Source organism: Magnolia sinica, chromosome 3 (genome assembly GCF_029962835.1).
Source record: "Magnolia sinica isolate HGM2019 chromosome 3, MsV1, whole genome shotgun sequence".
Classification (NCBI taxonomy): domain Eukaryota; kingdom Viridiplantae; phylum Streptophyta; class Magnoliopsida; order Magnoliales; family Magnoliaceae; genus Magnolia; species Magnolia sinica.
In genome coordinates, this window is record NC_080575.1 from 61,639,853 (window position 1) to 61,761,748 (window position 121,896).

General features: G+C 39.8%; 1 protein-coding gene and 1 long non-coding RNA gene across 4 annotated transcripts; one reads left to right on the plus strand and one right to left on the minus strand.

Moving 5' to 3' along the window:
• The first annotated feature begins 66,119 nt into the window (after positions 1 to 66,119).
• Positions 66,120 to 121,603, plus strand: LOC131239959 (uncharacterized). Of its 3 annotated transcripts, XM_058237925.1 has the most exons (12): positions 66,120 to 66,568; positions 75,367 to 75,449; positions 75,995 to 76,130; positions 76,542 to 77,035; positions 77,944 to 77,991; positions 88,586 to 88,603; positions 103,520 to 103,694; positions 106,841 to 106,953; positions 107,064 to 107,160; positions 107,690 to 107,909; positions 108,010 to 108,166; positions 120,474 to 121,603. In XM_058237925.1, the coding sequence occupies exons 1-12, from the start codon at positions 66,373 to 66,375 to the stop codon at positions 120,891 to 120,893; spliced, it is 2,157 nt and encodes a 718-aa protein (XP_058093908.1). In that variant the 5' UTR covers positions 66,120 to 66,372; the 3' UTR covers positions 120,894 to 121,603. The 3 variants fall into 3 exon arrangements, with proteins under 3 accessions (XP_058093908.1, XP_058093909.1, XP_058093910.1); XM_058237926.1 differs by lacking the exon at positions 88,586 to 88,603 and having other exon boundaries at positions 66,122 to 66,568; XM_058237927.1 differs by lacking the exon at positions 75,367 to 75,449 and having other exon boundaries at positions 66,430 to 66,568.
• Positions 70,634 to 71,643, minus strand: LOC131239962 (uncharacterized). Its single transcript, XR_009168532.1, has 2 exons — positions 71,509 to 71,643; positions 70,634 to 70,731 (listed from the first exon to the last, which is right to left on the minus strand). It is a non-coding gene; the product is annotated as an uncharacterized LOC131239962 (long non-coding RNA).
• Positions 121,604 to 121,896: the final 293 nt, after the last annotated feature.

Genomic DNA, 121,896 nt, shown 5'->3' on the forward strand with positions numbered 1-121,896 from the left:
GACTGGTCGTGGGTCTCCTTCGACTAATCGTAGGTGGCCAAATTTCAACGTTGTTCTTTGAGTCCTAGGTCTACGACTGGTCGAAGATGCAGTCGACACTGTTCCTACGACTGGTCGAACAGTCCCCAGGACTAGTCAAAGCCTAACAGAAATTTTTCAATTTTTGTAACAAACCTATGACTGATCCAGGAAATGTTTAGACAGGTCGAAGCAATGCTAAGAACAGTCGAACAAAGTCCAGGACTAGTCTTAGAACAGACCAAACTCACTTATATAAAACATATGAATTATGTATCCAAAATGGCCTACTCTAAAGGTAAACCTAAGGTCAGTCATACCTCAATAGTGAAGTAAGGACATTGAAACTTTAGAGACGAGTGACCTTTGAAAGTAATGGAGCTTGAAGTCTTGATGGAACTCAAACTTGAAAGCTTCTGGAGATTCTTGAGGTTGAACTTGAAAGCTTCTTGAGATTCTTGACTTATGAACAGTGCTTGTTAAACTAAGTTGATCTTGAGTAGAGCATTGTTCTTCACAGATGCAAGCTTCATAACAGTGTCTTTGGCACCACAAATTTGATAATACAAGGGGCTATAAACTATGGCACTTACACTTTATACTCTAGAGAAGGCACAAGTTCATGTTCTTCATTAAACAGGAACTTTGAATGCTCATAAGAGTGAAGGATCACAATGAAGAGAACATGAACTCATATAGATAGAGTCTAAATGGGCTAGGATAAGCTTGGGATACACTAGAGACTCTATGGTGCCTATTTCCACTTATTTTGTAAGTTTTTACAAGCTACTTTTATAAACAAAAGCTTCTAATGGATATAAAACAGCTAGTTTACGATGCTACCGAAGTGAAGTTCGGTATCACCGAACTTACTTCGGTGGTACCAAAATATCATTTGGTAATCCCAAATTAATTCCTCAAGTTGCTGTTCAAAATATGTCAATTTCGGTGGCACCGAACATTGTTCGTCGGTGGCAGTCGATGTCACCGAATTATCTAGTCGGTAATACTGAATTAACGTTGCAAACTTGCTAGACTGTTTTGAGCAACTTCGGTAAAACCAAAGGTATCTTCGGTGATACCGAAGGTGACAATCGGTGACACCTTCTTCTTACCAAAGGTGGACAGATTTTCCTATTTTTGACCTTTTAATCATTCAACAACTTGGGATATGTAAAAGTCAATACTATAGGATAAAATATGAACTTAGGATTGGCTTAGAATAGATGACCTGGGTGGGTTCCTATTTTGGTATCATCTATTTGCAAGGTCACGATCGTAGAAGCATTTCTTCATCTTCAATGGCTTTGATGCTTCTGATCCAGTTGCGTCGCTGGTCTGCACTTGCCAAGAACTCATCCAATTACAAGACACAACTAGTCACGTAATTGACAAATATGAGTGCAAATAAGTGCACTAACACCAAATATTGAGAAATTCTCCATGAAAACTTTTAGAAAATGTACAACCATATTTGGGAAAATACTGAGCATGCATCTTTGGAATGTTGCATGATCGTTACGTAGCCTAAATTACATCGTTCAGTAAGCAAAGGTGCCAAAGGAGCATGTAAAGGTGGTCTTCTCTTGATCTTCTAGGGCTATCTCAATCTAATTGTAGCCCGAGTAGACATCAAGGAAGCAATAATAGGAATGACAAGCCAATCTTTCCAAAATCTTGTCAACAAAGGGCAATGGAAAGTGGTCTTTTCTCGTGGCGGTATTTAACTTCCTATAGTTAATGCACATTCTTTACTCAGTGGTAACTCTAGTTGGCATGTGTTCATTATTAGCATTGGCTATGATGGTTATTCCGGACTTTTTAGGCATCACCTGCGTTAGACTCACCTATTGACTATCAGATATTGGGTAGATGATACTCACATCCAATAGTTTTAACACCTCAACCTTTATCATATCCTTCGTGTTTGGATTTAGTATGCATGGTGGTTGTCATGATGTTTTAGCATTTTCTTCTAGCTGTATACGGTGAGTGCAAATCAAGGGATTGATTCCCTTGAGGTCTGCAGTGGTCCATCCAAGGGCACTCTTATCTTCTTAAGAGTAGCAATCAACTTTCTCTCTTACTCCGCATCTAGGTGGGAAGAAATCACAACTAGATATGTATCTCCTTAACCCAAATATGAATATTTAAGTTCAACAGTTAATGGTTTCAGGTCAAGCTTTTGTGCTTCGATACTTGACGATAGAGGCCTGGAATCGGTAAGGGGTAATTTTTTAAAAAATGGACTCCATCGGTTAGTATCAAACACTAGCACATAATCTAACAAAGTGCTCATTACATCTAGAATCATGTGATCATCAAAAGTCCATGAAGTGAGCTAAACATACTTCTAAGGGATCAGAGATGCTAATCAACAAAAGCTCGTCTTCCACGAGTGTATCTATCATGTTTACTTCATGGATCTCATCCCCATCTCCTAGTTGCTTACACAAATTAAACACATTCAGTTTCAACATCATGTTTCCAAAGGAAAGCTTCATGACTCCATTTCAGCAATTTATTATTATGTTTGAAGTGGATAGGAACAGATGTCCCAAGATGACTAGAATTTGAATGTTAGCATTTATGACTGGTTGTGGATCCAAAATGAAGAATTCTATTGAAAAGTAGAACTTGTTGACTTGGACTAACATGTCCTCGACCACCCCTCTTATTATGCGCACAGATCACTCAACTAGTTCTAGGTTTGTCTTGGTGGGTTTTATTTCACCAAGCCATAATTTGTCATATACCAAATACGAGATGAGATTAACACTCGCCCTCCAAATCTAGCAATGCTTGTTCCATCTGAAAATTCCCTATGATGCATTAGATTGTAAGGCTGCCTAGATCTTTGTATTTTGGGGAAGCATCTTGCTTTATGATGTCATTGACTTGTTTTATCAGGAAAGCTTTCTTTTGCACCTTCAGCTTACCCTTTACCATGCATAAGTCCTTCAGAAATTTCGCATAAGATGGAATTTGTTTAATAGCATCCAACAAGTGAATATTGATCTTAACTTGTTGAAATATTTTCAAAATATCCTAATTTTTAGTTGGGCGCTTTGATGAGAGAAGGCTTTGGGGAAACGGAGCCACCATTTTATGACTCGGCTCAACCTCTTTCGCTTGTGAAGCGTTGCTAGGTTCACCATCCACTTTAGCTTTCTTAGATTCCTTAGATTTTTTAACCTTCTTAGGAATCTCTTTGTCAATTACTTTTCCACTTCTAAGAGTGGTGATGGACTTAGCTTACTCCACGTGGGAAGTGGAGGGATTTGAATTAGCCACCTCATATTGGCTTTTGGGGTTCGATTAAGGTTGGGCAGGAAACGTGCCATTTCCCTTACATTGAGACAAGATTCAATTATTTCTACTGAGGTTTTAATTTCTTGCAAGGTTTACATAGTAGTTTGATTAATATGAGTTTGTCCTTGCATAAAAGTATGTAAAGTTTCCTCAAGGGTCTTCTTTAGTGGAGGCACATAAGATACACTTTGAGGTGCAGGAGGCCCTTGAGGAGTTGTGGGTGGATTGGCTGTCATGCCCCAGACTCGGTGATCGGATTCACAAGGAACCCGATAGTCGGTTCTGGCCGCAATAGCCTTCGTAGTACCCCATTCTCGGCTCCTGAGGTAGGATTCCGATCCTGGGGTCCTATAAGGAGGATTTTCATATCACAATTCCAAACTAAATCGAGCATACCCAAGATCATAGCAAGTAAATCTCAGAAATAAACTAAGGAACACACTGCAAAATCCACTATGAATTTAAACTTTACAGGTACGTGGCTCTAAAGGAAATACATAATGTAGAAAGAGGGAAGGAAAGATCTGTAACAGGTCCTCAGCTCACGCCAACCAAATCCACGGCTCCTCCGCTACTGCACTGACTTAGGATCTCCTACACGTATCAATCGTGCATAAGCTTATAGAAAGCTTAGAAGAAGATGTAAGGTGTGTGACAATGGCGCTCAGAAGAAGATAGGGGAGGATGCAGAAGGAAACATGAATGATACCAATACCACTAGCCATACCGAGGCCAAGCTATGAATGCAGTAAGCCATACCAAGGCTATGTAATGCAATACATGAGTACTGGGCGCCATACCAAGGCGATACAATATAAGGCTTATACAGCCGATGCAAATGTAATGCGAAGTAATGCCAGTCCTCATATCCAATCCACATATCAAGAATAGTTCCATCATAAGGAATCTACCGGGGTCAAATACACTACAAGACGACTGCCACTCTACAGACCCGCACAGTCAAAAGAGCATAGGAGACCTCACTATCCACCTATGGACAGCCAATCACTAGCTAGGCTTGATGGTAGCGGACCCACTCACAAGCTAGTCAGACTCAACATAGTAATGCCCACTCACTCAGGTGGATAAGGCCACATCCCATCTCAACCAACTACACGACAGTGGGAGATGCGACCTAATGGTGTAAGGCACTTGGGCGCTCATAATTTCCACTCAATCATGGCGTTGTGGCATCTTCTAGGTACCATGAAGCTTTAAGGGCTTTCACCCAAGGATATCCTATGCACTCCAAATGCTTAAATAATATATTTCCGGTGACCACATCCAACCATCCATGAATATACCTATGGAGGTAAGGCCCTGGTGAAGCAAGGGTGATAATATCCATGAGATGTGATGCCAGATGCATGAATCACGCATACCAATCATGCACCAGTTCCAAGCACTCAATGTACACAAGAGGGAAAAACCCCATCCCTCTATCATACCAACCTAATGACCCCACACTAATGCAATCCACCCACGCAATGATGCACATGGATCATGAGGGTGAAATAGGTGCGCCATACAGCCATAATGACGTGGAATACACTCCTCCTTCGCAAGGAGGGATCAAGTCTAGCCACTTAGATAGATCCTCTAAGGAGACATCCTCTGGTGGGGACCCAATAGTTTGGGTTAGCCCACAAAGCTAAGGAGAATAAGACATAAGCCTAAAAGGATTAACGGTCCTAGTAAGGGTCTATGGTGGACCTTTAACCACCTATAGAGAACCTATGGGCTTACCTTAGGATTACCAAGGAGGACATCCAACCTCAACTGGTTCCAAGAGGTAGGCCGCCTAAAATCAAATGTGAATCAAGGCCCAAGGCCTATACCAATACATGGGCCTAGTGGCCAATCATACAAAGCCTAACTCATAAGCAATATTGTGGGCCCATAAACAAGGTTTGGGCCCAAACATAAGGGTCATAAACCCACATATTGTGGTGGGCTTAATGGGCAGCCCATTATTCAACTTATATGGGCAATCTTTAAGCTTAAATAAAATGAATTGGGCCTTACAACTTGGCCCATGTATATGGTTAATTTGGTGGGAATCCAAAGGCCCAACTACTTGTGTAATCAGACCCATAAACCCATCATAATGATATAGTAAATATAGGCCCAAAGGTCCAATGGGCCGATCAAGAAAGTTCCAGCCCAACAAGGCCTAAAGAGTCCAACAACAAGCTACATACATGGACCCAATTAAATCTAACTGGGGTGGGCGTCAAGAGTGCACTAATTAAGCCCAAAAATACTGTAGGAAGATGGCAAGATATATGTATAAAAAATCCTTAAATTTGGTGGGCCATACTACCCCAAAACAAAAATTATGGGTAGCTACTTTAGGCCTATTGCTGAAATTCCAGCCCACCCACTTACTAGGCCTGCTGGAGTCCAGCAATAATTAATTTATATTAATATTTTGTTCTCTGGTGACCCACACATCACAGTGGGTCCGACCAGATAGAAGGAGTGGATACAACACATATATCAAGTGGGCCAGCTGCTGGACTGGAGGTCCAGCAGCAGCCCAATATGGCTGGTGTCCTAGGGTGGATGGTCTTGGGACCATGGTCGGCTGCCCCTAAAAGGCATCAAAGTGGGCCCCACATGTGGACGTCCCACTGGGAGGTGGGCCAGGTCCATGTGGGCCACAATATGGAGGGACGACATGGATAAAACCATACATCAAGGTGGGCCAAAATGTGGTGGACGGCCAGTCCATGGTTGGATGACAGCCCATCTGGGATGTCCAGTTATGGTTGCCAGTCCAGTAGCAATACTTTTTATTTGAGTGGAAAAATGGTGGCCCACACCCCCAAGATGAGTCCCAACATGATGGGCTATAAGACAGGCTAATTAAGGAATCATAAACCCAAGCAAAACATGAAGAAAACACATGGACAACAAGGTAGGAATTGCTGCACAAAATATGATGTTGACCATACAATGTTCACCCATAAAAGTGGGCCCAGACTTGCCTAAGAGGGAATAGATGAGTGGTTAATAATTTTTATGTAAAATACAGTAAGGTGGGGTCCACAAAAGTAGCCCACCGCTCAAAGAATCAAGCTGATATTAGTGTTTCCCCTTCATTCATTAAGGCTGGATGGTCCAGCAAGGTGGACCGTCCACCCCTATGGGCCTCCCCTTTTGGGTGCCATTGCATGGACAATCTGAGGTGTGGTCCATCACACTTCAAGGTGGGGTCCACTCCTCTAAAGGACACCCCACATCAGGAAGAAATGGGATCAAATACATGGGCAAATCCCAAGCCAAAAAAAAATTCGATTACAACAGTCCAAGAAAAACAGTCCAGAATTTCTGGACAGCCATATATGGCTAGAAACACCGCCCATATCTGGAAATACACCAAATAAAGGGAGTCGTGGCCTTCCTTAGTGGGCCCCACTAGTGTCCATATTATAAACTCAAGTTAAAACACTTTGCATGCATCATATAGGCAGCAAGTAGGACACCCAAAATCTTGGTGTAGGTGGTACGGGCGTCCCACCATAGCTAGATTTTCTGGACATCCCAGGCCCACCAAATGGGCCACACACACTCATCAGGTAAAAATAATTGAAAAAAAGAAGAGAGAAGAACAATCCGGCCATAGGAAAAGGGCTCCGCCACTATTGAGCCCTCTCAAGAACAATCACACCACACATCAACATTGATGTACAATTTACATCATGGACCTAACACATGTATGATCTAAAATCAAGATGAATGGTTGGAATGCCATCCCCACCATGATTCTAAGGTCTAGATGACCCATCATGCTATGAAATCAAAGGATACCACCATGATGGGGTTCATAGAAGAGAAACCCCATGCATGGAACATGCATGCATAAGATAGGCCATTTAGCCACATCCAAGGGATTGTGTAGGATCTTAACCATTAATTGGTGGGCCCTACACCTCCCTCATGAAGAAATGAGAAGATCTAGACTATTAAAATCATGTTTGTGCATCTAGAGGAACACCCACCTTGGATCTCCACCAAACTCAAGCTCCAAGCTGCTAATACACCATGGAAGCAAGATCAATGGGTAGGATGGGTTTGGGATGGATGGATGAAGAGAAAATGGAGGAGAGGAGGGCTGAAATGGGAATGGATGGTGGGGACGTCCAAGGTGTCTCTTGCTAGGGGGAGAATGAAATGAGAAAAGAGAATGAGAGGGAGGGAAGAGAGAGGGGAGTTGTAGAAAGTCCATCATTATAAGAGGCTTGAAAAGAGCAACCATCATGCTCTCTCTCTAGGGAAGGGAGGCTTGGGTTAGAGAGCTCATCATAGGCTACCAAAAGAAGGGCTATATGGGGGCTATAGGGTAGGGATGGGTGGTGTGGGTGGTGTGGGTAGTGTAGAAGATGGAAGTTTGGGTGGTGTGTGTTGGAAACTACACAAAGGGAGTGTGCCACATTGGAAAATGTGCTCTCCACACTAGGTGGGCCACATGATCATGATCAAAGGACTAGAAATGAAATGCCTACAACTTATGATTTATACATCGGATGGGTGCACAGGACACGGCATGGGAACCGCAGCGACGATGCAAACATGATGGCATAGGTTCCGGGTCAATCCGGGTTGGGTCAACATGACCAGACTTAAAGATGACCGCAAACACTATCCGAGGGTCGCGGGTCACTGGGATTTGATCAATAGGACCGCAGGACCAAGAAAAATGAAATACACACACACACACACACACCCACTTAGGTCTGGTCTTACAACCCTCCCTACCAATAAAGAAATTTCATCCTCAAAATTTACCAGATCCAGGACAGAATGAAATGCAAAACACCACCATACAACAATCATAAAAAGGGAAGGCAATGCATATAATCATATATCAATCAATCATCTAACAAATGGGGATAACACTCTCTAATCTCGGTCTCGCATTCCCAAGATGCCTTGACTTCCGAATGATGACCCCACTGCACCTTCACCAAGGGAATGACCTTGGTCCTGAGAATCTGCTCTTTCCGATCAAGAATACAGATCAGTTGCTTAATATAAAAAGCATCCTCACGGACCTCGAAGGGCTGCCAATTAATCATAGGTATGATGTCCGACCCACACTTCTGCAATATAGAAACATAGAACACATTATGGATCGTGGACAACTCAGAAGGTAAGGCAAGCCTGTAGGCCACAGCGCCCACGCGCTCAGTAATCATGAAAGGTCCAATAAATCTCAGGGCAAGCTTGCCCTTCACATCAAATCGAACCATGCCTTTCATAGGCGAGGCCTTGAGATATATCATGTCCCCAACTACAAACTCAAGGGGTCGACGCCGACGATCAGCAAAACTCTTCTGCCGGCTCTGAGCTATGTGCATCTTCTGCCTGATAACATCAATAATCTCTGACGTCTACTGCATAAGCTCTGGACCTAAGAGAGGATGCTCTCCAACCTCGGTCTAATAGCTAGGAGATCTGCACAATCTACTATAGAGTGCCTCAAAAGGAGCCATGCCGATAGTCGCCTGATAGTTATTGTTGTACGCGAACTCAGCGAGGCGCAAATGCTTGTCCTAACTGCCCATAAAGTTGATCACACAAGCTCTGAGCACATCCTCAAGGATCTGGTTGACCCTTTCATCTACCCATCTGTCTGCGGATGATAAGCGGTGCTGAGATGCAAAGTAGACCCCATAACCTGCTGGAAACTCCTCCAAAATGGAGACGTAAATCTGGGGTCTCAGTCAGATATGATCAAAACTAGAATTTTGTGCAGTCTCACTATCTCCTCAATGAATACCTTTGCAAGTTGGTCCATAGTCTAGGAAGCACACATTAGAATGAAATAAGCTAACTTCGTCAGACGATCGACAACAACCCAGATAGTATCATGACCGCAGTGAGTCCTCGGTAAACTCATGATGAAATTCGTTGACACATGCTCCCACTTCCACACTGGAATGCCCAATGGCTACAAGGGACCAGGGGGTCTCTGGTGATCAGCCTTGACATGCTGGCATGTGTCACACTTGGCCATGAAGCTAGTAATCTGGTGTTTCATCCCCAACTAAAAGTACTGCCTCCTCATATCTCTGTACATTTTCGTAGAGCCCGGGTGAATAGTAAGTCTCGATTGGTATGCCTCGGTCATCAGATCACGACACAACTCTAGCACGTCCGGGACACACAATCGGCCTCTGAAGCGTAATCTACCATCGGAACTAATCTGCCAGTCTGACTGCTCCATGGATGTTGCCTCTACTCGGTACTCCTGAAGTGACTCATCCATCTGCTGAGCCTCGATCACCCTAGCAATCAAAGAGTCGACAAGCTCGAAAGCTGAACAATGGAAGAATACAGACTAAACTCAAAGTCAAACTCCAAAACATCCTCGAGCATCTGCCACTATCGAACCATCATCTGTGCCACCAGGCCTCGTGGTTAACGGCTGACCGCGTCCGCCACCACATTCGCCTTACCTGAGTGGTATTGAAGGTCGAAGTCATACTCTTTTAACAGCTCCATCCATTGCTTCTGTCACATTTTCAACTCAGACTGCGAAAATAGATACTTCAACTCTAATGATCCGAGAAGAGCTCGAACCTAACCCCACAAAGATAATGCCTCCACACCTTTAGTACGAAGACAATTACTGCTAACTTCAAATCATGGGTGGGGTAGTTCAGCTCATGGACCATGAGCTGGCGTGAGGCATAAGCCACTGGCTTTCCGTGCTGCATCAGGACAGCACCCAAGCCAACTATGGATGCATCTTTAAATACAACAAAACCCTCACTCCCATCAGGAAGAGTGAGAACAGGAGCGGACGTGAGGCAGTCCTTCAACTCTATAAATGCCTCCTCACAGTCATCACTCCAGACAAACTTAGCACCCTTCCATGTCAACCGGGTCAGTGGTACTGCAATACGGGAGAAACCCTTGATAAATCGTCAATAATATCCTGCCAAACCAAGGAAGCTACGGATCTCGGACACATTCGTGGGCTAGCCCCATTGATGCACTGCATCAACCTTCGAGGGGTCCACCACGACACCCTCTCTCATCACCACGTGACCGAGGAACTTCACCTCCTCCTACCAGAACTCGCACTTCTCCAGCTTCGCATATAGTTGGTGGGCACGGAGGGTATTTAGCACAATCTGCAAGTGCTCTATATGGTCCTCCTGAGTCCTTGAATACACAAGAATATCATCAATAAACACCACCATGAACTGATCGAGGAAGGGCCGAAAGACCTCGCTCATTAGCTACATAAATACGGCGGGCGCATTGGTCAGTCTGAATGACATGACTAAGAACTCAAAGTGACTGTAGTGCGTCCGGAATGCTATCTTCAAAATGTCCTCCTCTCGGACTTGAATCTGATGGTAACTGGACCACAAGTCTATCTTAGAAAAGAACTATTTACCCTGCAACTGGTCGAACAAATCATCTATACGGGGAAGCGGGTATCAGTTCTTGATAGTGACTCTGTTGAACTCGCGGTAATCCACACAGAGCCTCAACGAGCCATCCTTCTTCTTCATGAATAATACCGGGGCTCCCCAAGATGAACTGCTGGGATGAATAAAACCCAACTCCCAAAGCTCATCCAAATGTGCCTGTAGTTCCCTTAACTCCATCGGTGCCATCTGGTAGGGGGCCTTCGACATAGGTGCGGTATCGAGCACCAAATCAATCTAGAACTCAATTTGCTGATGCAGCGGCAAACCCGGGATCTCCTAAAATAGATTCGGGTACTTGCAAACTACTGGTAGCTGCTCAATACACCCTGCCATGGACTCCTCGACAATACAAGCGAATAAACTAGACAACGACTCTCCTCTAGGCTTGGCAACGAACTGGAACATTGGCAAGCCGGGAATATGAAACGTGACTGTCCACGCAGCACAGTCCAAGATGGCATAATACTCTATAAGTCAGTCCATACCCAGGATAACATTGAACTCCGCCATCAGCAACACTAATAAATCGGCGGGCAAGAACATATCGCCATTCAAAACCGGGCAAGAAGGGCAATGATGACTCAAAACAACGGACTTCCCCAAGGGAGTCGAAACGGCCCAAGCCTCAGATGCGAACTCCGACGAAATACCAGTCGATCGGCAAAACTCCTCGGCCACGAAGGAATGAGAAGTGCCATAATCAAATAAAATATGAGCCACACAAGCAGAAATAAGGAGAATACCCTCGAAAACTCCACCAGTAGATGACTGCTAGTCCTGGCCCTGCATCTGCTGCGTGCAATAGAATCTGCCCTGAGTTGGCAAAGGTAATAAGCCTGAAGTCTGGGGATCCTGACTTTGTGACTAGTGTGCAACAATATACACTCGACCTAAGGACTGTGGGGGAGGTACCGATACCCTTTACTACTGCTGTGGCTGGTGTGGAGGCCTGACTGGCTATCTCTGTTACTAAGGAGGAGCCCTAGGAGCGGGAGCCTAATGTTGCGCTCGCTGCTGAGGAGGATGGGGAGGAGGCAACTGCGGTGGCCTCTGCTACTGTAAAGGAAGAGGGCAATCACGCCTTCGATGCCCTATTTACCCACATCATAACATACACCGGTAAATGAACTGGAGGGAGTGGCTGGTTGCGCCGATATGATGCTTCTAACTGCACTGAGGGTTGCCTGAACTCAGATCTGTCTCTCCGCCTTTGCTGACGGTGCTGTCAGGAACTGTCGGCTGGTGCCCTCCTCTTCCGGTCTTTGCCAGATCTCTGATCATGGATCCTCTGGGTCATAGCCTAATCCTCCTCATAAACTAACGCTCAATGGATGACTTGATCGAACGCCTCTAAGAAATGTCCCACTACACGGCTACGAAGAGCAGGACGCAAGTCGCTCACAAAATGGTTGTGTTAATCGAGTAGTGTTAATACTCAAATATTGCATATTTATCCTATCATATGCATTAGTTTCTCATCTGTTTAAATATTTAATCGATCTAATTAAAGATGTTTTTTTACATGCGAGGTGATTTTGGAACTGAAGTTGAATGTATGCACAAAGTGGTGATTTAAAGCCCAAATGAAGTATGAAGCATGAAAAGGAAGGTTCGAAGGGCTAAAGATCCAAGGAAACAATGTATCTGAGTGAGGAAGTGAATGTTGAAAGCATCGAAGGAGAAGTAAAGAAAATCAACACTTATCGATCCCAACGATAGGAGTGTTGATCCCATTGACAGGCCATCTATAGGACACGATGAAATCGATCCACAAATTGAGAAATTCTGAATTTTTCAGAAAGGTTGTTGGACAGTTCCTTCGATTCCATCGAACACCCTTCAATCCCATTGAGAAACTCATGAATTTTGAAAGTTCATTGCTGGACAAAATTCTATTTGTTATTTGATTAAGTGATCATTTGATCTCATCGATAGGTCCTCGATAAGTCTTAATCCTGTCAAAGCTCCTATAAACTGAGGCGGTGATTGTGTAAATTCATGAAATTTTTAAAGCGGTGCGAAAGTTGGATTGTTAATCTTATAAATAGGGGTCTCTAATATGTCCTTAAGCATCATCCTATGATTTTTAATGGAGCGATTATGGGGACTAAGCTTTTTTGATCTTTTGTCCAATCTTCGATTATAGTTTGATTTTCTGCTTTATTCTTTTGTTTTATGTTTAAGATGTTAGCCATGCTAGGATAATCTCTTAGCTAAGGCTAAGGGATGAACCTCTTAATGGATTTTGATATTTAATTTGTTTTTAATTCAAGTTATTGATTTTTGACGTTAAATTGTGATTATGTGTGATTAAATTCCTGGATTGGAGAAGGAATCGGTTTATAAAATTGATTGATTTATTGTGAACTTTAGGTACAATAGATGTTTTTTATTCCCTGTGATTGATTACCTAGATCTTCATGAGAGATCAGCTTATCTAAATTCTCATATAGGGGATGATTGTTAATTGATTTTACTGAGTTATCTTCTAATTAGAACGGATTGGAATATGATTCTAGTTGAGTTATCAACTTGAGAAGACAAATTAATTTCAAATTCTATTAATTGGGAATTCCTGGATCCATACCTGTCTATAATTAATTGTTTAAAACCCTCTTTTTACTCTGTTGGATTAAAACTTGGAAATCTTGTTTTGTTCTAATTGTGCTCTCAACCCAATTCCTTGTTGAATAATCTCGATCTCATCAAATTAAGATTACATCACAGTCCTGTACTTGGGGTTGTCAACCCTTGGTTTCGATCAAGTTTTTAACACCACTATTGGGGATTGTTACACTGAGAATACATTAGGTTTATATTTGGGTTTAAATTTCTAAATTTTAGTTCTAACCTAGGGTTTGTTTTAGTTTTAAGGTTTTTAATTCTAGAATTTCTAGTTCTAGGGTTTCTAGATTTTTTCTAGAATAGTAATGTTTTTTTTTTTTTTGCAAGATATTCTAACCCTAGATCTTATAATTTGGTAACATCATTCCCCTCTTCTTCTAATTGTTTTAGTTAATTAAATTGCATAGGATTTTTCTATAACATTTGAAATTCTAGGTTTAGGCCTAGAATTAGTTTATGTGTGTGGTTTTTACCCAAGTGGGTAAAGAATCATACACAAAGGCTTTTAAGCGAGGTTTAGTCAATGGGCTCACAATCCATCGACATGTTAAAAAATATCTGTGTACCCCTGAACAGTTTGAAACCATGGTACGAATGCGCCAAACATGCTGAAACAAAGTCCCACTTTGATGAGAATGTTAAACATGATATATTGTCGGCTAGGATGGTGCATGATGAGAACGAGACACATTATATTTCCCCAATCAAAACTTTATGTGATTACCTACAATTAGTAAAAACATCCACATTGTCTTGCATGGTTTTTTCGATTAATATAGGTAACATTGACTTTAAATTGGAGGTGAGCCAACTTCTTCCTAAGTTTTATGGACTTGATTCTGAAAGTCCATATACACACCTTAAAGAGATCAACAAAATTGTCGCAACTTTGCATTATAACAATGTCTCCCATGATATTAATATATTGTAATTATTTCCCTACTCTCTAAATGAGAGGGACAAGTTATGGCTCCACTCCTTGAGGCCAATATCAAAAGACACGTGGGATGAGATGATCCGAGAGTTCCTTAAAAAGTTCTTCCCAATGCATAAGACCAATTCATTGAGGCGTGCCATCATGAATATCTCCCAGAAAGAAGATGAAACATTTTTCCAAAGTTAGAAGAGGTTCAAGGAACTTTTACTCGCTTACCCACACCATAGCTACGAGATTTGGCATATGATTAGCTTTTTCTATGACGGATTAAGCTCAAACATGCGTCAATTCGTAGAGATAATATGTAACAGAGAATTTATGAATAAAGATCTCGATGAGGCATGGGATTGCTTTGAGATGTTGGCTAAAAATGCACAATCATGGGACACCACCAATAAATTAAGTAGTGACAAGCCTACATCTAAAGAGAAAGGGGGAATATATGTTCACAACCCCAAGTGTAGGGTCACGATGTAGTAATAACTCAGTAAGATTAAGGTTGAATCCACAGGGACTAAACTTATACGTATTCTAAAAATAACTAGAACTAGAACTAAAAAAAAATCTAAATTGAAATTTGAATAATTGAGAGTAATGGTGAATAATGTTGATTAAAACTTATGAATTTAAAGGTGGGAACTAGGGTGTCAAGGATCCACTTGTAGCTATCAAGATGCTACCTTACTTGATTCAAGGAACACAATTGGAATTGGAGTCCTATCCTATCCAATTGGAAGATAAAACAATTTAAATCAAATCTAAACTTTTCATTGACCTAATTCTCAATGGAAGAGAATTGTGATGATTAGAAGGGATTCCATCACCTTACCATGCCTAAGAGACAAGGGTGAACAATAGGATTAACCAATCTCACAATCTCAAAACAGGAAAAGAATATATCCAAAGCTATCACAACATTTATTGTAATTTGAGTCATAATAAATCATAGAAAACTGAAAATATTCCTTTAATGTCAAACTATAAATCAATGAGGTTTAATAAAAATAAGAATCAAAGCAAGATAATCATCCAAACACACTACAAGCTTCACCTCTTAGCCCTAGCTAAGAGGTTTAGCCAACCATAGACATGATTGAAACCAAATCTCTTAAACAAAGCATGAAAGATAAACTAGGGAAGAAGAAAAACTCTTTGGCGGCTGCTCCACCTTTGTGCTATGATCCTTCAGACCTTTTTAAACCCTAAAAGATGTTTTGGAGCATCATAAGGATTCTTATTTATAGTTGTGGAACTCCAACTTTCACATCGAGTTGAAAAAATCTAGAAACTGCCTCAAAGTTACGCACTCTGCACAGTTTTCCAAAATAGACTTCCAGAACTTTTATTTTTTAAACTCAGAGTTTTAAAATATGTTTTTTAGGATAATTTTCACGAATATATTTTTTTATGACAATTTTCAGGATTCCTTTTGTCTTTCTTCACTTGGTTTCCTTAAATCTTTGGCATGTGAATTCTTCATTAAAGACTTCCAAATCTCTAAATTTTAAAATATTCATTTAGTAATCTTTTGAGCATAAGTCTTCCTTTTGGCATCAATTTCACCTTAAGCTCTCGAAATCACCTCACACATGAAAACATGCATAATTAGATCATTTAAGCACTATAATGTTTATAAAACCAAGGTATAATTAGGAGAAAATATGCAATATTTCACACTCAACAATATACATCCTTAAAGAGGAGGACGATGTTAATATAAAGATCACATGTCTCACTTGAAAGGTTGAGGCCATGGAATTGAAGAAGGTAACAGCGGTCCAATAAACCAATTTGGCTATTGAAAATGCTTGTGGCATATGCAAAGGTAGTACACACCTAACAAAGGATTGTCCCACAATCTCGACTTAATGCCATGAATGCCTATCAGCGCGCATTCAGTGCACCAAATTCTAACACGTACAATCCAAGTTGGTGGAACCATCCCAACTTTAGTTGGAAAAATGAACCAATCGCGAATGCTAACACTCCTCCCCAAGGGCCTCCTCCCACACTGTAAAGTACAGCACAAGTAACCCTACCAAGGAGGAACCTTGAGGACACGTTGCAAGCATTTATGCAAGGGAAAATGCAATTTAACAAACCACCATGCAGGCCATAAGTGATTTAAAAACATCAGTTTCTAAGATTGAATCATACTTGAGTGTTAGGGAGAAAGGGATATTTTTGGCCCAACCTCAACCTAACCCAAAAGGGCAATTTAAAGTTGGTGATTCAAATCCTTCTAACTCACATGTTGAACAAGCTAAGTCCATCACCACTCTTAGAAATGAGAAAGAGATAGACAAGACTATTCCAATGAAGGCTGTAACACCTAAGAAATCAGAAAAACATAAGAATGATGATGGACCTCGTGTTGTTGTACATGATAAAGGGTCGAATCATGAGTACAACCCTTTGGCCCCATTTCCCCAATGACTTCTTTCATTAAAGCAGTCAATCGATAACTAGGACATCTTGGAGGTTTTCAAACAAGTGAAAGTTAACATACCCCTGTTAGATGCAATTAAGCAAATTCCCTCCTACGCCAAATTCCTAAAAGATTTATGTAAGCTCAAGCGCAAATAGAAAATACATAAGAAAATCTTTTTAAATGAACAGGTGAGTACCATCCTAAGTAAAAAAAAAAAAAACACTCCCCCTAAACATTAGAATCTGGGTAGCCCTGCCATCTCAAGCATTATTGGGAATTTTCAGATTGAACAAGCATTACTAGATTTAGGGGTGAGTGTGAACCTCATACCTCACTTGGTATATGAACAACTAGGCCTTGGTGAATTGAAACCCACTAAGATGACATTACATTTGGCTAATTGCTTTGTTCGAATACCTAGAGGGGTAGTAGAGGACGTGTTAGTCCAAGTTGATAAATTTTATTATCCGATAGATTTCATCGTCTTGGACACATAACCGGGCATGAACTCTATCACTTAAATTCTTCTTATTTTGGTATGTCCATTCCTATCCACCTCAAAGACATTAGTTAATTGTCGAAATGGAGTCATGAAGTTATCCTTTAGGAATATGTCATTGAAGATGGATGTGTTTAATTTGCGCAAACAACCGGGGGACGATGATGAGATCCATGAGATAAACATGATTGATACACTCGTGGAGGATGAGCTCATCTTGACTACAATCTCCAATCCCTTAGAGGCATTCTTGGCTCACTTCATGGATTCTAACGATCAAATGATTTTAAATGTAGTGCATGCCTTATTAGATTCTATGTTGGTGCTTGAAACTAATCGGTGGAGGCCATGTTAAAAAAAGTTGCTCATCACCAATTATAAGCCTCTGTCATCTAACATTAAGGCGCCGAAGCTTAACCTGAAACCATTGCTATCTGAGTTGAAGTATGTCTACTAGGTCAAGATGATGCATTTCCTGTGGTCATTTCTTCATGTCTGGAAAAGGACCAAGAGTTTGAATTGGTTGAAGTACTAAAAAACACAGGACCAATTGGATGGATGATTACGTATCTTAAGGGAATTGATCCCTTGATTTATACTCACCGCGTACACCATGAGGAGATTGCCAAATCTACTCGACAACCACAACATTGTTTAAATCCAAATATGAAGGAAATGGTTAGAGCTGAGGTGTTGAAACTATTGGAAGTGGGTATCATCTAACCTATATCCAATAGTCAATGGGTGAGTTTGACTCAAGTGGTTCCTAAGAAATCTAGTATCACCATTGTCCATAATGAAAACAATGAACTTAACTCAACTAGAGTTACAACTGATTGGAGGATGTACATTGATTATATGTCGCTAAACACTACGACAAGGAAAGACCACTTCCCTATACCATTAGTTGATCAAATATTAGAGACGTTGGCAGATCATTCCTACTATTGCTTCCTTAACGGCTATTCTGAATACAACCAAGTAGAGATAGCCCTTGAGGATTAAGAGAAGATAACTTTTACATGCCCTTTTGGCACCTTTGCTTACAAAAGGATGACATCCGCTCTATATAATGACCCTGTCACATTCCAAAGATGCATGCTCAATATATTTTCTGACATAGTGGGACATTTTTAAAAAAGTTTTTATGCACAATTTTTCTATTTTTGGTTATACATTTAATGGGTGCTTAAATCACTTAAAGTTAGTTTTGACTCGATATGAAGAAAGGAACATTGTACTCAACTAAGAGAAGTGTCATTTCATGGTTTAAAAGGGAATTATCCTTGGACATATCATCTCATCCAATGGAATTGAAGTATACAAGGCCAAAATTGATCTAGTTGCCAACCTACCACCACCCAAAAGTATACGTGATGTGCAATCCTTTTTAGGACGCGCAGGATTTTACATGAAGTTTATAAAGGATTTTAGTCATATCTATTGTCCTCTATGTAGTCTCCTTCAAAAGGAAACAAAATTCAAGAGGGGCAAGGAGTGCCAAGAAGCTTTTACAAAGCTTAAAGGCACATTGACTAGTGTACCTATCATGTAGCCCCTTTATTGGTCTATTCCTTTTGAAATCATGTGTAATAAGAGTGATTATCCTATTGGGGTGATGTTTGGCCAAAGAAAAGAGAAGAATCCTATGTGATCTACTATGTAAGTAAAATGTTAAACACTTCCCAAGTAAACTACTTTACTATGGAAAAAGAACTCTTAGTCGTAATGTTTACCTTGGATAAGTTTAAGTTCTATTTAATTGTATCTATGATCGAACCCAAGGGTTGACCACCCCAAGTGTAGGGTTGCGATGCAATAATAATTTGGTGAGACCAAGGTCGAATCCTCAAGGAATGGGGAACATGGCTTAGAACTAATATAAAGCTAATGGTTGGTCTGGGTTTTTAATCTAGCGAATAAGGAAAAAGTTTTAAAATAAATAAATAAAAGACTAAGGATCAAGAAATTCACTCATAGCAATCACAATATCCAATTTACTAATTCAATTCTTATAACTCAATTGGAATTGAAGTCCTATCCTATCCAGTCGGAAGATAATTCTATTAAATTAATCATCAATACCAATAATAATATGAATTCAATTGAACGATTCTCTCCTGAAACATTTGAATCTCAGTCATAGGGAATCAAAAGCGTCTAAAGCACCCTTAAGCGACAATATATTAATCAATTATACAATTGAATCCTTCTCTAATTCAGGCTAAACAATTATTAAGTCAAAACATTCAGTGTACCTGTAGTGCACAACAAATCCAGAAATAAACAACTCAAATACTTTAAAGTAAATCAAAATCTATTTTAATCTACTATCATCATTCAAACCACAAACGAAGATTTTGATGGTATAGTCGGTCATTTCCTTATGTTCACCACAAAAACCATCTATGAGTTTCTGTCATTGCAAAGTTTGCTTCTTTTCGATCGAGACACCGAAGTAGAATGACATCAAAGGAATGCTTATAGAATGTCATCATCTATTGTTGGGCCCATTTCTCAAACTTTAATGGGTGACATTTTGATAGGAATGTTTGAGGTTGATAAGGAGCAGGGATAAATGGCGTCAAAGGATATGATTATTATTAAATCAAATCAACTAATTATTATAATTAAACTATAAGGTTCATCCCTCAACCTTAGCTAAGAGATTAGCCTTGCATGGCTAACATCTTATAAGAAAAACTAAAATGAAAAACTAGAACCAAAGGATAGAAGAAGAAGGACGGCTCCGTGGAAGCTCCGCCACCCTATGTCTCTCTCTCAAGCCTTAATTCATACTTTAGAAATCCTAAAATACCCCTTTAGATAGGAAAATTTCACACTAACTTGGATGAAGTTGCGGTTTGCACCACACTAGTAGAAGTATGGAACTATTCTATTAGTCCTGGGGGGGAGGGTGTGAATAGGACTTTTCAAATATTTTCTCTTATTTAAAAACTTAATTGCCTAACTTAAATGATTATTTAATTTAAAGTAAGGCAATATAACTATAATAGCTTCTAAGTCAGTTAGAGGATCCAATCACAAAGGCTATTAGGGATATGCAGATATAATAACTAGCCTAGTGTTGTGTGGAATGGTACTTCCTATTAATGAATCGCATTCATTCAATCATGTATACTAAATTAAACATTCAAGCATATATAAGTATGATTAAACAGATACACAAATGACAATTCTAAACACAAGCATTTATAGTGGTTCGACTACATGCCAACTCCACTCCTGGCATCCACACTCAATCCCAGAGTGCACCGGATTTCACTATTGATGGTTTTAAATCAGGTTCATCAACAACCTTTACAGTCCTACACTAAGGACACTAATTTATGCTCTCCACAAGAGCAAAGGTCCTACACTTAGAACCCACATTTAGGCCCACCAGCCAAGGTCCCACATAAGGCACCTGAGTTTAGGCCCACTAGCCAAAGTCCCACATAAGGCACTTACTTTTAGGCCCACCAGCCAAGGTCCCACACTAGGAACCTAATTTTAGGCCCACTAGCCAAGGTCCCACACTAAGAACCTAATCAAGTTTGTGGATAGAAAACTCTTAGCCTCAATCCTACACGAGGAAGGAGACTAAAATTTTGAACTCTTAAAATGACACTTATTTGTCAGATTGAGTTCTCTCTTGTAGCTTATCTCAGGTTGCTAGATCTTCACACTCTCGTGCTTGAATCAGCTTCCCAGTTCTCCCTCAATCACGTCCCTTAGATTTACTTATTGGGTCAACTTCACGATCTAAAAAAACCTTGCATATGATATACCTATAAAGGTGACCAAGGTTATGGGAGTTGGTTAGATCTCTAACGAAGGATATGAGTGGGTTTCCTAAGAGATTCAACTGATGGATACGCTAGAGTATGATTGAGATCAAGGAAATACCTATAGGTTTGGTCTCAATACTCTAGTGAAGGCTTGAGATCATGTTCTTCATAAGTTCGAGTTTTAAATGCTCTTAAGATGATGAATCACAATGAAGAGAACATGAATCTCATATGGATAGAGTCTAAGTAGGCAAGGATAAGCTTGGGTTGCATTAGGGACTCTTAATAGCCTTAATCCATACTTTTTGCAAGTTCGTACATGCCTTTTTATAGATAAAAGCTTCCAACGGATAGAAAATGACTAGTTTACAGTGCTACTGAAGTGACCTTCGATACCACTGAACTTGCTTCGATAGTACCAAATTATCATCAGTAGTACCGAATTAAATTATTAAGTTACTGATTGAAAACAGTCTCTTTCGGTGGCACCGAACTTTATTCGTCAGTGGCAATCGGTGTCACTGAAATATCTAGTTGGTGACACTAAATTATCATTATAAGCTAGCTGAACTGTTTTGATACCCTTCGGTAACACCGAAGGTATCTTCGGTAGTACCGAAGGTGCTTTTCGATGGCACCTTCATCCTATCAACAGTGGACAGATTTACTTATTTTCCTATTTTGTCCAATAAATCTTTCACCAACTTGGGACTTGTTTAAGCCAAGACTATAGGATATAAATTATGGTCTTGGGATTGGCTTAGCATAGATGACCTAGGTGAGTTTTCCTATTTTAGTTGGGATCATCTATGTGCAAGGTTTAAGATCGTAGAAGCAATCCTTTGTCTTCAATGTGGCTTTAATGCTTCTGATCTAGTTGCGTCGCCAGTCTTCATTTATTTAGAACTCATCTAACTTCAAGACATAACTAGTCATGAAATTGACAAACATAAGTACAAATAAGTGCACTAACAATCTCCCCCTTTGTCAATTACATGACAAAAATAACCTAACCTAAAACCATGTCATGGTCCATACTAATGACATACCAAAACAATAAAGATTACATATCAAAAATAAAATTTACAACTCCAGACTTGACATGTAATACAAAATCATGTTACTCCCCCTTAGTGTTTACCAAGACTAACCTGTAATAAGGGAAACAAATAATTTCTGCAAGTGACAAATATTATTTTGGTGGGTAGGTTTCTTCTCCCACTTTTTGCCAGTTATTGAAAAAGAGTTAATCAAGAAATATTCCAATAACATTTAAGAATGGTTAAAACAGAGGGTAAGAGAACATATAATAATATAAATGTAAAGATTAGCATCCAGGCAAGGAATATATCTTCATAAGTAGGCAACTCATATGTTAGATAGAAAAGATAGCAATATAGAGAGTATCTAACACGAGCAAAAAAAGATAATACAAAAATTCATCAAAATTATTACCCCAAGATTGGGTAGATTAACCCATTATCCAAAAACCAAAAAGGATCCCTTAAGGGCATAAATATCCAAAAAAAAATGTACTATGATTCAGTAATAACACTGTACAGATCATTGGGACGATCCTCCCTCATACGGAGGGATATAAGAACGGCAAATCAGAAGCAATTCAGTGATGTGCTCCCCAGTATGTTGAAGAGCGTCAAGACACAATTCAATCCTGGAGAGTCAATTTTCACATTGTCGGAAGCGAGCTTCTATATTTGACTGCCCTTCAAGGAGTAGACTAACTAGATCGTTCTGACGAAGGAGGTGCCAAGTGCTAACAAATAATGGACTTAGTCCAGGTATTGGGGTGCGACAAGAATCCTGGCTAGCGGCCATGGGAGTGTCTTGAGCTTCTTCGTCGTTACTCCATTCTTGCTGAGTTTTGACGATTTTGAGTAAAATTTTCTCGGTAAGATATACTGTTGGATATATTGTATTATGAGTAGGGGGCAGTGCAAGAAACTTGGAGAGTTTGTAGATGATACTGGGAAAGGGAAGACTTGTGTGGTGAATACCTTTGACAACTCGAATTAACTGTCTTATAGTTAGAGTGGGTAAACACATTTTGGTTTCAGATAGATATCACATAGGGTATTCAAAACAACTGGTGAGAGTATATCTCCAAAAACTTCACAAGGATATCCATTGGTACTCAATATTTCATGAAGCACTTTTGTGGTAGAGTCCAGATGCAATGAATATAAGTAGTTATTTATGTTTCTGGATATCATTGACTCATCACACAGTATTCTTATCACTTCTTTCCAGACACTTTGATCATTTAAGCAACGATTAGTTGGTGAGATATGTGTGACTGGAAGATCCAGGAGTTCTCCCAGCATCAAAGGATTGATCTCCTTGATTTAGTTCATGTAATTGATGTTGATTGACCGAGGATCATCTCCAGTATTATGACAAAAATTCAGAAATTGATAAACAAGGTTATATTGTATTTCTCCTCCTAAATAAAGGACGTTATCCTACCCCATTGATTTTAGATAGATATTTATCCCATATGACTCTATGAGACTAGGTCTGATAATTTGATCAAAGAAAAATTCTTTTGCCTTGTCATTAGAGTGCGGATAAGGAGTATAGGGTCTGATTTTTTTATATGAGGTTTCTCCTTTTACATCTTCCTTTCCTTTGTTCTTGACCATATTATGCTGAAATCTTAGGATAAAACAACAAATACAAGTAAAATAATAGTTATTCTAAAAATGATGTTTTTATCTTACAAGTAAATACGCACATATAGATCATATAGGGAGTTCTTTTCAAAGCACCCTCTTTTGATTTTGTGTATTTGTAGTTCAGTGGGTTGTTTTGGAAGACAATGGTATCCTTCTATGAGTTGATATGCAGTATGGAGTTATTTGACTATTTTACCTTTGCAATCAACATCACAACCCCCAGATGGTGTGTAATGAGACAAGGTTAATCGGGCCAAATTTTCATTAACATTTTTGCACACAAACAATCTTTTTATAAGAATTTTATTTTATTTTTGCAATAATGGGCCTGAAAGGATTAGGATTTATGCCTAGTTCCATTTGATCATTCAATGACATGTTTCTTCTTGGATTGGCTTTTCTTTAGACGAGGATAACTCCATTATGCAAAGTGAAGTAAAATGGCAAATGACCCGGCAAATGATACTAGTTTAGAGATGCGTAGAGAAAGCAATAGGATTTACTTTGGTTTTTGCTGATTTTGATTGTATAGCCCTTCACACGAACTTTGGAGAAAATAAGAAATGGTCTAGTAGAACTGGGCACTGAAGGATATAAATGACTTGACACGACTCGATTTTGGTAGCACCAAAGGTAATTTCAGTGTTACCAAAGTCTTCTTGGAACTTAAAAGATCTATAGGACTGAAATTCCTACATGTACAATTCTAAAATTGGATTCCATGATATGATTGAGAGTGAAAATTCAACATGAAATTATCTAAATATTTAAAGGCTAAGAATCCTCATATTTAACAATTACACCAAGCATCAGGCTTAATCCTTTGGTTTGTCTCTTATGCATATATAGGGGACATGATCCTCAGATATATTAATATAGTCCAAATGAACCAATAATCATTTGTTAGAAATGGTTTATCAATAGGTTATGAGTATTATAATGTGTGTATCAACCTTTTCTAGTTCAAGGCAAGTATCATATTATACATGACATTTCAAAAGATATGCATGATACTTGTTATATATGGATTTGTTTATCATGAAGGTACTTTCTCTCTCTCTCTCTCTCTCTCTCTCTCTCTCTCTCTCTCTCTCTCTCTCTATATATATATATATATATATATATATATATATATTAACATCTCCCCTTTTTAAAGAACTGACCCATTAACAAATATATCAAGAGATGGGTCAAGGAAACTTGTTGATTTACATGGACAAGATGTTACAAGGGCCTGAGTCATTTCCAGGGCACTTATGTTTGTTTTGTGTTACCCATTTGGTAACCATTTTCTTTTAGCTAGAGGAGTATTTTGCTAAGTGGCTTCCAAATGATTTAGATGTGACTTTGTGATTTGTCTCGGAAGTAGCATCAGATTTCTTGACCATAGGACATTCCCGTTTGTAGTGTCCTATCTTTCCACAGTGATGGCAATCAACCGGATCCTTTTGAATAGTTGAATTTGTCATCAGTGATGAGGTGGAGGGGTATTCCAATTCACATCCTAGGCCTGTCACATTTTTGGATTTTCTTTCCATACCTAGAAGTTTCTCAAACTTTTCATTGCTTTGTGTAAACTTTCGGGTTAGTTTAATTGTCTGATCAGAATATTTTACTTCCATTTTTAGTTTCTTGTTTTTTCTTTTCACTTTTTCAACTTTTAATTCTAGAAGTTCAATTTTCTTGATCAGATTGTTAAAAGTTATGCTTCTAACTCTAATTCCTCTCCCCTTTTTAATTTCCTCAAGATCAAGTTCATCTTCCTCATCCAAATTTTTGAGAACAGCTGTAGTGGTGGAGGCCATGAGAATCTTCAGTGACTTTATGTCTCCATCACTACCTTACTCATCTGAATTTGAATTTGAGTTGTCAGTGTCATCCCAAGTAGTTGCCATAACTTTTCCTTTGGACTTCTTTGTAGGACATTCAGTGGATATGTGTCCAAAATTTTAACAGTTATAACATTAGGGATCTTTGGACTTTCTAAAAGATTTGTCTATCTAGCGTTTGTTGTCCAATTGTTTCCCATTAAAGGTCTTATCGTGCTTCTTGTTAAAGAATCTTTTGAACCTTTTAGCCAGGAGAGCCACTTCCTCATCATCTTCTTCATTTTCGGATTCTTCATCCTCCACTATGGTTTTGGAGGTTTTGAGGACATTGTGTTTTGATTTTGTGGGAGGTTTGAAATGTAGCTCAAAGGTTTGTAATGATCCCACAAGTTCTTCAACCTTTATTTCACCAATGTTCCTACATTCCTCTATCATAGTGACTTTAGAGTTGAACCTTTCTGGTAGGGATCTTAAGATTTTCCTACATATTTTGGGTACCAGAACTTTCTCACCTAGTCCTCTCATAAAATTGCATATTCAATTTTATAAAAAATTCCATAAAGGTTTCATGGTCTTCCATTCTTAAGCTTTCGAATTCGGAGGTTAGAAGTTGCAGCCTTGATCTTTTTACTATGTTGGTTCCTTCATGGGTGATTTCTAATAAATCTCATGCTTAAGTTCCACACATAATGATTTGATTGATCACTTCTTATGAAACTCCACAGTAAATAGCGTTCATGGCTTTAGCTTCATGTAATTTCATTTCTTTATCATATGTAGTCCATTTCTTTTTTGGTTTTGGTTTGGACATAGTTGTATTGTTGTCTAGTACCACTTATTCAGTTGGAGGTACATATCCATTCTTAAAAACTTCCCGAACTTCAGTATCCAAAGCTTGTAGAAAATATGTCATCCTGGACTTCCAATAAGTGTAATCTGAGCCATCAAAGAGAGGAGCTCGAGAGACAGTTGGTCCTTCTTTACTCTTTTTTCTAACTTCTTGTTTGGATCTTCCTCTAGGTTGTTAAGCCTTTCAAGAGGAACCCGCTTTGATACCAATTGAAATTGTGGTTCGCACCACACTAGTCAAAGTATCGAACTGTTCTATTAGTCCTAGAGGGGGGGTGAATAAGACTTTTCAAATATTTCCTCTTATTTAAAAACTTGATTGCCTAACTCAAACGATTATTCAATTTAAAGCAAGTAAGACAATATAACTCTAATGGCTTCCAAGTCAGTTAGAGGATCCAATCACAAATGCTATTAGAGATATGTAGATATAATAACTAGCCTAGTGTTGTGTGCTTGTATGTGGAATGTGCTTCTTATTGATGAATTGCATTCATTCAATCATGTACACTAAATTAAACATTCAAGCATATATAAGTATGATTAAACAGATGCACAAATGACAATTCCAAATACAAGCATTTATAGTGGTTTGGCTACATCCCTACTCCAGTCCCGGTATCCACACTCAATCCCAAAGTGTACCAAATTTTACTATTGATGGTTTTAAATTAGGTTCACTAACAACCTTTACAGTCCTACACCATAGACACCAATTTATACACTCCACAAGAGCAAAGGTCCTAAACTTAGAACCCATGTTTAGGCCCACCAGCCAAGGTCCCACACAAGGCACCCACTGTTTAAGCCCACCGACCAAGGTCCCACACAAGGCACCTAAGTTTAGGCCCATCGACCAAGGTCCCACACAAGGCACTTACTTTTAGGCCCCCGACCAAGGTCCCACACTAGGAACCTAATCGAGTTTGTGGATACCAAACTGTTAGCTTCAATCCTATACGAGGAAGGAGACTAAACTTTTGAACTTTAAAATGACACTTACTCATCGAATTGAGTTTTCTCTTGTAACTTGTCTCAGGTTGCTAGATCTTCACGCTCTCGTGCTTGAATCAACTTCCTGGTGCTCCCTCGATCACGTCGCTTAGATTTACTTGTTGAGTCAACTTCATGATCTAGAAAAATCTTGCATATGATATACCTATAAAGGTGACTAAGGTTATGGGAGTTGGTTGAATCTCTAACGAAGGTTATGAGTGGGTTTCCTAAGAGATTCAATTGATGGATACGCTAGAGTATCATTTAGATTAGGGATATACCTATAGGTTTGGTCTCAATACTCTAGTGAAGGCTTTAGATCATGTTCTTCATAAGTTCGAGCTTTGAATGCTCTTAAGATGATGAATCACAATGAAGAGAACATGAATCTCATATGGATAGAGTTTAGGTAAGGTAGGATAAGCTTGGGTTGCACTAGGGACTCTTAACAGCCTTAATCTATACTTTTTTGCAAGTTCCTACAAGCAATTTTTATAGATAAAAGCTTCCAACAGATAAAAAACGACCATAAAACGGCTAGTTTATGGTACTACCGAAGTGACTTTCAGTAGCCTAAACTTGCTTCGGTAGTACCGAATTATCTATCAGTAGTACTGAATTAAATTCCCAAGTTGCTGATTGAAAACAGTCTCTTTCGATAGCACCGAACTTTGTTCATCAGTGGCAGTCGGTGTCACCGAAATATCCAGTTGGTGACACCGAATTATCGTTGTAAGCTTGCTAGACTATTTTGAGCCCCTTCAGTAACACCAAAGGTATTTTTGGTGGTACTAAAGGTGCTTTTTGGTGGCACCTTTGTCCTACTGACAGTGGACAGATTTTCTTATTTTTCCTATTTTATCCAATAAATCTTTCACCAACTTGGGACTTCCTTAAGCCAAGACTATAGGATATAAGTTATGGACTTGGGATTGGCTTAGCATAGATGACCTAGGTGGGTTTTCCTATTTTGGTTGAGATCATCTATTTGCAAGGTTTAAGATTGTAAAAGCAATCCTTTGTCTTGAATGTGGCTTTGATGCTTTTGATCCAGTTGCATCACCGGTCTTCATTTGTTTAGAACTCATCCAACTTCAACTTAAAATTTACATAGTTTTGTTATACTTCGGTCGTATCGAACATCACTTCTATTGCAACAAACTTGTCTCTTGGTTGTAGGCGAATTTCTTTAATATTCTTCTGAAGTCTCTGTTTACCTTAAGTCGCACACCTTCCTTCGGTGGCACCAAACATGGCTTTAGTCACACCTAATGTCAAGTCGAATTAACTTTGAAAATCATAATTTCTTGATGGACTATTATGGGCACTTTCGGTCAGACTGAACCAATCTGAGGCGGGACCAAACATTATGTTATTTCTATTAATGAACTGTGTGATTTTTTAATCTTTTTTTCTATCATTTGTGCTTGATTTTCCAATCTTTAGCATTTGAAGTCTTCAATAATGTCCTCCAAATATCTAATTCTTCATCATCTTCAACTTTATCTCTTTTCAAGCTCTAAATCCATTCTTTAAGCATGTATTCTTCTTTAGGTCCAAAATCTCATCGCATGTAAAAAACATTTGTTAATTAATCAATTTAGCACTTAAATGCATCTAAAACTAGTGCAATAGAGGGAATAAATATACAATATTTAGACGTTATCACACACCCCAAGCAACATTTTGTTATTCTCAAGCAAAACGTGTGAAAGATATTTTAAAACCAAATGAATAATTTCTTACAAACTTAAACAATTATAAAAGCAATTCAAATTATGGAAATTCAAAATATATTAATTTAGAGCATGCTTCCACCTAAACTCTAGCACTTGGTAAATATCCTAATCAAGTTCAAAGCATTAATCATATAATTCAAAAAATTCTAAACATTGAGTTCAATGGGTGCATAGTGAAATTTAGACTTAACACAACTAAAGGTTCAGTTATCTACATTTATGATAACCTTGATAATCATACGAGTACTGAGGATGACTAAAACTTCCCTTACAGTTCAACACTCTACTCTTCTAGCTTTTGATTTTTCTATTGACGGCTTTCAAACTATTTTCAACATTTTCTTTCCACTCAAATATTCTTCTCTTCTTTTTCTCTTTTCGTGGAATTTCAATAGGCAGCTATTTTCGACGACAACCATTTTTTAGCTAGGTATTACTTTTTTTTTCTCTTTTTTTTTTCAAATTATTTTCATTGAACATGATGGACAAATTTCTGAAGCTTGGTTGCTCTCAGTCTTTATAATTATCAAGTCAATGATTCAATATCAAACCTAAATTTTAATGTGTAAGCTAGATGTAACATGTGAATTACATGGCTCAATCATTGTTTAAAACTTCCATTTAAGAATTAATCACTTTAAAATCAATTTTTAAATCTATCAAATAACTAAATTTTAGGCTTTAAAAGTCCTCAATATTAAGTATCTTATCATTCTAATATTTGAATTATCTTTAAAATCACTTAAATTCACAAAAAAAAAAAAAAAACCTCAAAAATTCAAAGCTAAAAAATTCAGAATAAATGAAGTTCTAAAGGAAACCCTACCCCCAACCTATTTTCTACATTATCTTCAATGTATAAACATATGCAATATGAGAAACATGAAAGTAATGAAAATAAAGTGGAGTAGATGAAAAGTACCTAAAAGGCAATAGATAGATAAGTGCTAGTGTGAACTTCCTGTCAGTTGGTGTTTCAACACATAAACTAAACTAAACTAATAAAGTAAAATAATCATAAGAAAGCAATAAAACTCCTAATTCTAGGAAAGCAAAGGGAAAAACTACACATTTTGGATAGATAGGTTCCTCCTCTGGCCAATATCTCAATAAATTTCTCAACAAGTTTCTCAAGAAGATCATCAAAAAGCCTATTTTATAGTAGGCTTGGATGTCCTAAAGCATATACGTCCAGAGAAATCTGTGCATCTCATTAAAATTTTCCTGTTTATGATCGTGAGGTGTCCAAAGAATACACGATTCACCTATGACAGAAAATTCTTCAATAGTAGAGGACCATGGTGAATAAGAGACTATAAACAGTTGAATTTCAATAAACTTCTTAGTTAGCGTAATCTCTATAAAATTCAAAATTTTATACTTCAGTTTGAATTCCAGCTCCTCCACCCTTAACGGTAAACATTCAGAATTGGTGAAAGAGGGCTTTTCAAAATACTTTTCTTCTTTGTCAGTGTCATGCACCAGGGTACAGTCCCGCAAAGCATTCGCTATGTCTCTAATCATATGATTATCTGAATATGTAAAGTGTGTCAAGCATACTTCTAGAGAGTTAGAAATTTCGATCGGGAGAGGTTCATCATCTTCAAATATATCAATTAAACTCACCTCATGGATCACATCCTCATCATCTTATGGCTTGTACAAATTGAACACATTCAGCTTTAGGGTCATATTCCCAAAGAATATTTTCATGATCCTATTCTAGCAATTAATTATAACTGTAGCCAGGAATGGTCGGCCTAAAATAACAAGGATTTGAGTACTCACATTTATAATCGGGTGTGTATCCAAGACAATAAAGTCTACCGAGTAGTAAAACCTATCAACTTGGACCAACAAATCTTCAACCACTCCTCTTGGTATTCTAGTTGAGTGATCAACCAATTGTAACATTGACTTGGTGCATTTCAACTCACTAAGGACTAATTGCTTGTATACTGAGTATAGTATCAGATTAACAATGCCCCAAGATGTAAAAGCACTTTATCAACTTGGAAGTTTCTTATTATACGTGAGATCATAGGACTTTCAGGATCCTTGTATTTTGGGGGAGTGTTTTAATTAATGATTGCACTCACCTATTCTGTCAAGAAGGCTTTCTTATGTATGTTCAACTTACACTTTACCATACATATATCCTTTAGAAATTTGGCATAAGATGGGAATCATCTAATTACATCCGACAAGGGAATGTTGACCTTAACTTGATAGGAAAACTCTAAAATGTCCCGATTTTCACTTAGCTGTTTCAATGAGGTAAGATGTTGGGGGAACGGGGCCACAAACTTAGGCTTATGCTCTAGCTCTTAATCATGTTGAGCATAACTAGATTCACCATCATCCTTTGAAACTCTAGGTTTATCAGGTTTCTCAACTTTCTTACGAATCTCCTTGTCAATCTCTTTACCACTTCTCAGGGTAGTAATGAATTTAACATATTTCACATGTTAGGTTAAAGGATTATGAGCATTTATCTCAAATTGTCCCTTGGGTTAGGCTTGAAATTGCGATGTAACCGCTATTGTAGAAGTAAAGAATTTGTCCAAGTGTCATAGAGGGGGGTGAATAGGACTTTTCAAAAATTATTTTCTTATAACAACAAACAATGCCTAACTTCAAGCAAGATAAGTTAGCCAAAGTAATTTTATGGCTTCCAAGCCAATAAAGGGTCCAAATACATAGGCTATACAAGATTTATATGTAAAGCAACTAGCCTATGAAGATAGTGTATGTGAGAGTGTGTGGGATGTGATTCCTATCAATGCTTAGACATTTACTTAATCATGCATCATAATAATCATTTGATGGACATAGGCATAATTAGATCAATGCACAGAGAAATTCCAAACACAATCATATATAGTAGTTCGGCTACTTGCCTACTCCACTCCCTGCTGATGCACTCTCTACTAGAGTGTACTGGATTTCACTATTCAATGGTTTTAAATCAGGTTAACCATGAACCTTCACAACCTACACAAGGTTAACTAAGGAGCCTACACAAGGCAACCTTAAATGCCTACACAAGCCGACAAGTCCTACACAAGGACACAACTAGGATCCTACACAAGGCAACACGTCCTACACAAGGACAATATGTCCTACACAAAGATAATATGCCCTACACAAGTACAACATATTCTCCCATCGGAGGCCTACAAAAAGGTCTTAGCGAGTTTGGCACTCAAACTCTGAATCTCAATCCTACACAAGGAAAGAACTTTAGACTTGATGGACTCTGTATACTATCAAATAAGTGAGTGAGCCCCTTTCTCGCATAATCTAAAGATGATCTTCTTTGTTGATGAAGAGTCTTCAACTCCCTTAAACTGCAACCACTTATGATGCCCCAAGCAATGCTCTAGGGTTGTGAGGTTTAGGATTTGGACTTATTGTCTTTATTAAATATTGTGAGTTAAATACACAGAGAAGATTCCCATGAGCAAGCATTCAAGCGTTCCAGTATAATGATTTACTTTTAAAAAGTGCTACTGGAAACTTAATGAATGCCAGAGTTCATAATTCAATCAAAGTAAAGAAGATGACAATGAATGCTTATAGATTGAATGATGAACTCTTATGGGAAGGAAGGCTTGAGGATGAGGGTATGATCTATTAAAATAGCTCTCTCAAGGTTTCTTCAACTCTTGCTCATTTTACTAAGAAGCAACCCATGGGTATATATAAAGAAGAATCCCAATGGTAAAAAAATAGGCAGAAATCTGACATTGTCGATGCTATCGAATGGTCTTCGATTCCATCAAAATTTGAACTTCGATGTTATCGAGCCTTCTTCAGTTGTATCGACTACCTACACTCATATATTCATTTGTGTGTAGAACAGATTCTGCAAAATCTTATCGAGTACCCTTCGATTCCATTAATGTGCACTTCGATGTTATCAAGAGGAGGTTCGATCCCATTGAATTTTCTTTAGAAAAATTACCTTTGGTTGTTGGAAAATTTTGTCCTAATTTTCGATACAATCGATCATCCTTCGATGCTATCGAAATTTGAAGTTCAATGACATTGAAGGGTCTTCGCTGTAATCGAAAAAGATGGATATTCCTTGATAACTTGTTGGACAAAATGTTCTTGAATTTCGATGTAATCGAATAGTCTTCGATGTCATAGATAACTTACTCTCGATGTGATCAAAGGTGACTTGATTACATCAAGAAACACTCAGAGAGTATTTTTTATGTAGAGGGAGTGCCCTTAGTTGATTAAATTGAAGTGGGTTCGATGCTATTGAAATTCAAATTTCGATGTCATCGAACTCTATTCGATATAATCGAAAATTCTCAGTAGATGATCATTTTGTTGCTGGACAGAATGAGCCTATTTATTAATGCAATCAAACCATGTCGAATTGAATCGAAAATGTCTTCGATTACAAATCGATGCAATCGATTTTTCCTATATAGTTCATGTTTTACTCCTCTAATACTCTAAGTGATCAAAACTTAAGCTTACTAAGGATGATTTAAGAATTGTTATGGATAAGACTAAATTAAATGGGGTCATATACCTCAAGGGTTTGGTTTAGGGAAGTGAGGTTGTTTACCTGTGTAGAGCACTTGAACTTCCTCTTGCTTAAGTTCTTGATCTTGGAATCTTCAGCTCGGGACTCACTTGTAAAATTGACTCAACACTCACGTAATTTGACAAACCAGGGCACTTTCAAGGCTGAGGTTGGGTCGGGAGGTCCCTTTCTCCCTAACACTTAAATGTGTCTCAATTCTTGCAATGGAAGTTTTAAGTTCATTGATGGCTTGCATTTACCCTTGCATAAATGCATTCAACGTATCGTTAAGGGTTCTCCTCGGTGGGGTCTAGTAGAGGGGCCTCGGGGATTATTGGGTGCATTTGCAGTTGGTCCATTCCTCCAGCCAAAATTTGGATGATTCCGTCAATCAGGAGTGTACGTGTCAAAATTTGGTGCACTGAAGGGGCGTTGCAACGCGTTCATAACATTCACTTTAGTGTGCAACACCTCTTGAAAAGCGAGGATTGTAGGACAATCCTTAGTTAGGTGAACATCACTCTCGCAAATATCACATACGATTTCAATGGCCTCAATGGGTTGGATTATTTCCTTCTTAAGTTCTAAGGCCTTAATCTTCCCTGTGAGATCTACCAACCTTGTATTAACCCCGTCCTCCTCTTTAAGCACATGTACTCCTCTCTCTTTTGGCATTACCTTAGGATTACTAGCTTAGTTTGATGTTTTCCATAATTGGGCATTTCAGCTAGCATGTCAAGGTAATCTCAGGCATCTTCTGGATTATTACTCATAAATTCACCGTTACACATCATCTATACGAATTGGTGCATGTTTGAGCTTAAGCCCTCATAGAAAAAGCTATCACCTACTAAATTATGTAGTCATGGTGTAGGAAATTAAGAAGTAAGTCCTTAAACCATTCCCAACACTAGAAAAAAGTTTCATCTCCTTTTTGGGAGAAGTTCATAATGTCACACCTGAGAGTGTTGGTTTTATGAGTCAGGAAGAACATTTTAAAGAACTCCCGAGTCATCTATTTTATGTGCAAGTATGGACTCTCTGAATCAAGTTCACGAAATTTATGGAGTAATTGGATAATCCTTGGTTTAAAGTCTTGTTTCCTACATTGGTTGGAAAAATCATGCAGGAAGGTCTATTATTTTCACCGATTGTAAATAATCATGTAAGATCCAAACCGGTGGAATTTGATATACCTCATTCTCACCACAAATCATCCTAATCGATAGTGTGTTGCCCACAGGATTCTCATCAAAGTATTGTTCAGTTTCGGCCATATTTTCAAAAGATGTTTCTGGAGTATTTAAGTGTCTTCCAACTCGTCAGTGGATTGCAAGTCCATCGACCAAACCTCCTTCACTCAAAAGTCTTAATGTATGGTACCTTGCCCACTTAGGCATGAATAACACAAAACCTAATTCTAATCCTTATCCTAAGTCTTGCAGCAATTAAGAAAGCAAGCAGAGGGAGTGAGGAAGGATGTTACCGATAAGGAAGAACTAAATTTAAAGATCTTACAAACAAAGACAAGCAACCGTTGTTAATGATGTTAGAAAATCTGAAATAGCACAAACTCTAAACAAAATTTGAAAATGGAAAACTTAAAAACCCTATGTTAGAGAAATTTTAAAAATTAGGAAAACCTAACCTAAACCAAACTCAAATAAGAAAATCTAAAATTAAATATGTTTGCGCCACTCCTCGGCAACAGCGCCAAAAACTTGATTGAACCCAAGGGTTAAAAACCCCAAGTGTAGGGCTGCGATGCAGTAATAACTTGGTAAGACCGAGGTTGAATCCTCACGGAATGGGGAACAAGGCTTAGAACTAATATAAAGTTAATAGTTGGTCTGGATTTTTAATCCAGTGATTAAGGAAAGAGTTTTAAAATAAATAAATAAAAGACTAAGGATATAGAAATCCACTCATAGCAATCACAATATCTAATTTATTGATTCAATACTTATAACTCAATTGGAATCGAAGTCTTATCCTATCCAATCGGAAGATAAATTAAACAGGATTGAGAGAAATTTCTTCCCTGATGATATGGGTGCCTAATGTGTTGGGACTCACTTGATGTTGTAGCAGGGGATTATAGAGTGTGTTGTTCACTGCCGCGTCAGAGGTCATGATCGAAATCGATTGCAACTGATGTTGTTGTTTTTGTCCCTGTTAAGGGGCAATGACATGCCTTGGGTAGAGACAATAAGATTATCTTCTTCCATTGGATGGGGGGTAGGAACACTTTCATCATCATTCTCATATCCATTAGGCCTTCCACTATAAGTTATACCGAGGAGCCTGATGAGGCCACTAAGGGGAGATCGTCACAGCTCATATTCCAGCTTCGAATTGTTCACCGACACGTATGAGTTGGGTAAAGTTGGTGTACTGATACGAGACAATGTATCCAAAGATACTCGGATTTGCTGAGTGGACGATCATGGAGATTTATTCCTCGTCGTCGATGGGTGTCTTCATTTTGGTGGTCATGGTCCGCCATCGTCCAATGCAAGTTGATAATGATCCATCAGCCCCTTGCTTTAAGGCAACAAGATTCTCCATTATGGGTGTTGAGTTGAGATTGTATGTGAAATGATCGACAAATGCTTGAGAAAGTTGCTCTCAAGTCTTGATTCGATGGTAGTCCAGTAATGTATACCAATCTAACACGTCACCTTTCAAGGACTTCTAAAACAAATGAATCAATGCTTCGTTATTGCCTACCATGACATTAAGCTCTCCACAGAATGCTCTCAAGTAGTTTATAGGATAACGCATACCGTCATATCTTTTAAATTTTGGCGCCTCAAAGCCTGAAGGTACCTTTGTGTTAGGAAAGGGACAGAGGTCCCTGAACTTGGTGGATGGATGATCCACCCCTTGTTACTTAAACAGTTTCTTGTTCATCTCTTAGATTTTCTCTCAAATTTGTTCAATTTCGGATGAACTAGATGAGAGAAATTTATCCCCTGGCTCAGTCTAAACTGCTCCCCTCTCATAGTAATTAGCATTATGGATGCTCCAACGACTCTTGCTTGGAGGAGGTTGGACCTAGCAATTGCTCTCATTATAGAAAGGTTGTTGAATTGGGACTAGAAAAGGAGCCTGCAGAGACACCCAAGTCACAGAAGGATGCTGGAATTGATTGGAATTCCTGATAGGAGAAAGATGTTGGAATTGATTAGGAATCAGGATTACGTAATGTGATCAAAAATGGCTTCTGCTTATGGGAAGATACTAGAAGAAATGCCTCAAGGTGGATACTAGAAGGTCTTCATTGAGAGGATATTGGAAGTCCTATGTGAATTCTAACGGCTGTGGTTAGACATAACTAGAGGCTAGAAGAAGCGCAAAAGCTTATCGTTGTTGCTGTCATGATGGGCCATCGTGGAGGTTTCATGCACTTCTATTTTACACAAATTAGAGAAGCATTTCTTGCATGATCTTTTTATTTTGAGCTAGCTCCTGAATGCAAGAAATTTGCACTAGTTCCACTAAATGTGTCTATGGGAAAAGCCTTCTTCGTGGTTGGATATGGTCATTTAGGATTTGGTATTGATTGGGCTACGGTAAAAGGCTATTTGGGACAGTTTAGTATGGGTAGGCACAATGGTTTTGTTTTTTTTTTTCTTTGTTTTTTTTTTTTTGGAATTGAAATGGATGCAGATATAGATGTAAGTGTGCGGGAATTCTTAATCCTTAGAAATTAGTGATATCATGTTTTTCAAGTCGGATCACGACTAGTGTGGCTAATACATCCTTAGCAGAGTCACCATTCTGTGGACGTTGAGATCCCGAGTTAAAATCGACTCGAGGCCGCTTTCTCATGGGTTGCCTCTTTTGAGGGCTTTGCGCTGTGATTGATTGATTATGTTTGACCAGAGTCACTACTAGCCAATTTCTTCATCTCTATAGTCAACTAGACCCTATAGAAACGTTAGGATAGGGATCTGAAGATTTCATGCCCAAAGATGACTATTTGGTTTTGTAATCAGAGATTCTAAGGGACCGCAGTTACAAAGAGGGAAGGTATTAGGCACCCACTCTGCCCGTACAAATGTACAATCTCTACTTCACAGGATTTAGTTGTTCTTGAGGGTTAGGACTCATTTCTCATATATGAATGTGTGCAATGCTCATGGAAAAATGTGAGATAATTGACAGGTTTTCTATTGGGCAAGATTCGATTAAATCGGCAAGCCTCAAAACATACCTCAAAGCCAATTTAGTGTAAAGTATGTTAAGTGATGAGATGAATGTTACGTTATGCAAATACTATGGTTAGATGAAGCTTGATTGAAAATAGTTGGGTGGACGTTAGTATCGCAAGGATCCCATCGGGTGGCTTGGAATGAACTTGGGTTGGGCTCAAAAGGTTAGTGTTAGGGCTGACCTAGGCTAGGCTCTCTTCCTCACCCTCACTCTCCTTGGTAGGGTGGATGGCTAAGGGGGTTTAGGATGCTTCTGGATTGGTAAGGGATGATTCGAAAATGGTACGTATTGGAGTTTGGCTTAAGGTTAGGGGAATGGATTGAGGTTTGGCTTAGAGTTAAGGGTATGGATTAAGGTTTGACTTAGGGTTAAGGGTATGGATTGGGGTTTCTATTCAATCTTCATCAAGCTTATCGACCTGAGATGAAGTATCTACAGGCCCTATGCCAAAATATGATCTAGCAAAAAGGATGGACAAGGTCGATTTCTCACAAAAATCACTATAAGCTCCACCTAGCTTACGATCACAAGAAGCTTCCATGTGTACGTGAAAAATAAGGGGCGTGACTTCGGTGGATCCCCAGATCCATCAAGGTGGGTGGATCCCTGTGGGGCGTACATTGATTATTTGACTTACATCCACACCGCCCATCCATTTTGAAAGATCATTTGATAACATCATCCAAAAAATGAAGCAGATCCACATCTCATGTGGTCCACATCATAAGAAACAATGTTTATTGACCATTAAAAACTTCTTGTGGGCCTGTAGGCACCCCACCCTAGATGATAAACTAATTGAGTTTGAACCAATGAATGGTCAACCAAGCCCCAATCCTAAACCCCAACCCTAGAGGCCTAAGCCCTAGGAACCCCAATCCTAAACCCTAAATTCAACCCAATCATCCCATTCAAACTAGTCAACCCAATCCTAAACCCCAATAACAAAGAATCATAGAGCATTGAGTTAACTCGATGAGTCAACTCACCCATTCAACTCATCTGTTCAACCTACCCATTCCAACAACCTAGTTAACTCACCTAACTAAGCCCAAAACCAAGCCCAAACTAAAGGCCAAAATCAAGCCTAACAGGAGTGCCATGCAAAACCTTAGCGCAACATCCTTCATGGCAGAGCCTTTACACGAGTGAGGGAGGCTACTTACCAAAGCAAGGAGTCTAAGTGGTGACTGACAAAAATCCAGATATTAGAATGATAAGATATTTAATGTTGAGGATTTGTAAAGCCTAAATTCTAATTATTTGATAGATTTCAAAGTTAAGTTCAAAGTTTTTAATTTTTAATTGAAAGTTTAAACATTGATTGAATCATGTAATTCACATGTCACATCTAGCTTTCATATTATAATTTTAATTTGATACTGAATTGTTAGCCTGATGATTATTGAGAATGATAGGAACCAAACATGGGGAATTTGTCCATCATGTTCAATGGAAAAAAAAAGTAATACTCAGATTTAAAAAAAGTAGTTATCAATTATCGTTAAAAAGGGCCCCTATTTAAGTTTCATAAAAAGAAAAAATAAATAAATCTTTAAATGGACAAGAAAAAAGAAAAGAAAAAATTGAAAAAAGTGCGAAAGCTGTCGATGAAAAAATCAAAATCTGGAAGAGTGGAGTGTTGAACTGTAAGGAAAGTTTTGATTTAGGCTTTGGTTATCCTAAATACTCTTTTGATTATCAATGTTATCATGAAAGTAAATAACTAAACCTTTGGTTGTGTTAAGTCTCGATTTTACTATGTACTCATGGAACTCAATGTTTAGAATTTTTCTAATTATTTGATTAATACTTTGAACTTAATTAGGATATTTACCAAGTGCTAGAGTTTAGGTGGAGGTTGTGCTCTTCATTAATGTTCTTTAGATTTCTATAATCTGGATTATTTTTAGAATTGTTTGAGTTTATAGGAAATTTATTCATTTGGTTTCGAAATATCTATCACATGTTTTTCTTGGGACTAGCAAAATGTTGTTTGGAGGTGTAATAACCCCTAAATATTATATATTTATCATCTCGATTACATTAGCTTTCCTGGTATTTAGGTGTTAAATTAATTAGGACATGTTTCTTCATGTGAAGAGATTTTGGACCTAAAGAAGAATGCATACTTAAAATGATAGATTAAAACTCAAATGAATGATCATTGAAGAATTTGTGATTTTGAAGACATTATTAAAGAATTCAAGTACCAAAGATCCAAAAAAATCAAGTACAAAGGAGAGAAAATGTTGAAAAAGCACGCAGTGCATTAACAAAAATAACATACTATTCGGTCCCAGCTAAGGTTGGTTCGGTTCGACTAAATGTGCATGGAACAGTCCAGCAAGAAATTACGATTTTCAGATGTAATTCAGTTCAAGACTTAGGTCCGACCGAAGCCATGTTCGGTGCCACCAAAGGGAGGTTCAATGTGACCTAAGGGAGATAGAGTTCAAACTTATTGTTATGAGAAAAATGGACCAACCAATAAGAAAAAGTCAGGTAGGAACTTTGTGCACTACGCTAGATCGAACAATGACAGATACAACTAAAAATCCAACCATTGACCCCATACTGAGTAAGAAATGAGGTTGAGCTTGATCTCTTGTTAGCAGGTCGAAAGACCCACTGATATGCCTGATACCAAAAGAAGCTCAACTACTCACCAAAGGAGTCAGGTCGGCATAACCCCAGGTTGTCATAATCCTGAGTCGGCATAATCCCAGGTCGGCATAACCCATCTTTTGTTGGTTTTGACCTAATCTTAGTGGTATCTACCCAAGATTCAAATCGAGGATTTAGGAAAGCATGCGCAACATGAACCTGCCTGAGATTCTATCCGAGAATCTAGGAAGATCCTCGCGACATATATGGGATCCAAATCTTACCACAACACGTCTATACCAAATAAGGAGATCTCCTCTACACCACCACCTCTCCTCACCTATAAAAAGGAGGGCCTCCAATGGTGAAAGGTACACACAATCTCTAACCTAAAACCCTGTTTATGACCAGACCCAGATTCTCTATATGACTTAGGCATTGGAGGGTCCCCTATACTAGTCAGGGTCTCCTTTGTCCACTCACTGTATAGGTATTCGAAGGTCTAGGGAAGGCTAACCAGATTTCTACATCAACAGTTTGGCGCCGTCTGTGGGAACGATGTCGAAAGCCGTTCTCATAATCCACCAAAGTTCAATAATGGCGAAAGGGAAAAGGAAAGCTCAGACCTTCACCGTTACACCCAATCTCACGCCACCAGAGTAGTCTGCCAGCTACTAAGATTCCTCTTCCCAATTTCAGGTTGACTCTGTGCCTGTTAGACCAATGCAGTGATCCCAAAATCAGGGAGGATGACTTTTCTCTCTCAAACAACAAGTTGAAGAACAAACTAACAATATCAACTTGATAAAGCGACATTTAGAGGAATAAAATCCTCCCCCCACCTAGGGTCTAGAGAAGTAGTAGCTCGAGCAGTTACAGAAATCCCCGTGCCATCTGAAGCGCCTACTGGTTCCCGAATGAGCAGGTAGATCGAAGTATCTAGGCCGACGCCCTCCCACGTCTCGGGCAATGCCGCACTGGCTACCTCTGACTTATGCGATTAGAGTATCTAAGTTAGAGAAGAAGAGGGGCGATAAAGTTCTTAAAATAGCAGTCAAGGCAATGACTGAAATCGAAGATCCTTGGGAAGCCGACCTCAATGAACCGAGAGGCCATATTAATGACATACGATAGGCTTACTGCACACATGCTTCAACCTTAGTGGAGGCAATACTGGAAGAAACCGAGCCACCGTTTACCGCCGACATCATGCATGCTCAGCTTCCACCTAGGTTCCGAATGCCCCAAATCTCCCCGTACTCCGGAACCACTGACTCGGCCGAACACCTGGAATCTTTTAGTGCTTGGATGGAACTTCATGGTGTATTAATCGTTGTCATGTGCGGAGCATTTTCCCTAACCCTAACAGGAGCATCTCAGAAGTGGTTCCAGTGATTAAAGCTATAATCAATCAACTCGTTCACACAGCTCAGCAAAGCGTTCATTACCAACTTCATCAAAGGAAAGGAAAGGCTCAAGTCGACTATTCACCTCCTCACTATTATCCAGAAAGAGGTTGAGCTGCTGAAGGACTACATCAAACGCTTTAAACTAGAAGTAATGCAAGAAAAAGGACACTCGTAAGAGATCACCTGGAGATTCCTCTTCTCGCTCGGCAAGAACCCTCCAACAAAATTGGTCGATCTCCTTAACCGAGCACAGAAATATTCTAACGCTGAAGAGCTTTTTAGCTCATGGAAGGGTGCTCGGAATAAGGGGAGCTTGGCCAGGGAAAAGTGACTTAAGGAGGAACCAACCTCGACCAACAACAATAAAGAAGAAAGGATGACGAGCCGACTAGAAACCAACGCTCGAGTAGGCAGCCTGAGAGCAGGTTCAATTCATACACTCCCCTTAACGTAATGCCCGAATAAGTTCTCATGAAAGTTTAGGACAAACGAATCCTCAAATGGCCAAACAAGATGAAATCTGATGTTGACAAGCGGGACAAGCGGAAATATTGTCACTTTCGCCATGACCACGTCCATTTAACCAACGACTACTTCAAGTTAAAAGAGGAGATCGAGACCCTCATAGGCAACGAGCACTTATAAGAATATGTCAACAGGAGGGAAGAGCAAACAGATCGGAAGAACGAATAGTCCATCAATAATGAAGCCACTAGAAAAATCTGCACCATCTTTGACGGACCCACCGGAGGAGGAGACTCGAATCGGGCATGAAGAGTTAATGCCCGAAGTATCAGTCACTGTAGCTCGGAACATCAAATCCACATCACTAGTAGGCCTCCAAAGTAACAAAAAGTAACACCTGTGAGCTAACCTTCACTGAAGAGGACGCTTGAGGTGTCCACCACCCACATGATGATGCACTAGTGGTGACTATGACCATAGCCAACCATGAAGCATTTCAAATATTAGTGGACACTGACAGTTCGGCTGATATCCTCTTCGTCAAAGCCTTCGACAAAATGGGAGTCGGGAGGTCCCGACTCCGACCTGTCAAGACTCCCTTGCTCGAATTTACAGGGGATAAGGTCACATCTGAAGGATCTATTCAGTTCCCAGTCACGGCAGGAGAAGGACAAAACCAACAACGACTATAGTAGACTTCCTTATGGTCAATTGCCCCTTTGTCTACAACATCATCATCGGATGACCTTCTCTTAACATTATATGAGCAGTGGTATCAACATACAATCTCGTGATGAAATTCCCGACCAAGCACGGGGTCGGGTTGGTCAAAGGAGATTAGCAAGAAGCTCGCCTATGCTATTCCATGGCACTAAGAACATAACATCAGACGATGATAGTCACCTCACTCAATCCCCAAGAAGAATCGGTTAAAAGAGGGTCGCTGGTCGAGGATCTCATAGCCATACCTCTCGCCGATTCCAACCGACATAGATAGTTCGGGTCGGCTCGTCACTAGCTCCATATCTGTAAAGCGAGCCCATGAACCTCCTCCAATAACATGCCGGCGTGTTTTCCTGGTCCCATCAGGACATGCCCAGCGTCGACCCAAAAGTCATAGTCCACAAACTGAACGTGAATCCCGACCACCGACTAGTGAGGTAAAGGTAACAAGCCTTCAAAACAGAGCGTTACGCCGTCATCAGAGAGGAGGTCGGCAAGCTCTTCGAAGAAGGATTCATCGAAGAGATATACTACTCCCATTGGATTACTAACATTGTCTTGGTGAAAAAATTCAATGGGAAGTGGCGGGTCTATGTTGATTACACTGGCCTGAACAAAGCCTGCCCTAAGGATAGTTTCCCCCTCCTAAGGATCGACTAGTTCATTGATAGTACGGTCGGGCACAAGCTTCTTAGTTTCATGGATGTTTACTCGGGCCACAACCAAATTGTCATACACCCCTATAACAAGCAAAAGACAACCTTTGTCACCGACAAAGGGCTCTACTACTACAAGGTCATGCCCTTTGGGCTGAAAAATGCTAAGGACACATACAAGCGACTCATCAATAGGATGTTCACTCAGCAGATCGGATGCTCCATGGAAGCCTATGCTGTTAATATGCTCAACAAAAGCATCAGATCTATAAATCACATCGCCAACCTCGAGGAAATGTTTACAATTCTGTGAAAATATCGAATGAAGTTAAATTCGAGCAAATGCGCCTTTGGCATCAATTTGGAAAATTTTCTAGGATTCCTAGTCAGCCAAAGAGGGATAGTGGGGAACCCCAACAAAATCTAACTTCTGTTTAACATGAGCTCACCCACGACGATGAATGAAATTCAATGCCTCATAGGTAGAATAAATGCACTCAACCATTTCATCTCCCGAGCCACTGATAAATGTCTCCCCTTTTTTAAACAATTGAAAGGAAAACAAAGGACATAGTGGACAGAAGAATTTGAGCTTGCCTTCCAAAAGTGCAAGCAATACTTAGGATCTCCACCTCTACTTTCAAAGCCCAAATAAGGAGAGTGGCTTCTGCCATATTTAGCGGTTTCAACAACCGCAGTCAGCTCACCCTTATCCGGGAGCAAGATGGTGTACTATATTAGTAAAGCCTTGGTCCCGTCAGAGACCAGATACCTAGACATCAATAAGCTCACCCTAGCCCTGGTCGTCTTATCCCGTCGCTTGCGATCTTACTTCCAAGCCCATACCATCGTAGTCCCAACTAAACAACCTCTTCACCAAGTATTCTAAAAACCTGAGGTACCTCAAGGAGACTTATGAAATGGGCAGTCGAGCTCAATAATTTTGACATCAAATATTGGCCTCGAACCACCATCAAAGGCCAAGAAGCAGTCAACTTCATTGTCGAACTCATGTGCGAGAGTGACTTGAAGACCAGCCCTAACATCCAAACCAATCAGCCCGAAGATTGGACAGCCAAGCCAGATCCATCGACATGGACGATGCATGTCGACAGTTCATCCAATTCTAAAGGTGAAGGGGCCGGGATAATGCTTGAGGCCCCTGACCAGACCTACACCTAATATGCCTTAAGATTTGGATTCCAAGCATCGAATAACGCGGTAGAATACGAAGCGCTATTGGCCAGGCTCAGGCTAGCAGTAGCAATGGGGACCCAACACCTGGAAGTCCACAATGACTCACAACTCATCGTCAACCAAGTAGCCAGTGAGTACTGGGCCAAGGAAGAGAGAATGAAGGCCTACCTACAAAAAGCCCGAGAACTAATTGGCATATTCTCGAGGTGTAATATCAATCTGATCCCCAAGTTAGAGAACTTCAAAGAGGATATGTTGGCAAAGCTGGCCACGGTGGCCGAAGATGACATCCTTAAACCAATCCCGATTGAGTTCCTGATGGAACCGAGCATCAGTGGATCTGACCCAGGCATAGTCCTCCCGATATATTCAAAACTGACCTAGATGGACCTGATAGTTGACTACCTCTAAGAGGGTAAGCTACCCAAAGATCGACTGGATGTGCACAGACTCTGACCCAGGGCGGCTCGATACACCATGATCAGGGACACCTTGTATAAGAAGGGATTCTCTCTCCCCTACCTCAGGTGCCTCCAACCTGACAAAGCTAAGTACATCCTAAGAGAAATTCACGAAGGCATTTGCAGGAACCACTCCTGTAACACTCTGTCCATTCCATACCATTTTCTATGCCTATGTGCATGATGATCGACGCCCTTAGCCAGACCTGAATTGGCTGTACATAGTGCATATCCAACTGACCAAAACCCCAAGACTTCGAAACTTATTTCATATCGACCGCCCCATTGTCGCGATCGTAGAGGTATAACCCGTGCGTCTATACGACACTCCGTTAGTGAGATACGCCGCAAAGAATCATTAGTGTATCATGTGCACATGACGCCATGTACTCCATTCAACACATGTGCACAACACATGCCATGCCCACATGCATATGTCACACATGGGTGAGAGAATCTCTACCCATGTGTGTGATGTCACACACCCATACCTCCCCTCTCTCATGTGCATGCAAGGTCAACTCCTCTCCATACCATACCCGATGCATGACATTATCACACCATGTCATCCCATGTCCCTTTAATCCACTATTAATTCTTAATCATGCACAATTTCCCATAATCCTAGCCTAAGCTAACATTAATCACATTAGCCTAACCTAACCAAATTTTTATCCATTTCTCTACAAATACCCTTCCAGCCCTTAGAATTTTCACCATTTTCTACAACAAGAGAGAGAGAGAGAGGAGTGATCTTGGTGAGCCATCAATCCCATCCCTTCCATCCATCTCAACCATCCATCTAGTCCATTAAGGGCCTGTTTGGCCGGGCAGATTAGATGGAATTAGATGGTATTAGAGTGGATTACACGGATTTTAAAGAAATGATAGCTACATCAGTGGATTGGTGCAAGATCTATGGGATTGTTATATCCCGGGATTGCTATATCCGGTCTGTTTGGCACGCCCGGCCAATCTCGGTATTAAACCTTCCAATCCCTTTCAATCCCTTAAACCAAACACGTCCCAAGCAATTTTGAAGGGATTAGGGTGGATGGGATGGGATTTAAAGGTAATGATGGTGATGTCAGTGGATTGTCTTAAGATCCATGGGATTGCTATATCCCGGGATCAGGATCCTGTGTCTGTTTGGCACGCCTGGCCAATCCCGAGATCTATCTTCCAATCCCTTCCAGTCCCATCAAGTTGCCCTGCCAAACAGGCCCTAAGGTCACCCCCTCCACTCTTATGGTTTATTTCCTTTTTTGTTATTTAGATGATTAATAGTGGTGATGATTTGATGATAATGATGTGATCAATGGTGTGGATGCATAGGAGAATGCATATAAAGAGATGATTAATAGTGGTGATGATATGATGAGAATGATGTGATTAATGGTGTGGATGCATAAGAGGATTCATACAAAAAATAATAAAATAATAATTCATTATAGACTTTATGTGGGACCCATTGATAATGGGCCCCACCAGAACCTTTGTATGTCATCCAAACAGTTCTGTGTGGCCCATTGGGCTAGCCACACACACACACACCCATGCACACATGTGCACACCACACCATAAAAATATATATAATAAAAATAAATAAATGAGTAAAAAAATAAAATATAGGGGGAGTGGACGTTGCTGCCAGCGTCCAGAAGACATTGCAACAAGCAGCGTCCCTGCTGCTTGAGTTCAAAGGGACTGGGGTGTGGGTCCACAATGGGCCCCACCCATAATGTATATATTTAATCCACGCCGTCCATCCAATTCCCCAGCTCATTTTAGGCGTTGAGCTGAAAAACAAAGCAAATCCAAATCTCCGGTAGGATCAAAAAAGTTATTTTAATAGTGATAAACTATTAGGACCTGTTGTGATGTTTCTGTACGTCAAAAAATGCTGAATATTGAGTTTGTTAGACCCATCCCGGGCTATAAAATCCAACAGATGGAGTGGATCGCCATGATGTGGGCCCCACTTATGAAATACCATAAGAAAATAAAAAATTTTAAAAAAATAACCAAGGAGGGTGACGTTGTTGTTGCCAACGTCCAGAAGACGCTGTAGCAAGCAGCGTCCCAGCGCCCCAACAGGCAGGGACGGTGGGCCCCACCACTGGTCCCACCATGATGTATGTCGAACATCTACACTATGCATTTGAGAGGTCCCCTTTGAAAAGTGGGATACCCCAAAAATCAGTCGTACACAGAACTCAGGTGGCCCACACCATAAAAAAAATGAAGCTGAATAAATCAGCAAGATTTGTGGGTCTGATCATGAGGAATGTCTTATATCTAAACTATCCATCCATTTGGCGAGTCGTCTTAAGGCTTGAGAAGAAAAATAAGACAGATATAACTATCAAGTGGTCCACACTACAAAAGCAGTGGGGGATTGAACGTCTGCCATTGAAATCCTTTTTTAGGTCATAGAAGTTTTGAACCAATATGAAACTTGTTTTTCCTCTTAATTCAAGTATTTGTGACCTTATGAACATATTGGATGGAAAATAAACATTATGGTTGGCCCTGTGAATTGTTTAACAGTGAAATCATTATCTTCACTGCTATTTGTGGTGAGGTCCAGATAATCTTTGGATATGTTCATTTTTGGATAATTCTCTAAAATGATCTTTAAATATAGATGAACAGTGTAGATATAATAAATATATTACTTTGGGACCCATGTAACTTTGATCTCCTTGAACCGTTTGTACAACTCGGAGCTCGAGGATATAAAAGCACTTGCTGGGGTCCACCTGGAATTTGGATGTATCTGAAACTTGGTCTGACCCCTCAACCAAGTGGGACACACATAACGGAAGGGATGGATTCATGAACCACATCTCTGTGGGCCCAACAAATGATTATGAATATTTAATAGAAGGTAACCCTCTCAACTTGTGTGTGGTATGGCCCACTTTGATGTAGGTGTTATGCCACTTAATCCACCATGGCTATGACATGATGTATATTTAAGATCCTCACCGTTTATCTATTTTATCAACCCTTTTAATGGTATGTTACTAAGAATCAGGCCCATCCAATGATTAGACAGTTGTACGTTCTGAAATAATACAAATTGAACTCTCATCACTGAAAATTTGTTATGGGCCATCCTAATGATGTATTAAATATTCAACCCATCCAGCCCATCTGTTGAGTCCCCTTTAGGCCATTGTCCCAAAGATTAGTCAATTCAACCTGAAATGGACCATACAATATAAGGCTGTGAGAATCAATGCCTAACCATTGAATCCAACCTAAGACCACCATGGTATATCTATTTAATCCATGCGGACCATCCACTTCCTCATATCATTTTAGGATTTAGATTAAAATCAAAGCAAACCTAAGCCTTAAGTGGCTTACACACAACTTAACCTCATGGGAAAGCCTTATGCGCTCCATCGCATAGAACCCATTGTAAATTCCGTGGATGTGTGGGCCCAAGAATGTTAAGGCCCATTTTGAGTGAAGGCCATGTGGGCTCATCAGTGGTAGCCTTTGTTGGGCCAACCATTGGCCCTCTTCGGCAAGAGTTTGTGATATCCATGTGTTGAATGTATGCTATTTTAAATCATGTAAAATTGTGTTGTGTGTATAGCCCATTACCACTTGGCATGTGATATAGATTGTATTGTGTTGTTGCCCTAGATTACCTAATTATATAACGAGTGCACAGCCCTTCACCACTTAGCACTTTAATTAGATTGTGACCCTAAGTAGTAGGATCATATGACATGTGTTTAAACCCATAAACATATTCAATTATAACAAATATGTAGACTCTAGTGGTGTGAGGATGTGATATGCGTGTTTGGCCCCTTAATCATGTGGGCATGTGACGTATGTATGGCCACCTAATCATATGCAATTGTAGAGTATATGTAATCGTCTAACTGTATGATTGTGAAATGCATACAAGGCCAACCAACTACATGAAATCAGGTGGCATTGGTGACCACCCAATGACATGACCACGTGCTTATGGGCATAGCATAATCACCTAAACCATGAACAATCGGGTTGTACGTGCAGATTTTCTTAGTCATGAGAATTATGATATATGTTGAATTATACAACTTAATAATGGAGTGACCCTCAATTCGGTGTCATGTGACATAAATACAACTCTTACGTTATGCTCATAGGTGAGGCAGATGTGGGGACCACTAAACTATATATGATGTGATAGAAGCTAGTTCTTGGCCTCTTGATCATGTGACACCGAATCTGAGTCATTCTTTGTATGAAGTATAGGGCGATCATAGTTTAAGAGTTAGTGTAATATAGTGTAACTAGGTATGGTGGGTATGCTTGTGATTGTGCCTTAGATGCTTTAAGATACGATCACTAGACCATGATACTAATTGTATGTCCACTCAACCAAGTAAAATTATGGCATCGACAACCTAACCATGTGGGAGCTTAATAAAGTAGTTGCCCATAGATGTATGAGTTATGGTGTAGTAAAAATAAGTAACCACGTGACCTTAAATCCTTTATTATGGTAAGTAGAGTGACATTTGCGTGGCCACTCAACCATACAGACTTCTGATAATGGAGTGGCCATAAGACCATGTGGTTATATGAGAATTGTGTAATTACTCAAACTCATGGACTATGCTGATGGTGTAACCTCTTGGGTATGTGAACTTAGGACGTGTGTCAGATTGATTATGGACCCTACCTTGATATAAGTATTGCATATTTCGCTATTTAGGCCAACTAATTCTAAAACATGATTCCAAAATGACCTAGATCCAATTCCTAAATAAGTCAGATGATATGAAATAGTGTTAATTGAATGTATAACTTTTGAACGCCTATGAACCCACTCAATGTACGTATTTTATCCGTACTATTCAATTGTTTTGCCAACCAAACAGTTCGATCATGAAGCCCCACTGACGTGTGCCTTGTGCATTTGAACTATTCTTCCTTATATTACCTTAATGTATGTAAGTTACCTATATTATCTACTTGTTGGGACCCACTGTAATGTTTGTGTGTGGACCCATCTGCTTGCAGGACCACTTGGAAGTAGGACCCACTACATTGTATGAGACAAACCCACATCATCCAAGCATGACTAACTCTTATGTGTATATTATATACCCAAGTCGTTCAACTTAAGGCTCACTGTATCTTATGAGGTTTACCTATGCCTTCCAAACCATTATAGAACTACTATGATAATTATTTGTAAATCTAACCTTCTAAACAACCCACTTGAAGGTTAAGCCCTCTTCATTATATGAGTTTCACCAGCACCATCCATCCTATGGCTCATTTACTATATGTTATAATTATGCCTTTCATCTCATAACCACTTGGTGCATGTACTTTGCATCATCACCACTCATTAACCATAAGGCCCAGTTAGGGTATAACATGTGGTTCCAATAGAAGAAAATCATGTCAAGCTAAATCCGCTAATGGAATATCTATCTTGCGAAGGATATGGTGTAATTCTGAATACAATTAATACTCATGATTATGATAGCTATATATGATATTAGTGATGTTAGTGATTATGGTTAATAGAAGTATGTGATTTAATATCTTGATTAATGTTGTTTCACTTCCTAGTATACTAAATTCATCTACTTAACCATGTTGATATTAATCATGCTCATGCACCATGGAATGATGGTATGTGCAAGTGTACTTCAATACATTTGTTCATGTGTAAGATATCTCGTCTTTAGTTTAGTCATATGACCATGGATTGATATAGTTGATAGTGGCACATATTGATTATATGTCATTTTTGGCTTAAAAGTTAGGCAGACCCTAAACTCATGGCATTAAATGCATACCACATGCCCTTGAATGTATGCCTTATCATAATTGCTTGAATTCATGCACAATCATGACATTCATGATGATCAAAATACCACAATCGTGCCATATAATATGAGTTGGATCTTGATGACAAAATGTACATCTATGATAATGACTTGAGTAATCCCTGAAAGTGAACGGGATACCGGAAGTGTGGAAATAGTAGGGGATGATGTACCCTGTGGGTTGAAAGTGCCTAGACCCCAATGCTAGCTAGGGATACCTCACCATCGGGCCGAGTGAATACATGGGTCATGCATTTGACTCCCACTGAGGAGGTCGGGTTGAGAAGAGGTGGGTCCAACCTATTTAAGGGCTGAGGTGCAAACAGGGACCGATCTAACTCGCCGGTGAGGAGAAGCGCGAACGAGGTCCGCTATTGGCATGTCGGGTGGAAGCCCACCACAGGGTGGGTATGCGAGGTCGATTGTTGGTGTTTGGTGCATGGGTATTGACCACGGTGTTTTCCGAGATATACAGTTATGATATGGCATGACAATATGATGATAATGATGTGATTACAGATGCGTGTAATACAGTTATGGCTATGGTATAGGAGAAATGAAAATATGACTTGGTGATGCTGCTAGCATTGACTCGGAGTATTACTATGATGCATATGCATTGCATTGGCATTGGCATCATACCTTATGTACTACACGCCTTTCAGCATATATGATTTCTTTGTGGCATATTTATCTTACTTGCATGTAGGACACACTGTAAACACGTGTGTACTCACTAGGCTTTTTGCCTAAGCTTCCTATTTTCCATTTTTTTCAGGGCAGGAATAGCTTGAAAGACTTGGCTTTCTCGATGCATTGTATCTATTTTTCGATTTGGCAATGTTGACGTTATGTACCTTTTGGAAAACATTGTACTTGTAACCATCAGGATTTATAATGGAGAGTGTTGCTTGGTATTTTAATCATGAATCTTCATGCTCAGGTATTATTATATACATATTAAAAAAATCAATTAAAAATATTCCTTGTGGTGCGCCGAACTCGAAACTTGGTGTATGAAAGTCGAGTGCTGGATTCAGGGCATCACGGAAGCTGGCTGTCCACGGATTTGGGACGTGACAACTCTAACAGTCACACTTTCACTCACAAAGTCATCCAGAAGGGATATTTTTAGCCAACCATCCAGATAGACGCCAGGCAGTACACTCGAAAATATGATAAGTGTCAACGATTAGTGACAATACCTCATCAACCACTTGAGCAGTTGAATCCTAACTAGCTAATGGCCCTTTGCCCAATGGGGGATCGACATCATCGGTCCTCTACCAATTGGAAAGGGATAGACCAAGTTTGTGGTCGTCGTAATCAACTACTTCACCAAGTGGGCCAAGGATGAACCCCTAACTAAGATCACTGAGCAAAAAATTACTGACTTCGTCTGGAAGAACATAATATGTTGGTATGGGATTCCTCACATAATCATCTTGGACAACAGGAAGCAGTTCGACAATGACTGATTCCGAGGTATGTATAATAACCTCAGAATTCAGAACGTCTACTTGTCACCCCGGCACCCCCAGGCTAACGGATAGGTTGAAGCAGTCAACAAAATCATCAAGAACCACCTCCGAACCAAGCTCGAAAAGGCTAAAGGGGCATGGACAGAAGAGCTTCACCACATTCTATTGGCATACCAGACCACTGCCCGAATGGCCATAGGAAAAACTCCTTTCTCCTTGGCCTTCGGCGCCAAGGCTGTTGTCGATATTAGACTCCCGACTGCTCGAACTCGCTCGTACGACAAACGTCAAAAGGCTGAGCAGATGACACTGGACCTCAACCTGGTCGAAGAAAGAAGGGAGCAAGCCTAACTCAAAGTCACAGCTCGACAACAGTAGTTCGTCTAATTCTACAATTCCAGAGTGAAGACGAGGAGGTTCTGAGCCAGAGATTTGGTCTTCCGTGGAACCTTCTAGAACACCAAGGAGTGTGGCTCAGGGACCCTAGGGTCGAATTAGGAGGGGCCTTACAAAGTGATAAGCACGAGCTGACCGGGGACATATCGGCTCGAAGACATGAATGGACAACCCCTGGCACATCCATGGAACACTGAGCACCTTAAGATCTACTACACATAGAAGCTGACTAGGCTTAGGGGAAAAATCTACTTTCCTACTGTTTCGAATATACAATTGGCAATCGACCAAGTTAGAACCTACATGTTTTCTTCAAACTCTATAATAAAAATCCCGAGGTCGGGATATTTTTCTTACCATCTACAATAGCTTAATATACATGGCCCATTAAGGACTTCTCTTAATTCAAGGGAGAAATAGTCCTCACCAGTCGCCTGACCCTTAAAGAAGAGGTTGAACCACTAACTAAGAAACATCATTGACACGGTATACGAGGAGGGCTCGTACTTAAGCCCTAGCATAACCTAAGAGGTTGACTTACCAATTAACGACAAACTGAAGATTTGCACTAACATTGCGACAAAAAGCTCTTTTTCATTAATATGGTAAGAAGAGTACATAGCGAAAGCAAAAATACATGAAAGAAATGGAGTTCAGGGCTCTGCTGAGGATGGCTACTCGAAAGGCAAGTTCTCGGCTTTCGGTGATGAAGAGTCTTCAGAAGGGCCGACCTCAAAAGCAGAGAGGTCAAGTTCGGGGCGCGCCTCCTTATTATCCTCTAGGCACTTTTCATACCTAAGGCCATAAAGCGCATCTCTGTCCTCCTCGAACTCCTTGGAGGCCTTGAACTCCTCTATAATAGCTGTCTGAGCCCATGAATAACCGCCTGGGCCTCCTTCATATTGACGTCAAAGGAGTGCTTCTGCTCACCCTTGTTGGATTTTCATCGAGCACCCCTCTCCAGAGCTTCGGTAAGAAGAGACTTGGATGCCTCTAGCTCAGTCTTCGCCCCCTCCGCCTGGGCCCTCATAGCGGCGTTCTTGGAGTGAAGTTGCTCGGATTCGATGCCCTTCTACAATAGCACCACCTCTGCCTCCTTACACTCCGCCTTGCTACGCAATATCTCGCGACAGACATTAAGAAGAGAAGAGGCGAACTAAAAGCAAATCGGCATTAGAAGGCATAAAAAACCACTATGTGACAAAAGACAACCATCGTAAATAAGATGATTTACCCCTGAAGAAAAGTTTTGCCAACTGCCCCATGACACCATCTGGAGGCATGTCTATCGTCCTGGTAAAATCAGCATCTGGGACGAGTCGTTCTATCTAGGGCAGGAGGCTGTCCACCAAGGCACATGCCGATCTGAAAGACCCCTGGCCCTCATCACCTCGGCCACCAGCCGGGCCTTCCACTCAAGGTAAGAAGGATTCAACCTCAATTTTCATAGCCCCCTAAGCCTCAGAAGGTCGGGCCTCAGCAACAAGGGTCACCCCTATAATAACCCCTACCGCCTCGGAGTCAGTAGCTGTAGGAACCATGGTCGGCACGTCATCTGCGCCTCCCCAACCTGTAGAAGATGACGAACCGACCACCCCCTTCTTCTTCGAGGCTAGACTCTACTTCTTCTGGACCACCTCGGCCATATAAGGAGCCTTGTGCTTTGAGCTCCTCTGTTCGAGCATTCCTACATTAAAAAAAAAAGGTGATCAACCAACGCACAAGAACAAAATAATTCTTCGACTATTTTTTGATAAAATACCTGTTGTGGATAGAACAAGACCTGACTTGAGAAGTAGGCTAGGCGTGATCAAATGCCTCCAAGACCACGACTTGATATCTACTAACCTTGCTTCGACAATCCGAGCATGAACCTCCCCTCTCACCTCAGCAGGATACTAAGGTAGAACTGCCAAGGACAACCATAATCAGAAATGGAGAAAATAAAATAAGCCAAGGAAAAGCAGTCCAGATATACTGATATGGAAGTCCCTGTCACTCATCATCATTAATGGTGATGGTGAGTTTGACATGGGGTGAAGGACATCTGGCCCACCATCACGTTGAGGCGAATCCTCCCGCTGGGCCGATGGTCTCGACATCCCTCTTTTGCAGATAATGACTAGAGGTCAAAATTCAGAAGAAAAAGAAAATCAAAAGGGGGAAGAAGAGAAAGAGGTCTGAAATGAAGCCTCACCGGGAGGAAGGAAGAACTCGGAAGTTACAAGATCGCCAAAAATCGCACCAAGAATCGCCTAAGTACAAGTGAGCAAGAAGACGAGCAGAGCAACATTGCAAATAACCCTTACATAATTAGAGTTTTCCCCCTTTTATAGACAGTGTGACTACATGACATTTAATGCGTAGCCTAAACAACTCCTCGACACTCGTTCTCGGACAAGTGGAGCATCCCCACTCACAAACCGTCCTGTCTCTCCAGAAGACGTCATGTGTCGACTCCCTATAAGCCATAAGCCAAGCAGGCGTGCCACTAGCGCATGTGACCTCAAGCAGTGTGCAGCGCCTTGAGCGCGTTGTGCTATGATTGCAGATACGCCCCGATCCCTACGTGTGTCGCCTTATTCGGCATTAATGCTAAGCAGATCCTACACCTAAGTACAAGATAGTCCGACCTGACAAAGGTTGATCTACTTCTCGAGCCCGCTACGCAAGCTCAAAAGTAAAGGGGGCTTACTATTATCGAAAAAATGGACTGACTAATAAAAAAAAGTTATGTTGAAACTTTGTGCACTACGCTAAATTGGATAATGACAGATACAACTAAAAATTTGACCTCTGACCCCAGACCGAACAGGAAATGAGGTTGAGCTCAGTCTCTCATCAGCAAGTAAAGGTGGGAATCGAGTCTAGTCAGACAGGATTAGGTCCAACTCGACTCGATCTGGTTTTTGCAAGTACTTGATCCGAACTTGATCCGATTCGCGACCGAGTATAGCAGGGTTGACTCGATCCGAATCGATGCCTTAATGGCTTGACCCGAACCAAGTCCAACTCGTTCAAGGAAACCGAGTCGGATCGAGTTGGGTACGATTGGATCGAGTCTTTTGTTTTTTTTTTTTTGAAAAATTAAAAAAATAAAAAATATATGGAAAATTTTCAAAAAATTGTAAAAACAAAAAAAACGAAGAAGAAGAGGAAATTAAGGGTAACTTTCCTAAGTTAATAAATAACTAATTTTATATATTTAAAATATATTCGAGAGAAATAAAATCAATTAAACAATGAATTAAATAACAAGTACTCGAATCTTGATCTTTCAACTTCTAAGAGAGGGAATGTAGGGGAGAGAGAGAGAGAGAGAGAGAGAGAGAGAGAGAGAGACAGAGACCACTTGGAAATTGGAATTATCAAGTAGGAAATATAATAGAGAGAGATATTAAGACCACTTGGAGTGGAAATATAAGAGAGAGAGATTAAGAGTCCATACATCGCATGTGCGATCGCATATTTTCGCATATGCAACATATGCGATTGCATTTGTGCCAATACATTAGACCATTTAGTTAGGTCATTTAACTGTTAAAAACTGAAAATATCATAGATCCAACTTTCAAAGTAAATAAACTACATCCATAAAACGAACAAAGTAAATAAACTTTGTCCAAAATCAAAAGTAAATAAACCTAACATGCACATACAGACAAATAAAACTTTCATATATTCAATAACCTCGGTATGATGAATGCCTTTATGGTGTGTAACCAGATGAACATTGTCTATAATAGTAACACCCTCCTCCACGTCCACCTTCATCGCCAGAATCATCCTTTGGTTCTCTTTTTACGGCTTCAACTGCACTCGAACTTTGGGCCAACCCTGAGCTGGAGGTGTCCAAAAGATGGTTGTTCACCTCTGCTAAATTGGATGGTGGAGATGTCTTCCCATCGTCCTCATTTATAGATTAAACAAGTTTTTTCAGCCACTTTTTATGATTCAATTTGTACGGAATTTCCAACCACCTATAAAATGTTGGGAGAATTTTAAGAAACTTTGATGATTTACTCGTGCTCGTGTCTACTTCAGCATTATCTTGTCTTGAAAGGGGTGGATGTTATTGTCTGGTACTCCTGGATGTCATTTTCAAGCTTTCTTTTAGGGCCTCTTTATAATCGTATTCTTCTTTTTCCCTTAAAAGTCTCTCTTGTTCTTCTTCTCTATTAACTGTGGAGGGCTTGGAGGCAGTTCCTCAGCTTAACCATTCTTCATTTAATAGGCCTACTTCTATATATTATGTGACTAGTTATATTGGTTGTAATTGTAGGGGGAGGGTGTTGAGAGTCAAATATTAAATATTATCCCCCATTTATATCTTGGTTTTATGAACATGATAATGCTTAATGTTAGATTTTATACATGTTTGTGTTGCAAGATGAATCTGAGAGCTTGGATTGAAAAGAATGCTAAAAGCATGGATTTAATGCTCAAGAATCACCAAGGCAAAGGTGGGATCTTAGGAGACTAATAACGAAGAATTCTCATGCCAAAGATCCTAGGAAACCAAGTACAAAGGGTGGAGAAAAGATTGACAAAAGCACAAGTTAAACAGCAGAAAAACAGGACAGTTCGGTACTACCTAAGCTAACTTCAGTAGCTACCTAAAGTGCACAAAATAGTCCAGCAAGAAAATAGCATAATTCAGTGCTACCTAAGCTTAATTTGGTACCACCAAAGTTAGTTTCGGTGCTACCTAAGCCAATTTCGGTAGCTAGCTAAGCACTCTGCATATATAATTTCAGATGCAATAAATTTCAGATATGACTTCGGTGCTACCGAAACCAACTTCGATGTTATCGAAATCACGCAGAGTTGTAACAAATGTCGATGCGGATTATTTAATTTGAAGCAGTTTGCGGAAATTTCAAGTCAGTTCATAAGAGGGGAATGCAAAACTATAAATAGGAGTCCTTAGGACGTTCATAGGCATCTTCTAGGGTTCAAGGAGTGGAGCAAAAGGGTGGAGTCACCATTTAAGAGCTTTCTTCTTTGTTCTTCAGTTTGTCATATGCTTTGTTTAAGCGACTTTAGTTCAATCATGTCTATGGTTGGCTAAACCTTTTAGCTAGGGCTAAGAGGTGAAGCTTGTAGCGTGATTGGGATGTTTACTTTGCCTTGATTCATGTTTATGTTTGAACTTTATTGAATTCTAGTTGATTCTAAGGAATATTTTCAGTTTTTAATGGTTTGTTGTGACTCAAATTACAATAGATCTGTAATAGCTTTAAATATCCTCTTTTCTATTTGAGATTATGGATTTAGTAAATCCCGTTGTTTGTCATTGTCTCCTGGGCATGGTTAGGTGATGGAATCCCTTCCAATTCACCATAATTCTCCTCCATTGAGGCTAAATCAATGAGAAGTTCAAAGATTTGACTGTCTCTTCTTCTAACTAGATAGGATGGGACTCTGATTCTAGTTGGATCTCTTAAATTAAGCAAGGTAGCATCTCAATTGCTACAAGTGGATCCTTGGTATCTTAGTTCCCACTTTTAATTGATACTTTACTCATTACTCAAAATTACTCATTTAAATTCAGATTTCTGCTTTAATTCTTCATCTAGCTATAATTCTAGTTACTTTTAGAAACGTACGAGTTTAGTCCCTGTGGATTTGACCTCGGTCTCGCAAAGATTATTACTATATCGCGACCCTACACTTGGGGTTACGAATAAAGGGTTATAGAAAGTCTTTGTATTTGAGTCGAGAATGTCTTGAAATAAATCTCAGACTTCCTGAGGAGCTTTGCTACATGGTGTAGTGTCTCCTCCCTGACAAGCCAAATGTAATTTCAGCCAATTTATTTTGTTTACAAATTACTTTCCACACAACTTACATTGTAACTTTATCTTTCCATCTCAGGAGTAGACTTGGACTCCATAATCCCAAATATTTGCAGATGCATCATCTTCCAATGACATATCTATAGGTGTATATTTTTAAAGAAAATATCTGGTTAGGTTAAGGCAATATTAAAAAAAAGTTATATTAATGAATGAACGCAATTAGTTAACCATATAATATGAGATTTAAGCAACATTAACTAATTGAATAGTACAAATGAAAAGAGAGAAATATCCATCTACCCATAAAATATTACAATTTAAGCCATCAAAAAATAATTATAAATATCATGTTGTAACTTCTAAGCAAATGCAAGAGAAATACAAGGCAGTGTCTTATCCTGCAGGTACTGTCTCATCTTGCTTGTTACTCTCCTCTTCCTCGAACTCCTCATCAATAGAGTTCCCTTTCCCCTAGATCGGATGCAGTCAATCCTATGTACAAATGAACACTTTAACTATTTTTGGTGTAAGTGAGTTTCGATCCTTATTCACGACCCTACTCCCCATACTAAAAGCAGATTCTGAAACCATAGTTGAAATTAGAATTGATAATATGTCTCGTGGTATTAACAGGAGCAAAGGGTATTGTGAATCACAAGATTTCATCTTCCATTAGTCCAAAACATCAAATTCATCGCCTTTGTATTTTACAAGTGGCTCCTTGAGATAGTTTTTAAGTTCTGATTGGGGTGTCTGTATTTGAGTCTCATGTTGTGCCATGAAAGAAATGAAATCATCTACCGTTTCTTCTGGCAATTCATTAATAGTAAAACTAGAACCCACTTGACGAGTTTTGTTTTTTGCAGTGCACACATAGAAATTATACAAGTCATTGATCGCATCATGAACCTTATAGACGTCAGGGGCACTCATCGTACCATACAACTTATTACATATGAATACAACCATGATCATCTTGTATCGAGGATCAAGAACGACTACAATAGCCATTACCAGACTACACTCAGACTAATATTTATCAAACTTTAACTGCATACCAATGGTGATTAATTAAAAAAATTCTAGTCCACTATAGCTTCTATGCAAGACATCTTTTACCTTCCAAAGTTCTGAAAGAAATATATTTATATTGTTGGATACTTGCTCCCAAAAATTTATTCGTTGTGTTATAAAAAACTGAAAGGAACTTGCAAACTGATTCAATTCTTAACAAATCATTTTCAGAAGGTAACCAAAGATACGCACTATCATGCTCCATATAGTGAGAGAATGCATATCTGAAAGCTATCGTTGAATCTAACATTTCAAAAGTTGAATTCTAACGTGTCATGACATCCAGCTTCATCGTTCTCTGAGATGACAAATTCAACTGCTTCACGATCTTATTCCATGCATATAATCGTGAAGGTGACCCCCATATGTACTTCACACTCTCTCTTATGTTCTCGATGGCTGACTCAATTATTTTAAGGTCATCTTGTTCAATCAATTTTAGGATGGGCACAACACCTAACATGAAATATCTTTCCACTCAAATACAAGTCACCAGTGGCCCTAAACTGATTTTACAAATTCGTTATCACACTATCATTTGCAGAAGCATTGTATAAAGTTATTGAGAAGATTTTCTTCTCAATGCCCCACTTCACAAGACATTTGTACATGCAGTATGAAATCATCAATCTAGTGTGAGGAGGTGCAAGATAACGAAAGTTTATGATTCTTTTGCAGAGCCTTCATTTGGTGTCAACGTAGTTGTTAGTGACATACACCACTTTCGTTGATTGGATGTCGTTTACAAATCTGATGTCAGTTTAATTCAAGAAATCGATTCCAATTGTCCTTTCAACTTAAGCTTCTCACTTTCATACATCTTCATGCACACTCTCTTTATTATTGTATGGGAGACCTTATCGTATCTAGAGTTAAGACATCTGACTAATTCAACAAAAGCAAGACTTTCTACCATCTGAAATGATCTTTCATTAACAATAATAAATTTAGCCGTCAACTCATTCACCTAGTCTTTGTTATACTTGTAGATGGACAATGCACCTTGCGACGGACCCACTAAAGATTGGGTAAATGAAAGTGTCTGTTGCCCTGAGGTCTGAGTTCTCACTTTTTATGACGTTTTAAACTGTGTTTCTTCAGAGTCGTGGTTGAACCATTTGTTTTCTTAGCATATTGAGTTTTAAATTACTTGCATTATATCTTCATGGTGCCCTTTTTCAAGGTTACTTAATCCAAATCGCCCCACACTATCGATCTTTTTTTTTTTTTTTTGCTTTTCCCACAATATGTGACTGTGAGGTACTAGTATCAATGGCACCTCTTCATCATCTATACCTGATCTTTCATCTTCCAAGATCATCAGCGATGTAACTAACAAACCGCCTAGGGTATTAGAAAGACCCTCACTAGCCATCTAATAGTTGAAAGATACTAAATCATATTAGCATTAGCAATTTAATACTAAAAGAGTTATACTAAATACTAAATTCTAAATTAGTTACCCATCCAAGGTTAGATAGATTGTAATATTTTTATATTCCCATTTAAACGCCTACGTCGAAAATCTTCCAACATCTCCTCATGCCTCTCCAGATAAATTAATCTTCTGTTACATTTCGATGTCAAATATCTAGACAATGTGAAGATATTTGACATTAGAAATGAAAAAGAAGAAACAAATCCAGAGAGAAATGAGGAGATGAACCGCAAATCAAGTATAAACATTTTAATAGGTTATATAAAAGCATACTATCCATCTAACCTTGAACTGTCCAAAATGGGACAATTGAGCGATTTCTATATCACCAAAAACACACTATATCTATGTATGGCCACATAGAAATCCTCAAATGTGAAACTAATTATCTAACTCATAATCACAACTCACAAGTCACAATAATAAGCTAAATTGGTTACTCATCCAAGCTTGGATAGATTGTAATACTTTCATATTCCCATTTAAACGGCCACACTAAAAATCCGCCAACATCTCCCCATGTCTCTCCAGATAGGTTGATCTTTTATTACATTCCGATGTCAAATATCTAAGCAATGTGAAGATATTTGACATCAGAAATGAAAAAGAAGAAATATATCTAGAGAGAAATGGGGAGATGGACAACAGATCAGGCATAAACATTTAAATAAGTTATATGAAAGCATACTATCCATCTAACATTGAACTATCCAAAATGGGACAATTTGAGCGATTTCTATGCCACCAAAAACACACTATATCTATATATGGCCACATAGAAATCCTCAAATGACAACTAATTATCTAACTCACAACACAACTCACAGGTCACAATAATAAGCTAAGTAAAAAAATTAATGTAATACATATTAAGCTAACTATACAATGCACAAAAATAAGAAAAGTAAAAAAGCAATGTAATACAACTATATAAACATATTAAGCTAGCTAGTAAGCAATAAGCAATAAGCAATAAGCAATGTAAATGGTAATACCGAAAAACAATGTAAATGGTAATTCTAACAAATTAAATACTAATTATTTAATTCAAAATTTCAAATAAATTAAAAACTTTTGCAATTTAGGAAATAGGGTTTAGGGTTTAGGGTTAGGGTTAGGTTTAAGGTATAGGATTTAGGTTAGGGTTTGGATTAGGATTTAGGTTTAGGGTTAGGGTTAGCTCGACCGGACCACCAGCGAGCCAGGGCGGGATGTTGGTTGCATCCGAGCCAACGAGGTCCCCAGCTCGGTCGGACCACTAGCGAGCCAAGGCAGGACCGACTATAAAGTGCGGTCCACCAGCAAGCCAAGACGAGACCCACCATCGTGTTCAGTAGCTAATCAGCGTCGTCTCGATCCTGGGCGGGCCATGACCGATGTCCCAAGCCAGGGCGGGCCACCAGCGGCTTGCACGACTGCACCTGACATCTCGAGCTAGGGTGGGAGCTCGAAAATACATAGAAAAAATATAAATGGAACCTACTTGATGAATGGACGAGGATGACCGGTGAAGATAGGTTGCTGGGCTGTTGACTGGCTTGGATTTCGATCGAGTTCAGTGGGGCGCCGTCTCGGGCAAGGTTAGGGTCTGAGTAGAAGAATGGTAAAGGTTAAAAAAAGGTAAAATCTGAATTTATACTACCAAATTCTGGTTCGAATCGGATCGGATCCGACCGGATCAAATTCTGGATTGGATCGGATCGAGTTGCTACATGACCCGACCTTGACTTAGTCAGGCGTCGGATTCGAGTGGGTCTACTCGATCCGACCGGACCTTGGCTTTCGGTTCGGGTTGAGTCAGATCCAACCAGTTCGACCGAGTCGGGTCATATCTTACCCACCTCTATCAGCAGGTCGAAAGACCCACTGATCTACCCGACACCAAAAGAAGCTTAACTACTCGCCAAAGGAGTCAGGTCGTCATAATCCTAGGTCAGCATAATGCCAGGTCAACATAATCCCAAGTCAGCATAATCCCAGGTCGGCATAACCCATCTTTTGTTGGTTCCAACTTGATTCCAATGGTACCTACCCAAGATTCCAGTTGAGGATCTAGGAAAGTGGTCGTAACATGAATCTGCCTAAGATCTTAACCGAGAATCTTGGGAGATCCTCGCGACATATACGGGATCCAAATCCTACTACAACATGTCCCTATCAAATAAGGAGATCTCTTCTACGCCACTGTCTCTCCTCACCTATAAATAGGAGCACCTCTAATGGTGAAAAATATGCACAATCTCTAGCTTAAAACCCTATATGTGACCAGACCCAGATTCCCTGTCTGACTTAAGCATCGGAGGGTCCCCTGTACTAGACAAGGTCTCCTTTGTCCGCTTATTGTGCAGGTATTCGAAGGTCTAGGGAAGGCTAACCAGATTTCTACATCAATAATTATTTTGGAGAAATTCGGTTGCAACCAAAAGTGGGTTCGGTGCGCCAAAGGGTTGTTTGGCTGCAACCAAAGGTGATTGTCAGTGCGACTAAAGCGTAACAAAAGCATGAAAATTAAAATCGGTTCCAAGCCGGTGTGAGTTTTTTTTTTCTATTTAAAGGGATGTTCTAAGCTAGTCTATATACGAATTATTGTGGAGGAGAGACAGTAAGGAGTTGCAGAGCTTTTACGGAGTCATTCTTCTCTAGTCCTTTGGTTCTACTTCGGTTTTTCATGTTTTTGTTTGAGTTAATTCAATCATGTCTATGGTTGACTAAATCTCTTAGCTAAGGCTAATAGGTGAAACTTGTAGTGATTTTTAATGTCTTAGTTTACTATTAATTTATGTTATTGGTTTGGATGTTAAATAATTCATTGAGATTGGTTTGAAAGAAACCTTATTTTTAGTTTACTTAGATTTATTGTCAACTCTGGGTACATTAGATGCTCAAGAAAGCTAAGAGTGATTGCTTATCTATTTTGCAATGGACTGATATGTAAAATTCATTGATCTATTATGGACTAAGGGTACGACAGATGCTTTGAATTTTCTGCGATCAATATCTTGGTGCCTTATGTGGGAACTAAACCAATTGAAATTCGGATATGATTTTGAATTTATGCATGATGATTTAACCGGTTTATTATCCGGTTGGATAGGATAGGACTTTGATTTCAGTTGACTTATCTAATCGAATCAAGTAATTAGACATTAAGAACGGATATAAGTGGATCCTTTCGCTCTAGTGTTTTGCTCTATTAATTTTTATTTAAAATTATCTTAGTTTCAATTATATTTCTTCTTAAAATTTAATTATATAGTTAGTTTTAGTTCTAAAGTATTTCGGAGAATGCACAAATATAAGTCCATGTGGATTCAAAACTACACCGCAACCTTGCATTTGGGGTTATCATCCATTTGGATAGATCCGTGATCTAAGCTATTCATATTGCATGTCTCAGTGCTTATGGGCTATGTAACGGAGAAGCGCTCACTCCGATTGGGAGATTCAGTCCATCAATTCTCTAACTGAAGTTATGACAATCGATAGAATGTAATTGAAGAAAAGGAATCATGTACATAACCCAAATTAGTTGAGAAAAAGGCTTAGATGATGAAGATGATGAGTCAGTAGCTCCTCATCTAAAAGGGAGTTTGAATTAGTGGGCCTACTTCTGTAGTACACTAAGGGCCTGTCTGTTTTTTCAAAGCCAATGTAAATACACTGGAAATAGGTATTTATTACGGTTTACCGTGTTTGAAAATTCATATGTATTTGTGCCATTGAAACTAGTTCAAAAGAAATAATTTTAATTTTTTGAATCGTACGGTAATGTATATGGTACATCTGTTCCGCCCATCTATTTTACTACAATATTTTGAAGCATGAGACAAAAAATGAATCAGATACAACACTCAGGTGGCCTATACCAAAAGAAATAGTGGCCCCACAAAGTTTTTAACGGTAAGTATTCGATTCACTTTTTCGTATGGTGTGGTCCACTTGAGTTTTGGATATACCTCATTTTTTTGCTCACACTATAAATTCAAATGGCATAATGGATGAATGGTGTGGATAAGCGAAATGAATCATAGTGGGACCCACATATATTTTGTAATGTTTTCAGTTTCGTATAAAAATAAGTAAGTAGTCAAACCAGGTATGTTGTAAATACACCGGGAAATAATTATTACTCTTTTACCTGTATTTACCAGTTCACTGGAAAATCAAACACGCCCTAAATGATTGATTTACCCTACGGATCGACCATAGGATTTATTACCTTGGGCTTATTCCAATGATATATCTTAAATAAAGATTTTATATATTATTTGATGATTTTTAAAGGATTTATCATTCCAAAATTGTCATGTGTGAATACTTAATTATAACTGTAAATAGATTATACGAATATTTAATTATAATTGTAAGCAGATTATAAGTTATCCAAATACAAATAATTAGATTATAACTTAAAGCCGAATATGATAGTCTGTAGATAATCTGATAACCTATAATTGAATTGCAATTTAAACTCAAATATGACAGGCTGTAAATAATCTGATAACCTATACTTGAATTACAACTTGATAATTTATTTTTCCGGCATCCGAACAATCCATAACGAGTAAAACTGCCAAGTGTGCTTGAAAAGAGAGGCCAGAAAATGCCAGAACATCCTCACAAAACCAGAGGAATAAAAAAAAAAAGCTCTCAGGCCTAAGCATGTGGGTTCCACCTCCACACGAGGGGTAGCCCCAACACTGAGTTAATCAGATTATTTTCGGGAAAACACGTACAACGTTGGACCAACATGATGGAAGGGTTGGATCTTGCACGCACATGTGTGGCGTGTCAGTGAGCTTTGCGGCCCGCGTGCGCGCTTAGCGTAGCCTCCCACCCCCCATCACCATCTTTCTGAGGATTTTCCGTTCCATGGAAGCCATGAAATCTCTCAGGAGGTGGAAATGGATCTTCCCAACCAAATCCAAGACCTGCCCTTTTGATTTTTCATCAAAGAAGAGCTTTTCAGATGCTCAAGGCTGGAAAGGAGATAATGAAATCCTTCCCGTTTTGATCGTTGGCGCAGGTCCTGTGGGCCTTGTTCTTTCCATTCTTCTCACCAGATTAGGTACTTGCTCTCTCTTCCTTCAAATGGGTGCCTCTCAAATCACACGATTTCGTACCTTCCTTTCGATTTTTTCCTATTTGGGTTGCTGTAAAAAGTAGAAGATTGGATGCCTTCATCGAATAGGACCATCGGGTATTTTTCATTCATAACTGTCCAATAAATCTCCACCAATCTGATATTCAGATAATCAAATGTCCCTGAGATTTTGTTTATGATATATCTAAACTGGGATGTGAACCATAACTTAGCCTATTTTATGTGAGTTACTTGCATGCATACGCATGCAATTTTTAACTTTTGAGTTTCTGCGTATCATCCATCATACATTCTGCTACTAGAGTATCAAAGTTTTTCTCTTTTCTCCATTTGGGTTACTCTAAAATTACAATGCATGATGTTACTTTCGATTTTTTTTTTTTTTTTTTTGCCCTGTTCCTATAGCTAAGTTGTAACAAATTCAAATTGCTTGCACAGACACATTATAGAGCACGACTCCAATGTCCACTGTGAGCACTTATAGTCAGTGCACTTATTGTCTTCCACCATTAAAAGTTTGTTGGTGGATATTTACCAGGAAAAGTGATATTAAAGATTGTTTGTTAATAAGCATTTGTGAGTGGGTGGTATTAAAGATTGTCTCCACCCCCACATTCCTTTGCAGTATTGAACTGAGTGGTGATCAACTTGCAAATTAGTGATGGTTTATAAGTTATATGTATGTGGCGTTGTATGTTGGGGTCATGGGTCCAATGGGAACTTGCCAAAAATTGAAAAGTTATCACATGATATTGAAGGCACTTCCCATTGATAGCGCTTGTCAACAGAATGTTCCCATCTTACATGTCATGTTTGTAGTAGTCTTTCATTGATTTATTTTATAAATATTGACTTTTAAGTTTGAACACTGAGAGTTTCTGTAAGTTTTACATTCATTTTAATGATAAAAAGTTGCAACTATTGCCATGTGCTTGGTTTTATAATTCGAGATTTTATTTGGCTTTGTTAATAAAATGGCAGCGGTCGCAGCTGTGTGGCTGTTTAGTGGATAGGAGCTATGAGTTTCTAGTTCGAAAATAAAATGCATGCAGTTTGGTATTTTTTCTTAGGTTAAAAGGGTCAGGTGGGAGGGAGGTTTTCACCTTTCCATAGTGGGGGCCGAGGGATGGGTGATGGCATGTGCATCTTGTCATAACAAGATGTTTAGTGCATAGAAGAAATCCAAAATCCTTCTGGATTCTAACAACAACTGATGAAGTGGGGGCCGGGGCTCCATATCGTGAATCTCATGTCGGTTTGCTCAAAAGAGAAACTTGATAAAATGCATTTTCTTCGGATATGATTTGGGACAAGGCTTGAATGACGATGATGATGTTGTTGATGATTGAATTATTGGGCAGTGCAACCACGATTGATCAGGGATAGCTTGACTCTCTACACCACTAGCGCTATACTTGAGAACTTCATGTTAAAGATTCTATGGCTTCTTTATTTCCAAGTGTGATACATGATTGCTAAAGGGAGCATCCTCCAAAGAATTTTGCCTCTTGAAAGGTCCCAAGATCCACCCATCCATCCTCCAAAGAATTTTGCCCCTTGAAAGGTCCCAAGATCCATCCATCCATTAGATCTCCAACAGAGCTCGGGAGGACCCTAAAACTCAGGTTCAAGCTACGGGGTTCTTGAAACTCCTTTGAGAAATGGCAACCCACTATGGATTCCTTTTATGCATCCATAGTTGTAGTCTTTTCTTCCCTGCCTAGTGCTTGAAATTTGTATTTGGTTGATAAGGTGAAAGATTATCTTGGCCAACCACACCCCCCCCCCCCCTCTTCATGCCAAGCCATGTTTCATTTTTTTTTTTTTAAATTTTATTGATGGAATCATTTCCCATTTTTCTCTTAAAGTGGTCTTAACAAGAAGAGATCAAGTGGTCCTAACAACCTCCTCTCAGCCATTTAACTCCTGGATTCGAAGGAGGAATTTGTTATCGTTTGATGATTTCTCTTTGATATTGTCTTTAGTGTCAGATTATGAGAGTAAAATCAATCAGGAAGAGATCAAGTGGCATTAAAGATCCAAGGTCCCATGGCTCAAAAGAGGTGACAAAAACACGCATTTCTTCCATCAAATTGCTAGTGCCAAAAGTTGGTGTAATAAAATAAGTTCCATTTCTGTAACAGGTCTATAGCTGATGACCGAGATCAGGTATGCAATCACGTCATCACCTTCTTTAGTAGTCTTCTTTCATTAGAAGACTGTGGAATCGCCCTAAGCTTGACATTCTCTTCTTTCCCCATATCTCTTATGAGGAGGCCTTTGCCCTTGAATCCCCCTTCTCCGAGGAGGAAGTTAGGGCAACGATCTTTTCTCTTGGCCATGGCAAGGCCCCTGGCCTTGATGGGTTTCCCCTAGACTTTCTCAAGCTTCCAAGATGACATTAAATTGGACATTCCCAACTTCATCTATGACTTCTTTCTCACCGGTTGGATCCCCGGGTTATGGGAGCCTCCTTTATGACGCTAATCCCCAAGGTGGAGGGTGTTGTCCTCCTTAGGGACTTCATCTAATTAGTTTAATAGAGGCCCGTACAAGATATTAGCTGGAGTTCTCTCTTCTAGATTTTGGCATGTTTTGTCCAATGTCATTTTTATTTCTTAAGGTGCATTTGTGGCTAATTGTTAGATTGTTGACCATGCCTTAATTGTCCATGAATGCATAAATTCTAGGAACCGGGAAGGGGGTAGGAGTAGAGTTCATAAACTAGGTATCGAGAAGACTTTTGATCATGTTGACTGGGTATATTTGGATTATATATTGGGCCACCTTTGGCTTTGGATTATGGTGGTGCAACTGGATCAAATCCTATATTTCATAGGCCATATTTTCTATTTGGGTGAATGGTTCCCCTAAAGGTTTTTTCTCCTCCTCCCACGCTCTCAGACAAGGGGATCCCTTCTCCCCTTTCTCTTCCTTATTATCGCAGAAGGCTTGAGTAGGATGTTGGAGAAAGGGGAATCGCTAGCTTTGTTCACTGGTTTTCAGGTGTCTCGGTCTGGTCCTTCTGTCTCACACATCTAGTTTTCCAATGAAACTTTCCTCCTTTACAAGGCTTTCGATTTGACAAATTTTAATCTCCAAAGATTGCTTTGCTGTTTTGAACCAGTGTTTGGCCTTTGAATTAACCTTTCAAAAAGTGAAATGCTTGGCATTAATCTCCCCTCGTTTGACTTAGTTCACCTTGCCTCCATGTTTGGTTGTAAAATTGCCTCCTTTCCTTCCACCTATCTAGGCCTCCCCTTGTGCATTGGCAAGCCAACTAAACACCTTTGGGATATGATCATTAAGTGCATTGAGCACAAGCTGGCCTCCTGGCCAAAAGGTCGCCATTTATCCCTTAGAGGCCACCTTACCCTTATCAAAGCTGTCCTTTCCAACTTGCCTATGTATTTCCTATCTCTCTTTCGTTGCCCTAAATTGATTCTGTTAAGAATTGATAAATCATGTAGAGATTTCCTTTGAAAAGGAAATTTAGAAGGTCATAAGTTTGGTCTCTTCAATTGGATTGACGTTTGTAAGTGCTCGTCTGAAGGCAGTGTTGGCATTCGTGATCTGTCTGTTTTTCATTCAACGCTCCTTGGTAAGTGGCTGTGGTGGTTTTCTTTTGGGGACGAGAGCTGGTGGAAACTTTTGGTGGTTGATAAATATGGATTGGATGGTGCGGGTTGGTTTTCCAAACCCTCATCCCCTAGGGCTCCATCCATATTGAAAGCCATTGTAGTCCCTAAACCCTAGTTTCTGGCAGAAAATTCCTTTGCTCTTGGTAATGGTTCTCGCATCAAGATTTGGTCGGATTGCTGGGCCTCCAACCAACCCCTCTCCTCTCTTTTCCCAGCTTTGGCCTTTGTTGCTTCTAATCTTTCGGATTCCGTGGGTTCCTATTTTTATTTAATTTAATTTAATTAATTAATTAATTAATTTTTTTAATGTTGGCTTCGAGGTCTGGTGCCCCCCTTGTAGGAGACCCCTTTCAAAGGAAGAGTTGGGGGGGTTTCTTTACTTCTTGGAGTTGCTGCGGGCAGTGTTCGAAGTATCGGTATCGCTACAAGTTTCGCTGGCTAGAGATACGGAAACAATATCGATATCGCCGATAATATCGCTGATAACTGGAAATGAGGGGAAACATGGGGAAAACGGTGAAATTTTCAGCGAAACTTTAGGAGATGTTAAAATGTACATATTTGCATATTTAAAAATTTAAAAAAAATTGCAAAAAGAATACACACATAACAAGTTTCCATTTAATGGGGCCTTAAAAGCACATGTTGTAGTAAGAAATCAGTTCAACCATCCCATCTAGCCGATTTAACCATCCAACATTCCATCCAAACATCCATCGATATTGCAAAATATCAACAAAATATGATATTTCACCAAGAAATCATCAACAATTGGAAAGGAAACAAAAAATTGTGGTCTCAATATCGCGCATATTGCGATATCGATAATATCGAGATATTATTAATATTATCAATGGTAAATTGAACACTACATACAATCATGTGCCCATGAAAAAAAAATTGAAATAAATTTTTTAACAAACAAATTTATAATGATATCAATACATTGGCGATATTATTGAAATATCATCGATGCACGTATGATACAAGCATTACCTGGAATTTACATAGTCGAAAATATTGGCGATACATTGCCGATATTGATGCATTGACAATACAAGCGACACCTAGAACTTACATAGTTGAAAATATTGATGATTATATTAGCAATATTGATATGTTTGCAATACTTGGCGATACATTGCTAATACCTGAAATTTCTGATACTACAAGTAACACCTAAAATTTATATAGTTGAAAATATTGACGATTACATTAACGATATTGATACGTTGGCAATACTTAGCGATACATTGCTAATACCTGAAATTTCTGATACTACCAGCGTTACCGGTATCGCTACCAGTGTTATCGGTATTGTTGAGTTGGAGATAAAGATAATATCGGAGATATTTCGATAATATCGGAGATAGTTCGAACACTGGCTGCGGGGGATATGCTTCTCTTCTAATCCACTTGATTTGCTAGTTTGGCCCCGAGTGAGCTCTGGCGTCTTCCTAGTTCGCTCATTCTGTAAAGTTCTTGGCACCATCGCTAACCCCCCTTCAGTCAGTGTTGCATTCCCTTCTTTCTTTTGGTCTTATGGAGCCCCGCGAAGATTGTTGCCTTTGTTTGGCTCCTAACGAGAGGAAGAATCTTTATTGTAGACAATCTTTAGAGGCGCAGTTTGATCCTCCCTAATGCGTGCTTAGTCTGTCTCGAGGAGGCTGAGTCCATTGACCATTTGTTCGTGCATTGTTCGTTTGCTTCGGAGGTTTGGTTTGTCATCCTTGGTAGCTTCGGTATTTCCTGGGTCATGCCTCGTTCAATGCTGGACCTTCTCTTTGCCTGGCACGGTGGTGGTCTTTTGATTCGATCCCTGAAATCCATCTGGCATCTATTGATTGTGGTTGTGTTCTGGGCAATTTAGTGGGAGAGGAACTGCCGCTGCTTTCAGAATATTTTCTTCCCCTTGGCTCAGGTCATCAGCTTGATTTTCAGAGACATTTTGGATGGTCTTCCTTCTCTGCTTCTTCCAGCACCATCTTATACCCTGTGTAGGCTGCTGACTGGCCTCGGCTTGTTTCCCGTGTTTTTCTGTTTGGGCCTTGGCTCGGTGGTTGCTACCCTGGTTTTTTTTTTTTCTTTCTCTGTTGTTGTCTTTCTTTTTAGTTTGCCGTTTCCTGTCTCTTTGTTGCTTGTTTTTGGCCTTTGGCCTTCAATATATTTTTGCAAGCTTCAAAAAGTAAAAAAGAAAAAAAGTGATCTTAACAGAAATGGAGCTTGCTTTCGCACGTTCCTTGGTTAGAGAGCACAATTCACTTTAGTTTGCAACCTACCTTCTGTTACACTGGAGACATTCAAGTTAAAATGGGACATTTAAATGTTTTCATACTATTTCTTGCTTTACAATTTGTTGGGGTTGCAATGCGACATCTAATATCATCTCAAGGATAGTTTTTTCCGCTTTGGAGGTCTTGAAGTGAACAAATGCGAAACCCTGATTACCGGTGATCGCTTCAGCCATAGGATGATGACGGACATCACCTTGCCAAATCTTCTGAGAACCATGCAAATATCAATTTCTGACCATTCTTCTGTAAACTGTTCCACGAACAGGGTCAGAAATATCCTTTCCCCATTGAAGTAGCAAGCGTCTTTAATTTTTCCCTTCCGTTGAGAGATGGGAATCCACACTCCTATCTTTCACCCTGCCATGGTGGAAATTTGTTCGATATCAATTGGCAATCTTGAACCAGTTGTAGAAGTTTTGACTTAACAAATTGTAAAAACCTTGTAAGTGCTCGAAGGACATCACACTTGGAACTGCAATAGTAACTAACATATATCCAATCTGTGGAGGACTTATATGATCACTAACCCATATATTTTGACCTTAGTATTTACAAGTGGAGGCGAGGGTTCCAACAATCCAAGCTGTTCATCTGATGGTCCCCACAATAGATGATTTGCCCAAAAATATGTGCAATGGAAAATACCTAAACCTTGAATGGGTGGCTTGCAAATAAATGATTAAGAAAAAGATTGCTACAATGGTCTATGTTCAATGAGAAAAAGGCCACAAATTTGACAACTAGGATCTTCCAGTGTAGGAGATCTTAGTTGAATGGTGATTTAGCAACACGAAAGTAATTGATCTAAAATTGAATTGGAATCTAGGAGTACAAATTGTAGAGAACCTCCCACTGTTGGTTTGTCACAAAATTGATAAAAGAATCTCTAAATTAATTGAAGAGAATTGAGGAATGCATCGTACACCTTCTAATAAGAAATACTAGAACAAGTAACTAGAATCACTCTTCTAGGCAATGTTTTAAATATCGATGATATCGGCCGATATATCCCATGATATATCTTGTATCCCACCCGTGCGATACGAAATACACTGGTAGTGCCAATGTATCCCACATGTTCAATCCGATGAGCATTTCCAATTTTCGATCCCCTTTTTTTGTTGAAATTATACTAAATCAGTGTCAAATGGTTACAAATCTATGGGTTCTTTATATTTTGTATGAAAAATCATGGAGTTGGAGCTTTGATTTGATATCCATTAGTTCTTCGTGTTCTTCGTGTTTTTTTTTTTTTTAAATTTTTTTTTTTAAATTTTAATTTTCTTTCAACCAGTTGTTAATTGAGACTAATTTCGAAGTATTTAGGAGTATTTGATGAAATGATCAACACAGACTCTAATTTCGAAATTTGAGTGTAGGTGGTCTAATTTGGGGAAAATTCAAAATTTCCCCAATTTCTCCCAAATTGCTTGTAATGTTGCACTCCAAACATGAAATCAAGCATGTATGAGGGCTGATCTATTGATTTGTTAAGTCATCGTCAATTTTCGGAAAATGAAAATCATTTTTAATTAAAAATTATAATTTTTTTAAAAAAATTAAAATATTAATATTTTTTTCGAAATTTTCCTTCAACTAGCTATCAATTGAGAATAATTTCGAAGCATTTAGGAGTGTTTAATGAAATGATCATCACATACACTTTAAATGTTATGCATTCAATTTGAATATAGTTGCATTAGTTCAATCAGACAGTGCATAACTTAAGACCCTATACAAAGGAAACCTATTATGTGCACTTCTTTCTAAAGTTTTATTGAAAATTCAACCATTTTCCATATGTTTCCCAAAAAGTGCGATAAATTACCCAATACAAACGGTATACCCTTTGTGATAACTGATACGTATTTGTATCCCAAGGATGTGATACGTAACGCGATATCAATATTTCGAACACTGCTTCTAGGTAGGGCTGTCTTGCTTTTGGCTGGGCTTGTGCTCCTCTATCAAGCTTGAGGGCCAGGCCTGGGCCTGAAAATTAAGCTTGTTCCCTAATTGGGCCTGGCTCAAGCTTGACCTTCTTTTTGCACTGGATAGGCTTAAGCTTACCTTGAGGCCTGTCAGTTCGCGCTCTGGCTCGCACATCTTGCCTGTTTAAAAATCTGGCAGGGTTGGAGAATACACTGGCCCAGCCTATTGACGGCTCCAAACAACAGCAACAAACAAACAAAAAGTAAAAAAAGAAAGAAGACAGAGAAGAAATCCTATGCTTGCTTCCTATTGGCTGACATTTGTTGCCAGATTAATCCTGCTATAAAAAGTTAAGAGAACTAAACCAAAGAGTTAAAGCAACAGTTGTAGACTCCAAAATTTTCTAAACACTCTGTACGCCAACTGCATGGATTAGAAAGCTTTTTCTCTATATGTTTATGTAGAAAACACTAAAACCATATCTCGGTTGGACTTGTGGACCCCACCTTGTTGGTCATCTGGGCCATCCAACGAGAGCCATGTTATCTTTGAAACTTTTCATAAGAAAAGGAACACTCAGTGCATTTTCCATTTGCAAATCCATTTGCTAAATGTGAGCGGTCAGGCATTTACATTAATAAGAATTTAGTAGACATCTTTTTCTTGTTGATATGATTCTTCTGTGATTTCTTGGTTGATACAATCATAGATTATTATTGAAATTCATCTATTAGAAGCACTGCAGAATTCAACGTAAGTGCTGCACTCATTGACTTGTCATTATTGTATAGATTTTTGTGATGCTTACTTGTGTTTAATTCTTTTCATTTTTCACCTTTTTTTGTCAAGGTGGGAGTAATGCTAGAGATTTTATGTGCATGTTGCTATGTTGTAGGGGTCAAATGTGCCGTTCTAGAGAAAACTAAGATTTTCTCCCAACACCCACAAGCACACTTCATTAACAACCGAACAATGGAGGTTATTGTTCTTCTTCTCTATGATGATATTTGTAGTTTGTTCAAATAACAAATAAGGCAAGATAAACTCATTTTCCATTTCTTCTGATACCTATTGTTCGTGATCATAAGCTATGCAGTTGTAGATTAAGAATACAGATGTCGGAATCATGGAGTTTTTGTTCAAATTGTAGTTTGTTCTTTCCTAGAGGTTAGCCCGTCAATGCTTCACGTAATATTAAAAAATTTGTAGGAAAACCATGGGTGAACTTTTCATCATTGTCATCGTCATCGTAGCCCCTCCTAGCTATTTGTGGTTGGCTTTTAAATGGTAGATTGCAGAAGTTTTATAGTGAGCTGCCTACAAGATATCAACCTTCCTCTTTTACCGGGGATCTCGAAAACGCCTATGGAGAGGCTCATATTGATACCACTTGCATGCTAACATCATCCCACACAGTACTGATCTCTAACATAACTATTACACACAGACCCCCAGTGGGGGGACAGCAAAGTAGTGTCACAGGTGAACCTATACTATGCTCATTTTAATTCTGTTCCTTGCAGGTGTTCCGCAAATTGGATGGTTTGGTGGAGGAGATCCAATCATTGCAACCACCAGTGGATTTGTGGAGGAAGTTTGTATACTGTACTTCTCTATCAGGTTACAGTCTTGGGACAGTAGATCATATGCAACCGCAAGGTAACTTTCAGCTTATTTGAGCGTGACACAGAAACGTGATGGTTGCTCATGAGATTAGGATTCCGAATCTTACTCAACCCACACATGCCAATGCTGTATGTGTGGTGAGTCTCAGCTGTTCATGAAATGGGTCCCCACTTGTTGTGAAAAATAAAAATAAAAAAATCAAGTGGTCTGGCCACACATTGCTAACAATGGACGCTTAAAAAGAATCAACTAGGTCCACATTCAACATGACATGTGCCACCTAATGACCAGATTGGTGTGACTTTTGTTCCAGAGGAGGGGAGAGTTGGACTTCTACTCCACTGAGTGGCCATAGCAAGCTCATGGCATTTAAGCTATTTCCTGAATGTGGTTGTTGAAGATGGATGGTTGAGAAACTCACCCTGCTGCATTCCTCTTCTGCAGATTTTGAACGAGTAGTCAGCCCAGTTTCTGTTGCACACTTCTCACAGTACAAGCTTACCAGATTGCTGCTCAAGCAGCTAGAAAAACTAAACTTTCATGTTTATACCTGTGATGGGTCACAAGTCCCAAACAAAGGTTCCACATGGGAAAGGGAGATTTTGATGGGTCATGAATGCATATCAATTGATCGCACTGCTCATGGTGTCATGGTAGGTGCTTCCTTTCTTAAGGAAGGGAAAAAGCTACAGAGAAACATCCATTGCCATATCCTTGTTGGTTCAGATGGTGCCGGAAGTAATGTGAGAAAACTGGTCGGCATAGATATGAAAGGCGAAAGGGACTTGCAGAAGCTTGTCAGTGTCCATTTCTTAAGCAGAGATCTTGGACAATACCTACTGCATCAGAGGCCTGGAATGTTATTCTTTATATTTAATCCAGAAGCTATAGGGGTTCTTGTTGCGCATGATCTCAACCAAGGGGAGTTCGTGTTGCAGGTAGTGTGGTGCTTGGACTGGTCGTTGATCATATTGTCTTGATATTTTAGTGTCTGAGAAAAGATGTGGAAATGTCTGATGTGCATCGACTTAATATGCAGTTTTTGAATTTCAAGCATTGTCTTGAGAGGAATAACTGTATGATCCTGGAGAAATGCTCGCTATCCTTGGATTTTAAGTTTATCTACAGGGAGCCTGTCTACAGTAATGTAGACTGTTAATCTGATGTGCCCCACCTTGGAAAAACCATTCCTCAAATTTCTCTCAGGCTGGAAGACACTAGCCATCCAATCTTTTGGGCATTTTACTGTTGGATGTGGACCTTTTCACCATCTTTTCTCTTTACCCTGCAGCTCACAAATCCAATAGCTAGGGTTGTACCATCAAGGGAGACTCTGGGTCATAGCACGTCCACTTTGGGGCCCTTCAGATCAACCATCTGGATCACCTAACTATAGGCAACTTATATAGACTGACTTTAGAATACTATTACATCATAGTAAGGTTCAATATCAGATTGTATTGTACCATATCGGGAATGCATTGCAATAAATTCATTGCGTGACATGCATCAAGATAGAGCAATGTATCGGAATGTATCATTTGTATCAATTTGTGTCATTGATACCTTTTGATATGAATGCATAATATCAAATGTATAGTCATTGCATTCTTTGCAAAGTAATTCTAGCGAAATCCAAGACATTCTAATATGAATAATATCGCTCTGTATTGTATCTGGAATGTATTGCAAATCGCAATAAATTCATATATCCATATGATACATACAAATGATATTTTGAACTTCGCATCATCGGGTTGAAATTCATGTAATTCCTCCTGACCTAATATGCATGGTTTTCCCAACTAAAGATTGCAATTAGTTGTTTTCTTTTTCTTTGCTGCAGATGCCATTCTACCCTCCACAGCAAAGGCTAGAGGATTTCAGTTCGCAGGTACTTTAGAAACTTTGAGTCATTCCTTATTAAACATGCATTGGATTTTTGACATTTGTTGCATCTGAAGTAGCACTATCCTTCAAGCGATGATATATGAAGTTCTTTGAAATAGATGAAAACTTAAGCATGTAATACTCGTGGAAACTGGAAACTACCTTCATACAATAGTTTGTCTTCCTAGACATGTAATTCTCCATTCAGGATCTGTTTGGATTCGTTGAAATGTAAATTGTCGAAACATCATTTTCATGAAAATGGCATTTCCGCTGTTTGTTTTTGTAAATTTCTTGTAAATGCTATTTTCATTTCCCTCTCATTTTTCTGAAAAATGTCCCTTTTAGTTTCTTTTCCTAGACTTAGGAAATGTCATTTCCAAGAAATTGAGGGAAATGACCCCTCTTTTTATATAGTACCTCGCATGGTTGTCACATGTGTCAATGCTCGTCTTTTAAGTGCACCGCATGTGCATACGTCTATCTTCAAGCACCACATGTGCCAATGTGCCACATGTGTAGCATGTTCCACCATCCATCTTAAAGTGCCACACATGTCCATTGTGCCATATGTATAACATGTTCCATTGCTCGTCTTTTGGTGACCAACATTTCAATGTGCCACACTATGAGACCTTGGTCCTTTGTAACACAGCTAAAGCACACACTCATTTGCGTCTCGATCGACCCTTACGCAACACCCTTGAGCACTTAGCACTGGACCCCAATGAGTTGTTCCTGATGACCTTGAAACCTTTGTCATGTGGACAACGCCGTTGTTGTGGTCGCAATGGCGAAAACCGTGCCTCAATCTGATTCCCGAGCGCAAAGATATGCGCATTTAATCAAATCTATAAATAAATTATGCATTGGCCCCCACTGTTGTGGGCCCCACCTAAGCGGGACACACCCAGAACGTTCTCCCAAGCAAACAATTCCCTCTCTTTTGCAATTATTACACCAATTTATTATACTTGGAAAATACATTCCACATTTATTACAATTAAAAATAAAATAAAAATTAAAAGAAAAGAATGTAATAATGGCTAGCCATTATGACAGCCTTGCCTCTTCTCCACGTTACCTTTTCCTCTCACCCATTTCTCCATTAAATGAGACAAAAAAAAAAAAAAAAAAAAAAAAGAGAGAAAAAAAGAAAGAAAGAGAAAAGAAATAGAAATGAAAAAGAGAGACGAGAGAGAGGACGTCCCACCCCTCCCCTTCTTTCATTCTTCCCTTCTCCTTTCTTCATCCAAACACCCACACTCCTCCATGTGAACGTGAGAGAGAGAGGTGAGAGAGGAGAGAGAGCTTGAGAGGAGGAGGTAGCCCGTTGGCCATCCACCCATCCGTTGTGTCATGCGAGTTTATGCCTCTTTCCCTCCTCTTCTTCCCCCATTCCTTCCTTTTTTTTCTCCCTATTTGAGATCTAGTGGGGCCCATTGTATGGGTCCCTTGCACATGGATATTGCTGGCCATAGAGGCAGTCACGTGGCCTAACAAAGGATGTTGGCCATCGTGCATCTAGGGAGGTCCGTCTGGACACACCTTTGCTTAAGCGTGTAACCCACTCTGTTTTGAACTGATGTGGGTCCTAGGTAGATGTGGCACCCACCCACGGTGTGTATGGTGCATGTTTGGCTGTCTGTTGGTAGATTTAATGGGGCCCACCAACCGTAGACCCCGCTTGATAGATGTGTTTTACCATTTTCAAGTGGGCCCGCATGTCCGGCCACAACTTGATGTTTATGTTTCCTCCAACCTGTTCATGTGGTCACGGAGGTAGGGCCCACTGATCAGTAGGCCCCGCTATGATGTTTACATGCCACCCAACTCGTTTTGTTGGCCACAGATCAAGGTGGGTCCCATCCAACTAGGCTACACCAACAAAAGCATTTAGTCCAAAACACAACAAAACATAAAGAAGGGACTGTGCCATGCAAGTCCACCGGCTGCCCCATTTGGGCAGCAAGAAACTCACATACATCGCGGGTCTCATGGCGGTCTGGATGGACAGCCTGGTAGAACACACACATCAAGAGTGGGCCCCGCATCAGGTGGGCCCACGGCGAAGGGAATGGCGGTGTGGATATGCACAAACAACAAGGTGGTCTGTGACCACCCGCGGTCCTAGGATGGGTGTTGTGGGTGTAACATACATCATGATGGGCCCCACTACATGTGGGCCACCTTGCCGGTCACCATGGCCAGCGTGCCACGTGCAAACTAACCAAAACAAAAGAAATAAAAAGAGAAGGGGAGAAAGATGTGGACAACGTGCATGAGGGTGGACGGCATGTCAGCCCAAACAGTGGGCCCCATGTGATCTGTGGCCAACAAAATGGGTTGGGTGGCATGTAAACTTCATAGCGGGGCCTATTGATCAGTGGGCCCCACCTTCGTGACCACATGAACAGGTTGAAGGAAACATAAACACCAAGGTGTGGCCGGATATGCGAGTGCACCTGAAAATGGTAAAATACATCCATCAAGTGGGGTCTACGGTTGGTGGGCCCCATTAAATCTACTGCTGGATAGCCAAACATGCACATACACACCATGGGTGGGTCCCACATCTAGCTGAGATCCACATCAGTTCAAAATAGAGTGGGTTGCCCGCTCAAGCAAAGGTGTGTCCAGACGGACCTCCCTAAATGCACAATGGCCACCATCCTTTGGTGGGCCACATGACTGCCTCTATGTCTAGCAATATCCATGTGTAAGGGACCCATGCAGTGGGCCCCACTAGATCTCAAACAGGGAGAAAAGAAAGGGAGGAATTGGGGAAGAAGAGGAGGGAAATGGGCGTAAAGTCACATGGCACAACGGATGGGTGGATGGCCAGCGGGCTGCCTCTTCTCGAGCTCTATCTCACGTTCACATGGAGGGGCGTGGGTGTTTGGATGAAGAAAGGAGAAGGGAAGAATAGAAGAAGGGGAGGGGTGGGACATCTCTCTCTCATCTCTCCTTTTCTTTTCTATTTCTTTTCTCTCTTTTTTTTTGTCTCATTTAATGGAGAAATGGGGGAGAGGAAAAAGTGACGTGGGGAAGAGGGGAAAGGCATGGCTACCATAATGGCTAGCCATTATTACATTATTTTCTTTCAGTTTTATTTTTATTTTATTTTATTTTATTTTTAATTGTAATAATTGTGGAGTGTATTTTCCAAGTATAATAAATTGGTGTAATAATTGCAAAAGAGAGGGAAGTGGTTGCTTGGGAGAATGTTTTGGGTGTGTCCCGCTTAGGTGGACCCCACAACAAGTGAGCCCCATGCCAATGTATAATTTGTTTATGGATTTGATCAAATGCGCATATCTTTGCGCTCGAGTATTGGATTGACGCACGGTTTTCGCCATTGCGACCGCAATGACGGCGCGATCCACATGATAGAGGTTTCAAGGTCATTAGGAACAACTCACTGGGGTCTGGTGCTAACTGCTCAAGGGTGTTGCGTAAGGGCTGATCGAGATGCAGACGCATGTGTGTTTTAGCTACGTTACAAAGGACCAGGGTCTCGCATCCTACCCTCCTTTAAAAAATTGTCCTTAAAATTTCCGATTGACATCACATAGAATCACAACAAACATATGAACAATAGAATCCCAAAGAGTCCTATAAAATCAACAAATCTATATCAAAAGGTCAAATATAACATCAAAACACAGCACGACGACCATTCTCACATCAATCATCCATTAAACAAACGGGGTCACACTCACTAGTCTCATCTTCCCTCTCCTAAGATAGCTATTCGGCATTAATAAAACATCAAAGGTACTAGACAAAGGTGGTAGATCAAACCTCTATGCCACCACATGGATTGCTCCAGGATGAGGGCCTACAACCTGCGGGAAGAACTCCCTTGAAAGTCTAAATCACGAGTCTAAAAACTCACTTTCAAAACTGAAATGACAAGCTTTGCCTGCCCAAATGTCTAGGTAAGTTAATCTAGCTAACAGGGTGGTTACCACAAATATTCTACCCCACGTTTTGAACACCTCACTCAAACATGACAACAGAAGCAAACTATCAAGAACAGACAAAAAAAAGGAGTCCTATGTTGTAGATTCCTACATTTTACAAATCGGGACTACTAAGCATTTTTAAGTTCTCAACCAGCAATTTATGTACAGGTTTCCCTAAGATTATTGCTCTGATACCAACTTCTGTCACACCCCAAATCCGGAACTTGGGCCCTACTACTTCCAAGTACCGAACTCGGGTCGCGACAGCTTCCTCGCCACTCGCTAGACTTGGTGAACGGTTAGCGAACTTCCCGAACGCCAAACCCAACTCATGGCAGGGGGGAGATTTTTTTTTTTTTTTTTTGAAATAGTTAATCTAATTAGGCGGTTACACATTTTATACATGGTATTAACGCATATCCAAGAAACGAACCTGTTCGACATGTTAATCATAAGATAGTGCATTAGCTTAACAATAAGGGAGGAGATAACAAAGCCCCTATAGCTCCTGCACGCACCCTGATACTAAACGCATCCTGAAAAAGTGTAAATCATTTGTATGAGCAAACCACAGCTCGTGAATCTACTGTGTGCTGGGAGTAAAACACGGCTTATCAGGGCACTCCCGTAAAGACATCCAAAACAACCACAAGCACATTATCAACCAAGCATGTTATCAACCAAGCATGTTATTAAAGTTGGATAATTTATCATGAATCATGTAATCAATTTTAGGTATACTACTCGGACATACGATCATGAATCATGAGAATAGCCAATCATCATGTACAAGATAATCAAATTCCATATTCTACTATAGAGCATACGATGGAAAAAGGATGACAAAGCTGGTGTGTGTAGTCGGGATGATAGTACGCTGTATCGCGAGCGGTGAGGTCCATCACAAGGGACTTCTATCCAAATCAGTCGCATGCTTGATTTGGATAGCTAGACTCAATGTGGTAAACTCCTGATCTCAAGTTAGTTCAATACCTAACCGAAATCATGGCCATTGCGAAGGTGCACATAATGATTTAGTTGCGCACTACCAGCCCGAGTGGATAGTGGATGAATGAATGTATGAGTCAAATGTCGAACATCCCTCATCTCTACTAATACATCTCCAAACCACATGATACAAAAAATCACATTGATCTATGTATTGTGCTCATTTTCATTTATGCTTGCTGTCCATTACAATTGCTAGGTTAGGATAGTCTTCATTTCAGAACTATGCGTGTCTGATTTTGTAAGTTTTGGGCCAACTTTGGGCGCATGTGGTGGGTCCCACGTGCAAGATATGTGGGTGCTACCATCCGGACTTCCAAGCCTATACCGATGTCTAGAGGAATGATGTTCTACTTGGGCCCAGATAGACCCCACTTGACCGGGAACGAGATCCCAAAATGGGACTGGGCAGAGTTGCGCAGGATACTTCGGTGCAGAAATTCCAAGCACCCATGTTCTTCCTTGTGCCAAAAATTGTCTATAAGCATTTAATAGGCCGTACCTGATGGTTTTTGTAGGCCATACATAGTTCTACCAAGGACACCTGACGGAACGCTGGAAGGTGACCCCATGTGATTGTGGGATGCATCCAAAGATGGCCAAAAACCATTACCGAACTGTTTTCTGCTCAACTCTTCCAAGCACCCAAGTTTGGGCCTTCACCAAAAATTGTACATGCATGAAGGAGGGCTACCTTGTGACTTTTGAAGCCCATATATAAGGCTACCAAACTCCCTTCTTCTTTGATAGGAGTGGGCCCCATGTGATTACAAAACAGACTAGAAAAATGGTCCAAAACCAATTTTGCGCTGAAAATCTGTCTAATCTGAATTTTGTGTGGGGCCACATCCATGGGGTCCACCTCATTTCCAAGGCATTTGATGGACTGTCTAGGCCCTGGAAATAAAATCTCAGGTGATGGTGGGCCCAAATCTTAGATGAGCCTTTTTGTGTGGGTCATATCTCAATCTAGTAAGGCCTACCTCGTGTTTGTTAGAAGGGAGTGTTATTTAATCTTGTGGTTTGAGGGGTAGACAACCCTTGCTGCCCATGTATCTCTCTTGGGTTATGAGTGTCCTTGGGCCCACCCAAATGAAGTAACATGATGGCCCAAGTGGGTATCTTTTATGAGCCGTACCCTTGCCAAATAAGGCCCACTTAGTATATTGTGTAAATTTGTTCTTTTACCTTGTAGAGCGTGTGGTGGACAGCCTTGTTGCCCAATTGTTTTTCCTAGGTCATATGCGGCCTTGGGCCAATCCAAATGAAGCAAAACTAAGGCCCAGTGGGCCCAATCCCAAGAGAAACACATGGAAGTAGAAAGCCCGTTATGGTAAATCTTCCTAGGCCCGTTAGGCTGGCCAATTGCCTAGTGGGCAGCATGCCTTGCACACTACCGCTAGTCAGCCGAGTCATACTTAAAGGGGCCCATTTGGATTATATAAGTTATAATAGACAAGCCTTCATATTTTACTTGTGAATGAGGTTCATGGGCCCAACACGATGTGAAATCTATGCAATATTGGCATGTGGGTCTTATGTTTGGATTTGTAATTTTATCTCCTAGTTGATGTTGGAGCTGTGGGGCCCAGTTGTGTTATGGGATCCACCTTAGATGTATGTATCCATGTATACTTCCCTTGGTGTGGGACTGTTGTCCACTAGTAAACCAAACCTAAACCTAAGTGGGCCATACCACAATAATGTTAATCAATGAAAAAACCCATTAACTATACTTGTTGTAAAATGTGGGTCACAATCGAGTATTGAACTTACACATTTAGCTAGTGGGGTCCACTTAGTTGTAGAGTTGGATCCACACCATTGAAGGCCTTATGGTTGGAAGTTTATCTCCTTAGAGTTGGCCTAGTGGTCCACCAAGTGAGACTCTGTAATGGCCCGACCAACACTGTACGATATTGTCCGCTCTGGGTCCCACTGGACCTGCACGGTTTTGTTCTTGGGGTCGCCCCCAAAAGGCCTCGTACAAGGAAGGTCCGAACCACACATATAACTACCATTACTTCGGACAACGCTTCCGATGTGGGACAAGTTCAACCTCCCACTGCATACATAGTAGCTTGCCAACCACTGGTAGCTCGCCCAGGCCCTTAAGCCCCGCCCACATCAGCGTCCGCCCACGTGTGCCCGCCCACATGTGCAACAGTGACAAGGCGTCACAATATTCCCCACCGAGGGCAGAGCCGTCCTCGGCTCTGATACCATTTGTAATGGCCCAACTAGCACTGTACGATATTGTCCGCTCTGGGTTCTACTGGACTCGCACGGTTTTGTTCTCGAGGTCGCCCCCAAGAGGCCTCGTACAAGGAAGGTCCGAACCACACATAACCACCATTACTTCGGACAGCGCTTTCGATGTGGGACAAGTTCAACCTCCCACTGCATACACAGTAGCCTGCCAACCATTGGTAGCTCGCCCAGGCCCTTAGGCCCCGCCCACATCAGCGTCCCCTCCTTGTCACTGTTGTACATATGGGCGTGCACACATATGCGGAAGCTGATGTGGGCGGGGCCTAAGAGCCTGGGCGAGCTACCAGTGGTTGGCAAGCTACTGTGTATGCAGTGGGAGGTTGAACTTGTCCCACATCGGAAGCGCTGTCCGAAGTAATAGTGGTTATATGTGTGGTTTAGACCTTCCTTGTACGAGGCCTCCTGTGGGTGAGTGGCCCTGAGCTTCCGCTGAGTAGGAACAAATCCGTGAGGGTTGGCTGGGCTGATGTGGGCGAGACCATGGGAGCACCAGGTCTGGGCAAGCTACCAGTTGATCGGGACCCAAAGCGGACAATATTGCACCTTCATTGGGATGAGGCCTTTTGGGGGCAACCCCGAGAACAAAACCGTGCGGGTCCAGTGAGACCCAAAGCGGACAATATCGTACCTGGTCGGGCCATTACAGACTCACGCTTGACCTATAGGACCGTGTGCCTTGCATGTAGTCCAAGGTCGATGAGGATGTCACACTTAGGTGGGACGCACCTATTGTTGGTTGAAATGACATGTATGATTTAATTGATGGTGATTATGGTAGGGTTAATATCGATTATGATGATGATTTAATGGATGGTGAATTGATGACATGTGCATTAATGATGAATGAGTAGTTTGTAGTAGTTGTGACATTGCCTATGTTAATCATGAAGTGAAAGTGATTTTCATGCTAATGATGATGATAGTATGCACATATACATAATGATAAAATGTGCTAGTTGATCACCATGCTTTACTTGATGATTGTTACATGGATGATGAGGTTGATATCCTAGTTGATAATCATGCACGTGTTGATGCTCACGACGATAATATGTGTATAATTACTATGCTTTGCTTGATATTGGTTACATCGGAGATGATATTGATATCCAAGTGACAATAATGCACACATTGATGGTCACGATGATCTCATGCATAAGATAACCATGTTTTATTTTATGCCTGAATGATGATAAATAAATAATGTTGGTGAATGTAAGGATAACCTCATGCATGATAGACGCATGGGCATGTATGATGCTAGTGTTGGATGATGGCCATGATATTGATGATGCGTGAGAATCCTTGTATGCTATGTACTCCATGCACATGCTTGCATGACCTGGATAATCCGGTGAAAAATGTTGGTATGACACTTGATGATTTTTTAGCGTTACATTAGTGATTGGTGTGAGGGTTATACTAATGTTTGCTAATATCATTTTCTTTATGTTGACATGGAACTTTCTTTATATTGATGCGACACTTATTTTATATTAGAGGTAGCATTGCTCTTACATTTAAGTTAGCATTGATGTATATTGATTTAACCATAATTTATACTTAATGCATTGTTATACATCTCATGCACAATACTTATGATTGTATGTTATCATATCTCATATGCATCATTTGTGTGCCTGTTGTGGATGATAATTGTTCATAGCATATGCCTTTCGGCTTAGGACACTTAAGGGGACTATATATGGGATAGGGTCGCCCCACATGATTGCGCGGTATGCGCAATTTTGGTGCATGACTTGGATGGTATGACTCATGCATTCCGCATCTTGTATGTCATGATCACTTTATACCCTAGCGACATTAGGATTGTGGCCTCCACAAGCATATTGTGGATGGTTGGATTGGACACCGAAAATATTTGTTCTAGCATTAGGGCGCTAATGATGTCCTTGAGTGAAAGTCCCTAAACCATGTGGGCCAACAGGATGCGTCAACGTCGAGATCGAGTGGATAACATGTGTACCCGGGTGTCGAATACCAATAGGCCGCGTCTCCCACTGTGTCGTAGTCGGTTGAAAAGGAGTGTGACCTTATCTGCCCGAGGGTAGGGGGCTGTAAGCTAGGTTTTTGTTTGACTAGCTCGTAAATGGGTCCGTGATCAACGAGCCGAGTGGGCATTGGCATACCACTAGTAAGGCGGATAGTGAGGTTTTTTTCACTCACTTGGTCGTGTGTGTCATGGGCGGCAGCCAGTGTTGGAGTGTACTAGACCTCAGTGATGTTTCCAGATATGAACTGTATTGAGATGTGGACTTACTGAGTAGGACTTGCATGCCTGCATACAGCCAGCATCCCTTTGCATTTGCATCACTTGCACTTCATCCTGCCCTCTCGGCTTCACATGACATTGCATTTTCACCATGCTTTAGTTGTGTACTCCACAGATATTGGGTTGCACATGTGGTATGTTGTGATTCTTGGTGGAGATGTATCATATGGTATGGAGATGTATTAGTAGAGATGAGGGATGTTCAACATTTCATTCGTTTACACATGGGTGGTATGTTGTGATTCTTGGTGGAGATGTATCATATGGTATGAAGATGTATTAGTAGAGATGAGGGATGTTCAACATTTCACTGGTTTACACATTGGTTGCACATGTGTGGTATGTTGTGATTCTTGGTATAGATGTATCATATAGTTTGGAGATGTACTAGTAGAGATGAGGGATGTTCAGCGTTTCACTGGTTTACACATGGGTTGCACATATATGGTATGTTATGATTCTTGGTGGAAATGTATCATGTGGTTTGGAGATGTATTAGTAGAGATGAGGGATGTTCAACATTTGACTCATGCAGTCATTCATCCACTATCCACTTAGGCTGGTGGTGTGCAACTAAATCATTATGTGCACATTCGCAATGGCTATGATTTCAGTTAGGTATTAGACTAACCTGAGATCAGGCGTTTACTATATTGAGTCTAGCTATCCAAATCAGGCATGCGACTGATTTGGATAGAAGTCCCTTGTGATGGACACCACGGCTCGCGATACCGCATACTATCATCCCGACTACACATACCAGCTTTGTCATCCATTTTCCATTGTATGCTTTATAGTGGAATATTGAATTTGATTATCTTGTACATGATGATTGGCTATTCTCATGATTCATGATCGTTTGTCCGAGTAGTATACCTAAAATTGATTACATGATTCATGATAAATTGTCTAACTTTAATAACATACTTGGTTGATAACATACTCGCCTGTGATAACATGCTTGGTTGATAATATGCTTGTGGTTGTTTTGGATGTCTTTACAGGAGTGCCCTGATAAGCCGTGTTTTACTCTCAGTACGTGATTTACACTTTTTCAGGATGCGTTTAGTATCAGGGTGTGTGTAGTAGCTATGAGGGCTTAGTTATCTCCTCCCTTATTGTTGAGCTAATGCACTATCTTATGTGGTACATGTCGAACAGGTTCGTTTCTTGAATATGTGTTGATACCATGTATAAAATGTGTAACCGCTTAATCAGATTAACTATTAAAAAAAAAAAAAAAAAAAAACTCCCCCTGCCATGAGCTGGGTTTGGCGTTCGGGAAGTTCGCTAACCATTCACCAAGTTTGGCTAGTGGTGAGGAAGCTGTTGCGACCCGAGTTCGGTACTTGGAAGTAGTAGGGCCCGGGTTCCGGATTTGGGGCGTGACACACACGCTCCAATGTGCCATGTGCAACATATGCCACCCTTGTCTTCAAATGCCCTACACATGTGCCACATGTTCTATTGAGTCCAGTGTTCGTAATATCGATACTATCGGCCGATATTATCGATATCGATGGCGAGCGATACGAAACCCCTTAGAAGGCCCTTGAAATATAAAAAATTCGAAGGATCTTATGTATCGTGCGGTATATTACAAAATATCGTGAGATATCGCAAAATATCATGTGATATCAATAGATATTATCACTTCTACCGCTTTTTATAGGGGATTTTAACATTTCCTTCGTGATTAAAGGGTCGAGAATGTCGAAAAATCAGAAAAAATCGGAACAACCCTAGAAAATCGAAAAATATATAATAAAAAAAGGAAAAAAGTTTCAAAATAGTGTAGTTTGATACTTGTAAAAGAGATTGCCTAATTGAAAGTTGCATTTGGTGGGCCAATCGATCGAAGCTGTGCGCCGTTCGTAGGTTTTTTTTTTTTAAATTATCGATTCCCTTTGATTTTGGCAAATGATGTGAAAAATCAGAGATTTGGAGTATATTTGAGAGAAAAGAGGGAATTCTGGGTTCGTTTGTTTCGGGAAAAAAGGCCTCGGATACCTTTTAGGGACGCGGATTAGCTATTGACAGGTTTGAGTAGGGAGACTCGCTATTGAAGTGACGTCACCAAGTTATGTGGGCCCCACCATGATGTATGTGTTGTATTCAAGGTGTCCCGTATCGGTATCGGTTGGCGTAATGGTGTCCTTCAAAACCGATACGGATACGGGGGCGTAACGGTGATACGGGGGCGTAACGGTGCAAAATTATTTTTTTTTGCCAAAAAAATATGGATTAAATCCAGAATATTCTAAGCATTCCAAATATGCATTCATTTATAAATTGGAACATGTTTATGGTGGTGTAACGGTCCACTCTTTGGTGAGAAGTTGTATCGGACTGTCTGATGAATTTATGAACCAGATAACCTGAATTTGACTACAAAATTCATATATTTAATTTTCTAACTATCTACTATCAATGATAGATATATTAGAATGAATGTAAAATGAAAATATCTTACATTAGGTGTTTGCAATTATTTTTGAGGAATTTCTCGAACATACCTGTGCACGTGACTATGATAGTATGATTCCTGTCTATGACCTGTCATCCTCAAGTCAAGAATATTAAAAAATAATAATTAGTAGTGTCTGATATACTCCCCTGCAACTTGATTAAGGATTACTTGATTGGTTGTCAGGGGAGCTATTTTAAATACAAGTTGGGCAGTGTCAAGTGGGTGCATGGCTTCTTGCAATAATACTGTTGTGAGCTGTCTGCTGCAAATACTTACCTTAACACAAATATATACTCACAATCACAAGTCACCACCAAAATGAAAATCTACTTTTTTGTGGTTGATCGACCTCCACATCATCGTCAGCGTCACCATCAGGCTGAGGCTGTCCAATAGGTGTAGGTGCTGCATATCCATAATATCCAGTGCCAGAAGGAAATACTAGATCAACGAAACTAGAGGATGACTGATCCTGACTAGGCAACGACTCTGACCTGGAGTAAGGATATCCACTAGTGTCCGTCGAATAGCCATACTGGTGCCCATACTCAGGCTGTTGAGAATCTTGAGATTGAGAGTGCGTCTGTTGTGATGAGTAACTTGGATTTAGATCTGGATATCTATAATCATATGGATATTGATCGAAAGGGCTACTCCAACATGAATGTGATGGAACAGGCTCAGTATAACCATCATAATTCAATTGACCATAAGAATATCCATCATAATAACCAAGACCATGAGCCTGCTGATGTTCCGGACCTCCCGGACCCGGTGCACCATTAGATGTACCCACCTCCTCCTGGCTGTATCGTGACTCGGTACACTCATAAGTCCGACCTTGTGTACCACCTCGTCGATGTTCATCGACATCGTGATCTGTAGACGGCTGTATAGGGCGCTGAGTAACACCAGAAGTGCCAGCACCAGGGGCAGGGGGGTCATCGTCATCATCCGACACGGTCACGCTACCACTGCTCGTACTCTTTTGTTGATTTTGAGCCGTATCCGTACGTGGCATAAACGTGCCCCTCTTATTGGGTCCAACACATCTGCACGACTCTCTTGTTGCGCTCTGCGTATTTCTGGATCATCAATTTCCAATTCTTCACTATCCTCTTCAATTTGCTTTTCCCTTGTTTCCAACCAAGGTAGAAGTGGGTCATCCTCATCATAAATATTGTCCAAGTTTATTGGACAGTAGTCTTCGTCATTAGCAGCTGTAATGCTCCTATGATGTCGTCGCATTCTTAGTTCTATATTGTAGTGCATGAAGACAAGTCTATCTAATGTTCTAGTCTGCAATCTATTCCTATTCTTTGAATGAATGAGCGCAAAACAAATCCAATTCCTTTCGCAGCTAGAGGAAGATGTTGTCTGGCTCAAAACTTTTACTGCAATTTTTTGGAGAGCCTTCGTACTCTCTCCGAAATTAATCCACCATTCGGCCGGTTGCAATCTAGATACTGCATGCTGTGCAAGAGCATCTCCAAAGCTACCAAGGCGATTTCCAAATGTATCTAATTTATTTAATGCCTTTATTTGCAGGTCTAAGTCAGGCTCTAATCTCTTTATCACATTTTTTAGCTCGACACGAACTTCATCATCCGCAACAAATGATTGGGCATATCTATACCTAGGATTTAGGTAGTAACCTGCTGCATGAAGATCGTGATGGAGTTGTTTTGTCCATCTCTTGTCGATCATCTTCCAATAAGTCTCCCAACTTCTACAATCACGTTGAATTGCAAACTTTGCCTCATCCATGGCATCATATAGGAAGCCCATGATAGGTGCTTCATCGGATTCAATAAGACGGAGTACCCTCATTAGTGGCTCCATCACCTTTAGGATCGCCTTGACCTTCTTCTAATATTTGTTATCCCGTATAGTATTCGCAACTTCGACCGGTGTCCCTGATGTCTTCTTCCCATGTTTTGTGTTGAGCCATTCTCGGGAAGCGATCATCTACTCAACTCTTCCCTATGCTGGAATAAACTCTCTAATGTTATAAAATTTGTTGCGAATCTAGTCGCCGCAGGCCTCAACAACTCTCGTCCTTTCGTGAACTTTCTCATTATTGCAACTACTTGATTATGGTTGTAAATAAATGTCGTCACTTCCCTTGCCCTTTCGACCATTTCCTTAACATTCTTCTTCTTCCCAATATCTTCCAATATAAGATCAATACAATGGGCAACACATGGTGACCAAAAAAGATGTTTTCTCTTATCCATCAACATATGTCCTGCAAGCTTATATGTTGCTTCATTATCTGTTACAATCTGCACTATATTCTCCTCTCCAATCTCGTCCACAACTTTATCCATTAATCCATTAATATAAGTAGAATTTTTGTTGCCTCTGAGGCATCAATTGACTTGTGGTATATAGTTCCTAAGTGGCAGTATACCATGAAGTTGATCATGCTGCGTCTGGTTGGGCCAGTCCAACCATCACACATGATTGTGCATCCTCTGGCTTGCCATACAGGTTTAAAGGTAGCCACGTATGCTTTCACATCCACATACTCTGTATGTCCACTTCCCCCTAATCTCCTTAGCCGTGGGAGCTTTTATTCCTTCACCTGCTTCTGCTGCTGCATCAATTACCACCTACCAATATGGAGAATTGGCTGTGTTAGGAGGTATGTTGGCATGTATAAATAACTTTGCTGCTGCTTTACTTAATTTCTCAACGGAAGTTCTACTCCACATTTGTTTTATCTTCTTTTGTTTAGTTGATTCTTTCCTAAATAGGATTGGATCAATAGAGAGTCTCCCAGGCTCATTTACTTCTTCATTCAAACGTATAGGGGCATCACGTGAAGATGTCTGTCGTCGGCTCCCAAACATACGTCGTAACCCACCAAACCTACCCCCCCCTGCAGAAGCAGTTGCACTTCCAGTTGCACTCCCACTCCCACTGCCCCCCCTGTATCACGCATTGACCCATGCGTGCCAAACATGCGGCGACGTTATTCCTCTTCACAAGCTAGACGCAAGCTCTCTCTCCTAGCTGTAGTAAATTCTCGATCTGAATATTCGTCAGAATCAATAATATCTTCATCACGAATGCCCATATATTCAGGACCAAACACTTCCTGTCGAGCTGCATCCAAAATATCATCTTTCTTCTTTTGTACAGCAGCACGTTTACCCTTCGACTCATCAGACTAGCTTGCATTAAAAGCATTATCTCTTTCGGTACTCTACTACATGGCACAACTTGACCCTTTCGATGTGCCAAATGTTGTTTGAGACGGGTAATTCCACCAGTCACTAGTTTATTACAATACTTGCACTTCATTTGGTGCCTAGTACCACCAAGCCTCTCACAATGTTGCCATCCAATATCATCACTTGTTGTTGGCCAGACCCAGACATTTCTTTAGGTTTAGGTAGATACTAGATAATTAGATATGAGTATGAGTGTATGACCTATGTTAATAAAGATGATGTAATATTCTAACTAAACCCTAAGAAGCTCCAAGGCAAAACCTGTCCAATATAAGCAAATAAAAACATAAAGTCATTAATTCGAAAATAGAAAAAAATTATAAAATGACAACCCAAATCTGTAAAATACACATTAACATGTTCTACTATGATTAACACATTACATGGCATGATTAAAACAGTAAAACAATCGTTAAAAAATTATTTTTCGAATTTAAAAAAAAAGGGCCATAATTAATGCGTAAATAGAAAAAAATATTAAAAAATATATAAAATGGCACCCCAAATCTGTAAAATGCACATTAACATGTTCTACTATGATTAACACATCATATGCCATGATTAAAACAGCAATACAACCATTAAAAATTGATTTTTCGAATTTAAAAAAATGGCCAAAATTCATTCGTAAATAGAAAAAATATATAAAATATATAAAATGGCACCCAAAATCTGTAAACTGCACATTAACATATTCTACTATGATTAACACATCATATGGCATGATTAAAACAGCAATACAACCATTAAAAATTGATTTTTCGAATTTAAAAAAAAATGGCCAAAATTCATGCGTAAATAGAAAAAAATATTTAAAAAATATAAAATGGCACCCCAAATCTGTAAAATGCACATTAACATGTTCTACTATGATTAACACATCATATGGCATGATTAAAACAGTAAAATAATCATTAAAAATTAATTTTTTGAATTTTAAAAAAAAAGGGGCAAAATTCATGCGTAAATAGAAAAAAATATTTAAAAAATATAAAATGGCACCCCAAATCTGTAAAATGCACATTAACATGTTCTAATATGATTAACACATCATATGGCATGATTAAAACAACAAAACAACCATTAAAAATTGATTTTTCGAATTTTAAAAAAAGGGTCAAAATTCATGCATAATTAGAAAAAAATATTAAATGGCACCCCAAATCTGTAAAATACATATTAACATGTTCTACTATGATTAACACATTACATGACATGATTAAAACAGCAAAACATATTAAAAAAAGTATAAATACCTATTTTTGACAAATTTCTGAAAAATGGCCCACCGAGCTTTGATTCAACAAAATCTGCAATATAATGTGTTTTTTCCTCAAATATCCAGCCAAGGTTGGTTGAAATTAGTAGTAGAAGGAGTGAGAAACAGTTTGGAAGCAAGAAGTTTAAAAAAAAAAAAGCAAAAACAGAGCTTAAAATACAAAAAAAAAGTTACCGTTTTTTGACCGTTACGGGCTAGCCGTTACGGGGTAGTAACGGCCGTTACACCCGTAACGGGCCCGTATCGACCGATACGGGCACAAAAAACCATAACGGCTGATACGACCCCGAAACGCGTATCGGCCTTCACCGTTACCGTTACGTATCGGCTGATACGACCGATACGTAACCGTTTTGGCACACCTTGGTTGTATCCACACCGTCCATACATTTGGAGAGATCATTTTAAGGCATGATATAAAGAATGATTCAGATCTAAAGCTCCAGTGGACCCCACCATAAAAAAACAGCGGGGAGAGTGATGCCCACCATTAAAGATTTCTGAGGGCTACAAAAGTTTTCGATCAAGCTGATATTTGTTTTTTCTCTTATTTCATGTCTTTGTTAACTTCTGGAAAGGTTAGATCTCAAATTAACATCATGATGGACCTTAGGAAAGTTTCAACGGTGGGCATCACTCTCCCCACTGTTTTTTGTGGTGGGGTCCACTATTGCTCTGGATCTTCCTCATTCATTGTCTAATGCCCTAAAATAATGCCCTAAAATGATCTCTCTAAATGGATGGACGGTGTAGATACAATACATAAATCATGGTGGGGCCCACAGAACTTGGTGATGTCACTTTAGTTGCGAGTCTTGCTACTCAACTTATAGGAAGCGGATTGCGTAGAGTAACTCACTATGCTTAGTGTACTGAGTAAACCCTGTGAGGGCCACCACGATTTATGTACTTTATCTGCTCCGTCCATACATTTTACCAAATAAATTTAGGTATTGAGCCCAAAAATGAGGCATATCCAATGTTCAAATGGACCACACCACAGGAAAGAGTTGAATTGAACGTCTAACGTTGAAACATTATTGGGGGCCACAGAAATTTTGGATCAATATCATATTTGTTTTTCACCTTAATCCATGTCTGTATGATCTTATGAACAGGTTGGATGACAAATAAACATCATTGAGGGGCCTATAAAGGTTTCAACGGTGGAAATCATTATCCCCACTGTTTCCAGTGGTATGATCCATTTGATCCTTGGATATGCTTCAATTTTGGGCTCAACCCCTTAAATTAGATGGAAAAATGGATGGACGGCGTGGATAGACCACATACATTCAAGGTGGGCCGAACTGAGTTTACTTAGTACGATAAGAGCGTAGTGAGTAACTCTACAAACTGTAGTGCTAATCCGCATCCTTTTTCTACGTGCGCAGGCAGAATCGGTAGCCAAATATAAACGGTCTTGTTGGGCGCTCCGTAGGGCCCACCATGATGTATGTGTTTTATGCACACCATCCATCCATTTTGATAAGTTATTTTAGGGCATGAGCCTAAAAAGGAGGCAGATCTAAGGCTCAAGTGGACTACGCCACGGGAAGCCGTGGTGACAATGATGCCCACCATTGAAACATTCCTAGGTCCCGTAATGATGTTTATTTGCCATCCAATCTGTTCATAAGGTCCGACAAACTTGGATGAAGAGAAAACATTAATATTAGCTTGATCCAAAAATTATGTGGCCCCCAAGACATTTTCAACCATAGCCGTTCAATCCTCACTGCTTCCCATGGTGTGGTCCACGTGAGCCTTAGATCTCCCTACTTTTTTAGCTCATGCTCTAAAATTATCTGTTAAAATGAATGGATGACATGGATAAAACATATACATCACACTGGCCCCCACAAACCTGTGATAAAACATATACATCAACTTACCGATGTGTAGTATATCTATCCTTTTCTCCAGGCTATATTAGCCTATATTAGGATGTGGTCCCAAAAATTAAGCAGATTGCAATCTTAGGTGGACCACACCACAAGAAACAGTGGTGATTGAGTACCTCACTAAAAAAAAAAATTCCTAAAATTTAAGCAGATCCAAATTCCACTGACGCATTGTTAAAAACTTCATATGGCCCATGTTTCCAACGATGTGGTCCACATGAGATTTGAATCTGCCTCATATTCTGGATTATGGTATAAAACTATTTGGAAAAATAGATGGACAAAGTGGATAAAATGTATATATTATGGTGAGGCCCTCGGATCAGTAGGCAATCCACATCCTGCTAAGACCTATTTAGAGATGGATGGTCCTTTGGGGCTCGTGGTGGGGCCCACAATGATATTTGTGAGAAATCCACTATGTCCATCCATTTTTCCGTAGCATATTAAAGCATGAGACCAAAAATCAGGCAGATCCTAAGATCAGGTGGGCCGCATGACATGAAACAGTGAGCATTAAACGTCCATCATGCCCCAAAAATCAGCTAGTCACATCATTGATGGTTATGTTTACAATTTCTACTTTTGAATGAATTAATTGTGTTTTCATACATGTTTTAATACATTTATTAATGTTATGCATTCCATTTGAATATAGTTACATTAGTTCAATCAGCCAGCGCATAGCTTAGGACTCTTTACAAAGAAAACCTATTATGTACACTTCTTTTTTGAGATTTTATGATTTAAAAGTGTGTATTAAGGTCTTTTTTAATAATCCTTGAAGTTTCATTGAAAAATTCAAAAATTTTCCCAATGTTTCCCCATGTTTCCCAAAAAGTGCGATAAATTACGTAATACAAACGATATATCCTGTGCGATAACCGATAATCTGTATCCCAAGGGTGCGATACATGGTGCGATACCGATATTTCGAACACTGATTGAGTCACATGTGCCACGTGGCTGTCATTCATCTTTAAGTGCTTCACATGCGCGACATGTGCGAATGCGTAACATGCAACATTCACTATTGACCCCCTTCATATGTCCCATGTGTAAATGTCCATTCAAGTGCTCAATATGTGCCAATGTGCTACATGTGCCACAATCCATCTTAAAGCACCATACATGTGCCAATGTGACATGCATGAGATGTAAAATCACCCATTGTCAAGCGTGCCACACTCCCCAATAAGCATCATTGCAACATGTGCCACCCTCATCTTCGAGTACCCACATGTGCCACCATCCATCTTTAAGTGCTCCAAATGTGCCACCCGTGTCAACATGCCACATGTGCAATCAAATGTCTAATTTATGATAGGGTTTGATATTATTAATTCCACTGCAAAGATTATGCAACCAAATATGCCTTGCTGAGAGGCTTTCATTAATATGAACAAAGTGCATTCTAGGCTATTGTCTAGCACAAGCCCTTGATTACATTCCCTGGTGAAGAACCCTTGATTAAAATGTAAAAAAAAATCAGAGAATATGATACAAAGTAGCATAATGCAAATGATGCATGAAAGTCCTAATCCATGGCCCTTCGCCTTCAGTGTTCAGATCATCGATTAGGCTGAGGTTATAGAAATAGCCTTTGGCATTTAGGAATCTCGTATAGTCAGCTGGGCATCAGGATACTAGCAAATGATGTGTATTATGTATCCTAAGAGGCATCAACTTGAGATAGCATGTAGCCTTGTTGCATACACAAGTGTGAATTATCCTATTATTGCTAGGAATCTCATATGCCAAAGATTATAAATAAATGCATCAAAACTGCATATTGAGGAGGGAGTGCGGGAGTGCGGCCTGCAATGCCTTAGCAAATGGGTTGTAGCTGAGACTGGCCTTGGCTATCTTAAGAGGGTTGTGTGAACCATGGTGTGTGACCCAGAGCAATGGGATGCACGACCTGCAATGCCTTAGCATCGAGGCAATATGAGATTGGTTTAAGCTAGCTTAGGGAATAGGTGTGAAGCCTACTGTTGGAATTGCACTTTTAGCGGCTTGAAGCCTCTTTGAAGTAGCTAGGAATGGTATGGGACCTCTTTGGAGGAGGCCTGGTCAGGAGCACTGGACTATCCTGAAGGGCCCCGGAGAAGGTGTGTGAGATCTCCCAAGTAATCGTATATTCAGACATTTGTGTGGAACTTACTGAGAAAAGATTTGAGTCCTCAGACTTCCATTCTTACCCTGCCTCGATCACATTGGGCGAGAGAGAGAGTCAAATGTGTATGTGTTAACAAATGAGGACCTAAAAGTGTATTTATAGGCTTTGGGGATAGGTTTTCCTTAAAAAGTTCATTATTTCATGTCTAAGGGTTGAGCGGTTATTTCTCTCTCAAATGACAGTTTTGACATGTTGCAACTTGGTTGGACAAATCATAATTTCCCTTAGTTGGAATGTCGGTGGATATTGCACTCTCTTGAAAACACATGTGCTCCTTAAAGCACCTTGTTCTCCTCATTGGTTGGATGTGCAAGCAGTCTCAGGTTTGAAGCACTCTGTACAGGTCGCGTTCCTTTTTGAGATGGTGCAGATTTGTTGTTCCACTTAGAAACTGTAATTCCTGTAAAATAAGTACGTAACATGGCAGGGCGGTGTGTAACATCGTGCATGACCTGCAAAATATAGTGCTTGAGAAGGACTCGGTCAAATTTGTCCCAGCAGATGCCCACCATTTGTGTTACGTGAAGCATAGAGTAGGACCTGCCTTGGCATGGTGTGCAATGTTCGAGTGGAGGCTATTACATGACATTTTCCAAAACACGGAATACAGAGCACGAGTGCTGCGACCATTCAGGTGCCAAGCTGCGTCTATAAATACTGGAGCCCCTTATTCATTTTCACTTTTTGCTCTTGAATGAGAACTAGTGCACGCCCTGCCTTCAGGAACGCGACTTGGACTTCACAATTTCTGGACCTGAGAATCTGTAGGTGAGAGCGACAACCAACAAGGTGCATGGAGTGGTCCTTAGGTCACTTCAAAATCAGAATGCATGATTGTACTTGTACAGTCTGTGCTCCTCACTTTCCTCGTGCACAATCCCCCTAGGTCGCACGGGATTGCGTATGCCATTTGACAACATTGGGTTGTACAAAAGTTTCTCTAGTCCCTATTGGAGTCGTCATTTTTGTTTATTACAAACATTTAATATATGATAAGTTTGATATTATTAACTCCACCGCAAAGATATGTACCCAAATCTGCCCTATCGAGAGGCTTTCGTTAATTTGGGAACAAAATACATTCCGGGTTGTGTTCTTGCAGTGCACAGGCCCTTGATTGCATTCCCTAGGGAAAAACCCTTGATTAGAGAGTAAAAAAGAGATGGAACCAATCTGTTACATGGTACAGAGTAGCGTAATACAAATGATGTATTGAAGTCCAATCTATGGTCCTTCGTCTTCAAAACATCCAGATCATCGATTAGGCTGAGGTTAGCAATACCCTTTGGTATTTAGGCATCTCATATAAGCAGCTGGTTGTCGGGATACTTGCAAATGATGCATGTGATGTATCTTGAGAGGCATCGGTTTGAGATAGCATTTAGGCTTGCAGCGTACACTGGTGTGAATAATCCTACTATTGCCAGGATTCTCATATGCCAGAGATGATAAAGGAATGCATTAAAACTGCATATTAAGCAGGAAGAGCGACTCCTTTAAGTAGGAGCACGACTAGGAAAATTGGAGCGTAACCCAAATGCCTTAGCAGATGGGGTTTAATAGAGATTGGCCTTGGCTAGCTTAGAGGGTGGTGTGAACCATGGTGTGCGACCCACAATGCCTTGGCACTGGGGCAATTCAAGACTGACCTAAGGAATAGGTGTGAAGCCTACTGATGGACTGCACTTTTAGGGGCGCGAGTCCTCTTTGAAGTAGCCAAGGATGGTACAAGACCTCTTTGGAGATGACTTGATTAGGATCACTGGACTATCCTGAAGGGCCCTAGAGAAGGTGCTTGAGACCTCTCGAGTATATTCAAACTAGTGCACGAGGTGTCTACTGAGAAAAAGATTGTCCTTGGCCCTTTTTATGCTTACCTTGCCTCGATCGCACTGAGTGAGGAGAAGGAAGCAGGAATTCTCGAACCTCAAGAAACAATTCCTCGAGAGAGTCGAGTGCATGTGTACTAAGGTGTTCCGTAAGGGTAACGGTGGTAGTAACGGCCACCACCGTTACCTTTACGATACTGGGTATAACGGCTGTTACGGCCCCGTAACGGCCGTTACGGTCTCTCTTTTTTATTTTTTATTTATTGAAAAAAACTCCCAAAAAACCTATATCTGCCCCGTAATGTTGATTAAAAAGTATGCAAAACCTGTATATGTTCCATAATAGACCATTATGGGGCTATTATGGCTTTTATAGGGGATGTAATGTGCTGTTAGCAGCAATTACAAGTCATTTTTTTCCATAACGGCTGTTACGGCCGTTACGACCCCGTGACGTGTAACGGTTGCTACCGTTACCTTTATGTAATGGCCTTTACAGCACACCATGGTGTGTACGCATGTTGCAAATGAGGACCCAAAAGAATATTTATAGGCTTTGGGAGTAAGTTTCCCTCCAAAAGTTCGTTATTTCTGCCTAAGAAGCTGTTAGGTGGTTATCCCTTTTCAACTTATGGTTTTGACCACCTGTTGTAAGCTGGTTGGGACAAATTATAACTTTCCGTCGGTTCGAATGTTGGTGGATATTGCACTCTCTGGAGAAGACATGCTTCTTAAAGCACACCTCGTGCTCCCTACTGGGCATGAGCTGCCCACAGTTGAAGCACTCTAGACAAGTCGTGCCCTTTTTGAGAGGGTACATGACCTGCTGTTCCACTTAAAAGCTGCAATTCCTCCAAAATAGGCGCGTAACATGGCAGGGTGGTGCGTAACATGGTGCACAACCCGCAGAACAAGGTGCATGAGGACTTGGTCAAATTTCAGTTCCACTGGCCACCATCCATCTTCAAGCTTTCCACACGCGCCAATGCCCCACATGTGCCAATGTGTCACTTGTGACAATGTGAGACGTGCTATAATCCACATTCAGTGGACACATCTATCACTTCTGTTTTTGAGTAAAATTTTCCTGAAAAATTCCTTTTTGTTTGCAAACAATAGATTTAGAAATGAAGAAAAATTGTTCAAGAATTTTTTTTACACGCACTCACACCCCATACACACCCACATACTCACACCACAATGGTTTTTCACCACATTGGGTACTCGAACCCATGACCTTGTGTTGAAACTCTTGTGAGTTGTGAGTCTACCACTGGGCATGAGTAAGGACCCAAATCTTGTTGACAGTCAAGGGAAATGGCTTTTCATTTGTCATGTTTTCTAGAAATGGCATTTCCTGAAAAACACCATTTTTCTCCAAAAAAAAATAAAATAAAAAATTCCACGAATCCAAACAGGTCCCCAGCAAACTTCTCTCTATGGATGGAAAGAAAGGAGTGCTTATGTATTTCAGATTTCCTTGGGCATGTCAAATTTGAGCAGTCTTTATGTTTTGAATGCCATTAGTGGAAATTGATCATGATGATTTTACATATAGAAGGATTATAACTGTGCCTGATTCTGACTACTAGTGTGAGCAGCCTACAGAGCAAAACTTAAAAAAATGATTCTCTGGCAGAGTATGCCCACCTATGCACAGGCACACAGCCACTTACATGGGGAATGAATGTATGTCAAACCAAAATATCCAAAGCATGAACCGCATCGTAGATTGCTGACAGCCACAAAATTAGATTCATTGCATAGCCCTAATATTCAATTAATGGAGATTGGTTTGTGGTATGTAACCATTGACTTTTCAATGTTTTTATTCTAACTCCCCATTTTAGTGGCTGCCAGAGTGCCAGTAGTAAAGGATCATCTGTTTTATGTGACTTTTGGGTTATGATTGATCCACAATAGTCCCTGCAATTTGGATGGTTTGTACTGAACTACATCTATTGGGCATGTACAATGGCTGTGTTCATGTCTATGCACTGTTATACACTTCCAGCACATCAAATAACTTCTCATGCTAAAATGTCATCTTCCTTTCAAGTGGGCAGAAAACAAGGAGATCAGATCCCTTGTGTTTGCTCAATGCCTTTCTCCAAGCTTGCAAAATGTATACTTTTGTTATCTACATACAGTTGTGATGACAATTCCACATGAAATTATTGAACTTTCCATAATCCATAGGCAACAATGCATTTCATGTCCATTTGGCATAATCTCCATGCTTCAGCATTAGCTAGGACACAGAAGGCATCAACATAATTCCATACTTAAGCATTGCCTAGGCTATGATTGAATGAATTATTCTTATTATTTAGCTGCTTAAAAATTTTCTCTATTGCTTGTTAGTTTTGATTGCAACCTCACAGCAACGGTCTTGCACTGTACTTTGAGCACTCATTAAATCGCCCCACACAATTTTTACTGTTTATCCATCAGATCATCATGCTTCAACATTTATGTAGGAGAGTAGAGTGTGCCCGTATTAGAGTTGTCACCAGCATTGAACAAGTACAGTCCTTGATCTTCATGTCCACCACTGATCCTCCTCTTGGTTTGTAGGTCCTGTATAACAGAATGGGATGGGGGGTAGAGGGAAAGGGGAAGGAAAAAAGAAAGGAAGGGAAAGAAAGGAGGGCAAGGAGGGAGGTGGTGGGGATCATAATGCTGTTATACCATGTAATTAATCATATGGTGGAGAAGAAAGTAGAAGAAAAGGGGGAGGAGAAGAAAAGGAGAACTTTGGAGAAAGGGTTGTGGAGAGAATAATCTCTCCTCTCAAACCCTCATGATATTTTATTAACCCTAATGAAAATAAAAGAATGCTATCTTGAGGAAGCACCAAAGCACACACACACACACACTTATAAATGTGGCTTAATATATGTATAAAATCCCAAACACTTGGATGCACATACATGCGCATGCCATCTATTCTCCTATAATTGACACTAATGCTTCTCTTCAGCAAATATAATTATGAGTGTGTGTATGTGGCGCAGTAATTTTTTTTTATTCTATTCTGAACAAGCGGCTCTCTCACAGTCATAATTGCCAATGGGTGCCACCTGCTGTAGGTATGCGAGGAATTAATCTTCAATTTGGTGGGCCACAAGCTTGTGGATATAGCTGTTATAGATGTAAAACCATGGGCGATGCATGCAGAAGTTGCTGAAAATTTTGTTTGCTGTGACAACCGGGTAATACTTGCAGGTGATGCCGCTCATCGTTTTCCTCCAGCTGGTGGTTTTGGTAAGCAGTCCCAGACTGATGCCTTCAGTGGAAAGTGTGTTTGAAGTATGCCTTCCTGGAAGTAAATTCATGCTCCATTTCAATTGCATTCAGTCATGAGCTCAATCTCCACAGGCTGTTTATTTTGTTTTAGTTTTCTTCATTTTCTTGCAAATATTCGATATAACCATTCTATATTTTCAATTTTCTTCGATGAAATTCTAAGTGCACATGATAATGTAAAAAATCAATGGCATGCAGATCCATAAAAAACTGAAGTTGGATGCTTGGATATTCAGATAAGGATAAGGGATCTTTACTGAGACTCGAACTTTAGATCAACCTCAAGTCTTGGTTGTAGTCTAGAACTTAGAACATTCCCCATTGGGCTACAAGACCAACATGTGAATGTCGTCGTCATCATCATCATCATTGGCATGACCAGCTTGTGCATGTCATAAGGGAGCTATTTTTACGCAATTATACTTATGAGTTTTATGTAAATAATCCTTGTCATACCTGTATTTTGTGAATTTGGGGTAGGTCCTATTTGGATTGGTGGAATCCAAAAAGTAGATTTGGATAGCAAAAGTTCACACTTGAGGGAATTTGTGGAAATAGAAATCTGTGGTAAAGAAACCAACTAAACTTGTTTGTTTTAGCACAATGTGAGTTCCATGGAAATGTGGAATGGTCAATGACTCAATGGTCAAGTAAGAGTTGTCTCTCAAAAAAATGTGGAAATGAAGATTATCAAGTTTTTGTTGGGAATTAGAAATCACCATTTTTTGAGGAAAATTGTGGAAAGGAAATTCATTTTCCATAGCTTGCTTTATTTTTGCGAATGGTGGAAAACATCACATCTGTGGAAAATGATTTCTTTTCCAAAAAAAAAAAAAGAAAAAAAAAGAAAAAGAAAAAAAGAACAGGATTCTACCAATCCAAACATGGCCAGGATCCATCATACCCAATCCTTGCCATGCTTGCTGCCTGAGCTCATACTTGGGTAACGTAGGTACATAACTGTATGTTTCATGTCATGACATGATACCTCCATCCTTGTTTGATTACTTAGCTTTTATAGAAATTGATCCACTTGTTAGTGCATGTTGTATTTTTTGCATAGGACTGAATTCATGTTTTTGGTCCTAATGCATCAAGAATCTTTGAAATATCCATTTTGTATGACGAGTACTTTATGATAGCAAGCAAGATTTGTGGTTGGTTGACCCCCTTGCCTGGTTTGCCTACACTGGGTATGAAGATGAACTGTAAGATTCTCATTACTCTCCTCTTCTTGTAAGTAACTATAGAGAAGTCGCATTAACACGTGGAAATTAAGTCTAAGAGGGGTTATGGAATACTTAGCGTGAGAGTTTCTATAGTAGATTCAGGTTTTCATTTGTACACTCACCATGGTTCAGGTATCCAAGTTGTTGTTATGACCAATGTTTTAAATATCGTTATCGCGTAATGTATCGCACCCTTGGGATATGGATAAATATCGGTTATCGCATGGGATATATCGGTTGTATCGCATAATGTATCATTGTTGTTGGGAAACATGGGAACATTGGGAAATTGGTTGAATGTTTCAATGAAACTTCAAGGATTGTTGAAAAGACATCAATACACACTTAGAAATCAAAACGGTACAAAAAAAAAAAAAAGTGCACATAATAGGGGTTTCCTTTGTATGGGGTCCTAATATATGTGCTTTCCAACCGAACTAATGGAAGTATATTCAAAGTCTATTCTTATAATTTATAAATGTAAGAGGACATATATGGAAACACAAGAAATACATTCAAAAGCAAAAGAAGAATCACTAGATCGGGTTACATATATGTTTAAATTTGTATTTGGATACAAAGATTGCAACCAATTTGTGAGAAATTGAGAAATTTTGTTTTCTCAATTTTCCGCAACTTGACCCATCTCCCCCAAATCTTGAAATTTAAGTTCCAACTCCATAATTTTTCGTGGAAAACATGAAGAACATATATTTGTAACCATTTGACACTGGTTTAACGTGATTTACAACAAAAACATGGATCGAAAATTGAAAATGCTCACTGGATCGAATATATGGGATATATCAGCACTACCTATTTGTTTCATATCACATAAGTGAGATACAAGATATATCGTGGGATATATTGACTGATATCGTCGATATTTAAAACACTGGTTATGACCGGGCCAATTCTGGATGGTCAATGCATAAAATGTCACCCAAATGTGAAAATGCTGACTCTTCAACGTGTATCCAACAAATTGGCGGTTAACAAAGAAAAGATGACAATGTTTCACATTCAAACCAAAAGGTGGCCAAAGATTTAGCATGTAGGATCTTCTAATCTAGGGTACTTTTGGTGCGTGGAGCATTAAAGGTTAGTAGGCCTATCAATGGGTTGGGCCCGAGCCAAACAAAATTAAAATATTGGCTAGGCTTGGCCCGACGAGTTCGAAGTCCATGCTGAAGATAACCCTGGGCCCGTTCTGTTGACAGCCTTAAAGGTGTGTCCATCGTATCAACAGCTTGGATCACTAAATGGCTCCTCTTGTACTAATTGGAAACCCAAGTGTACTTTAGGAAGTATAAACTCTGGACACACAGAAGTCCCTACAATTGATTCAATAATTTTGAAACCAGTTCTGCTAGGATTCATGAGAAAACAGAACAACACATTCATAGAAGAGTGTAGCTGAAATGAGGAAGTTGAGATGGATGAGTGGAAAGATGAGGAAGGATAAGATTAGAAATGAATGTATTTAAAGGGAGCTTAGGAGTAGCCAAGTAGGTAAAAAAGATGACAGAAAGTGGACTTAGATGGTTTGGCCATGCATGTATCAGAGATCAAGAATTGTGCTGGTTATGAGTGAGTTGGTTCAAGTTGAAGGCTATAAAAGGGCAAAAGGCCCAAGAGGATGTTGGTGGAGGTAGTAAGAAAAGGTTGGATGGCACATGGTTTAACTGAGGATATGACCAATGATAGAGTGAACTGGTGGATCATGATTTGTTTAGCCAACCCAATTAGTTGGGGTAGGCTTGGATGATGATGATCGCAAAACTTGTCCTATATTTGTTATCACTTCCTAGTTGTGTAATATTTTGTTGCTTTCAAATTCCAAATGCTGGCTTTACAAGCGATGCTCATTTGCAGGAATGAATACTGGCATCCAGGATGCTCATAATCTAGCTTGGAAGATTGCTTTTCTGTTGAAGGGTATTGCTTCACCGTCCATTTTGCAAACTTATGAAATGGAGCGTCGACCGGTATAACTTATTTTCCCATATTAGCCTTTCTATATCTGTTGTGCAGAATGTGTAAGACTTTTTGACTGCCATCCTCATATGCTCTTGGACTGCCATCATTGTGTTTCCAGATTGCCGTCTTCAATACAGAACTAAGTGTTCAAAACTTCAAAGCAGCCATGTCAGTTCCTGCTGCACTTGGCCTCAACCCGACCATTGCAAACTCAGGTAAAATTCTCATGAGACAAGACAGGCGGCATATTATCCTTGGTTTCTCACTTTATACAACTGGGGTCCTTGTCTTTTGACCCAGACCAACAATCTAATGGTCGCACTGTGGATGGGATCCCACAATCTCCCGGATTGGATGATCCTAGTTCTCCAATCTTACCTTTTTTCAGTTTAATGTGGACCATTGATGTGTTTTCTTTTCTTAGTTGTCTATTTGCAAAGGATTGTGATTGTTCACTAGGGGAGGTTTTTGGGGGCATGGTCCATCTGCTATGGGGCCCATCACTTCAGTGGTTTGGATCACAAAACAATGAGCCCCACATGCAAAAACTATGAACCTAGAATTCCTTACATATTCTTAGATCGAGGATCATATAGTTCCATTACAACTTCAATCAGCTCCACAATGTAGACATCTTCTCATTTACCAAATCCTTCAACACTGTTCTTCAGCGAGATTTCTGTTCAGACACTTCTAATTTCTCCATGATACCATGGTTCATGCTCTTCCATGGTGATTTGGCAGTACATCGAGTGATTAATAGTGGTTTCGGTTCCATTCTACCATCTGGACTACAGAAGGCACTCTTGGAAGGAATTTTCGCCATTGGCCGTGTACAGGTCTCACAACCTCTACTGAATGAAAACAACCCTCTTGGATCTACAAGGCTGGCTAAACTAAGGAGTATTTTTTATGAAGGGAAGAGCCTTCAACTCCAGTTTCCTGCTGAAGATCTTGGTTTCAGGTTGATGTTTGGTTATTTATATCCTTTGATTTTCTCTACCACAATCTTGTTAAGATGATGAATATTTGGTACGATTTAATTTTTATCGTGTTGATATTAGGTACCTTGAGGGAGCTATTGTTCCTGATATCAGCGCTGAAGCACGGGATACCAAAAAAGTGCCTATTGGTTGGAGGAGGGACTACATCCCCTCCTCAGAGCCAGGATCACGCTTGCCGCATATGAATATGAGGGCATTGAAAGCACCATCTAGTGAGGTTTGTTTCTATTTCTATTTGATTATTGCAAGAAATTATATGCAATAATCTATCTAGCAATTTGCCTTTCCCAGTAGACTGTACATGTGAGGGCCATCTTTTGGTAATCCAAATTGTTCATATAGTGGTGGCATTGTGGATGCACGACACCCCAAATATTGCCCCAATCAGACAGTTGTGACCATCTTTTTGGGTCCCCATTAACTGTGGACCGTTGACGTTCATTGCCCATTTGAAAGCCGCCATTCCAATCAGGATTATCTAGTAGAGGAGATATTGGACATGGCCCACCCATGAAAGAGGCCCTACTAGAGGGGAGTTGCTTAGGTAGCCCAAAGGTTGGGCCACCCGTACAATTGCTGGGAAAGAGAATGTCATTTCATGATCGAGCATTATGTCATCATCATAGCCTTGTCCCAGCTGCATGTGATTGGCTATGCAAATCTTGTTTCACCAATTATTCCTAATGTAAGCCCCATCATTAGTTAGCAAAAAGCCATGTCACATAAAACCTTAGGGTTAAAGTTTAGTACAGTTTCAGTCCTTAAAATGGTGGTAAAAAATTTCATCAAAGATGGAAACACCAAAAAGATGGAGAACGAAAGTTGTCTTAATATGGTTTTGACATTAAAAGGCTATATATACACAAATATATTTGCACTCACGCACACACACATGCAGATGCATGCGTGCAAACATAGATTTTTACGTGTGGTTCTCTCTCTCTCTCTCTCTCTCTCCAGTCTACACACACACAAAAGGAAGTTCTATTAAGATGGTTTTTTATTTTTATTTTTTTTTATAAAGGGAATTTTACAAAATAGTACCCCTCATTAATATGATATTTATATCCCGGTACCATTTTAAATTAAGTTTTCATTAAGCTACCTCATCAATCAAGTTGTTGTCAAACGGCTACCTTCTGTTAGTTTCTCTGATGGTTGTTAGTCTAAAGAATGATTTTTTTCTAAACCGACGAAAATGCCCACGAAGTAATGAGGTTACTTAATAAGAATTAAACAGGTAAATATGTGTTATTATAAAAAAATCTAGAAAGGAAAAAAAAAAAAAAAAATCTCAAAAGGCTGATTGCATAATGATAGGGACGTGGTTACTGGTCCATGATGTATCCACACAGGCCATCCATTTTTCCAGATCATTTTAGGGCATGAGCCCAAAAATGAGGTGGATCCAAATCTCAGGTGCACCACGCCATGGGAAACAATGGTGATCGAATGACCACCATAAAAAGCTTCCTAGGGCCGACCTTGATGCCCACCTTAATGTTTATTTTCCATCCAACATGTTGATTAGGTCACATAGACCTGGATGAAGGAAAAAAAAAAAAAACAAATATCAGCTTGATCCAAAACGTTCGTAGCCCACAAGAAGTTTTTAATGCTGGGGGTTCAACACCACTATTTCATGCGAGTGTGGTCCACCTGAGACTCCTCATTTTTTGGCTCATCCTAAAATGGTATGGAAAAATGGATAGTCGGTGTGGATTAAACACATACATCATGGTGGGGCCCACAAAGCACCATATGCAATCCATGTTAAAGGCACCACTTTGGGGTCTTTGCTTTACTCGGATTTCCTGTGCCCTTGGCACAGAAAGCTCATGTACTCGAAAATGATGTGGAGCCCACAGATTCCTGTCACAAATTCACTCTGTCCATCAGTTTTGCAAGACAAAAATAGGACATGATTCTAAATATCAGGCGGATATAAAACTCATGTGGGCCACACCCCATTAAACAGTGGGAATGTGCAAACGTCTACCGTTGAATCCTTCCTGGAGCCTACCAAGATGTTTATAGGCTATCCGAACCAAAAAATTAAGCAGATCCAAATCTCAGCTCAACCATACCATAGGAAACAATGCTAATTGAACGTCCACCATTAAGAAATTCCTAGGGCCCACCGTAATTCCCATCATAATGTTTGTTTGCCATCCAACCTATTGATAAAGACACAAACCTTGATGAAGGAAAAAAAATGCAAATATCAGCTTGATCCAAAACTTTTGTAGCCCATAAGAAGATTTTTATGGTGGGTGTTCATCACCACTGTTTCATGTGGTGTGGTCCACCCGAGAATTGGATTTGCCTTATTTTGGGGCTCGTGCCCTAAAATGATTTGGCAAATTGGATGGATGACATGGATTAAGCACATACGTCATAGTGGGCCCACAATGCACTGTATGCAATCCACATGCAGGTTAAAGGCTATGTTGGCATTTTCGTTAGTTTTGAAAAATCATACTTTAAACAGAAGGACATTAGAGAAAACTAATGGAAGGTACCTGGTTGACAATAACTTGATTAATGAGGTAGCTTAATGAAAATTTAATTTAAAAAGGTATTGGGATGTAAATACCACATTAGTGAGGCACTATTTTATAAAATTCCCATTTTTTATTCACGAGCAGTTTGAATTTTCATCTAGATACTTAAAAAGCACACATAGTTAATCTTATAGCAAACTCGTTGATTGTAATCAACCTATGTAATAGACTATTAGTTAGCATTTGATTGTAATCAACCTATATAATAGTCTATTAAATTGTGGCTATGGGAGTTTTGTGTGTTCATTGTCAGTCAACTCAGTCCCCAGCTCAAATAAAAGAGGGTTGCATCAGGTTAGCAGTTGGTGTCAAACTTATGCCATAACTTTCATCATGAATCCGAAAAATGTGACATTCTAAACTCATGCTAGGGTGTTCGCTATAAGCAACGCATTGCATCATAAACCTGGTGTAGTGAGAAATGGGCAAGGGTTGGCTAGGGCGTCCCTTGGAAACAACATGCTGCTACAATGCTCGGTGTAAGTAGTTGATGCAGTCAGTCCACATCCTGCAAGTGCATACTCCACACGTACAAAAAAATGCCCATTTTGCTTTTTTTAGCTTGTTCCTAATTCCCTTTCTTTCATGTTCCTATATTAGGAAAATATCTCCTTTCTAGGAAATAAGTATTATTAGATTTTTCTTGTTTAAGTGCTTTCTTTTTTCAAAGATATCTTTTTTAGGAAATAAGCATTATTAGATTGTCTTGTTTAAGGGCTTTCCTATTTTATAGATCTATGTTAGGAAATACATTATAGATATTTTTTTGCATAAGAGTTTTCTTATTTTGGAGAATTTGGCTAGCAAGGGATCCTATTTTTAGATTCCTTAGATTATGTTAGAGATTGTCTCAAAGAGGAAATCTTGTAAGCATTCATTATACATAAGGCATAGGCCCTATGGAATAAAACACAGTTCAATGATTTTTTATTTTTATTTTTAAATTTTATTTTATTATTATTATTATTTTGAGCAAGTTCTCTTGTTTCTCTACTCTAGTGTGTTGGAGAGGGAGAAGTAGTGATCTCTAGCATAAGACTAGTAGACTGTTGAGCCTGCTCACCGTCATTTCATCTTTTCTCTTTTGTGATTTGAACGTTCAGTCCATTACATTTAATCTTATTGCAACTAGTTTCTTCCTGGATCTAGTTGCATTAGAAGCAGGCAACCGTTCCTGCTCCATTTTGGATGTGCACGGCTAAAGAAACTAGTCCAGGAGAATAGGATTCATCTTGGCACATAGAATATAGGAACATTGATAGGTAAGAGTATGAAGTTGGTGGGTACAATGAAGTGAAGGAGAGTTAAAATAGCTTGTGTTTTGGAGACCAAATGGAAGGGTCTAAAATTAGAGAAATTGATGGATATAAGCTTTGGTATAGAAAAGGACAATAATAGAAATAGGGTAAGGGATATTGGTAGATAAAGATTTAAAGGATAAAATTGTAGATGTAAAGAGAGTAAGTGATAGGATTTTATTAATAAAACTTGTGTTAGGAGAGGAGATAATTGATGTTGTTAGTGCATATGATGGAATCAAGAGACAATTCTGGGAGGATATGGATGGACTGGTGCAAGGAATTCCGAATGAAGAGAGGATATTTCTAGGAGGACATTTAAATGGTCCTGTGGGAAAAGAAAGTATAGGATACGAGAGTGTACATGGAGGATATGGTTTTGAGAGAATAAATGAGATGGGAGATGTTTTCCTTGATTTCACTATGACATATAATTTAACTCTAGCAAACATATACTTGAAGAGAGATGAACATTTAATAACTTTTGAAAGTGTACCATGTAAAGCCAAATAGATTTCGTTTTGCTAAGAAAGATATAATGATCAATATGTAGGGATTGCAAGATTATATTAGGAGAGAATCTGATTGCGCAACATAGGTTAATGGTTATGGATGTTTACATCAATAGATGGATGAAAGGAAGTGAACTAGACTTGGAAAAGGCTTACGATCACATCGATTAGAAATTCTTAGACTACATGTTGGAACGGGTGGGTTGTGGTCAAAAGTGGAAGTTGTAGATGAAGACTTGTGTGCAATCCGCTCATTTTTCCGTCCTGGTTATTAGGTTGCCATTTGTTTTTTTCAAGGCTGCTTAGGGCCTAAGGCAAGTGGACTCCTCTCCCCTTTTCTTTTTGTGGTCATTGGAGAGGTTTTGAACATGATGCTATACAAGGGGGAGGAGAATGGTCTTCTTATTAGAGTGTTTAAAGCGGCTAAAAATGGAGTTTAAGTGAGTCATTTCAATATGCAAATGATACCTTATTATTCTGCGATGTGGACACGAACTTTGTGGATAATTTGTGCAAAATTCTGGTTAGTTTTGAAGCTATTTCGGGGTTAAAGATCAACGCGGCAAAAAGTGAAATGCTAGGAGTTCATGTATCCAATGAATGATTTGTTGTGGCTTGCGAATGTTTTCGGTTATAAGAAAGGGTCGTTCCCCTCCTCGTATTTGGGTTTACCTCTTTGTATTGGGAAGCTCGCTAAGCATCTATGGGCTAGGGTTATCGAAAGAATTGAGAGAAAGCTTACTAGTAGGAAGTGTTGTTACCTTTCTTTCGGAGGCCGATTGACTCTCATTAAAGCAACTTTTTCTAACATGCCAGTGTACTTCGTCTTTTTTTAATGTCCCAAATCGTTGTTGGATGGTCTAGAGAAGATGAGGAGAGATTTCTTTTGGAAAGGGGCTAAGGATGGCCACAAGTTCCATTTCCTAAAATGGGAGGAGGTTTGCAAGCCGATCTCGGAAGGGGGAGCAGGGATAAAAAAAATTCGGGTTTCACAAATATTGCACTTTCGGAAAGTGTCTTTGGAAACTGGGAACAACCTCGGGTGGGCTTTGGAGAGATTATTATTAGCAAATATGGAGTGCAAGAGGGAGGTTGGAAGGTCAAGTCTTCATTGTTGTATCGGGCTTCTAGTATATCGAAGGCGATAGCGGCGACTGGACATCTATTTCTGGGAGTTATTGCATTTGATCTTGGGAATGGAAAGCACATCCGCTTCTATGTTGATGTTTGGTGTAGTGATGAGCCACTCCAAGATTTGTTTCCTAGGCTTGTTGCGTTGGCCCCTTGACCACTTAGTTTCAGTTGAGTGGTGCTATTCTTTTCGTGGTTATTTGGTTATTTAGTGCCCTTCCTGCCGAAAGGAATATGAAAGATGAGGAGATTGGTGAGTTTATTATCCTTCCGGATCTTAAGAATGCAATCCCTTCGCTTCAAGAAGAAGACTCCATGATTTGGTCGGGTCACCAATCTGGTAGATTCTTTGTTCGCTCTTTTTATAATATTCTTTCCTTGGGCCCTTGCATTCCCATACCCTCTCATCCGCTTCATCACTGGTTTTATGGCACCCTCCCCGAGTTGCATTTTTGTGTGGTTGGTTGCTAGGAAGAGAGTGTTGACTATTGATAATCTACAACCTAGGTCTCTAATTCTTTCGAACATCTGCTTGATGTATATGGAGAACATGGAATCAATCGATCATTTATTTATTCACTTCTCTTTTTCTTGAGAAGTGTGGGGTTATTTCCTTAAGGCGTCTCAAACGTCTTGGGTTATGCCGATGTTTGTGGAGGATCGTTTGTGAGGTGATTGTGAGGCTTATTATGGCTATCTTTTGGGCCATATGGAAAGTGCGAAATGGGTGGTGCTTCAGAAATGAGAAATCCTCAATAGATGGGGTGGTGGGCATTAATTATCAAGGGCTTTGTTTTGGGCTGGGCTCCTTACCTTAAGGTAGTTAAGGTTGCTATCTCGTCTTTTGCTTGTGTGCTTTAGTGTTGTGGTGTGTTCTTTTCTCGCCTCTAGGCGGGTTTCTTAATAAATGCTCTTGTTATCTCTCTAAAAAAAGGAAGTGAAATTAATAAATGTCCAAAAACTAGGTGGTGGAATTTAAAAGGAAAGAAAACAATATTATTCAGAAATAAATTGGTGGAAGAAGAAAAGTGGAATGTCGAAGAAGAAATGTCATGTAGAATGAGATGGCCGAGTGCATTAGAAAATTGGCAAAAAATGTTTTAAAAGTATCTAGAGGGAAAAGCGAAATAAGGAAACTTGGTGGTGGAATGATGATGTACAAAAAACTATTCACAAGAAACGTTCATGTTTCAAAGCCTGACAAGGGACTAGAAATGATGAAAATTTTGAACAACACGGAAATGCCAAAAAGATTGCTAAGAAAATATCGAGGTTAAATTTAAAGCTTATGATGATTTTTACAATAGATTGGGGACAAGAGAAAGTGAGAAAGATGTCTTCAAACTTACAAAAAATGAGAGAGGAAGGGTAGGGACCTAGATCATGTTAGATGCACTTAAGAGTGATAACTAGAGGGTATTAGTAAAGGACAATGAGATCAATGAAAGTTAGAGAAGTTATTTTCAAAACTTGTTAAATAATGACCACTTTGAGAGCAAAGGAATAGAAGGATCCATAAACTCAAATGATGTTGGAGATCACAGAAACTTACATAGGATTAAGATATCTGAAGTGAAAGAAGGTTTGAGAAAGATGAAAACAGGAAGGACAAGATGGTTTATCAATAGGCGTTTGGATATGTATGGGAGATACTGGGTTATTTTTTTCCTCCAATCTTGTGAAGGATGGTGGCAATCCTTTCAGGTTGAGGGAACAACTGGTTTTAGGCTTCACAAGAAGCCGAAATTGTTGAAAGAAAAACTCAAACGTTGGAGCGTTGAGGTGGTTAGAGAAAAAGTGATGACTGAGGAGCTCAACGAGATTGATGTGCTTGATCTGAAGGAAGAAGGGGAGGTTATATCTTTTGAGGAGATAATGCGGAGAACTCTTCTTAAGGCCAATTACTCTAAATTCCTTGAGGAGGAGATCATGTGGAGACAACAATCCTATGCACTGTGGCTAAAGGAGGGTGACAAGAACACTAGTTTTTTCCACAACATAGCATCAATCGGGGCTAGATATAACAGAATATGCTCCCTTCTTGTAGATGAGGTAAGGATGGAGAAGAAAGAGGACATTAGTGTAGCAGTGGTGGACTTTTATCACAAGCTCTTGTCCAAAGACTTGTGGGTGCGACCACGTCTAGATCATTTGTTTTTTTTATTGTCTTTCAAAAGAAGCAGCTGGTTGTTTGGAGATGCCTGTTTCCGATGATGAGATCAAGGTTGCAATGGACAGTTTGGGGAGAGGTAAAGCTCCTAGACTAGACAATTTTCCTCTGGCCTTTTTTCAAGTGTATTGGAGTACAGTCAACCTAGATGTTATTTATTTTCATCAAAGAGTTCTTCGACGAGGGCCGAATTTCGACCGAACTAAGAGCATCGTTTATTGCGCTGATTTCGAAGATTAAAGGAGTTGAGGATCTGAAGGATTTTAGACCTATAAGCCTACTTGGAAGCCCTTATAAAATTCTGGCTAAAGTGCTTGCTTTTAGATTAAAATAGGTGTTGGGTAATGTTGTCTCCCCCAATCAAGAGGCCCTTATGGAGGGGAGACAAATTCACCACACTTATATCTCACGAGTGTTTGAACTTTCATGTCAAGGAAAAGAAACCGAGAATCATTTGTAAGCTCAATGTGGAAAAAGCTCATGACCATGTCGATTGGGATTTTCTGGACTATATGCTAGTCAGGATGGGATGTGGGGTGAAATGAAGGTCGTGGATGCAGGTGTGGGTTTGGTCTCCAGCTTTTTCCGCCATCGTCAATGGTTCCACAAAAGGCTACTTTAAGGCGTCTAGGGGTTTAAGGCAAGGCGGTCCTCTTTCTCTATATCTATTCCTCGTGATTGCGGAAGCTTTCAATCGGATGCTCGCGAGGGGCTAGGTGAGTGGTCTTTAAGGTTTTGAGGTGGCTGCTGTAGGCGATCGTATATCCCATCTCCAGTTTGCCGACGATACGATCATCTTTTGTGATGCTGATGAAGATATGATCGACGACTTGTGGAAAGCAGTCTTGTGTTTTAAAGCGTTTTTTGGGCTTAAAATCAACATTGGAAAGAGCGAAATGTTGGACTTCCATTTATCCAAGGAGGAGACTTCCAAGTTCCCCTTGTTATTTGGTTGCAAGGCAGGTACCCTCCCCTCCACTTATCTAGGGCTTCCGCTTTGTAGAGGGAAACCTACCAAGCACTTATGGGATAAGGTGATGGAAATTATTGAAAGAAAATTGTCGAAATGGAAGACTCAATACCTTTCCTTGAGAGCCAGGCTCACTCTAATTAAGGCAACCTTTTCTAATATGCCTATATACTTCATGTCTTTATTTAAATGCCCTCAATTAGTGCGTGCGAGATTGGACAAGATGAGAAGGGACTTTCTTTGGAGAGGTTTAATAAAAGATAACAAGTTCCACCTTCTTAATTGGAATGAGGTGTGTAGGCTGTTTGTCCATGGTGGTGCGGGATTTATCTAGTATGAACTCACCTCTCCTTGGGAAGTGGCTATAGAGGTTCAGAACGGAGGTATGGAGTTTTTGGCATGAAATTATTGCTAGCAAATATGGCATTGAGGAAAGGGGATGGGTGACTAGAAGGTCTTCTTTATATAGAGCATCCTACATATGGAAATCGGTGTTTAGCTTTCGAGGGGTCTTTGATTGAGGGGTTCATTTCTTGATGGGAGATGGTTCTAGAATTAGGTTTCGGGAATACAAATGGTGTGGGAACGCCCTGTTAGGCAGATTGCTTCTCCTTATCTGGTTCAATTGTCCGTTGGGCTCCTCCATTTAGAAGAAACCTGACGGGTATTGAAGCCGATCAGTTCATTGCCTTGCTTGATCGGTTGAAATTGGTGTTTCCTATGGGGGAGGCCAACTCAATGGTTTAGGAGGAGCACAACTCGGGTCATTTTTCAGTGAAGTCTTTCGACAAGATGCTTTGCAATGGGAAAAGTGCATCCCAAGGGCGTCATGCCTTCGTTTGGTTGGTAGGTCGGCAAAGAGATCTCACTATAGACAACTTGTAGAAGAGATCAATGATCATCCTTGATATGTGTTGTCTATGCGAGCAAGAAGAGGAAACCATAGACCATCTTTTCATTTTTTATTTTTTTTTCCTTTAACGATCAAAGTTTGAGAATATTTTTGAGCATGCTTCAAGGTGCATTGGGTCATGCCAGGTTCGGTTAGGGAGCTCCTTTGTGTGTGGCATGGGGGCAGTGGGGAGTAAGAGAGACAAGTCTAAGTGGTTAATCACGTTACTGGCTATATGGTGGGTCATATGGAGTGAGAGGAATTGGAGATGGTTTTGCAACTCCTCTCCTTTTGAAGTTATTGTGGTTTCCATATCATTACTAGTTTCAGAATGGTTAACCCCTCTCAACTTCATCTCTGTGTGATGCCGTTGCGTTTTCTGTGTAGCTAGTGGCTACTTTCGCTTTTTTGTTTCTCTGTTTTCTTTCCTCATCTAGCTATTGCTTGTGGGTTGTTTAATAAAATTCAATACTAGGTTATTTTGGTTGACAAAATTATTCGACAAGATTATAAGATTGAAGAAAATGCCAAAACAATGGAGGAAAGTACCATGGTACCTATTTATAAGCATAAAGGAGACATACAGAGTTGAACTAACTATCATGGGATTTGACTTGTGGGCCATATATATGAAACTTTGGGAGAGAATGATTGAGCAAAGACGAAGGCATGAGGCGAATGTATCAAAAAAGCAAATTGGTTTCATGCTTGGGAAGTCTACCATGGAAGCTATTTTCCTACTTTGACAATTGATGGAGAAGTATAAGGAAGAAGGATCTCTAAATGATCTTTATTCTTTATTGACTTAGAGAAAGCATACGATACGGTCCCCAATGGGTTCATCTGGTGGGTGTTGGGAAAGAAAGGAGTTTCAAGCGGACATATTGACATAATTAAGGACATGTATGAGGGAGCGATAACAAATGTGAGGACCACTAGTGGAGAGACAAGTGACTGAGTCAGTTCCATGTACTATAATTACTGTAAGGTTTCACCGGGGTTGGCATTGAGCCCGTACCTTTTCGAATTGGTTATGGACATGTTAATGAGGCATTTAAAGAAAGAGATCCCATGGGATATGTTGTTTGTAGATAACATAGTTTTAATTGACAAGATGAGGGTGGGCATAACATAAAGCTAGATTTACGGGAGTGGTGCTTTAGAATCTGAGGGCCTATTTGGTTTTCCAATTTCTTGTGTAATGCAAAGTCAATGAGCTATCATTATCATTTTATGGTTTTTGTTTAAACAAGAATTATGACTCGTAAATCAAGAGTCAAATGCACTTGTAAAGGAAATAGGTAAAAGAAATTGTAATCATTACATTTTTACAAAATAAAGCTACCTTTTACAATGATGTCTGGGTAAAACAAACAATGGTAGCAAACTCATCATTGAAGTCAAATGTAGGTGATGTCACCACTCAATTAGAGGAGTAAGTAATCATTACACATTTCCAGCCATTTACCGTTGTAATTGGAAAACCAAATACGCCCTAAAGGATTTAAAACTTGTTGGACTAAAACAGAATATATGGTGGGAGTGAAAATGAGGAATTAATTAAGATTGCTTACCAAGAAGTTTCCCAAAATGACCACTTTCAATACCTTGGGTGAATAATTATGAGAGTGGAGTGATTGAAAAGGATTTTGCCCATAGAATTCAAGCTGGGTAGAAGAAATGGAGACATGCCCCTGAAGTTTTATGGGATCGTCATGTACCATTCAATCTGAAAGGGAAATTGTATACTATAGCTATAAGACCAGCATGCTATATGGGTAGAATGTTGGCCAATTTGGGAACAACATGTTCATAGGATGAGTGTAGCTGGAATGAGCATGTTGAGATGGATTAGTGGCAAGATGAGGAAGGATAGAATTAGAAATTAACGCATTCAAGGGAACTTAGGAGTATCACCAATAGGTAATAAGATGAGGGAAAGTAGACTAGGATGGTTTGATCATGTGCAATGGAGAACAACTACGATGGTGAGGAGTGAGTTGGTACAAGTTGAAGGCCCTATAAGGACGAGGCCTAAAAGGACGTGGATGTAGGTAGTAAGAAAAGACTTGATGACCCATGGCGTAACTGAAGGTATGGCCCTTGATAGAGTGAAATGGTAGAATAGGATTCATATAGCCGACCCCAATTATTAGGGATGATGTGTAGATGATGACGATGACGATGATAGGTTAGTCATATAGCAATCTCATATAGTTCTCTCTTTGGAATCTTTCCTCTCCAAGTAATTCCTCCACAAACTGTTCTTCTCTGTCAGTTCTGTCAATGATGATGATGACTAGTTCCTGTCTTTAAATAGCCCTTGAAAGATTTACCGCATTTGTTCCTTTTCTTTGGAATGACTTTTAGAAAAAAAGAAAAAGAAAAAGAAGAAGATTAATTCAGTTAACCCAAGAAAACATGTTTTTTCTTTTTCTTCCCAACCTTTTGAAATACAGTGTTCTAAATTTTAAAGCAACTGAGCTTTGCTAAGCGCATAGATGTGTGCAATAAAGCCCATGTACACGCTCCACATGTGCCAACATGGTATGATAGGTCCAAGATTCAATCCATCCATCAGAAAGGCACCAATATATTAATCCCTTAGCCCAAGAATCATGTTGCTATAGTTTGCAAAACAAATTTACTGCTATGTAAACTTGGCTGAATTTTTCTAACACACCCACCTGTTTTCAATGTTGGGCTCAACATGCTTAGTGGATCATTTTTATTTTTGGGAAAACATGTAGAAGGTCGGACCAAACTGATGGATGGATTGGATCTTGCACCTATGTGTGGTGTGTACCCGAGCTTTATTGCATGTGTGCACTATGTAAGGTCCCCCCCCCCCCCCAGTGATAGCTTGGCTTTATTCCTGGTGGTTAAGGCCTTATCCTCTATCAAGTGTTGTATGTGACCTTTCACTGCGATATTACCATTGGTGTTCCTATTTCTATCTAGCTTATTAGTCTAAACTGATTATGTAGGTGATGCTGTCTACTTTGGATTTGATATCGGGACATAAGCTTGAATTCGTTCTCATTATAGCACCAATCAAGGAGTCATATGATCTTGGATGTGCTGCTTTCAAGGTGGCGTCGGGATTCAATGTGTCACTCAAGGTGTGTATCATATGGCCACAAGGTTCCTCCAATGAACTAACAGATGGAAGTAAACCAGCGTTACTTCCATGGGAGAATTATATAGATGTCGAGGAAGTTAAGAGATCATCTTCAGCGTTGTCATGGTGGGAAATGTGTCGGATGACGAATAGAGGTGCCATTTTAGTTAGGCCTGACGAGCACATTGCTTGGAGAGCCATGGATGTTTTGGGGGATCCTTTTGTTGAGATGGAGAGGGCCTTCTCTCTGATATTGGGAAGGGTGTATCAGAAAAAGGAATCCTAGGGCCATGTGCGCAGCAAACATACAGTTTGCTTATGCTAAATATTCCTCGCACTTGGGTCCCATGGCTTGGTGATCCAAACTGTTGATCTGATGGACCATCACGGACAGGGGATGCCCTCAGAACCTCCCATATTGGAAGATTCACACGCATTCAATCAGTGTCAATGATCTGCATTCCAAGGAGGGTAGTATGAAGATCAAAGGGTTGGCATCTCTCAATCAGGAGCCTTCTGTAGCATCATCGATGGTGGGACTAGCATGGTCAGGATCCTGTCCATCAGCACCTTCACCGATGTGTGGAAAGGTTTGTTGCATTCCTATCTATCTATCCTTTTTGGAGATACTGACTGAGCGTTTTGCAGTGGATCCCAAAAGAAAACCTGCACAGGTGGATTATGGTTAGTTTTGCATTTCCACCTCCAAGATATGGATTTTGTACATTCAAGTACTTGCATGAAACTAAGAAATGTTCTCCTGGTGGTAAGCTTGTCATTCTCAATTATTATTTTTTTAGACACTTCCAGGCATACACTAAACATGGGGGAGTCCATGAGAGAGCATCAAATGTATAAGTTTTGAATATTCTGTTTTTGTGGGCCTTTGATCAACACTGTACTTTGGTTTTTGGAAAATAATCAGTGAAAGAATCATGCATGCTACAGCAAGGGCTATTGTGACCACTGTCCATGGTATAAACATCTGTTCTTTTACTTGGATAGTGAGGATTGTCTAATTGGGACAGAGTTAATTGGGTGGGGTGGTTCTTGTTGTGTACATGTTTGTGTGCTGAGTTAAAGAATATGATGTAAATCTTCTTCTTTAGAGGGAGATTAAAAATTAATAATAATAATAATAAATGGTTCATATATTCAAGGTAGGTCTTACTGGAAGTAGGCAAAAGCATTGGTGAGGCCTGGGCTGGCTCCAGACCATATTTTGAACTTGTTGTTGGTCTGGGCCTATTGTGATGGGCTTTATTCCAAACTGGGTGGTATGTCATGGC

Coding starts and splice junctions, on each gene's coding strand:
- LOC131239959 (XM_058237925.1), top strand. CDS start 66,373: ATGGAAGCCATGAAATCTCTCAGGAGGTGGAAATGGATCTTCCCAACC. Junction 75,450..75,994: donor TTAACAACCGAACAATGGAG/GTTATTGTTCTT, acceptor TGTTCCTTGCAG/GTGTTCCGCAAATTGGATGG. Junction 76,131..76,541: donor AGATCATATGCAACCGCAAG/GTAACTTTCAGC, acceptor CCTCTTCTGCAG/ATTTTGAACGAGTAGTCAGC.